Source organism: Rattus norvegicus, chromosome 2, assembly GCF_021556685.1.
Source record: "Rattus norvegicus strain SHRSP/BbbUtx chromosome 2, alternate assembly SHRSP_T2T, whole genome shotgun sequence".
NCBI lineage: Eukaryota > Metazoa > Chordata > Mammalia > Rodentia > Muridae > Rattus > Rattus norvegicus.
Genome location: NC_141535.1, coordinates 193,125,060 through 193,247,031, shown reverse-complemented (window position 1 = coordinate 193,247,031; position 121,972 = coordinate 193,125,060). Strand labels below are relative to the sequence as shown.

The window sequence follows — 121,972 nt, the reverse complement described above, 5'->3', positions numbered from 1 at the left end:
AGTTCAGAGGCATGAACCGGGTTGGGTTTTATTACTTGGCGTTTGAGGTTTCCTATTGCCTAATATTGCTCAGGTCTCTTTGGAGATGCTCTAATAAACAAGGCTGAGCCTGCCTCATGGTGGCTGTAACTTGTTGCCGCAGATGGTGGGAGCTCCTTACCGTTCTTAAAAGTCTAAGGTCAGTAGAAAGGATGTGTGTTCTGACTGTGTTCTCCGCCTCGTCCCTTTCCTGCACTACCTACTGAAGACATGCTCGAGGAGCCTTTGCCTTGAACTTCTTTCAACTTGACACCCTCTGTTTATTTCTGCACCCCTAATTACCCTTTCAACTTGCCCTGCTTTATTTTTAGAGGGTTCCCATCCACCTCATTAACAGCTTGCAAAAGCTCCTGTCTCATATTTCTACCATTTATACCCTTCATTAAACACAGTGGCCTTTGTTATCTCAGAACAGGCGCCTGACTCGTTAGGGTTTAGGTAGGGTGACTGGAAGCTATTGCCTAACTGATTTTCAGACTTGCCCTTCCATTCCTCTGATCCTTTTGTTTGCCTGGAAGTCTAGAGCCTGTCTCCCCAGGGTTCTCTCTGTTCTCTTTTGGTTGTTCTTTTTAGTAATCAAAGGCTGAGCATGTAGAAGAGGCTCTGCTTCTGGCTGCTCTGTTTTTGTCTTGTTGACTTGGGGGTGGGGGTGTGCAGGCAGTCTTCCTTCCTCTGTTCCCACCAGGGGTTACAAGGAAAGAGGTTGGTTGGGATTTCCCCCTCCCCCCCCCATAAGCCTTGGCAGCCAATGTGTGAACCGAATGGTGATACTTAATTAAATGCACACCAGGACCCAGGTCTTTGAGCTTACACCTGCTGATCCCTCCACCTCATCAGGAGAGAGGCCTGCCTAATTACCCTTTCCCACTGGCCCAGTTTATATTCAAGCCCTCTTAGAAGGACTGGCCAGAATACTGAAAGCATCCTTCATCAGAGGCACCATGTCCCGGTACCGTCCTGCAGAGGGAGGGAGGCTGTATGAACCAGAAGCTGTAACAGTATAGTGACACTCAGTGGCCAGAGCCAGGTTTTCTGGGAGGGGTTAGTCTGCTGAGGAAACCTGTAGTTTGACCAGAGCAAGGAAAGTGTGGCTAGTGATCTGTCCTTTCTGCAGGGGCCCCATCTCTTTTGTGAGACTTCTGGTATCCCTGGCAAGAGATGAGCCTACCATCTGTGCTACTGGCTCAGAACTGATGGGTGTGGAGAGGAGGGGCCCGGGCTTGGGGAGGCAGAATAGAGTGTTAGGATCCGATCCTCTGAGGTGGAATCTTAGCTTCTTCTATGGCCTAGAAAGTTCCTTACTTCCCTGGCTTCCTCATATATGTGATAGGATGAGATTGAAGGAAATATCTCACAGGTGACAGCAGAAGTGACTGTAGTAATGTATGGAAAATGCTGGGCAAGGTGCCTGGCACATCACAATCACTCAACAGATGGCAGCTGGCATGATTAGTGTTACTGGTAGATACTGGCCACCCTAGATCTAAGAGGCTTCTGAAGACCGTAAGAGCAGCGCCAACAATTAGAGGATTGGAAGTGACCCCCGTGCTCCATGCTCTGTGCTCTGCGAGTAGGGCAGGATGATTTGGACTTACTTTGCTGCTAATTCGACCTGTAGAAGTCCTCTACTCATTCTTTCCTAGTTCTCTTTAGACAAACATTTGTCATGCCAGGTACTTATGCACGGCAGCACGGAGACTTCAGCTCTCAAGCCGTTCTGATGGGAGAGACCCTAACTAGGTTATACTCTAGGAAGAAGACATAGCGTGAAACTCAGAGAGGAACACAAAGGAGCTATTAATTTTGTTCTGTAAAAAAAAAAACAGAACTCTGGGAAGAAAGGCATAGGAAGGATGTTTGAGCAAGAACATTCTCTTTGCTCATTTTCCCGTTGCTATACCAAATACTTAAAACTTAATAATTTATTATGAAAGTAAATTTATTCAGCTCATGATTCTGGGGGCTGAATGTCTTAAGACTGGGCAGCTGTGGCTGGTGAGGACCTTTTTGGGGGGATGGGTCATGAGCCCACTGTCTTGAGAATGAGCTCACTTCTGTGAGAAAGACAGTCTCTCCTTATGATTGAATCTCTCAAAGGATCCACTAACCACATGACCACAACAACCACCAAACTTCACTAAGTGTGACGATCAAAGAGGACAGACCATATTCAACCACAGCAAATTAAGAAAGGGTTTTGATGGGCAAAGGCATAGAAGAACATTCTAGACTGAGGGAACTCCTAGAGTTTTAGTGAATTCCTAGAGAAGTTGAAATGTGTGGGTGTTTGGCAAATATAGGGGTGCTGTGTGTAAAGGCCGTAGAGAAAGCCTAAGAAAGCTAGTACTCGACGTTTCTCCCAGAGAGATCACCAATTAGGACTGTGTGAACCTAGATGGACAGAGTCCTGACAGGGAAACCCTGTCAACGTCCCCCCATAGACCTGACAGCTTAATTCCAAACACAGCAGTTCTCAACCCATGGGTCATGAAGTAACAATGAGTAATGTTATGGTTTGGGGTCACCACAACATGAGGAGGAGCTATCTCAGCATTGAGAAGGCTGAGAGGGCTAAGATGGGAATTAAGAGAGTAGTAAATAGACCAGCTGAGATCTGCAGACCCCTTAACAAACTGCCCAAGGCCAAAATGAAGAGACCTGAACTAAGGCACGTTGAGGTATCCAGATGATGAGGACAAGTCTAGAACATTCTTTAGATAGAATGATTAGGGCTGAGGGGGGCAGTCAGAGGTGCTGGGCCTGGGGTTGAGAATATTAATGGTGTCAGAAGCAAGAGAGGAGACACAAAGAGATTGGTAGTCCATTAGGGTGGGTTCTCTGTGTAAACTTTCAGCAGAATCTGTGTGGTGTTCTCCAGGAGAAAACTGCAAGCTCAAGAAAGAGGTTGCTGCTTTGGGGCAACTCAAAATAGTTTCTCCTGGGCTGAGAGGTAGAGGCTCAGCTCAACTCCCATTCTTGGACTCAGTGTCTTCCCAGGCCCTGCTGCCCAGGCCCTGCTGCCCAGGCCCTTGCTTTTGTTTTTGCCTTTTATGCCTGTCAGTCCCTTATTGTTTAGCATCTGCTTTATGAAACCCTCGAGGATCTGTCCCTTGGAGCCTGTGCAATGCTTGTTGGCTGTGGGAAGGTGAGGATTGATTGGAGGAGATGGGAAGCTTGGAGAGCAGCCAATGGAGCCAGGTCCAGGCCAGGGCAGCTCGCCCTGACTTCCTCTTGTTCCTGTTTGTCTCCAGCCGGGGTTATAAACAGATGTTCTCAATCATGACCAACTGTCTGAATCTGGAGACAGAAGTGGGGATGTGGTTGTGGGAAGCAGATGGCTCACCCTGCTGTCATAGAGGCTGAAGTGTAGACCACTGATGAGAGCAGGAAGTGACCTTCAGGGACTAGGCCAGAGCTTCTGGAGTGGGCATTGTGGCTATCAAGATCTTCTTTTGTTCGTGCTGTGAACAAGGACAGCCAGAGGACAGCCAGACAGAGGCCAGGTGGGGAAAGTAATCATACCCCAACATTGGGGTAGACTCTCTCTCCTGTGACTACCCTGCTGGGAGGAGTTCAGAGCCCACCACCATGGAAGCCAGGGCCAGGTAATGACCTTCTGATGCACCGAGCCATATTGGATTTTGGCCTAGCCGCTTTTTGACTGCATGGCTCAAAGTGACTAGGTGACTCTGGGCTGTTTGGCCACAGAGACTCACCCCTAAGATGACTGCCTTAAGTCTTAAGATTGTTGAATGAAAGCCTCTCCCATGAATTTATGGCACAGGAAGATAACATTCAAGGGATGCCTCAGCTCGAGCAGATACCAGTTATCTCCTCAGTCAACACCCAGTGTCTCCACCACCTGACCTCATCTACCGCCTGACCTCTTTGCCTCCAGCTATCACTACCTATATCCGCACCTCCCCCTCCTTCATGTTTCACAAAGGTCACTCCCCCTACCTGAAAGCCTTAAAAGCTGTAACGTTCATCCCAATAAACGAGACCTTGACAATAGAATCTTGCTTGGTCTCCTTCTTCTCTCGCCCCCCATTTAGGCCCAAGGGTAGCGCCCCTTCAGGACCCTGAATAACTGGGTCCCCGCTGGTGGGGACATTCTCAAGAATGACCATTCACACCTAAGTCCACTTTCTAATTCTGAGACCAGATGTTCCTAGACACATGGACCTTATTGATCCTGCATCTGAACCAGCAGCCAGGAGCTGAGATGCAGGTTGCTAGGCTCCAACATAGAACTGTGCATTGCAATCTCCGTGGGCAGTGAGTTCTGTCTCTACCAAGCTTTCTGGTGGTTAGGTACATATAACATTTAAGCACTGCAGCCAGAACGGTTTCTGTTAAGATTAGTACTTGTCCTTCTGTCCCTTATTGGTGACAGATTCTTCTCTTTAGCAAACTCCGCCATGACTTAGCTATGGCCAGCAGCAGGTAGGGGCCAGATGATGAGATGGCTCTGAATGAATCCCTGGTAGAGGACAGGTTTGGTGAGAAAGAGATGGAATGGGTGTATGGATTCTGTGTGGGCTTCCGCTATGGACAGAGGAACAGTCCCCTCTGGGCTTCCCAGAGAGGCTGGAGTTAGGCCCCAAACTCTGAGTGGGGTTGGATTTCTTGGATAGCAAAAGGTAAGCTCAGTTATAGAGGGGTCACAGGCTTGAAAAACAAACACAGAGACCTGTGACACACTTTGAATGGAAGTTGAATGGATGTCAGCTTCATAGAAGGCAAAGTCCTTGCTAATTTTTAAAGCTCTCTGCAAACATTAATTATCCCATTCTCTTCCTGTGGGTAAAAGGGAGTCGGTAAAGTTTCTTGGTTAATGGAGGGGTCTATGTTAAAGTCTTAAGATGGCTGAGGTACCACATAAATGCAGACAGGGCTTGCGCGTACCGTCATTATCTCGGGGCCAAACATGGCTGGTTTGCTCAGTGACTCTTAAAAAAAATAATTTGGCTGCCTTGAGGTAGAGCCTTTACTCTCTAGTTCCCACTGCCTGTCACCCTCTCTTGGTTTTACGGCCTTACACATCCATGCCACCTGCTCACTCCCGAAGGTACTAGAGTTCTCTGCTCCTGGAGTGGCACAGAGGAAGGTGAGCAGTTGAAATTGCAAGAATAACCCAAAAGGGATTTCATGAGACTGATTGGTATGGTGAGGGAAGAATGAAGGGGGCCAGAAGACTAAATAATCATGGCACATGAGACTGAGGGAGGGCAGTCAAGAGTTAATCCATGGGAACAATGACCTAGGAATCTACAGAGGGGAAGCCTGTCAGGCTAGGCTGGGATCAGGCTGCACCAGGACATCTTAGGGCCTTGCTTAAGAGGACTTGGGTAGCTGGTGATGTGAAAGGGTCCAGTGAGAGGCTGAGGACTGGAACATGGGTTCTTTATGTAGGAGTGTGGGTGAGCTGGGGTTGATAGCAATGGGTCCCATGAATGAGATCAGAGTCCCTTAGGGAGAGAGCTCAAGGGGGATAGGTTGGGGCTGCTTCCTCTAGTGATAAAGCACTGGTTGGCAGACTGGAGAGAAGGCACTGAAGCCCAACTCCCTGAGTGTGTTTAGGAATGGGGGCTTCCATGTATTTGGCTTTATTTGTGGGACTGGCGTAGGCTCCATGAACACCTGGATATAAGCTGATCCATGGAAGGGTGTGGCTGGTTCTCTACATGTCTCGGTGTTCTCCCTGAGCATCAGTGCTTGCCTAAGTCTGAGCTGCTAAGTGGCCTGGAACACCACAGCCCTTTGCTTCTCAACTAGAGAAGCTGCCTTCTGGTATGGGCACTGGGGCTGCTGAAACTTCTGTTTCCTGTCCACTCCAATCTGTAGATTGGCCAAACACCAGCCAGCTTTCTCTTTGGCTTCAGCTGTTTCTTTCCCCTTACCTCAAGAAGCCTGTGAGGTCAGAGAGACTGGCTCTCAGCTGGGGCCCACAGTGAGAAGCTCACTTTTGGGGATAGGAGGTAGGGGGTGTCTGGGATGAAAACATTTGGGTACCATGTGTCTTCACATCTCCCTAAAGTGAAAATCCAGCTGCTATGTTCCCCACTTGGTCTCTGAAACAGAATCTGCTATTTACAGGGACCAAACCAAGGGCCAGTCAGCTCCTAATGGGAATTCCTGAGCCCAGAGTTCTCTGGAGCAGTCACTGCCTGGCTTTCTCCCACAGGAGTTCAGCTAAGGTTTTCCCTGGAAAAATGCAAAGCTCTGGGAAGAGAGAGAGACAGAGAGACAGAGAGACAGAGAGACAGAGAGACAGAGAGAGAGACAGAGAGATGAGACACAGAGACAGAAAGACAGAAATATGTTTATGTGTTTGCTGGCACCAAATGCGCTCATGCTTATGCACACAGAGGTCAGAGAAGAGTGTTGGGCATCTTCCTCTAACACTCATCTCTATTCCTTTGAGGCAGTATCTTCCTCTAAACCAGCAACCCTCTTGTCTCCACCTCCTATTCACACTGAGGGTTCAGGCTCAGGGTGGAGCTTGGCTTATTACATAGGCACTAGGATCTAAGCTCAGGTCCTTGTGGTTGCACAGCAAGTGCACTAAGGCACAAAGCTCCACCTTGTCTTTTTTGATGCCAGGAAGGTGGGTGAAGGGCTCAGAGAATGAATTGGTTGAGGACAATGAACAGCTGCTCACAGAGTTCTCCGGGTGCTCTGGGCACGGTCTCTTTCCCTGTAGTTGGCAGGACTTCCTGCTTCTGGAATTGTGTCTAAGAAAATCCACTGTGCAGAAGCCAGGCCTGATGGTTATTACACACACACACACACACACACACACACACACACACACACACACACCACACACACAACTTTCAGGTGCAAGGAAAAAGAACTGTGAGGTGGCTGACATTTGAAAAGACAGCTGGAATGAGAGAGATATCGACTGACAATTCATTAAATGTCACCACTTCTGTTTCTCTTTAATGCTCAGCACTTAAGTTATTCTAAATTAATTACGCAGCCACTTGATTTATTCCTTGCATGCATCCCTCTTCCTGTCCCTCCCACCCTTTCTCAGCACTGTGCCTTCTTCCCTTTGTTCTCAAGTTACCCTGTTGTGAAGTAGAAAGAGGCCTTCAATGACCTAGAAGCTGTGCAGGTGCTAAGGGACTGTGTGTTCTCAGTATGTCCATCCCCCATCCTTCGCCCTCCTACCCCAGAAGGTCAGCCGAGCAGTGCAGAGCTGCTGTCAGAAACTCTCTTTACAGGGGAAACAGATGAAGCTCAGCGAGGCTAAGGGGTCCACTGGAGAAGACTGTCATTTTAGTCCATTTTCTGATGCAATAACAGAATATCACAGACTAGAGAACTTATAAAGAAATGTATTAGACTCCTGGTCCTGGAAGCCAGGGAGCATAAGAATATGGTGGTGGCGTTTGCCAAGGGCCTTTGTACTGGAAGAGCAGGTGACCACTCATGGTGGAACAGAAAATCTAGCAGACCCGTTTTTATCAGGAATCCATTCTCAAGATAGCCAACGCAAGCCCGCGACAGCACAGATCTGTTCATCAGGGTGCAACACGCATGGATCTGATAATTTCTTCCAGAACTCAGCTTTTAATACTATTAAGAGGGCAGCTAAATTCCAACAGGAGGGGTGGGAATGTAGCTCAGTGGGACAAGGCTTGCTAAGCATACATAAGGCTGCGACTCCTATCCCCCTCCCGGCCCCTACTCCCCTCCCACCAGGCATTTTAGAGGGGACATTCAAACCATAGCAAGAGCAAAGAAATCCAAGAAGTCAAGAATTAACCCAGATCTTCTGACTTTAGCTCCTGAGTTTATCAAAAACATTAGTATCAAAGAGAAGAAGCCATCCCTATCAGGAAGATCTGGAAGGAAGCAACATCGCATAGCAGGCGGCCATTGGGATTCAATAAGCTGGAGAATTCAATTATACCCTTGTTTCATTGGTAGGAGAGTGAGGAGCAAAAGCAGGAGGGCAGCTGTGGGCACGTGGGCTTCTCTGAAGAGAGAGTTGGGCATGTTAGCATTGTGTGAAAGAGAAAGTTATTGATAATTTAAGGAAGGCAGTATCTGAAGTTTGTGTGGCTCTTTGATTTCACGATCTATTTTAACTGCTGTGTGTCATTGTCAGTAATTTCTCCAGGGAGATGAAAGGCCAGCGTACAAAATGGCTCTGTCCCTTTCAACGATGATTTAGCAAGTCCCCTGTCATCTCAGCGTCTCCATTTCCAGAAACTCTTAGAATTTCTAGCCACAAGTTTTTATTCTTCATTGCCCCAGTCTGAAGGGGTCGTGACAAACTTGGCTCTGGCAGATTGCAGGAAGAAGCCACAGAGCAAAGAAATGTTATGTGTCTCAGGAGAGCCTGAGGCACCTGTCTGCGTGGAAGCTCTTTGTGTGCCTGGATAGTCCCTGATGTGTCACCAAACTTTCCCAATCTACAGGAGTTATAAAAGAGCCACTCCAGGGAGCAGAGTCATGCTATGCTTCCAGTGTCTCTCCACAGCTCTCGTTGCCTCAGCTGATTGTCTTCAGCTGAGAGCCCTACAGCAGGAGAATTATATTCTGGTACTGTGGGAAAGGAGATGCTCAATGGCTGGGGCCTGAGTGGACCTGGAGAAATGTTTCAGCACAAAGGGTTCCCCCAAATCCCCCCAACCCGACCATCTTTCCGATCATTCAGCTGTCTCTTCTTCAAGTCTTGTTTGGAGTCACATATTGTACAGCAGGAGTGAACAGGCCTGCTTTCTTGAACTCCATGCTGCTTTCCAGTGCAGCTGCCAGGGTGAGCCAAGTCTTTACCTTCCCAGAGTCATCTTCCAGAGAGCATGTATGTGGGGTGGTCGCCTACTGTGGCATGCGATGAGGGTGCTCTCCTGACATCTTAGCAGCTCCTGAAGGGAATAACTGGTGTTGGCGACCACAAGGCCATTACAGGGCCGTGGAAAAGATTAGACTAAGGTTCCAGGGTTAGTTTTAGATCTCTAAAGGACAGATGCACAGATGTCTGGATTAGGCAGTCTGTAGGGGCTGAAAGCCATGTGACTGGAGCAAGAGTAAGGTCGAGCTGTGTCCAATCTCATCCTGAGACCAGCAGGAGTAGGGCTCTTTCCTCCTTCCTCTGGACCTGCATGTCTAGCACCCTTAGCCTTAGGACGCCTCCCTCCCAACTCACACACACACACCTCTGCTATCCTTGAGATAATCACATAGCCTGGTGGCCAGGTTTTAGGTTATACTTTCTCGCTCGGTATAAGAACAGGGCCAGCTAGCACCTGGAATTCCTCTTCATGCATATGAAACATCCCCAACACCTCAGCACCAGCCAATCACGTCCATGTGTCCTGTAAACTCTACCCACTCCCCATGGTTTATATAGCCCTTGTTTACCCTCAATAAAGAGAGATGATCCACTGAAAACTATCTCTTCCAGAGAAGGCTTTTTCCTCCCACACTCATGATAACTGAGATCCTGTCTAACCCATCCACCCATCTAACCCATCTACCCATCCAACCCATCTAACCCATCTAACCCATCCACCCATCTAACCCATCTACCCATCCAACCCATCTAACCCATCTAACCCATCCACCATCTACCCATCTAACCCATCTACCCATCCAACCCATCTAACCCATCTAACCCATCCACCCATCTAACCCATCTACCCATCCAACCCATCTAACCCATCTAACCCATCCACCATCTACCCATCTAACCCATCTACCCATCTAACCCATCTAACCCGTCTAACCCATCTAACCCATCCACCCATCTACCCATCTAACCCGTCTAACCCATCTAACCCGTCTAACCCGTCTAACCCATCTAACCCGTCTAACCCGTCTAACCCGTCTAACCCGTCTAACCCATCTAACTCGTCTAACCCATCTAACCCGTCTAACCCGTCTAATCCGTCTAACCCGTCTAACCCATCTAACCCATCCACCCATCTACCCATCTAACCCATCTACCCACCTAACCCATCTAACCCATCTAACCCATCTAACCCGTCTAACCCGTCTAACCCATCTAACCCATCTAACCCGTCTAACCCGTCTAACCCATCTACCTATCTAACCCATCTACCTGGCTAAGCTTCATGTCGTCTGGCCCAGCCTGGTGCCCAGTGGTGGCTGGATATCCTAAGGAGAAAAGCAGACTCAGGGCGGCAGCAATCCTTATCAGGGAGGCCTCGTTTCTGTGGTGTATCCCTAGCATCACCCTTACCCTATCACAGAAAATATCCTCAAGAGTTGGGTCCCTGTCAGCGTTACCCAAAGCAATTCACGATACATTGCAATCCCTATCTGATATATCCTATCACAATATAAGTGAAGCTTTCTTAAAGAAATGGAAAACCCCATCCAATGTACCTATGTATTCATGGTACTGAGCACCAAACCCAGAGCCTCGTATATGCTGGGCAGGTACTCTACCATACAGCTATAGCCCCAGGTCTCAAAACAGTTTTAAAAAAAGGATGAAATCTGAGGAGTAATACTTTTTGATTTCAAAACATAATACAGAGTGATAGCTGGCACTAGCGTAAGGAGAGCTATGTGGGGCATTGAAATAGATTAGAGGGCTCTGAAATAAATGGCTGTAAATGTGGTCAAATGATTTCCAACCAAGACACTTCAATGTAAGAGGGTCAGTCTTTTCAATAGTTGATGTTAGGAAGAGTGGGGATTCACACAGGTAGACTCCTACCTTATAGTGTACACAAAACATAACTCAAAGTGGGTCAAGACCTACATGGAAAAAATGCTTAGAGGAAAAAACTGCAAAACCATAGGATTTGGCAATGATTTCTTAGATGTCAAAGGCACAAGCAACAGAAAAGCCTGACAGTCAAACTGGCTTCATCAAAGTTAAAGACGTTTGTTGAAGGACATGGTCAGTGGCATTTAAATAGCAGGGCCTTGAGAGAGGGTTCAGCATTTAACAGCACTTGCTGCAAAATCGTCATGATCATGAAAGTTCAGATCCTGACATAAGTCAGGCATCCACCTGAAATGGCTCAGCTCTGAGGAATTGGTGCTTTCCTCTGGCCTCTGGGTGCCAGCAGGTGTAAGCGTTACCCACCACCCACACAAAAGCAACACCCAGAATGGAAGGTGATTTTGCAAATCATATACCTGACAGAATATTAGTATCCAGAATATGTAGAGGACCTCCTCAGCTCAACAACAAACAAGCCAATGCAAAATGGGCAAAGAATTTGAACAGATATTTTTCCAAAGACGCTAAATGGCCAATTAGCACATTGATGCTCAGTGCACTGATTACTAGAAAATGCAAATCAAAACCATAATAAGGCTGAGGCTTAGCTGGTAGAGTGCTAACCTAGAACACACAAAGCCCTCAATTCGATTGCCAGCACCATAGAAAACAAGGCATTGTGGTGGATGTCTATAAATTTAGCACCCATAATAGAGGCACAAGAACTGTGAGGTCATCTTTGACTATATAGCAAGTCTATTACAGCTTGGGTTACATGTGACCCTGCCTAAATTAGTTAATTTAATTAATTAATTATTATCATAATAAGATACAACTCTATACCTAACAACACAACCACTACCACAACACAACAACCCTGGCCAAGATGAGGACAAATAAGACATCTTATGTACCCTGGATGAGGATGTTAAATGGAGCTGTTGCTATGGAAATAAGGATAGTGGTTCAAAAAATAGACATAGATTTTTTACAATACTGCAATTAATTCTACTTTTAGGCGTATATAAATAAGAATCGAAAGTAGGAAATGAAATACTTTTGTGTGGAGAGAAGTGTTATTCACAATAGCCTAGAGGCAGAAGAAACCACATTTCCACTGACAGATGAACGCCTAAGCAAAATGTCATGCCTACACATAATGAAATATTAGCCTTAAAAAGGAAGCGAGTTCTAACACATACTGCAACATAATGAATCTTGAAGACATGCTAAGTGAAATAAGCCAGCTGTAAAATGGCAAACTCTAGGAGTCCACTCACGTGAGGGGACCCAGACTTGTCAAATTTATCAAGACAGAAAGTAGAACGGCGCTTGCTAGGCACTGGGGGTGGTGAGTGGAAGGTACTAGGCTTCGGTTTTACCAGATGACACAAGTTCTGTGGATAGACGGCAGTGAGAACAGGTGCAGACCAGTGTGCCCAGTGCAGCGAGGCTCCACCTAAAAACTATCAAAGTGCCATGGTTTTGATTATGTTTTACCAGTTTTTAAAAAGCAAGGGTAGACAGAGAAAAGAAGGAGAAGGAAAGGCCTTGCGAGCTTGAGTGAAATGGACTCGCGTATAAGCACCTCGGCCACGCTTGCTGTGAAGAGCCACCTTGCTGAGCCCTGGATTGATCTGTTTTTGTTCACCAGCATTGTCATTGATCTGTGCTTCACGGCTACCCCTCCATCACTGGCTGCGTTGCTTTTCTTTTCCCTTGATCTCTGAATGCTGATGGTTCCTGAAGGGCCTCTCGTTGGGGCCCTCCCTGCCTTCTGGTACCCACTTAGCACTGGCAGCCTTGTCTTCGCATCTCATTCTGGGTATGCAAGCTTCCAGTAATTAACATCTCATGCCTGACCTCTCTGCCAGGCTGCATCTGGAGCTGCAGCTGTCTGCTAGACTCCACTCCAGCATCTCCCATTGTTTGGAGAATCCAAACTGGATTCTGTTTTCCTCATTCTTCTGTCCCCAGCTATAGTGGAAGACACAGACCACTTGAATCTCAGGTGTATAAGACACACGCTAGGAATCCCTTTCCCTTTTCCTTCCAGCTCACCTCAACTGTCAGCCATTTGTCATCCCCTCTGTGACCACATATAGCACAGGCATCCTGGTTACTCCATCTACTATTTGTACATGGGGCTCTCCCATATTTTCTGTGAATCAACATTCAGTAGCTACACCCTCCACACCTTCCCTAAGGCTACTCCGTAAAGATTTCCCATCTTCTTCCCCAGGACGCTTGAAACCTCATGTATTTTGGGAGGTCATACAGGTAATACTAGCAATGAGTTGTGAAGGGAAGTGACATGTGTCACTTTGCTAGGGCACATAAGCCAATATGATACCTGTGTTCCTCTCCCTCAGGCATGGTAACTAGCGATGCTTGTGATGTTGGCTGTGTTGTCATCTTATGCCTCTGGAGAAATATATGGAGCGAGGCTCCCCTTGCCGACTTGATGGGTGTGGACCGAGAGGGAGAAATATACCTTCACCACGTGCAGCCTCTAAGAGCTGAGAGTTAGTGCAGTGCAACCCAGCCTGTACTGATGAACCCTGACCCTGTTGGTTTGTAAAGCTCGAGTTAGATTCAATGCCCAGTGGGTTCTGCTTTCTTGACCTGAGGGGAAGATGCTAGAGGGCACAGCAGCCTGCTTGGGCACCAGAGCACTGCTCTCCACAGTTTGGCTCCCTGTCGAGGGCCAGTGATTTAGACGCAGTTGTGCAGAGATGGATATGCCTTCTACTTGCCTCTCTACAGGCCACCTTCTAAATTAATTAGAAGCTGAAGGTGAGCAGAGAGTTCTTAACGAGTTCTGTTAAGCCAGAGTGTTCCTTTCAAAATCTCAAATCTGAGATACTATTTTCCCCGAGGCTTTGCCAAGTTGTGCCTCCATGAGAGTTAGCAGTATTGCTCTCCTGGTGGGTGGAAGCATTGTGCTTTCCAGCTAGGAGTGCGGCCCATTTCCTCCAGAGGCTTCAGCATCTGGAAAAGCTCCTGTGATGCTGAGTGGCAGAGGGAACAGCCAGGCCCTCTGTCCTGAGGACTCTGTGAGCTGCAGCCTGACAGAAGGTAGGCAGGGTCCAGCCTGTTGCGGAGTCCAGGTGTCCCTTGCCTATCTCTGACTAGGGGAGTGGCTGTCTTTGTGAATCGAAGAGGAAAACACAAGCTCCTTGTGTCCTGTGTGTGTGCTGCCCTGCCGAATCCCAGCAACATAAAATGACAAGAGAAATGGGCAAGAGACAGAGATTTAATTGAATAAAAACTCCAGGCTGTGACAGGGGTGGGAAGACACAAAGCAGTAATTAACAACATAATTTTTTAAATGATGATACAATTAATTAACATCCTGGGTAAGTGCAAAGGGGGAGGGGGAGCATCTCTCAGCCAAGAAAGACTTCTAAATAAAGGAGAGGAGAACTTGGTGTCTTTAGCAAACCTCTGTGTGCAAATGGCTCTGGTTATCATAACCAGCAGAGCTTGCCACCCACAAGGGGTTTCTTGTACCAGGGGAAGCCAACAAAAGAGCCAGTTTTGAATCTCAGTTTATTCTGCATTTGTTGTCATTAGTTCTCGTCTGTGAGGGAAGAATCCTGGCTGATAAATGGAGAAGCTTGTTCATGTCATTCATGCGTCAGAATGAGGTTGGACTGCTCTGGCCACCTTTGATGGGGACTTGGGGGAGGGAGCCCAGGAGCTAGAAGCCTCTCTGGAGTGAGCTTCCAAGCCTAATGCCTACCGAAGCTGGTGGAGCTAAAGCGGTTGACTCAGGTGATGAGAGGGGCGAGGCCATAACCAGGTGCTGTTTCCAGAAACCTTTGGGATGTTTACTTACAGAAAAGAGGCATGGAAGCTGTCTCAGACAGCTCACACCCTTCTCTCTAAAACCTTAGACGGGAACATCCCACCTGCCTAAGGGTTTCGGGGTGGCAGCTGGGCATGTGTTTCAAGTCCACTTCTGGAAAGACGCACTCACTAGCTTCTGGGTTCCTTATGACCCAGCAAACTTAATCTGCCCCTTCCTAGTTTACACTGCTGTGTGGCTGAGACAGTCACCTTAGTGGGGTCCATCCAGAGTCAAGAAACACAATGAAGTTACTGGCTTGCTGAGACTCTTGTCATGACCTTGTGATTTTTCTCCCTCTTGAGTGAACTTCCAAACAGGGCACTGCCTGGCTAGAAAGACTTACCAATTGTAAAATATTTGGAGAGAAAAATCATCTTTACATACCAGTCCCTAGCCAAAGGCTCATACTAGTGGAGTCAAGATTCAGCTGCATTTACTAGAATGCTGGACCGCTTTTCTTGCCACAAGAGCCTGTTAGCTCAATCTCCAATCCGGTCATTCCTCTGGTTAACAGACACTACATAAAGTTAGGGCAGCAGAGAAACTTGGGGCTTGACTTAAAATGGTGGTGGCTTTATTAGGTAGCTACTCCTAGAGCATGGGGCCTATGTAAAGTGTAAGACACGAGGTATGCAGATAGCTTTTGTGTTTTTGTCCTTCTGTTGTTGAAAGAATGGATTTTCCAAGCTGACTTGCTTCATGCAAGTCCTACAGTAGCCACAAGTTGGAGTGGAAACTCACGTTCATGTGCTTACAGGGCGTGGTGGGAAGGCCACTGGTCACTCCATAGAAATGTGCTGTTATAAATACAGTCATTCATTTTTGTTTTCTAGACTGAATTTGGCCTAAGGTAGAGAGCTAATGGAAAACAAACAAGCAAAGATCTTTTCACTATGACTGAAACAAACAACACAGAATACTTATTAATTTATAGAACTAAAGTTTAAAGTAAGTTATTGTCCCAGAGTCTGTGGGGCTGAACTAGTCTCTGGCTAACTGGGTTTCAACTAAGAGAAGACTCTTCATAGATGGCAGACTCAAAAGTGTGGTTTGGATTTCAAAATGCCCCATTCAGAAAAGAAACGTGTTGTCTAGATTTTTCTTTGCTCTGTTTAGGCATTTTAAACAGCTGCTTGATACTTTGTGGAATTATAAAGCTATGTATAACACAGGAATCATTCTGGAACATATGTGCCTCCTTTCTTTACAATGAAGGCTATTTTTGAGAACTAAGATCCTGTTTCCAAACAACACAGTGATCATTAACTGTGGAGTGTCAGAAAACATACGGTGTGACTACTTTCAGTGGATCGTTCCTAAGGAAAGTGACTAAGTTCCCACGAGGAATCAAAATGTTCCCAGTTTGGGAAAGCCAACAAAAAGGGGAATAAGGATTCCCCTACAGAGTCACAAACATGTCAGAGGTCTCATGATTTCAACACGGGACAAGAGGATCACATCTTGTCTTGTGTCACAGCAGTGAAGAGCTTCCACCAAGAATAATTCACCTTGGAAAGGTTCCTAAATTGATAGGTTCCATTCATGAAGGGCACTGAAAATACAGCCACAGCTCCATCCTTCTGGTGCGTCTCCAGGGGTCAATGTTTGATGGAGGCACAAAATTTCAGAGATTCAGTCTGTTTTCCCCTACAAGACTGCTATCTTATACTGTATTTCCCAGAACCAATTTCCGGGCTCTCCATTCTTCGTTTTGTATCTCAAATCGTTATGTTTTTATTTCTTCCTCGACAGTAGACCAAACAAAGTGAAAAAACCACAAAAACGTCACCTTGGGAGACAGAAAAGACTAGGACAGATCTGATCACACAGGACAAGTGTCTGGGCCTTGCCCTGCACGAGAGCAGTGAAGACCATGGGCTGGCAGGCAGTGGCTGCTGCTGCGGCCATCGCCGTGACTGCACAAACACTGTGTTTAGATACTGGAACAAGTGCGGAAATAACATTGCTGAGTCCCGTTGGCTGGGCTGTGCAGCTCATGGTGTCGGAGGTGGTTTCGGAGATGGGCATGAGCTCTCGCTGTCGAAACTGGCAGCTCGGCCCTGCCACTGTGGGGAGGAGAAAAGCCTGGTTATTAGTTGCTAGCGGAATTGACATCTCAGACTCATTGGCTCATGCACTGTGCTCACCTCTCCGGGCCTCGGTAAGCTTTCTAGACTTTTGCTGTCAGCCATGCAAAAACATAAAGAACTTAAGTGTTTGGAACGCTTGGCTTTCAGGAAAGATCTACTGCAGCCCTAATTTCAGCTTCTTTTTAAATGTGTGTACAAAAGTGTGTACGTGTGTGTGTGTGTGCTTAATGAGGTGCTATGACTGGACTATTTCTGAGTGCTTCAGCCATTTTTCATACACTGAAAATCAGATTATGTTAGCGGCAAAGAGAGGCAGTGTGTGCCCTTACTGCCAAGAACCTATGATCATGAATTATTAGTAATTTGTCTGGGAGCTGTTAGCACAGGGAAAAACCAACCCTGTTGCTGCTTTGGTTGGGGCTCTCTTCTTCAGTCTTAAAGCATCCTGTGAGCATTTGCACCAGCATGTGATGGGGTATAGAATGAGGGGACCCAGCCCAGCTCAGCCTATCCTCTCTGCACTCCTCCAATACCTTTCTCCTTCCTTGGCTCCTCCCAGGAACCCCCGAACCCTGTTGAAGTCGATGATGTAATGAGGCATAATGGAGTGGAGGAGCAGGCACAGGGTGATGGACCTGTGCCTGGATCCATTCAACCCTTCTTCAGATAAAAAGCTAGCCATAGCTAACTGATGCTTTCTGGGCAGAGACCTGAGTCTGGATACTCCTAACCTATCTGGGAGTGCTCTGACTCCAAAGTGAGCCACTGTCCACTGTTCATTCACTGTTTTGTCTGTTTTGTCTGCTGGGTAGAACCACTGTCTGCAAGGTAGGAGAGAGGAGAGAGGAGAGAGGAGAGAGGAGAGAGGAGAGAGGAGAGAGGAGAGAGGAGAGAGGAGAGAGGAGAGAGGAGAGAGGAGAGAGGAGAGAGGAGAGGAGAGAGGAGAGAGGAGAGGAGAGAGGAGAGAGGAGAGAGGAGAGAGGAGAGAGGAGAGAGGAGAGAGGAAAGGGGAGAGAGGAGAAAGGAAAGGGGAGAGAGGAGAGAGGAGAGAGGAGAGAGGAGAAAGGAAAGGGGAGAGGGGAGAGGGAGAGATGCTAAGTGGTCAAGATGGCTTTCTGAACCACCAATTCAGCCCCTTTCTGCTTCTCATAAGGTCTAGGGAGCTCTCTTATGAAGGGATGGAGCTGAGGGAGCATGTATTCAGATGATTGTAGAAGTGAATCCAGGAGGACAAAGTTCCCCTTTCTCAGCAACTTCCAGACACAGCTGAGCTGTGAGAGAAGCAGAGCATCTGACTTTCAGCACCACCTGCACAGTACATGGCCAGGGAGAGCCCACGAGGGCTACTTCCTCTGTGCAGGCACATTGAAGGCTTCTCCAGCCAACTGAGGGCTGTAGGTGTGGATGACAGACATGGCATGCGCCTGATCTTAGCAATCTCAACATGTCAGCAACAGGTGAATTTGGGGCATCACCCAGTCTAGCCCTCTTGTTCTCCAAGTAAGCAAACAGAGACACAGTGAAGTCAAGATATAGGCAGTTGGGTCTCCTCACTGCCTACTCACAGTCCTTTCTTTTCCAGCCTACCACTGTGTACCACTGGGCTGACATGTGACCACCCACTAGGGGAGGAAAGAGACACAGAGTGTAACAGGAACCCTAAGCTCTTCAGGCGCACACCAGGTACTTACTCCTAACTCCAGTGGCTGTCTCTCCGCTTGCAGCATCCACGTGAATGAAATCACAACCGGGGGGTTCCCTGGTGAGATATTTTAGACATATAAATGCCTGGTCCTTGAGCCCCCGTGACTTCTGACTCCAGTGTTTCTTAACCGGAAGGTGATATAAGATGATTCCTTGTTCTTTCATTCAGCAAAACTTCATATTTCTTCCCTACTCCCTTCAGTCAGTGCAAGGTAGACCGTCACAACCGGCTTCTCCCCTGAGTAAGCATACTACCTAAACAATCTGATCCACAAGCCGGGTCAGAACAGAAAACATGAAATGGCTACACCAAGGACCCTTGTCCTTTCTATCACAGCCCAGAGAGTAGTCACACAGAACATAACTGTTTATCAGGAACAAACGAGGAGGGCTCCCCTCCTAGCCCCTGATTTTTTCCTGTGATGATAAACAAAGAGAAGAGATGGGGTTCATGGACAGTGTGAATGACTCCTGCAGGCTGATCAAGGGGGCTCTGAAATGGCAGAAAACCTGTCCCAGCACACAGCGAGCTTACCACTCCGGTCCTTTGCTGTACTGGAATGGGTAATGCTCCAACTGAGATCTCAAAGATCTACATCAGGCGATCTGAACATGGCCCTTCGTTAATGAAGCACCTTGAATAAGGTCACTAACCGCATCAGCTCTGTGTGTGTGGGTAACAATGACGCAGGGCACTCAGAGAGAAGGGCACTTGCTACGGCTTAATGGAATTTTATTCATGAGCGATCCCAGCAGGGAAAAATACCTTTCCAGTTAATTTGTTTCCCTCAACCTTAATTTTGAACCCCAAACAGTAAAAGCGTGTGTGGTGCTCTCTGTTCTGATTAATAAAAGAAATGATCGGGGTACTTGAGTGGGGACAAACATGGAGGGCTTCAGAGAGATCAGTCCATTTCTCATCCCCAAATCGGGGACGACTTCTTTATGGGTTACTCAACTACAAGAGCTGAGTTTCAGGCTAAATTGAGCCCCTGTGAAGGCAAGGTGGGGGGGAGACAGGCAAGGAACCCAGGAACGCAGTGACTAGGTCATGTTAGCCAGGCGAGGCTGTAGACACATTTCAGAAAGGTACTTAAACTGTGGGTGTTAAGGGGGGCAGTGGAAACCACACCGAAGCATCCTGCCTGAAATCCTAAGTTGCCAAGACAAATGTCATTTCAGCTTCTCCTCACAGAGAAGCAATCTGCTGGCAAGCAGAGAATCAGAGGAGAGCGGGTGGGGGAGGGCTGCTCTCCATGCTGCCAGGTCAAGAAAAAAAGTAAACCCAAAGGATATGAATCAATTTAATCTCTTTTTCGTTTTCCATATACAGTTACTTTCCCGTTACTGTCTCATCAAATATTCATTTTCAAGGGCTTCACACCACTCTATCTTTCTTGCCTTTGTCAGCTGGGCTTGCCAGTGGAGTTTCTCAGAGAAAAGGCCCTTGGAATCAATTATTTGGCTTAATTAGACAGTATTCATCGTGATTCCAGGATCAAGGCCCATCATTTCTGGGGTACTTTGCATGTCATTCCAGCCACCACCGCTCCGGTGGTTTCTTTTATTATCAGAGGCAGAGGAAGGACCTGGCAACAGTGGCCCACTGTTTCAGATTCAAGCTTGGAGAAGCTGCCATGGTTCCATTCCTGGGCCCATTTGTCACTGAGGGTCAGCATTGATCAGAAAAGCTGAGGTGAGAATGTCTTATCCTCTCATTGATTAACCAGAAAAACAACGACCAGAGGAGGGCAGTGAAGTGTCACAGCCTGCCAAAGGCCTCTTAGCTCCCATCCTATGTCAAGCCTCCAAACTGTTTAAATTATTTTTATTTCTCCTATTCCTAAGTGTCTCCACAGTATTCTAGTAGTAGGGGAGATTAAGACATTACTTCCCATCCCTGGGTTGACTTCACATGGACTTTGGTGAGGTGTCAGAGTGGTTTCAGGCTGGCTATCACTCTGCCCAACAATGCCTATTTGTGACTGCAGTAAGAACCTTGCTCACACCATGAAGAGTGCCTTCTGGCTGAGAGGGCGTGGCTCCACAAAGGGAGGAGATGGCTCACTGAAAAGCCTCAGCCACAAGAGTAGGGGGAAAGACCTGAACTGACAGGATCTGTGACCTATTTCTAGGTCCTTGATACCTCCTCAGGGGCTGGGGAGGTAAGCTGACTGACTGACTGACTGACTAGTCTGGCTCCTTGGAAACCAATATCTCCAACAGATTCCAACACATCTAATCCCCTAAACCTTTATTCTTTCTTGGGACACTTTAAACTATGGTCAAAATTGCTGTACCCACCCTGAGAAGGAAAGGGGGTCTGCAGGACCTCAGGTGTGCCAGGCCTTTTCTGATCGGAGTGGGGAAAGAAGATGCTCTTAAGGCCGTGTGGCAGAAGAGAAAGCCCTGTACTTTGTGTTGTTTTCTATTTCGCACAGTTGGGACTTAGTGGATGCCTGCTAAGAGGAAGGAATTATCACCCAGATGTCCAGGATGGGCTGAATATGAGATATTGAAAATGAAGCTGAAGGCCTGACTGACAGCCCCAACATCCCAACACACTGAGGCAAAGCAGGCCTGGGGACCACCAAGGTGACAGGTCATCGGCGCTTTCATCTGTGAGGTTTGGCACAAGTGGGATAGACAATACGTATTCCTCAAAGCTGCCACTGAGAGAGGAGTGATGGGCTCTGGAGAGGCCAAGATTGGAGCCCTGGCTTGGTTAGACCTCGGCTTCCAGCTTTAGTTAGGTGTGACACCTTGACACCATGCTCTCTCCCAGTGAGGGTAGACAGTGTGCAGCAGAGCCAACCGTGTTCATTGGCTTGCTCATCTAAGAGGTGGAAACTGCCAATGGGTAGCTATCTGGAGCCTCAGAGAACTTACTGTTCTAACTGGGCTAGCATTTCCTGCCAATTCTGATCTCACCCTCTGGGGCTTATTCCTACAGGTCTGGGCAGATTGGGGAGCGTTGTGGAAGCTCTTCAAGACTGGCACAGTAGACTGCTAGGGAGACTTCTTCAAAGTCCCCACTTTTCATTAAGAACATAGTACTGCCTTTGAGCTTTGGTTTTTCTTTTTTCCTTTCCTTCCTTCCTTCTTTCTTTCTTTCTTTCTTTCTTTCTTCCTTCTTTCTTTCTCTTTCTTTCTTTCTTTCTTTCTTCCTTTCTTTCTTTCTTCCTTTCTTTCTTTCTTTCAAGACAAGGTCCTGTGTAGCCCACATTGCCCTCAAACCTGCTATGAAGCTGAGAATGACCTTAAACTTTGAATCTTCCTGCCAAGTACTTGGGTTGCAGTGTGTGCTGCCACGCCTAACTTTAGGCAGTGCTGGGGATTGAACTCGGGGTTTCATGCATGCTAGACCAGGAGTCTACCAACTGAACTATAGCATCCCTGGCCCCATCACCATAAATGCTCAAAATATAAAATGCTCAAAATCAGGAACTTTTTGCCAGGCAGCATCTGTGTCCTTCCTCATCATATATACCATGTTATACACTGGATGCTCCCCATGCCCCCTTTTCCATAAAAGGCCAAGGACTCAGAGCAGCCGCCTGCCATTCTGCAGCCCACGCCGCCATGCAGTAAACATGCCAACGGCCAGGCAGCCTGACCCACCTCTTTGAAGGATTTCTTTACCTCCGCCAAGCAGTGCCAGTGTGCGATGGGCTTTCGTGGGTATGCCAACATCTCATTCCAGTGGTCCCTGCCAAGACCTTCAGCACTGATCCCCACTCTACACACTCCTATGATCTCGTTGTGGCCAACTCTGAGGGAAGAAGCAAAGGTCTTAGCAGTGGCTTTTCAAAATGCTCCCAGAAAGAGAAGTCTTTTGGGGGTGGGACTCTGTCTAGTGCATCTGACTCGGAACCATGAGCTCTGAAAACCAGTGCTTATCAGTAGAGTGCTACCCTGCCAGGGACCCTGCGGCTTTGCCCAACCTCTCAAGTAAGGTAAGAGACTTACAGAAGTGAGCAAAGGCTACAAATCTATTTGCAATCCCAGGCGACAGTAGCAGGAGGCCTGACTGGGTATTCAGAGTGTCTCTTCCCTTATTTGACTTGGGAAGCGTGGTACAACCTCTCTGGATATCCCAGCACCTGGAAATAAACGAACCAGCTCTGACTGTCATTTCTCCATACCACCATTGTCTACTCATTACTCACTCAGTAAGAACTCGAATCATCTCTCAAGTATGTTAGTCAAGCACCTACCATGCCTGAGAAGCTGCCCTGAAAACCTAGGATTGGGATATTATTGTGTGATTTTTATATCCTTCAGCTAAAATGACACTCGGAGAAGAGTCATGGCAGACGGAGTAGCTGAAAATGTTTCTGAGCAAGCCTTAGGAAGGAAGAATCAAAAAAAAAAGAGAAGGAAAATGAGAGGATTTAGTGGGATGGCGACTTGGGATTCAGATTGTGGGATCTGTGCAATGGGAGCCAGGGGTGGTTGGTTCTTCAGGAGGGCAAGACTAGGAGAAAAGCATCCAGGCAGATGCATCCTCAGTCTGGTGGCTGACTTAGGGCGGAGAGTGATGGGGCTTCATAGCTGTCCTGTGGGAGAAGAGATGCTAGAGAGGCATTTTAAGGGGCAGAAGATGGCACTTGGTGGCAAGTAGAAGGAAAGAAGTCGCCAGGAGAGAATGCAGGAGGACTGACAGGCAGAATTACCCCTGAGGGGACCAGGCTGAAAGGGAAGCTGAGTTTTTAAGCAAGGGTGGTGCATGCTCTTTCTCAAATTCCTGCCTTTCTTAAGTGCTACCATATTAGAAGCCAACAGGTCCCAAGCCATGGGTCAAGGGTAAGGGTCCCTATGCTGCACTGAAGAGTAACCATATCCCTCGGGGCAGGCACCAACCTGTCATAGTCCATAACGGAGATGAGCAGGCTCACTTGATCCATGTTTTCTGGGGGGATATCAAAGATGATGGCCTCGTTGTAGACAGGGTTGAGGGTGTTCTTTTTTATGGTTGTTTTCTTCTTTTTCAGTCTCCGCCCATCACATAGTAGGGACACTTTGACGTAGGGATCTGTGTCGATGAGGACAGTGAGAGAGGATAGGAGGTTAAACCGATTTTTGAAGTGGCTGTTGTTTGGTTGTTTGGTTGGTTTTTGACACCAGTTCTACTCTGTAGCCCAGGCTGGCCTCAAACTCACAACCATCTACCTGTCTCAGCCTTTCCAAGTGCTGAGATGACAGGTGTGAGACATCGTTAGACAGATGCTCTGGAATAGCATTTGCCACCGAGAGATGGAATCCCCGAGCCTACTGCTGCTCGTCCAATGGGATGAGTGGCTTAACATAATTAAGTCACCTTGTATTTATGGAGCGCACCTGTCTCTGAGGACGATCCACTCCTAATAAACTCAGTCTTTAGCTACCTTTGTATACTTGGGAGGGTGCCTAATGGTGTGTTACTAATGGGAAAACTAGCCCCAATTTAGATAAGACTCTTGTCAATGGTTATATAGTTCCCAGCCCTTAATCTCAGCTGCACTCTTTGGCTGGAGAACTCAAAGAGCATCAAAGCTAACAAAAGCTCTGTTTCTTTCACATATACAGAATCGTTTACCCTGGAGTCTTGCCAGCTTTTTAACCAAAGGACAAAGGGGGTAAAAATAGGATGTGGTGATGCCCAGGGAACATGTTAGAAAGACGAAACAGCATCAGTCACAGTCCTGTCCTCCCCGCTAGAAGACATGCTTCTGGGTCCCGCTGTCCCAGTAATCTCATTTCCATTCGAAATCAGGAAGCAGGGAAGTGGCCCCTCCCGCTGCTTCCCTGGAGGCCATTTCCTGGTCACTTCTGAGCAGCGAAACAAGAGAACTGTGGCCAGGAGAGTGAGCGAGGTGCCCCGCCCCCCCAGACTCAGGGCAGCTGGCTGACATTTTATTTCTCAGTGGGATCTTGGATTCTCTCCATGCTGCAAAGAGATGTCTTTTTATTAAACTTCCATGCACCGTCTAATCTTCTCTCCCCTTTAGCTTTCCGAATGGGTATTTTTCATGGTCATCTTTCTACCCTGAAATTTTCTACTCATCCAAATGAAGGGACACCTATTGTATCTCACAGCACAGGTGTCTCAGTAGCCTCGTAATTAGTATTTATGCCGCACTGCTCAAGGAAAAGGACAACTTACAGGCAATAATAGCTTTGAGACCCTGATGAGCTCAGACACCTTCTTGTCCGGAAGCCAGGGCTCCTGTCAGGAGAAATGAGCCAAAGCAGCCCCTCTCCTGGCTCTGTAGTTCTGAGGTATGCGGTGGTGCCTCCTGGACCCCTGAGCACCCACCAGGCCTCGTACTGTTTGGCATCATGTTAGGGGAAGGGCAGATGGAGTAGCCTTTACTTAGAGTAAAAACTAGAGAAACTGCACATGAGATGAACCCAACCAAGCTCCCAGCCTGGAGAGCATTCTTCCAGACATTCCAGGGAGCTGCTGACTCACCAGTGTGACAGTGGCAGCTGTGCCTTAGCCGCGGGGACACTTGGGTTGATGGAGGAACTGGGGAGACCCTGAGGAATTTAATCAACCCCCTGTCTCTGACTATATACTTTCAGGACCCCCCACTCAGGGGAGCATTTGGTAAAAAGGAAGGAGTGTTGAGACTCTGTATGCCACAGCTGTCTGGTTTCCACAGGCTCCTTCCCCTAAGGTTACCCCTTAGGACACTGTCCAGGTCACTACGGGGAAAAAAGAGCCAGGCCCAAGACTCATCTTTAATATTCAAGTCTTTCCAGTTACACATTGCTTTAGAAAGTGTCTCTCCGTTCCAGCAATTTCCTCTTCTATTCCTGGTCCCAGACACTCCATTCAGAAACACATTTCCACGTAAGGGAAACACAGGCGTGAGCCACTGGGCCAGTGCCTTCTTCCCCAACTCGGTCCATCCCTACAAGGACTATCTGGCTCACGTCATTTGGTGAGATTTCTTTCTGCAGGAAACAAGCTCTCACCAGCATCCGAGAGGAGAAGCCAATCAGAGATCAGAGATGACTTCTCCCCAGGGTGCTTGGGGAAATGTTTGTGGCTTTTAGTGGAATGGTGGCCCCAGATGATCTTTGAGGTCTGTTCCTTGCCCTGATTCCCTGAGCAACAGGGGCCTAAAACCCAGCACTGCATTTCTGCCTCATGGTGTGGGAGCCATCTGAATTCAGCACTGAGAACATGCTCTGTGCTAAGAAATGCCATCCATCAGGGTCACTTCACATCTACACTGCTAAATGTTTATCACTGATATCTCTGTTCTATAGGCAGAAAATAGAGGATCGGGGAGATTAAATGATATCGTAGGAATGGATCCCAGGCCCGACTTCCAAGTCACTTTTGATCACTAGAGACAGAGTGATATAAACCAGAGGCAGTGGAGACAAAAGGGTTAACCCACACTTTTGTAGCCTACTGGTCTGTATTATTATTTTGCGCTGTTTTTATTGTCTGAACTCTAGGAAATAGACTCAGGTTGTGATTGTGGGCTAGTCTAGCTCAAAGAGAATAGGACGTCCTTGGTGTGGAGGTGAGTGCCTTTGCAAGGCTAGAGCAGAGCTTAAGGAGCTCCCTTTCCCTTCCCTGTCAGTCCAAAGGCAGACCTGTCTGGGCTGAGAGCAATGACAAGCTCAACCGCACAAACAGAGGAAGGAGCGCCAGGTGCCCTGGGCATGCAGGGTTCTACTTCATCACCGCAGGCTATATTTGTATGCTCTCTGTAAATTCATTCATTCACTGCTTGCTCACTCAATTCATTAGTTCATATTTAACGAATGCCTAGAGTGTTTCATGCATTGCTCCAGAGACTGATGCAAAGAAGGCCCTTGCATTTACGGAATCGAACCGAGATTTAACATGAGATTCCAGACCCAGGGAGGGGAGAGAGAAAGGTGTAAAGGGAGAGGTGAGAGCTCAACATTAGAAACAACCCTTTCACCCCCAAACCCTCTGATTTACAGCAGCCCCTGTTACTACCCATGGCTTCACTCAGAAACCACACTCTAGCACATCAATGTGATTACAGCAGAGAAGGCAGTCTTGGGGACTAGGACAGCAAAATCCTATTTCCCTCAGCCGCCTTGAGAGTCCTTGGTGAATTTCTGTCCTCGTGTGCACTTAGTTTGGTATTAAAATGAAATCTACATTGGCTGTATTTGGTGGAAGCTGGCTTGCTGTTGCCCGAGAGCTTTTTCCCATGTCAGCAGAGGTTCATGATGTTTGTGCTGCATCCTGATGTGAGTTAGCTGTGTGTGTGTGTGTGTGTGTGTGTGTGTGTGTGTGTGTGTGTGTCCGAGTGTGTTAGGGGGAGAGCTTGGGGGCCCTCAGTGAAGGCTTTTGGACTGCAGTGGGCACTGCAGTGACTTGGAGGCAGGAGCAGAGATTTGAAAGGATTTTTAAAACGACTCAGTTTCCTAGCCCCAACCCCTTTCACCATCTTCACAGGGCAAACCTGGGCCCAGAGGTTTTCAGCTGGACCACCATCGCCATCTCTCCTCTTTTCTTTTATTCTCTGCAATGTGGGTACAGAGCCAGGGTTTTACTCATGCTAAACAAGCACTCTTACCAGCATGTGCTATTGTAGGAGGGGCCGAACCTCTTGTACCATGTCAGGCCTGGAGGTGTTTGCAGCTACTTTCACACAAACGTCTCCCCGTGGCTCCGACTGCACTAGATTTCTATTCAGCTGCTGTGGTGCTAAGGCCAATGCAGAAACACACACACACAGACACACACAGACATACACACACACACACACAAAGACATACACACAGACACACACAGACATACACAGACACACAGACACACAGACACACAGACACACACACACACACACACACACACACACACACACACACACACACACGACTACAAAGGTACTTTGCTTTTCAATGCATTCTCTCCTTTGGATTAGCAAACAGACTGTTGCCCTAGGCCTGGGTGAATCTGCTAACACTGACATTCAAACTCCATCTAACTTCTGTAGCAGCTGGGAAGACTACCATCCCTCCAAGAATGATACTAGTGGGAAATTTATCCAGTGCCTGCAAGTGCATGGCTTGGCACAGATATTCTGAATCTGACCAGTAAATAGTGTTAACATGCTCACTTTTCAGATTGGAAGAAAAAACACACACTACAGTTTAGATCTTGAGTATCTCAAGGATATTGAAGACTTGGTCCCAGCCTGTGGTGCCAGTCCAGGTGGAAGTCTAGGCTCCTGGGGACAGGGATAGTAGGACCTTGGCCCCACTCCTTCTCTTCTTGTTTCGCAGTTGACACAATGGAACAGGCTCCCCTCACAGGGGTCCCTGTTATGACATACTGTGCTAACACGGGCACGCAAGCCAGAGGATCAAGTCACTCTGGGCCAAAACCTCTGAGCCTGTAAACCAAATAATCTTTTCCTCCTTCACTCCAGTTTCGCAGATCTATGCCTGCACAGTCGCAGAACACCGGTGCAGAAACCACATCTTTACACAGGAAGGGGGCGGCAGAGGTGGAAATCAGATGCAAGCAGTTTGCCTCCTAAGAATAGTGCCAAGTCTTGCCTTTTCTTCCCGAACACTCTTCTAAATCCTACTGTTTGGACGTCAGGGGGGCCAAATGCTAACCCGGGGTAAGAGAAGTACCTGAGTAGCCCGTGATGTCCATTGCTTTGAGATTGCGACACTTGATCACCGTGAGGGTGAGCCTGCCTGCTGTGGGCAGGTAGCAGAGGGAGAACATGATCTCTCCCAAGTCCACACTTTCCTGCAGAGGAAGCAGAAGAAAGAGAAGGTGAGGGGTACTTATTTTCCAAGCAATGGCTGTGGGGAGCTCTGGAGCCCAGGACATTTGGATCTGTAGCAGTGAATGAACCAGACCCAAGGGATGGGTGATCACCATGACGCTCTTCTTCCTGCTCCTCTTTTCCCTCCTCCTGCTCCTCCTGTCCTTGCTCCTGCCCCCTACTCTTCCTCCTCCTCCTCCCCCTCTTCTTATTCTAAATTTTGAGGCTGACCTCAAACTTGCTCTGTAACTAAGGATGATCTTGAACTTCTAACTCTCCTGCTTCCAGCCTCTGAGCGCTGGCCTGGCTTACAAGCTCTTATCGCCATACCTGGTTTATGAGTTGTTAGGCAAGCTCTCTGCCACCTGAACTCCATACACTCCAGCCCATCCTTCTTGCTTCTGGTCAGATTCAGCCCCTATCCTTGATTCTGCTCTGGACACTGGCTTTCTGGGTACATGACCCTTGGTGGTTCATGTGTCCTTGCCCTATCACTGACCCTATCCAGTCATGTGGTCAGAACGCACGGCCCAGTCCTCAGATTTCCCCCTTTCCAGGACATCTGGAACTCTTTTCTGCTCTGTTTCTCGGCTTATTTGTCTTTCACCACCCGGCTGCCTTGGCCTCAGGCTCTACCTTCCTGTCTAGAAGCAGACGTGCAAAGAATGGATATCCTGCTGAGGCCATGCTGCCAACCAGCCAGATGTACACTGACCATCCTGTGCTTTATGAACCGCCTCACATCCGGTTTCTCATCCTCCCTTAAACGTGATGATCCTTCGGAAATATACACATGCTCTACTGCCCTTCCTACCCCAGAATCATCCTGCCTAGGGATCCCTGGGAGCTTCTGAGCAGAAAACGTCCCTTCCTAGAAAGTCATAGCATCTTTCTAGAGAGGCAGCAAGCACGGCCGTCTGCTGTATGACATAGCACCTGGCCAGATTGCTTTCTCTGCCTGCTCCTGGCAAGGGGGGGTGCAGACAGCTTAGAATTCAAAGACATGGAGCTGTCTCCAGAGGTAAGTTAGTGGGAGGAGAAGGTGGAGGAAGAGAAGGCCAGAGTTTGAAGTGGTTCTGATTCCAGAAGGATCCTTCTACCTGATTATTCCATCAAAAAAGTATCTATTAAGCATCTGATATGTGCTAGGTGTTGATTTATAGGGGAGAGCAAAGATACAAAATTTCTACCTTCACAGAGATTACATTTTATGAGGGCCATAGATACTATACATGTAATTTTAAAAGGATAAGGAGTTAATTAAAATTATTAGGAAAAAAAGGTTAGGCACATAAGGGGTTAGAAATGACTGTGGGGAGGTGGTACCTTAGCTAGCTAAGGACTCCCAGACTACACCCAACTGTTCATTGGTTGGTTCACTTGTCCTCCTCTCCCCTCTTCTTCCTTGTCTTCCTCTTTTTCTTCCTTCTCTTCTTCTTTCAGACTTATTTTTTTGTGTGTTTTGCTACATATTTGCACATGCAACATGCAACAAGTCAGAAGAGGGTGTCAGACACCACTAGAACTGGAGTTATAAATCATTATGAGTCACCACCTTGTGGGTGCTGGGAATCACCCAAGCCCCATGCAAGAACAAGTGCTCTTAATCGCTAAGCCATCTCTCCAGCCTGGGCCAGCCCATTCTTATTTGCCGAATGCTTGCTGGAGACATGTTTCAGGGTTGAATGGATATAGTCTCCATACCTACAACGTGTGCATAGTATATTAAGACATAACCAGTTCAAAGATGGTGGTAGGATTTCCATCTTTCTCAGGTGTGCCTCTTGTTTCTTAGACCCTTTCTCAAGGGAGGGAGACACAGACGTTGCACTATGCCCTGGCACTGTGGGAACATCACTGTCCCCTTCCATGGCCGGGTGGTCCATCTGTGTGGTCAGAGGCACATCTGGATAATATACCATCTCTGATTGAAGCGATGAGATACAAGCAAAAGTATATCTCTCCTGATTTCCCTAACAGAGCTCTAAGCTTGATCCTGCCCAACATTTCAGAAATTGTTCCAGACTTGCTAAGTAGAATAACGGTAAACAACACCGTGTGCTGTTCACTTGCCCGCTAAGTCCTTTGCTGGCCCTCAGTGAGCCTTAGCCTAGCACTACAGTGTGGGTGCTCCTATTATGCCTGCCTCACACTGGAGGAAGTGAATGTCCGGAAGTTAAGGACTTGCCGGAGGTTGCATGACTAGCAAGTACTTTAGTGCCAGACATTCATATGTCAATGTCCCTGCTTACACACCTTCAGCTCTTCCCTAGTTCAGCATCTGAAACAAGATTCTTTGGGGGCTTTTGGCAGTCGGTTGCTTTCTTATCTCCTTATCTCATTCTCCTCTGTATGCCAATCTCTGCTCCGCATAACTTGTCTAGCTTTAGTTCCTTTGCTAAAATCCTTCCCCCTCTTCCCTTTGCTCAGATGATTCCATAACTGATGAATAGCGCATAGGAATCGCCAAGTCATTTTAGTTCCCATGTAGTAACTAACGAAAGACCCTTTTCATGCAGGAACCCCGCCTTACAAACCACTGTGCCTTGGAGACAGCAAATAGCACACACAAGTTGCCTCAGATGCCTGCAGGAAAGGATGGTTGCATTTTAGCTGAAAGAATGCTGGCCGGAGGGATTCTCTGCATCCATCTTGTGATCAAGAGAGGGCCTTGGGGAGACTTCTGGGAGCCCCTATGGCTCCTCTACTAGGGAATAAAGAGAAAGGTGCTGCCACCATGTCCCCATCATTGCCATACTGCAGTAGCAGGGTGGCTTTCTCATAAGCTGCCCCTTCAGGGACTTGGAGCTGGTTTGTTGTGTTGGCTTTGGCCACAGGATAAATGGAGTCTCTGTGAACAGCTCTCAAGGATGGCTCCCTCTAGGGGAACACTGGCCCAAGGGATCCCCTCCAGTTGCAGGACTGTCCCTTCTCAGGAGACTTTGAAGGCATGTGGGTGTTGGGTATGCAGTGCAGTTTATAATTCCCAGACCCTATACCCAGTGGCAACTTTCATTCTCCACTGATGGCCCAGACAGGAATGGGAACTGGCTCAGAATCCCATCACAATTCAGAAAGGAAATAAGTCTTGGGCCCAAAGCCCAGTTCCAGGGGCTTCTGCTGTGGCAGCCTGAGCCCCTCTTCCCTGGGCCTGCTGGCAAACGGGCTGCTGTGATTCAGTGAGCTAAGGGAAAGAAACACAGGACTGGGTTGTTTGCTAAAGCAAAGTAGGTTAATTCTGAGTAAATAGAGAGGTGGAGGTAAACAGCTAGCCAGCCACAGCGAGCCACAGCCAGCCACAGCCAGCCACAGCCAGTCACAGCCAGTCACAGCCAGCCACAGCCAGGGCTGTCCTACCTGGTGGGCCACAGCTCACTCTCTCCCTCTGACCTCTGTCACAGGTTTCTACCCAATTCTACACATCTTTCCAGCCTTTTATCCTAATTAGGAGTTTTTGAGACTTTGGCCTTTAATAAAAACCAGCGGTGCCAGGGGCTGCAGACCAGCCAGGGCCTTACCCTTTCATCTCCACTTGGTGTCAGAGGCCGCCTTAGGGCAGACTAGTAATGAGCTCCCAGTGTGGAAGAGGTCACGAAGTCCACAAAGTGGCAGAGAGCAGCTCCACCCCTTCTACCAACCTAGCGGCTGATGGGTCTGGTCTCAACTCGCTAGTGGCTAGCTCCAAGTCTTGGCTGAGGATGGGAGGTGGTGGGCCTGCCGCCATGGAGGGGAAGCAGAAAACTGGCCTCTGGAGAAACCTGTCCTAAGTGCAGCCTGTCTCCCACCCACCAATGTTTCTGCCCATAAGAGCAGCATGCTTCAGGCCTCAAGGTCCAGAGTGCCTGGGTTGCAAGATTCTGAGGGCATATCCATAGCAATGTTGCCTTCATAGGCTCCACCCCTTGATGCACTTAACATAAGCCTAGACATAGTAGATGATGAGGATGAGGTTGAGGGTGAGGAAGATGGTGGTGGTGGTGGTGGTGGTGGTGGTGGTGGTGGTGGTGGTGGTGGTGGTGGTGGTGGTAAATCCTACAGTGTGCTGACTGGGACAAATAGTGAACCACAAACCAAGAGACCCAGGCTTTGAGTCCTTCTGCTATGTGTTATCTGTGAGATCTTGAACAAGTCACTTTACATTTCTGAATTCTCACCAGTGAAAAGAAAGTATGGTACTTGATGGTCTATTCTGTAAGCCACAAGACCTAAGAGTTCACACTAGAGAATCTAATTTATCAACTATTACCTGCTGAGATGGTCCAAGAATGCTGAACTGTGACCATTGACCATCTCGAGGATCCTAGCATCCTTGCTTTGCAGTCTAAACGCTCTCTCTCCTTCAGCCCTCACTGCTCCTAAATGTTCTGCTGTTTTCCAGGGCTCATGACACTGCTTCCTAATCAGGCAAGGAGTGGCGTCAATGCCCTGAGTCTGGCTGGGGAATCCAGGCCAAGCAAAGCAAGAATGATGCTTCCCCATCTCTTACAGATACTTCTACTCTCTTAGTCATTAAGTAGCTTGTCTGAATCTCTCATCATCAGCAGAGAAGCATCCGCTACACTTTCAGGAGAGCCACAGGAGACCTAAAAGGCTCTTGGAGACACTACCCAGGAAGTGCTGTTAAGTTACTTTGGGCCAAGGGGGCCTGGAAGGGAGTACAGAAGCCAAATTGTCTCTGATGGATAAAGAAACATGCAGTGAATAATCCCTCTGCTCAGGCCTGCAGTTTAGGGCTGAGGCCTGTTCATGAGTCAGATATGGAGGCTGGACCTTCCATAACAGGCTGAGACCCCTGGTATCTGTGCCTTTTTCCTCATAGCATGAGTCACAACTCATAACTTGAACACTAAGTTGGGGATGCTATGATCAATGCTTGTGTTTCCCGCCTCTGTAGCCCTTGGAGAGTAGGGATGGGGCCTGGCTTCCTTACCCGACCTCTCATGTCTAGCCCAGGGCCTGATGGATGGTAGATGAGAATATGGTTTTGGATGAGGCAGCTCTGGGACCAAGTTCTAGCTCTGATTCATGAGTAACACAACTTATGCAACCCTTCATAGACTTGGGGCTAATATCCAACTACCTCCTAGGGTTATTGAAAAGATTAAATAAGGTGATTCATGCAAAATGCTTGGCTTAGTGTTTAGCACAGAGTAAGTGCTCAGTATGGATTCGCTGTTGTAATTATTACTATTATAGAAACGTCGTGGTCTCCAGACAGAGACGGAGGAGAGGATGGCAGTCGGTGCTGCGTTGTGTAATAATGCAGGCACAGTAACAGAGCTGTGGGCCAGATGTGGGAAAGTAGAGAGAGCACTAGACTCAGGTAAAAGTTTCAGGGCAGGCTTCCACAGAGGGGGTGACATTTGACAAGATCTAAAGAGGTGAATGAAAGGAATCTGTTGGCAGATGGATGCCAGACCCTGCAGGCATGTGGATCTGCAGAGCATGAAGACACAGTGGGACATGAAACGTTCTGTAAGGCCAGAGGGTGTGGCAAGGGAGAGGATGGAGACAGATAGCAGCCTTGATGGTGGGGACAGGAACAGGGCCCATCCCTGAGTCTCCTGGCCCATACATGAGCCTTTGCCCTTGATTCTTCAGGTGATGAGAGACTCCACATCTGTTCCTTCTGTTCCCAACTCATTCGTTACTGTTGCCTTCTCCCCAGACACCACACTAAAGACCACCCCTATCAGGGTCTCTATTCATCTCAGCTACTGAGTGTGTGTGCAGGTAGGGAGCAAGACCATGAGACAAAACTAAATCATCCATTGTAGGGAACAGAGACAAAGATAGATGATGTCACCACAGGCACGGGGGAGCCAGTGACGTGATAGGAGGACAGGGAAGGGGGTGGAAGGTGGTAACACACAGAGCAGCTTTGAACAAAGGTCAGGAGGTCAGGAGCTTATGGCCAGGTGCTTAGAGAGGGGATGTGGGTGGCTTTGTCCTTCATGTATCAAGGAAGGAAGAAGGAGAAAGAGGCGGGGAGGGGCTGTGGAGAGATGGGGGAGGTCTCCAGGCATCATCCTCATGAAAAGCAGGGTCCCTGGAGGGATGGAAGCAGGTAGGGACCTTTACAGCAGGTATGTAAAGAATGGGGCCCAGAGAGACGGGAGAGTAACACGATTCCCACGTGGTCTCACTGACGCCCTGTTGGCTTCCTCCTCTGTCTCCCCAGACCCTGAAGTGCACCCCCTTTCCACGGCACTGTCTGTTCTGACCCACACTGTCTCTGGGGTTTCTGCTACCTTCCCACGCCCTCCGCCCGCTCATCAGATCCATCCTTTCTGGAGTGCTGTTCCTCTCTTGGTGAAAAATCTTCAATGACTCCCCGTTTCACATGTGTTTTGCATACGTGCGTAACCTCTTCTTCAAGTGAAGTGTTATTCAGAAGCTCAAATACACACAACAGAACACTGGGTCTGACACGGGGTCCAGGGCTTCCACCTTCAGCCTCCAATGATGCCCTTGGAGCTTCTAGGGGCCAGGGTGAAGACTACTTGTCCGCAGAATCAAACGGCACTGAGCTTTCTCCTGAACCAGCCCTTGCTTCCTTGCCAGCCTCCACCATTTTCCTTCCACTACCCTGCCCCCCAGTTGCCCTACACTCAACCACAAAACCAGAATGTTTCTAGAGAACTAACTGCACGCCATTCTGTCCTAAATGCCCATCAAGCTCCATCATCACACAAAAGCCTTGTGGGATAGGAACTGTTGATACCCACCCATCTCAGTTATTTATCCTGTTGTTATAATGAGGGACCCTGACAAAAGCAACTTAAGGGAGGCAGGACAACTTTGGCTCACAGTTCAAGGTTGTAATCCATCCTGGCAGGGGAGTCACGGCATGAGGATCTTGAGGCAGCGGATCACACGGCATCCACGGTAAAAAACAGAGAGCAATGTGTACGTACCAGTGCTCAGCTCACTTCACATGGCATCCAGGATCCATGTCCCAGAAGTGGTCCCACTCACAGTTGAGATGTGTGTCTTTCCATATCAATTAACTCAATCAAGACAATCCCTCTCAGGCATTCCCAGAGGCTGAATAATCCTTCACAGGTACACACACACACACACACACACACACACACGCACACACACACACACACACGCACACACGTAGGCTCTTCCTACATGGGTACACTGATGTCAAAGATGAAACAAGTGACCCCAGGCAGAGCTAGGATGTGAAGCACAAGAGCCCACACTCTCAGCACTGTACCAAACTGCCTCATCTCCCCTCCTCAAACTCTCCCCCAGATCTTCTGCACCTCAATGCTGTCACCTTCTTTCCTCTGCCTGAAATGAAGCCTCATTGCTTCTGATGATGACACTCGTTCTTCTAGGCCAGCTGTGCTGTTACCACCTCCTGGGCCATCTTCCCTGGCCTCTTGGCCTGTTTTGAGGGTGTGTTCTCATGCTAGGGACAAGTGTGACACGTGCCATAATGAAGAGGCAGGATATTTGTAAGATAAAAGCAATGGGATATAGCGCTTACTGGATGACGGGTCTGGTGGAGGGGGAGTGAATGACACCTGGAACGCCCCACACCCGCATGGCTGGCTTGGCTTCCTGCAGAGAGAGAGAGCCAAGGAGGTGGGAACTCTTTCCCAGGGTGCCAACTGGGGACACCTGCTGTGAGCACTGGGCCCCCGGGGTGGGGAGAGTTTGATTCCCTGCATCCCCTCAAGCCTGGGTTTCCAAGGCTCCAACAAGAGAGCCGAGGGTGGCAGAGGTGGAAAGATGGGCAGTATCTGTTGTGCTGCTGGCTCTAGATGCTTGGTGCTTCCTGCTGGATGTTGGGGCAGGTTCTGTTTGTTCAGAATTCCCTGCTTGCTTTTTCTCACAAGTGCATTTCTGCCCCCAAAGCCCTTGCAGTGTTATGAATAAATGATAGTTAGAACAGAGGTGCCTTAAAGGAACTCGATACTCTCGCTTCTGCTACAGTGTGGATGCCAAGAGCTTGGGGTGGCTGGGGAGGAGCTAATGAGTCACAGGGAGCAGAGATACAAGAAGCAAGAGCGAGGTCACCCAGACTATGCTTGATCTCAGGGGACCCACAGGGAGACTAAAACACATCAGTAGGGAGCAAATATTTGAGTATCTGGACATCATGAGGGACACCTAGAAAACTCCCTCAGCCTCTCCTTTGAACCTGCCGTTGGCAAGAGGGTCAGAGTTCCAAACACTTTTAGACAAGACGTGGGTCAGAATCACACCGGGGAGGCAGCTCTTTTCCTAATGACTTCAAGAATGTGGGTGGAGATGGGAGGAAGGGATATAGCGTATGGGAGGAAGGAGGCTTGAGGAGAGCACAGTTTGGGAGAGTTCTAGGATTGGAGGTAATGCCTGCTAAAGCCAGGGTCTTTAGGACAAGATGCTTTGTCCAAGAGAGGCCAGGGCAGGAGGCTTCCCCTCGGATCTGCTCCCGCTACTGGTATTTCATTAATGACATACGGGGTTGGTAGGGAGGAGTAAACAGCAAATTAATGATGCTAATGAGGAGAATCTGTCTTCATTTCTTGCCTGCACCTTGTCCTGACAGGTGGCTGTCAGACAGCCATCAGTTATCCCAGGGAAGAAGGTGGCATCTCAGCAGTGAGAGATCATCGCAGCTCTCTGTCCCTTGCTGGGCTGTGATAACAGGGTCTCTCTGCAGGAGAACAGATGTCCAGGTAGATGGTTCCCCTAGGGTGGCTTGGCAGTGTTTCTGCAAACAGTTGCCTGGTGGAGGCAAACAGTCAGGGCTCTTGTCTAAGACAAAGGTGTGTGCTTGGCAGCCTCTCTCACTCCAGGGTCTCTTTGGAGAATCCGGGCTGAGCACCTTGAAGGTGTAGGTTTTTATCAATCTTCTGTTGCTCTCACTTCAGAACCTCTTGGTTTTGCTGAACCTTCTCTGGTCCCTTCCTATTTTATGGGCTACTCCTGCCCAGCTCCTCTGTGGCTCTTGCCAGAGACTTTGCCTCTTCTCTCTGGGTTCATCATTACCCAGACCTAGGAAGTCTTCTCCCCTCAGGCTTGTATGATGCTAACACCCATCACCACTGTCATGGCTCCTGGGTTTATGGGTCCTCCAAACATCACTCCTAGGCTCTGGACCAGCAATTCTCAACCTGTAGATCAAGACCCCCTTGTGGGTTGACCACCCCTTCACAGAGTCACCCAGGACCATATTAGGTATTTACATTATGAGTCATAACAGTCATGAAATAGTAACAAAAATAACTGTATGGTTGGGGGTTCCCACAGCACGAGGAACTGTGTTAAAGGGTCACAGCCTTAGGAAGATTGAGAACCACTGCTCTAGGCTGATAGAAATAGCATGGAATCGACTTCATGGCTATCTCACAGAAACCTTAGCATTCACACATGCTCAAAGCTGGTCTTCCTAGCTTTCATTTACATGTTTCCTGTTTTTCTCTTTGGTGGTAAATGGCTCTGCCATCTGCCCCAGTGCTCAAGCCAGAAATGAGAAACTATCCGGAACCCGACTTCTTCTCTTCTTTACACTGAGTTCTTTACCAAGTTGAGCAAACTCTGTCTCCAAATCTCATCTCAAGCTGCTTACCTCTCCCATCTCTTATGCCACAGGAAGCCAAGGCACATGCACCCATGCCTACCTGACCTCCTTGCTTCCCTTTATTCCCACCTGGGTGCCAGAATACCCTTCAAAGTGCAGAGAGGATTGCCTCTGCCCCTGCTTAACCCTCCAATGGCTTCCCTCACGCTGTGATTCGAATGTGAAGTGACCCCCATAGTGACCATAAAGAGTAGTGGCACTCGTGGGAGTATGTGTAACATTTAGGAGGGGGCTGGAGGACGCGCATTGTTAAGGGGCAAGCATCGAGGGTTATATCCATGCCAGGCTCTCTGCTTCCTGGTGGGTGCCATGAAAGCAGCTGCTGTATGCTCTCCACCATGGAACAGCATGCTACCAGGCTATTTCTAGCTCTGCCCTTGCCTCTGGACTTCCTGCCTCTGGACTTCCTGCCTCTGGACTTCCTGCCTCTGGACTCCCTGCCTCTGGACTTCCTGCCTCTGGACTCCCTGCCTCTGGACTTCCTGCCTCTGGACTCCCTGCCTCTGGACTCCCTGCCTCTGGACTCCCTGCCTCTGGACTCCCTGCCTCTGGACTCCCTGCCTCTGGACTCCCTGCCTCTGGACTCCCTGCCTCTGGACTCCCTGCCTCTGGACTCCCTGCCTCTGGACTCCCTGCCTCTGGACTCCCTGCCTCTGGACTCCCTGCCTCTGGACTCCCTGCCTCTGGACTTCCTGCCTCTGGACTTCCTGCCTCTGGACTTCCTGCCTCTGGACTTCCTGCCTCTGGACTTCCTGCCTCTGGACTTCCTGCCTCTGGACTTTGCACACTCTATTCCTTCTGGTGTCTCTCTCTCTAATGGACAGGGGCTTACCAGGGTAAGAGAGAGGAAAGTGATAAAAATGAAGCTGAATGAGATACTCACTCTTAGTTTCATGCAAGCCCAGAGAATGGCTGTCCCCTAGATGTCTCCCCTCCAGCCATTTCATTGTCCTCATCCTGGTCCTGACCCTATGCTTTCTTTACCACTGTATTCCCAGTATTGAGCCAGCACAGTGCCTAGTATATACTACATGCTGTACCAGTGAGCAAGTCCACACTGCAGGGCTCGGGCCTGGCTACGAAAGTGACAGAGAGAAGAGTTGATAGAAGGCTGGGATGCAGCTCAGCGGTAGAGCACTTGCCTGGCATTAGAAAAACCCTGGATTCAATCTCTAAGCACTGTAAAGTAAAAATCAATAGAGTCAGTGACTGGAAGAGCTATTTGTTTTACCGTGGCCCTCGTCTCCCTGGGAGCACGGGATAAGAGAAAGTCTCCAGGCAGAGCCTTGCAGGTGTTTCTCACCAGAGGCATGATTTCTGCATGAAGGTCACTTCAAGAAGTGGGAACTTAGGGCTGGGAAAATGGGTCAGAGGGTAAAGGCACTTGCTGTATAAACCTGATGATCCAGTAAACTTGGAACCCAAGAAAAGGTGGAAGGCAAGAGAAATAATTCCACAAAGTTGTCCTCTTGTCCTCTGGTCTTCACATACATGCTACGACATGCACATGCCAATAGACATCACACACACACACACACACACACACACACACACACACACACACACACACACATGAAATGGTTTTATTTATTGCTTTCTTGTTGTTATTGTTGTATAAGGCATGAGGGGTTGATTCCTAAGGTAGAATCTAAGAACCACTGAATCAGAGTCTCTGAAGGAAGGGTCTAGGTGCACAAACAAATATGTTATTGATGAACATACCCTCAGTTTATAGGGAAAGAGAGAGACCAGCTTCCGCTGCTGGCTCAGGCCAGATTACTGTTGGGATCACTGCTGTACAGAACATGGTCCAATGCAACCAAAGGCATCAGACACCACGGCAGAGAGGAGTGATGGATGAGCCTCTCCTTGGTTGGGTTTACCAGGAGCACTAATGATTGAAGCTGTGGCTGGCCCTGGCCCACCCGGAGCAGCTTGTTCTGTATTTTCCTGGGCCTCTACCTGTGCCCCACAGGGTACCATGGGGAGTTCATTTTTAGCAAGAGAATGGGATGTTTAATTAATGATTTAATTAGTATGATAATTCCCAGGTGTGCTTCTTTGATACAATGTGGGGAGCATTTGGAGCTGATCAGAATAGCCTCCTACCGGAGTCCAGGATTCTGTGTTCCAGCAAGAGCTAGGGAAGTCAGGAACTGACAACTATTGCCACTAGTTAGAGCCATGGTTCTGAACCTTCCCTGTGCTGTGGCCCTCTAACATAGATCATGCTATGGTGACCCCACCATAAAGTTATTTTCATTGTTACTTCATAACTGTGATTTCGCTACCATTATGAATCATAATGTAAATATCTATGTTTTCCAGTGGTCTTAGGTGATGCCCTGTGATAGGGTTGCTGGACACCCCCTGGGGTTGTGACCCACTGGTTAAGAACCACTGAGTCAGGACAGTCTGGCTAGTATTTTGAAGTTTCTTCTACTTCCTCTTACCATTTTCTTAAATGATAAAAGTCAAAGTCAAAAAGAGAATTTACATTTGTGGAGCATCAGCTAGAGACCACGCTGAGAAATGAATATGTATTCAGTCCATTTCTGAGGATCCCATTCTCATGGGCACCTTGTCTTGGGACTCGGGAGTTAAATAACTAAGGCCTGAGTGGTACATTTGGATTTGGTCTCAGACATCATCTCTGAAGGCCTGCTGTTCGTCATCCCTGCCAGCCTTCGCTAGGGCCCAGGTTTCAGCTCCCTTCACCCCTCCTCTGTCCCAGGTTATTGACAATCATGGATGCTAAGGGCCCAGGGAGGTGACATTTTTGGGTGTTCTGGAAGCAAGTAGCTCTAGGCTTTGTCCTCCTCTTCCTGCCTTTGCCTGTCTCTCCTTTGTGAGAGACTAGTTCAATGTCTTGCTGTGTTACAGACTTTGAGAGGGCTCTCCTGTTCCCTTGAGCGGCAGCGTGGCACTCTGGCTTCAGCCTGTCATTTCTTACGAGAAGTATACGGGACATGATCATTTTCTCAGATGCTGAATTGCTCCTGTGGTCACTGCCTCATTTTCAAGGAAGTCAGGAAGAAGCTTCTAGCAGCAGGCAGCACCCCTGAGTCTGAGCTTGGAGTACCAGGTAGCAGCTGCGTGGGAGGCCCTGGAACACTGCACAGGTCTCCCCACCTGAGCTGCTGAGGTGCAGTTACCAGCCTTGTGGCAAGAAACCCATCAGTGAAGAAGCTCTGGGCAAGTCAAGTGTCGCTTCCCTGTCTCCCACAGATCTGGACTTTGCTTTGTTAGGTCTCGATGTGGGACAAGGACAGAGTCTGCCATCCCTACTTGGCTTCCTGGGAGAGTTGAAGATGTCAAACTCTTAGAGTTCATTCCCTTAACGTGAGATCTCTGTAGTCCTAAACAAGACAACACTAGTCACATCCCTAGGCAGCAAGGGACAAGTAATCAATCAGCTCTTCCAGTCTTAGATCAAAAGACACATCCCACTTTCTCAGACACCCTGAAGAACAGAAAGCCATCCCTTGGTACCCTAGCCAGGGTTTCCAAGAATGCTTGTGCCCTTTTCACCTAGGTACCATCTACTGTTTCATTGTAACTGTGCCACTGTGCTTTTAAAAACCTGTATCTATTTCTTTTCCTTTTGTTTTATAAGGGTCTCCTATAGCTCAAGATGCCTTAAATTCACTATGTAGCAGAGGATGACCTTCCGTTCCCGATCCTCCTGTAACTGCTGGGACTACAGGCATACATCACGGCTCTTGGGTCCTGTATCTGTGTTTACTCATCTAGTTTTTTTTCCAAAAGAAACTGTTTCCTTGCTTTTAAAATTTTCCAGCATTTGAGTGGCTTTCACTTACACTCACAGTTAGCTGTTAACAATTAGCTTGCGACTTGGGGTTTGCTGAGTAGCCTTTTATTTATTCAAAGGGAAGGGACGCAGAGTAAACTACAAGGGAGGTGGTATAAATGACCTGGTCAGATGCTCATGGGGTTCGAGCTTCTATTTCCCAGTAGTGTAACTTAGAAGTCACTCCTCTGCAGCTCTCTGACCATGGGCTATGCTTGTCATGCTTGAGGTCTCTCTCTATTGGGCAGGTGTTCCAGGCCCTGGTTCTGAAGTGTAGGAGAGAGCCACAGGGAGGGCCTGACCAGCTGCTCAGGGGCAAACCACCTCTCCTAGGCAGCAAGTGTGTGGTTTGTAAACTTCCTGCTTTCCTGCCATGTTAGTTCAGGTGGCGGCTCTGTACCCCTGGGTAGCTGTCCCATCTGCCTGCCCTGTGGGGTCAGGTGTGTCCTGTGCGTGTGCCAGCACACGGGAGAGGAAGGAACAGCTGTTTTGTTGGGGGTGGGGCAGGGCAGGGGGGTTTCTTAGGTGGAAGATAGGGCGAGACAAGTGGTTGGTGCAGCAGAGGAAGATAAAGACAGACAGAAAGGGCTTAGAATCCTGAAGGTACCAAAAGGATAGGGCTCCTCACTGAGAACTTGCTCTGAAGCAAGCAAGCCCCAGGCCTCCCTTCCCCCTCCTGTGAGCCTGCCCGAGAGGACATGATGAAATGCCAAATTAGCTCCATTATTGTAACGCCTCCAAAAATTATAGGCCGCGTGTTCTGCCAGAGCCAGTTAATGGTACCCACTGGTGAGCAGGTGACACAAATGGTTATTTCCTTCTTTCCAGGCACTGAATTCAGGGGCAGAGTAGTGAAGGAATGAGGCTCAGGCTGGAAGGAGATTGGGGGTGGAGAAAGGAGCAGCCATGGAGAATTTTCAAGGCTCAGCTTCCCTAGTTCCAGAGTTGCAGGTGGAGACACCTCAGAGCTATGGCAGGGCAGGGCTGCATGAGTTCCTTGGAAGATTTCAGATCTTTCCTTCTATCTCTCAGAAGAGGTTCCTCTGCCCGGAAGGGGCATGGAATACTTAGCCCTACCTGGTATCAAGGTAAGACATTCTGCAGGCTATACCCTGGCCTGCAGGCTGGCTATTCCTAGGGTTCTCATTGTTGGGAGGCAGTCTGGTTTTCCCTACAGCTCCTCTCCTAAGTCAAGCCCAGCATTTCCTGGCCTCCCACACAGCCACCAGGATTTCCTCAATCACCTCTTCTTAGCTCCTCCACCAGCATCTGCTTCTCCTCTCACACAGACTCAGCCAGTCTCCTGTCAGTGTCAGCTGAGGCAACTCTTCCTCTAGGAGGCAAGGGCACAAAGGGGGTAGGGTTAACTGGTTCCAAGGAGAGCACAGTCTCTTCCTTCAAAGCCCAGCAATGGGGAAATCACACATTCTGGAACTGGGGGAAGGGGAGTGGTGGTGGTGGTTCCCTATAAATCTATGACCATGCCCCAGACTCTGCTCTATTCCAGCTTACAACAACTGGATCTCACTGACCATCTCTAAAGACTGTGTGGGTGAGCCTGGCATCTCCACAGTGTGTAGATTCAGAGTAAAGACTTATCTGCGGTAGTTGGTGTTGAAGATGACAAAGATTCCTTCTCAGTTTATACCTTAGAAGGAAGCGTTGAGGGTTCGACAGCCCAGCTGATCTGATGCTAGATGGAGTTCCTGTGTTGGAACCTCTTTGCTTATTTTCTGGCCCTAATGTACATTTGTCAATGTGAGGTCAGAGTTTGGGGCTTCAGAGGACATTCAAAGAAGTAAGCCGGATGGGTGGGTGGCAGGGAGGTCGAGTGGCCTGGAGCACAGGGTCTGCCTGCCTCAGACACAGAAAGGAGATGGCCCACAAGCTAGGGAAGGTGTTGCTCACAGCCCGTGTTTACCTGAGGCTTGCTCTGGGCAGGCTGTAAGGAACCTGCTGTGGGTTCTTTCCTGCAGCGCCCAACACAACTTTACAGAGACTCTCCTTACCCACATCTTTCAGAAGAGCAGACAAACGGATGCTGAGTTAACTGGCCTGCTTAACTCATTTTAGCGAGGTGTGGCTCCAATCCAGGCAGCCCAACACAAGTCCCTTTCTTTAACCCTTATGCCAAACCAGCCTGGTTCTCTGTAAGGTTCACACTGAGGGTTACTGGTCATTCCATACTCTATCGAAAGTCCATTGCTTCTGGAATCTCAACCATCTCCATAGACTCATAAAAAAATCTCTTTATGATAATCTCATTTGGGGAGTGCATGGTGTCTAGGGACACTTTAATCCCAGCACTGAGGATGGAGGATCAAGATGAAAGCCAGCTTGGTCTGGACCAAGTTTCAAAACCTAGCTCATTCGAGCTGACAAGATGGCTCAATGGGTAAAGCCCTTGCCACACAAGCCTAACAACCTGTTTGATCTCAGAAACATGTAAAGCTGGAAGAATAGACCCAACCCCACAATGTTATCCCTCTGACCTCCATACCTGTCCCCAATACATGTAGGTCCACACATATGCTATACATACATGTAATAATAGTAATTAGTTATGATGACAGTGATATGAAATTTAAACTTTCTTCAAACCCAGCTTATAAGTTTGTGTGACAAATACATGATTTTTGTTTGTTTGTTTTTTGGGTTTTGTTTTTGTTTTTTGTTTTTTGTTTTTTGTTTTTTTGTTTTTTTGTTTGTTTGTTTGTTTGTTTTTTTGTTTTGTTTTGTTTTTTTTTTTTTTTTTTGAACTGGGTCTCTCTGTGCAGTCCTGGCTAGTATGGAACTTGTATGTAGATTAGGCTAGCCTTGTCCTAGCCTTGTCCTGGCCTTGTCCTTGCCATCATTCTTTTGCTTTAACTTCCCCATCACCTGGATTACAGATGTGTGCTACCACGTGCCCAACAAACAAAATTCTTTTGTTTTTGTTTGGTTTATTGAAAGGGTTTCACTCTAGCTGGCTTGAAACTTTGCTAATTTGAGGCTATGATTTGGGGCTATGATTACTCCCATTTCACAGATGAAGAAACTGAGTCGTAATGAGATGAATAGTTTCAGAATTCAAAAGCTGAGCTCTGAACTGCCCCATGCTGATGTGTTATTTTTCCCATTGCCTCCTGTTCTAGGACCATTTATTTTCTAGCACCTGGTTTATTTTACTTAATGGATGCTGAATTCCATGCCTGCGTTTCCCTCTCTGCATTAGCTGCCAGATGCTTCAAGTCAAATGTAAAGCCTCCAGTCAGCAGTGTGTGGAAACAGGGCGTGCCTGGAGTCTGGAGCCTCCAGCAGGATTCCATCTGATATTCTTTTGCTACTGTTGCATGAGGCTTTAAGCACATCTTTAATCTTGCTATTGTCTTGGGCGCTAGCTACAAAGTGACAAGAAAATAAATGAAAGTTCTTATTTCCCTGCATGCTCAGACAACCCAGTCTCTCTCGGCTTAATTGTCTCTATCTGCAGATCTGGGATAATGCCTTGTATAAAAATTTGTTAAGGATTAAGGGAAACAATACAGGTAAAAAGATATTGTAGATTCGGCAGTGCGCTAGAAACATAAGGTTGTCTTGTTGCCTTGCTGTTACTGAGAGCGAGATGTGATCCCTGTTCCTGGATTATCTACATCACAAATAGTTGGCCCAGCTTGGGAAAGAGAGACAGTGCTGGCTCCTCAGGACTCAGAGCTGTGTCCCTGAGAAGATACTCAAGAGTTGCATGGTACAAAGAAGCCCAAAAGTCGATTCAAGCTACCCTCTCCACAGGCACGGTTCAGCTTGAAGCTATCTGGCTGGAGGTGGTTCCTTGTGAGGTCCTAGGAGACCCTCCAGATAGAATTTGGGAAGGTTTCATCTCTATCATCTGGTGAGAGGAGACCAATGGCCTAACATCTCAGAATTCTGATTACAAGGGAACAGTAGCCATGGCCTACATTGGCCACCAGCCTGGCCTCACTGCCCTACTTCTGAGCCTCCCCCCTGCCCACCTCCTTTCTTCTGCTTTTCATAATACATCATTACCTTTCTTTCAGCATTCTTAATTGTCCATGTGTGCATGTGTGCATATGCCATGTGTGTGCAGGGGCCTGCAGAGCCCAGGAGAGGGTGTCAGAGTCCCTGGAGCTGGAGTCACAGGGAGTTATGAGCTGCCCGATATGAGTACTGGGCACTGAACTCCAGTTCTTTGGAACAGCAAATGTCCTCAACTGAAGAGACACCTTTCCAGGCTTGCCTTCCGAGCATTTTTTCTTTTTTGAGAATTACTTAATTCTGGAGACGTCACAGGTCTGAACATTCTAGAGCATTCACATGACATTTTAACAATGGAGGATTTTGTGACAAATACTGTCTACCTTTTCCTGTCTCCTCACTTCTTTTCCTCTCTTTCCTTCTTCTTTCTTTCTTTCCAAAATATCTAAAATAGGTATGTAACTGTCGATCTACCTTGAGCAAAGGAAGATACAAATACATTCGAGTTTTATAGCACCTAAGCTATCCAGCCAGGTATGGGACCCATAGCTACCAGCACTGCACTTACGGGGTTGAGGCAAGATGATCGTTGCAAGTTTCATGCCAACCTGAATGATATGGTGAGACCCAGGCTAGCCTGGGCTATTGAGTAAGGCTTTATGACTGAATAAATAAACAAATGAGAAACTGATCTCGGTTTTGCTTCTCTGCTTTAAAGCTCTTTGGCTCCAGGGAATTCCCCCAGCTCGTCTCATCTATAAAATGGATTTCTTTCTGTATTGAGCAGGTGAAATGAGGTAATGCATTTGGAAAGTTCTTTATAAACATATTAGGTATTAATGTTGTTAGATTCAGGAGCAATGAACGGTGACCATAACCTGTGAACGCCCCTCTTTTTCTCCGAGGTTTTCTGTGCTCCGTTCTTAGGCCTGTGGAGTGGTTGTTTTCCATACCTGGTTACTGAGGGAATCGAGGATGCTATTTGGTGGAGGCCACACAAGCAAGGACAGCTTCAAGCCCTGCACAGCAGGCTCAGAATCATGGTCACCAAAGGTTCTTGGTGCTGAGTCTACCCCCATACCAAAATCCTTCCCAGACCTCAAAAATCCTGGATATGGCCTCCTGGTTGACTTTGGCCTCCTTCGCACCCTGTGGTTAAGATGGGGGAGGGTAATCTTATCCTCCTTTGAAAGCACCTTTGAGATTCCAACCTCTGTGGATGCAGCGTGAAGCTTAAAACCACACTCTTGGCTATTAAGAAGATGACCAGTTTCCAGGACACAAGGTCCCCTAGATATTCCTTTCTTCCAAATGAACTTCATTACAAGAACAAAACCACTGTGGGGTGGCTGGGGTCTCCTGGGAGGAGAGAGTGAAATGGGCTAGACTCCCTCTCACTGTGAGAGAATGAGGCTCTCTCATTGATTCCTCAATGTGGTACACATGTGAAGGGTGTGTGTGTGTGTGTGTGTGTGTGTGTGTGTGTGTGTGTGTGTGTGTGTGCATGCACATGCCTGTGTATGCGTGCATGTGTGTGTTTGCCCTCGTGTTCACTCTTCTTTCCTATTTCATCAAATGGAAACAGAGTTCAGCCAGAGTTTCTCTGATTTAAAAAACAAAACAAAACAAAAACCTTCCAAATCAGGTTGGAATATTTTTCCTTAGGGTATACTAATTCCCTGAAGGGAGTTGGGTGTCTGCCCAGCCCTGGGTTGGGAGGAGGAGGAGGAGGAGGAGGAGGAGGAGGAGGAGGAGGAGGAGGAGGAGGAGGAGGAGGAGGAGGAGGAGGAGGAGGAAGAGGAGGAGGAGGAGGAAGAGGAGGAGGAGGAGGAGGAGGAGAGAGAGAGAGAGAGAGAGAGAGAGAGAGAGAGAGAGAGAGAGAGAGAGAGAATCGCCCTGTCAGCAAGACGGAATTATAAAGGCATCCACGGCCTGCTTTCTTGGCATAGAGCAATCCTATCCTAAAGCACTAGAAACAGGAAGAAAGTTTGGTCTTCATAATTTCCCCTTGAAAGCCACCCAGCCCCTTAACCAGCCTGCATGATGCTAACACAGCCTGTCCTGCCTCAGCTTGCTAGCTGCAGGGAGCTCCCACACCCAAGGTGGCCTCTGAGCACTGTGCTGGCTGCTCTGTGTCCTTCCCTACACTTCCCTGCTGCCAGCCACCTCTCAGCAGCAGCTGACTGAATGTGTTGATCCAGGGCAGGCTAGGCAGAGCTCTTTCCAATGCTGCTCTCCTCACAGGGCCCTTGGGAGTGACTCAGCTGGAGACCGCTGCTGATGGTGTGGGGGCGGCATTTCCAAGCCGGTGCCTCGAGTCACAAAGCCAGCCCTGTCCCCAACTTCTCCAGAAGAGAAATGTGCCTCACATTGTCATGACACACCACAGAGCTGTTTTCCTCCTCTGAAGTTGGCAGAGCCCAATGTGTCACTCAGATGACTCAACCATGACTCCAGGAGAGAGATGGAGCCCCTGGCTCTTCTGGTGCAGAGGGAACAAAGATGACTTCTCTCCACACAGGTAGCCTTCGCTCGTCCAGTCAGACAGAGGCTTCTAGAGGCACAGACTCCAGAGGCACAGATGGAGCTCAAGGAGGCTTGCCAGGGTGCTGGGGTGGCTGGGGGCAGCCATCTGTGTCCACCTCCACTGGCTTCTGAATTGTCCCCTTTAGGTTTCTCTTTGATCCTGGCTACTAACACACGTTCTGTCTTCGCAACTGCCCAGGTGTAGAGCCCAGCCCTTCTTTGGGTTTTCCCAGTAGCCCTGGGGGTTACCTGGTCCTCTAAGTTAAAAGGAGCTCTGAGGGCCAGGGTGACCATAAGAAAGTAAGCACAGGGGCTGGGGATTTAGCTCAGTGGTAGAGCGCTTACGTAGGAAGCGCAGGGCCCTGGGTTCGGTCCCCAGCTCCGAAAAAAAGAACCAAAAAAAAAAAAAAAAAAAAAAAAGAAAGAAAGTAAGCACAGGCCATGAACTAACAAGGCCTGTAAGTGCCAGGCCAAAGGTGAGAGACTCTTCACCCCTCCCTTGGTAGGTTCTTTGGTTCTCTCTGGTAAGTCTGCCTATTTCTGGGGGTCAGTACCCCCCACCCCATATTTGTGGTTTCCTCATAGCCCTGCTGCTTCTCCAGGAAAGACCTCATTAGGTCTCTTCTTACCCCCCACCCCACGCTGAGAAAGAAGAGTTAGCTGACTTCCAGCAGCCACCAGTAACATGGAGGGGCTGAGATGGAGTAGGTCCCCTGCCTGCAGTCTCAGGTACAGTTGAACTCATCTTCCCAACAGGGGCCCCTGGGCCACGTGCAGGCAAGTGGCTCTGCAAGAGTCCACAGTACTTAGGTACCAAGAGGAAATTAATGTCACTCGAAAGCACAGACGTCTCCTGGGGAGGATGCACGGAATAGGGTAAGGCAATGGGTAACAACCTCATTTTAGACCGTGAGGTTTGGGTTGGATATGGGAAGGTAAGGCTAAAACTGAGGGTGGGAAGAGAAAGCTCAGTTACCCTCAGAAGTTTAAAGAGGGGTCTTGTTGGGGATTTAGCTCAGCGGTAGAGCGCTTGCCTAGCAGCACAAAGTCCTGGGTTCAGTCCTCAGCTCCAAAAAAAAAGAAAAAAAAAAAGATCAAACAACAAAGAGGGGTCGTGTTTGTTTATGTGTTTGACCGTGAAGCCTGGAACTGGGGAAGCAAACGGGAAGGGGGGAACAGGATTGTGGGTGTGGTCTTACTGAGAGGCTTGGCAGGCAGCTGGGGCACCACTAAGCTTTGGTAGAGTAAATACCATTCCCATGTCACCCTCAAGGTGACACTGCCACTCACTTTGTGTGGCAAGGGTGTGTGGAGCTGGGCTGGAACACACTGACTGGGTCACTGAAAAGAGAGAATGACATTCCCAATGATGGGAACTGGGGGGCTGTAAGTATACAGGCTGCCATTCCAGACAGAGGCAAGTATCTTGGGAGATTTTTCTCCTAGCCAGCTTCAGAGAAGCAGACCAAAAGAAGGTCAGCTCACCCGGGATGACTCCTACCACTCACCCTGTAACCTGATAGGGCTGCTCATTGTACATGGAAACTGAGGACTTTCTAGCAGGTGGTGAGAATTACCTCAAAAGGCTGAGAGCCCCAGGGGTCATCACTAACCCAGCAATCGTGACTCCATACATTCTAGCCATCTAGGTTTGTCCTCTTGCTTCTCCCGAGCTCACCTCCATACCCATCACCTTGAGTCTTAAGTTGACAATATACAATAGATCTTAGAAACCATTCTCAAAGCCGCCCACTGGTGATGTCTAGGCTATGTCAAGTTCAGAGCATCAGTGGAACAAAACTCTAAAACGACAGACATGGAGTCCTCTGATGTAAGTTAGTACATCTCAGGCCATGAAAACTGATGGAAAGGCTAGTCTGTGTTGACCAGAGAAGGCCAAAGGCTTTAACACGCCTGGTCCTCCAGTTCCAGCCTTCATCCCAAGGCCAAGTGGATCCCATGGAAATCACTCCACTCTGAGTGTCCATACAGCCCCAGGGATACCCTCAGACCTTAGGGATTTTGTCTAGAAAGGAAAAAAATATTCATGCAGAATAAGTAGATATCAACTGAAACACGAGAGGAAAGTGTGTGTACAGGAAGCAGCTGATAAAGATGAGAATCAGATGGTCATGGGGTTTGAGTGGGAGCTGGCTGCTGCTTTTACGATATGTCAAATACCATAAAAATATGCTAGGAATTGGACCAGCCTGACCGAGACTCCGTGGCTCATATTCCACCTTCTCCCTTAAGGTATTAATATTTATGCACATGGGGAGGTTTTAAGTGGGGGGTTAGCTGGCTCAGCACAACGGCACATTGATGAATGGCTTCTCTTTTCATCGTGCTTTTGCTGCTGACATTGCCTCCTTCTGTGCCCTTTGGCAGCTCACTGTATAGGCAGTGACAAGATGGGGGCCTTGGGACAAAAGTGGGGTGTTAGGAAAACAAACAGGGCAAGAGAAGTCCCTCTGAGGAACTAGTCAGGGCGGTGGCCGGAAGGACACAGAGTGTGCTGTGAGATCTAGGTCTCCTACTCATTAGCTTCTGCAGTCACCTGGGCAAGTCGTGTGATTCCCACAGTCCTAAAGCGCTTGTCTGTGGCAGGTGAAGGCAAGCTGGTTAGGTTAGGGCTAGATCATCTTTGAGTACTGTGCCAGCCTTGACCTTTCCCAAGACCAAGAATGAGAACAGAGTCAGAACACTGTGGACCACAAGAAATAAGAAGTCTGCCTCAAAATGGCCCCAACACTTCAAATCTGTTGCTAGTCTGCTCACTCGTTTGCCCCAAGGCCCTGGTCTCTCTGAATTGTTGCTGATTTAGGGGATACAATACAACATTGTGACAGTGTCCAGAAGGCCAAAAAATATCCCTCCAGGGAAAAATGTCACTCTGTGTTATCAGGTGACAGAAGAAGCAGACAAACTCATCTGTGCTCTTTGGTCAGGTAGAGGTGGTGAAGAGCGAGGGCCTGTGTTGAAGCGGCAGAGTTTAGACCTGGTGCAGGAGCTGGTTGCCTAATGATTTCCTATTCATTCCTGTGTAAGGCAAAGATTAGCTATTTATACCATCGAGAGATACAGCATACTAATGAGGGGGGTGCAGGGCTGGGTACAGGGCAGTGAGGGCTTACCCAGTCAGCTCTGTGCTGCAGCAAGAGGCAAGAGTAGGGGGAGGCTGTGCTGTGGTCACCAGTGGGAGCTGGACTCTGCAGCAGGCAAACCCCAGCAGGCAGCAGGGCTTGTGAATGCTAAGGGACTTGTCACGGGAAGAGTGGAACTGTCTTACTATTCTGAGCCTCAGGCAGTCGTAAGGCCTTTTCCTCTAAAGCTACAAGGGAGGGCCTATTGCAAAAGGACAACCTCAGAAATAAGAACACCCACGGCCAGCAGAGCGCTTATTGAGCAATTATGCTTAAGGCCAGGTCACAGCCCTGTCTGGACCAATTAGCTTTGTAGTACAGTAGCACATAGGAAACCTCTAACCCCAGGTACCCAAGAAAGGCTGCTGGCCCCAAGCGGTGGGGATGAAGGGTATGGAATGGTTGGTGCACGCCCAATACGTCTGTAGAAGGAACAGCTCACAGACACAGGGTGTGGCTCACCTCCTGTACCCACCACTGGGATCCTAGTGAAGACTGTGTATGGGATGGAATCCTATTCTGGGCACTTGGTGGTTGTCACTAGTCCTCTGCTTGAGGAATCCTGATCCCTCAGGCAGTCTCAGAAAAGTCAAACCCTGTCTGGCTTTAGGACCCAGGACTTGACCTGAGAGGTACTTATACTTCCCATATGGAATGTCTGCCCGACCAGGACAGAAGGAATCCAATGAGGGTGGGCGCTTCCTCCCACTGGTCCAAGGGAGAGGGTTCTCTGGGAGGGTACCAGGAGAGTGCAGTGCAGCCAGAGACTAATGAGGATAATGGGGCTAAGCCTGACGGAGCAGCAGGGAAAATGAGCATCTAGTGAAGGCAATCAGACAGCCACAGCTCCCACTGAGCTGCAAGTAAACAGGGAGTCTTGCAGCCCCACTGGTGGTCCTGTGGCTTTTGACTCAGGTGACTGCTAGAAAAGGTGCAGCTAGGGTTCACTGGGGACTGCTCAAACTGCAGGGTGGGGTGGGGCGGGGCAGGGTGGGGCAGGGCAGGGTGGGGCAGGGCAGGGATGGTCTTGTGAATTATTCAGGATGTTCTGGGTATAGGACTTGCTCTAGGAAGCTGACTTCTTGGCTCATGCAGGACCGCTGTCCCCCTTGTGCCATCTGGAACACCGGTGTGCCCATCACTTGCCCTGAAGGCCTCTGGCAGCTCTTCCCCGCTACCTCGATCCGTCCTGCATCCAAAAGTCCCTGGGGATTTAAGGGAGAAATCTAGGCCTTGGTGTGTAGGCCTGAGAGGTGCTGAAAGACTCGGGGTACTCATGCTCTAGACTTCCCCACACCCTGTCTTTCTCCTACGTAGGACGGTTTTGTGGGCAAAATGCAAAACCAACCTCCCTGGGCCTTTCTATGTCATGTCCAGGACCATTCCCTCTAGGAAGTTCTCCTACGGTAGCAGACTCTGTCATATCTCCCATGAATGACCTTCCCTAATCAAGCTCTACCAAGATGACCCTGTCGTGGTTTTGTGGTTAGTTCTGTGTACTTGCTGACTCCTGTATTTATTTTTTCTACCATGGTCTCACTCCAGAACTCTGGACTCTATATCCAATCTCCTAATTAGATGCCACACAGATGTCCACAAAGCGTCTCCACTACAAGCGTGTCTAAGCCTGTGACCATCCTACCACTAGGATTTCTCCACGCAGAGAATGGTGATTGTTCAGACTGGAGACCTTAGTTCTTCTCTTTCCCCCACATTTTAGACTCTAGCATCCAACGGGCCAGCAGGTACTATTGCTTCTCCTTTTAAAACACGTCCAGATGCCAGACACAATGCAATCCCAATATTCTGGAAGCAGAGGTAGGAGGATCACCCACGAATTCAAGGCCAGCCTACATTATGCCATGAGTTCCAGGTCAGTCAGGGCTACATAATATGAACTGATCTCAAATTACAAAACCAACCAAAAACAGATCAGCTAAGTGTCCAGCAGTTAGCCACATCTTCCACCCCACCACGATCCTGCTCCTGAGGTGCTTCTCAGAGCTTGGCCTTGATCCTCCATCCTCTTCCCACTGCTTTCCTCCTTCTAGCTTCATTACCACCTCTCTACCATTTTCCTTGAATTTGATTTAAGACACGGTGCTTTGGTCACATTTTTACTTGCCTGAGAGCAAGGGCTACACTTGTCCCTTTAAGGCCCAGGTATTCTGGGACCCAGGTCTGTTTCTGAAGGGATCACGAAGACCTGGTGCTGGACACAGACTCCTGAGGCTTCTCTCTGACTACTCAAACCTGGGAACCTGAGGCCCATCTCAGGCATTCTGAAGGCAACCCTTAGCTGCTGGCCAGCCAGTCCTTGGCAGGCTTCATTTCGGGGTGACCTAATGAGTGGCCACAGATCAATGTAAGACTTTTGTTCTGTACTTGAGAAACCTTCTGTGACACGTTTAGGTGTCTTGGCTGCAGAAGGTGGGCATGTGAAGGGGATGCATTCAGGGTGCTTCTGTTCCTGGAGGCCAGCCTTCCCTAGAGGGGCTGGGCCAGTGAGAACCTGTGAGTTCCCAGGACAACAGAAGGGCCTTCTTGCCTCTTCCATTAGACAGTGAGGGATGTGAGGAAAGGACTGGAGCTGAAAGCATCTTATTCCCAGCCTGAGCCTAGTAGTGCATAGCAATCATACTGCAAGTGGTTATTACACAATGAAAGGGAACCAAAATGTATGTAGAGAGGTTCTCTCTAGCTCTTTCCTCCAATCTGAAGAAGTCAGGTAAACATACTCCCCTACTTCTGATCACCCCATTTATCTCTTCCTGGTCTTCACTGACATCAGAGCCTGGCCCCAAATTTCCTTTTCTAGAAGTTTTCCAGACCAATCTGAGGTGACTGTTCGCTCTCTCCCTACTGTCTGCAGTAGGGCGTGGTGTGTACAGCTGTGTTGCCAAGCACTCTAAATTAGTCCCTGGCCAAGCGTGCACTCCATGTACGGTGTACCCTGCATGCTCTTCTGCTCCTTTGCACCTGGGCACTCTGAAGGGAGGCTCTTTCTTTGCAATCTTTCCTGTAGCATCCAGCAAGCAGTCCACGAAGCTCCACAGCTAGCACTTAGTAAACGCACTCGGTAAATGTTTGTTAATTCAGAGAGGAATGACTCTCAAGGCCAGTGTGCATGGGGAGGACACTGGAGAAAAGGTAGGAGAAGGCAAATGCAGCACACAAATTGTCCCTCATATGATCTGATTTTGAGACAGATGAAGCTGTCTAACCAGACCACAGGGAAACCACACCACACCTCACAGCGCAACACCTCAGGCCCTTGATGAGTCTCACTATTTCAGGGTCTACTTTCTGTGCCGAGGACTGATGTGAGCACACTGATTCCTTCCACTGAAGACCTCGAGTCAAACTTTGGTTTTTAACAGTTTTGTCCCTGGGTGAAATTGGCTGAGTCGGCTATCTTGAACCTTCGTTTGTGTATTCACGTGCAGGGGACAATCACTGGGTCATGGTGAGGGTGAGTGTGAGAGGGAATGTGCTTTTGGCTCCTTAGGAGCTCAGAAAGTGTGAGCTGCTTCCTCAGGAAGTGGGGCATCTGCAAGGAGGCAGGTGGAGTAGAGCTGAGCAAGGGCAGAGGAAGCTGTGCCTTTGGGGAGAAAGCCTGGTGCTGTGGTGGGAACCCCTGGCTCTGAGGGAGGACTGATGAAGAGATTTAAGAGCGAAGAAAAACATCTGGAAATTGGGCCCCGAGGCTGATCATCCCAGGTTCTAGGCTTCTTCTGGGGAGATCATGCAGATGAGCACAATCTTATTCAATGAAAGCAAGAGACCAAGGAATCTTTCTATGGGAAAGGCTGAGACCCCAGAGTGTTGGCAAACTCTAGAGCTGCAGCCCAGAGGGCAGGTTGCTTTTTTTTAAGGTCACAGAAAAACGTACGGCTAAACCAAGAAGTACAAGAATACAATGCCCCCTGCTTATCTGTGGTTTGTCTTTCTGTGGTTTCAGTTACTCACAGTCAACCACAAACCTAAAATATTAAGTAGCACAACAAAATGCTACACCGTTCATCTCCATCCTGTGTTATCTGTTTGTCTAGGGTGACCATTAGTCGCTAGTAATTGCCTTGGTTAATAGAGTAGACCAGGATGGTATGATGCCCTTGAATCTAACCAACACTAGTTTTACCTTATAATGGCCTGATACACAGAAATACTGACACTATTTTATTGTGATATATTGTTATTATTGTTATCGATCTGTTAATGTGCATAATGTATAAATTTAACTTTATCACAATGTATAGAGAGTTTGGTACTAAGGGCATGCATACAGAGATATACATGAATATGTTTGTCTTGGATAAGTGCTTGTGGAAGGGTGTGCTCTAGTAACATTTAACTACCCCATGGCAGGTGGTCTGCACTGAAGTGGATACTAAGGCCTGGGAATGGGGAAAAAGTGGCCCACAGGCTGAGTCAGTGGGAAAAAAACAGAAGAACAGGGTTCAAGCAAGCTGCTTGGGACCAGTGCCACCCTAAGTAGCTCAGGAATTACATTAACATTGTAGACCAGAAAAGACAAATTGTTCCCAGTCTGTTGATAGTAAAACTGAGTCACAATCTAGACACTCCCAAGGTCTTAGAGCACGTTGGTACAGAACGTAGAATGTAACACAAGTTTGATTGGCACCTGGAGAGAGGAGCCCTTCTGTACACCCCCACTCCTTACTTCCCCTACACCCCAAACAATCCAAATATCCCCCATCCTCTCTGTCTCTGTCTCTGTCTCTGTCTCTGTCTCTCTCTCTCTCTCTCTCTCTCTCTCACACACACACACACACACACACACACACACACACACACACACACACCTGGTAGAGACCTAGGAAAGCAGGAAGATAGCCAAGTCACTTGGCACCACCAAACACCACATATTTATGACTCCAGTTATAGCAGGGTCAGTGACTGACAGAGGTAGTTGCATGCACTGGGCTCTGAAGCCTCTGTGACAATAACTACAAGACTACAGAGATGTTAGCGAACCCACTGACAGTGGCTCTATTATAATGATAAATCGACAGCTTTATATAGAAATAATGAGACTGAGGGTAGGAGTGGGAGGAGGAAGGATTGGGTGAGTTTAATCAATAGGAACTCAGGTTGGAGAGACAGCAGCAACCCCCTAGGATTGCCTGAGAGATTAGCAGGGACTCTCCCCATGCCAGCAGGAGTAAAGGCCACAGAACCAGGGAGAGCCATGCCCCTGGCTGAAATGGATGTCATGAACTCCCTTGTTTTCTTTCCCAAGGCTGGTCTTGGAAATTACTGGAAGACTTGAGGGCTCTAACTGCCTTATCATATCCTGTCTGCCTATTTCTCATCCTCCCAGAGGCCAGAGCTGTGTATAGCTGGAGGCCAGGGTGCCCTGGGACTTCAGCTTGTGTAGCTAGAATACCCGGATGTTCACCTCCCTCTCATTACCCTCAAGCTTCATGTTCAGTGGCTGAGAGAAAGTAGGTAATGGTCAGGCTTTGCTATTTCTAACCAGCTCGAACCAGCCCTGGGACAAGAGACCAGCCTGGTCCTACAGGCAAGGGCTGAATGTGATTCCCAAGGAGCCCAAGGTATAGCATTTGTGGGAGAGCATGGTCACAGAGCATCCTAATCCTCCATGCTCACAGGACCTCTCTTTCCACTCAACTTGTGACTCACTGTCCCTCTGTTCCAGTGCAGATGGTCTAACCAGTTATTCTCTTCATCTCCCCAGAACAATCTGTACCTGAACTCTGGGCAACTGCATAGTATGTCCCTTCCCACATTTGGATGTACCTACTGTTAAAAAAATGACTGGAAGTTCTCCAGGAAACCTTCCCAGGTTAACCCAACTCAACTCCAGTAGAAAGTCAACTATGGACACAGCTGTTCCTGAATCCTCCTCCATTAGGGTAGGAGACTTTCAAGACTGACTATGATGTGAGATGCTCCTTGGGGACATGGAAACACATGGGAGAGGTGACTGCTGTGACACCAGAAGGTGGAAGAGGGCTCCAGGAAGGGTTTAAAGGTGGATTGGTCTGGCAGGAATGTAGCAGACAGGTCTGTGTAACAGAGCCTGTGGTAATTCTTTTTATTTGTTTTTCAAGATTTATTTCTTTATTATATATACACCATTCTGCCTGCATGTGTTTCTAGGCCAGAAAAGGGTACCAGATTTCATTACAGATGGTTGTGAGCCACCATCAGCCACCATGTGTTTGCTGGGAATTGAACTCAGGACCTCTGGAAGAGCAGTCAGTGCTCTTAACTGCTGAGCCATCTCTCCAGGCCCAGTAGTTAGTTCTTGTCAATCCAACGTAAAGCCACACAGGAAGGGGAAACCTCAATTAAGAAATTGTCCTCATCAGATTGGCCTGTAGGTGTATCTGTGGAGCATTTTCCTGATTAAAGGTGGATGTGGGAAGACCCAGCCTACAGTGGGTAGTGTTACCACAGGGCAAGGGGTTCTGAGTTGTATTTACTGAACAAACCATGAAAAGCAGGCCGGTAAACAGCACTCCTCTATGGTCTGTACTTCAGTGCCTGCCTCTGGACTCCTGCCTTGGCCTCCCTTGACAGTGGACTGTAAGCTGTGAGCTGAAATAAACCCTTTTCTTCCCGAGTTGCTTTGGTCAGTATTTTATCAGAGCAATGGGAATCAAAGTAAGACAGAGCCCTTGAAAACCAAGGCAGGACTGTCAGCCATATTGAAGGACCGGCCGGGCTGGAGCAGGAACACTGATGTTCCAAGTTCAGGTCTGAAGTACAGCTCTGAGGACAAAATTGGGCACAAGGGCAAAACAGGGCTGGCTGTTGCCTACATTCATCCACCAGCCTCCCACACCCCAACACTTCACGAGCTACTGGATTTCATATGTTCCTAGTGCTCAGTCATTCCCTGTGACTGTGACTTTGGTCTCCCTGGTCCCCAAATAATTAAATTTTCACAGCCAACATCACAACACAGGTAAAAACCAGCCTGTTTGCAGCAGCTCTCCTTGCCTGGCTTGCGTTCTTATCTGTAGGGTTTGAGCCAGTTCTCCAGGCCCACAGTGACTGGTGAGGCTTTGAACTGCAGAGTCTCCATGGTACTCACCTGAATAGGCTGTCCCCTGAGCCGGGTACGCACGCAGCTCTGCACCCCTGGAAATGCCTAGGCTGGCCTCCCTCTGCTCCTGACCTGGAATACGTCCCACAGCTCCAGTCTTGGGTTATTTGTGTCCATCCTTCCCCACCTAATTCAAGTGCTCTGGTTGGGAGCTCTTCCCTACTGCCTTTCACTGTCATGGCTTTGGAGATTGTGACCAGTAAAGGGTACTTTCTGGCCTGCTATGCAGCTTCTGATATAAAGTCTCTTTGGATAGACTTTAAGTTCTTGTGTGTCACAAAGGTTGCCTTCTATCCCAGCCACACCCTCCTCCTGCTCCCCCCTCCGCACTCCATAGTCCTCTTAGGATAAGGCAATAGAAGAAGGCTATATTCACACTGACTAATGAGGACCTGCCTTCTTCTGAAACTGAGCAGGGGGTGGGGTGTGTGACAATAGGACCAGGATGGGGACAGCTACATTCCAGGATGTGGAAAGTTACATACAGGCGAGGGGTATGCTTAGGCACAGTCTACTCCAGGATGAGGATATGGAGGCGGTGACTCTGGGCAGGGACAGAGAACAAAATAGACTACAGCCCCTGGTCAGCAGAGCTCCCCACCCTAAGCCACAGCCTTGCTGTGAGAACTGAGTTATCCTCCACACGTCAGCCACAATAATGAAGCCCTGCTGTAAGACACCACAGGGAAGAGCTGCGCCAGATGTAAACTTCAGAGTGATTTATGCTGCAGAGCTCTTGGGCCCACTCTGGTATACTGCTACTGTTTAGCCCAGCCCCAGCCCCAGCCCCAGGTTGTCTGCTGACCAGGCTGACTGCCTATGCTGCTCCTGGGGATGGCATTTCCACAAAGTAAAGCTGGGAAGGCACTGAAACATTGCTATCTCCAACCATGAACCTGGAGTGCCCCAGAGAGCCTTCCTAAGGCAAAAGTAAAGTCCATCAACTTTCTCTATGAACATACCGCATTTTAATCAACCACTGTGGGGCTGCTTTCCCCAAAACCTCTTCTCACAAATTCAACACAATGATATCAAGTATGGAGTGTCCAAACATAGGGTTCGTATGCATGTGGTCATCTCTGCTAAGGTATACAATTCAAGAAACATCCAAGGAGACACTCAAGCAGGTAGCACTACAAGCCATTTGGACTTTGGTTAATACCTTTGCAGACTTTGATCCACACAGGTGGGTGCATAGAGGTCCAGCCTCACTACATCTGTAGGATGCTTTAACCTCACCATCTCATGCTCTCCGTGTGAACAGAGGTTCTGGGTAGGCCTCACTAGGTCCTTCTGCCAAGCTTGTCCTTCTCTTAAAAACCCAGCTTGAAGGGGGCAAAAGAGATGGCTCAGTGGTTAAGAGTGCGCTGCTCTTGCAGTGGACCTAAGGTCAGGTCCTAGCACCCACGCTGGGCAGTTACCATTTTCTTTTACTTCAGCTCCTCTTCAAGTCTCTGCAGGCATTCCATGAGCATGCAAAAAACCTCCCTTCCAACAGTCACATGCATACACGCGATTAGATGTCTAAACCTCAAAAAAAAATAAGTAAGCAAAATAAAAAATTAAACCTTAATTCTTTGAAACCTTTCCAGACCAATTTCAGGTAATTATGGGCAGGCCAATATCAGCCCTGGTTTGTGGACTTGGGGGCCATTCTTTTAGGCTAGACTCCTGCATCTCCCAGTCTAATGAGAGAACCATGCTCCAAATGAGAGACTGTGCTGTGTGCTGCTGTTCATAAGTAGTTGAGCCCTCCTTCTGGACATAGCAGGACAGCTTTGTCCTGCCTTGTTGACATTGAGAATTGCCATGTGTCTCATTTCAGCTAATGAAATATGAGTGGAAGTGACATATCACTTTTGCCTGGAAGCTTTAAAGAATGCTGCATGCCTTGCTGTGGCCTCTACGTGCTGATGTCTAGCTGTAGAAGCACACATTGAAAGAAGGTCTCTATTGGCTTGAGTCCCTTGGTAACAAGGCCCAGTAGAACCCACAGGCAAGCTGTGAAACATGTGTAACGCCAACAAGAAATAAGCTTTGGTTGTCTTAAGCCAGAAATTCCCAGTGTTGTGTGTTACTTCAGCATGACCTTGTTCATACTGACTAACACAGCCTGGTCTTGATCACCAATTCCAAGCTTCGAAAATACAGCAGCGACTACTAGACTCTACTGACTAGTTCAGCATAGACTTCCCTTCAATTAAAAAGAATATATAACACGATAGATGTATAGATAACCAACTTAAGGTTTAGCAAGCAGAGAGAAACACCCATATCCTACAATCAAAATCAGAAGACACAAATTCCCTTCCTTCCTTCCTTATCCCATCTAGGCTGAGTTCAAGAACCTCCTCATAGTAAACTGGGTCACTAGGAAGTTTCCATAGTTCCCTGTGTATCTCTAGAGGGTCAGAGTGCTAAGAAGACATCTTACTCAACCCAGAACTCAATGCTCAGGAAGCCAAGGGAACAGGACTGTACTCACACTAGTAGCGTACTGGATGTCCTTCCAGATGGAGGTCTCCCGGGACAGGTCAGAGGCCTCGAAGAGATTGTCCAGGATGACCTCGCCAATCATGTCATGGCGGGAGAAGCGGTCAAAGTCAAAGACACTGAGATGCAGCTTGCGGTCAGCCAGCTCCTCATAGGGCACGGGGAAGTGGAAGTTCTCATCAAAGGTGGGGTTCAGCGTCTTGCGGTGCACCCGGGTCTGCAGCTTGCACTTGCGGTCAGGCAAGAGGTAGATTTTAACGTAAGGGTCAGAACTTCCACAAAAGTCCTTGGCAGGGAGGTCAAAGGCCTTCAGGATTCGTACAATCAGGGTCTCACTCTCATAGTCATAGCGGAGGCTGAAGTTGATCTTCCCACAGCTCTTGGCGGCCTCAGACTTGGCCTCATCCCCATCCACTGACTTCTGCTTGTAGAGCTCAGGCTTGATACGGCCAATACTGGTGGGCTGTTCAGCGGCGGCCGGCGGCAGTTCATTGCCGTAGTCCACACTGGAGACATGCATCTGCCGTGGCAGGTGGCGCTTGAAGGACGTGTGTCTAGTAGAGGACAGGAGGCACAAGCAACATGCATCAGTGCTCCAGGGAATAGCGGGATAAAGGCAGACCTGTTGGCTCCTCATCCCTCTTGTGGGGCTCCTTCCTTCCCTCTCATTGACCCCACTTCTCCTCTTCATACAGTTTGTGCATGAAGTCGTTGGAAGCCCTGTGTGTCATAATATATGTAAAGTAGTTGGAATGCTGCCTGCTGTACGGCAAGCTCAATAAATGTTAGCCATTGTTTTAATCATTGTTCCTGCTTTCCTGACATCTGCTTTCTAGGTTTCTTTCCTGGTAAGCATGATTACTTCCCCCATTAAAGCATTAGCCTCAGTAAGAGGAGATCCATCGTTCCCACTGCCTTCACCACCACCATCATCATCATCATGGTCGTCGTCACCATCGCCATCACCACCACTGCTGCTGCTGCCACTGCTGCCAGCAGACAGTCAAGCAGTTAAATGCATTGGCTTAGGGGATAGACTACATAGGTTAATTTTGATCCTGCTACTTTGAGCAAGTGATTAAGCTCTCTGCACTATAACAATAAAGATGATAAAAGTAACAAATGCAGAGGATTGTGGGACCGTAAAATAGATACAAAGTGTTTAAAACAGAGCCAGGTGTACAATAAGCAACGTGTGTGTTCGCTTTCAGCATGGTCATGTGGATTCTTTGGTAGTTCCACATCACAGCCTTAGCAGAGTCATTTGCCCTGCTGTATAGTTTAGGAAAGTGAGAAATAGCTCACTTTAAGCTATTCGCCCAAAGCCATACGGCAAAGTCAGCCTGCGGCACCCTAGCACCTCAGCCCTGGTTTCTGCTCTGAACACTACACGTTTTTCCCTTTGATCGGTGCCTATGAGCCTGAAGGAACGCACTGCAGGGAACCAGGGATGTACAAGGTTCTCAAATTCAGAGGAAACACATCTCTCCATGTCTTTTAAAGCTGTTTTTGGAGTTAGAGTAAGCAGGCAGCCATCATGCCTGTTGTTGGTATGCTTTTGAATTAGATGATGCCATGTTATGTAACTACTGCCATGTAGGGAACTCAAAAGGGCTTTGAAGAAATCCTTGTTCTCGATAGCCTGGACTCTCTGGCTTTACCTCTAGAGCATGACACAGCCACGAGGCTTTACTCTCACCTACCCCTTAATGCATTGGGAATTTTCATGCCTCTAGGCCTTTGTATATACTCTTCTCCCCTGTCTGAAATTTTACCTTTTCTCAGCTCTCTCAAGCCAGCTTCTAGTCTGGTCTGTGTCCTCATATTTACTCTCACGTACTAAGCACATGCACAGCATCTCACCTTGAAGGTTCCCCTTTCCCCACACCTATCCTGATTGGCACCCCACACCTTCTTGATTGGCAGCTCGGATGACACCTTAAAGGACATACACTATTAGCTCTGGGCCCTGATCCTTAGGGGCTGGAACCTAGTTGATACACTGTATCAGGAAGTATGGCTGCACCCGGGTTAGGAAGTGAGAAGCACACCATTTACCTGGTAGACGACGCTGGCTCTGTGGTCTGTCGCTGCAGTTTGGTGTGGCGCATAATGTGCTCTTTGACCGACATCTGCACCTCGGCTGGGATATCTGGGGAAGTATGGCTGATCTTTACAGCTGCCTCCAGGAAGCCCAGGGCACTGGGGTCCTTCAGCTTATCCGCCATGTTGCCTCTGGAGCTGGGGCTTTGGAGGATCTCTGAAGCAGGGTTAGCAGAAGAAGGGCTGGAGGCCTCCTTGTTCCTCCAGGGCATCCAGCACAGCTTCCAAAAGAGAAAGAAAAAAACTGCCACCAGGGCCACACCACACACAATAACTACCACTGCGAGGAGGCTGACAGAGGTGCCTGCCCTCAGCGTGAGGCAGGCAGGGCAGGACAGAGACACACAGAGGTGGGGATAAGCAGGGGAGGCATTGGAAGGAGGCACACCATAGAAGGGACAAAGACGAAAGAAGAGAGAAGAACGGTTATGAGCAAAGCTGCCAAGACATGGGAAGAAGAGTCGGCTTGGACCGTTGATGGTCCATTTTGTCAACTGTCTGCAGCCTGGCGTTCACCTCGGTCTGGTTGCTTTAGTATCACCCTGCCCCCACCTTTTACCATAGTGAGGAGCACTGGCAGCTTGCCCTACTGCTCCTGGCTTGTGCCCAGGGATGGGACAGTGATTTAAATGGGATTCTAAACAAACGTGCAGATTCCTGAAGTATTCATATTTGTATGCTGTTTGAATTTCTATTAGAGCGCTTACTGTGGCCAGATTTCTAGCAGGGTCTTACTTTTCCTTTCAACCCAGAGCCTTGCCCAGGTTAGGTAAGTGATCTCTCACTGAACTTTATCTCCAGCCCCCAACAGTGATCTTTGCACACAGCCCCCACACAGCCTCTGAGGTAGGGGCAGGTGCTGGCAAACCCATGCTCCTTTTCTAAGGGAGCATGGAGTCTCATTCCAGGCTCCATAGTTGTTCATTCCTGGGACTTAGCAGGAATTCAATAAACACCCTGATTTCCTCCAGAGAGAGGAGTGCAGCCTCACTTCCCTAAAAGCAGGCTGCTGACTTCTGTTTTCCTAGAGTTTTTTGCATGCTGTAGGCTCAGTGGTTTCTTGTATTAAGTTGGAATCTGATTACCGGGGTCTATATAGGTCAAAGTTAAGTACAAAATACAAATGATTCCCATCACTGTCTTCCATTCTGTGGCTCTTTGGAAGCCTTGCTGTAAATCTAGTGTTTGTGAGCCATGTGCCTGGGTTGGAAGCAGGCACTTAAAGCCTTAACCCGCCCCTGCCCAGACCCAGGGGTGTCCATCATCTCAAGAGAGCTGTGTAGAATGTCTCCTTGTGTACAGAACTGGTAAGAAGACTCTTGTCCCACTTCCTCCTCTCAAAGGATATGAGTCTTTGAGCCTAAGGGAGAGGTGGAGAGGCTCTGAGCCAGAGGTTTGCTGGGCAGGGTTGTCACATGATCACTTGTGGAGGAGCCAGCCAAGGCACTTGGTTTGGCTAACATGGTGAACGAGAAGCTATGGAAGTCCCTAACTGTCACTTCCCTAGGTGTCTGACTTTTGTGGAAGAGGCCAAGACTTGCTAGCTGGCCCTGGGCAGATGGGTGACTCCCTCGGCAGGGAGGTATCCTATCAGCTCAACCTCTCATTCTAGTATCTGCTAGTCCTGCAGACCTGGAGGCTGGAGCCTCTGGCCCAGCTGCCAATTGCTTTATGGATCTTAGGACTTGTAGAATTACCTAAGTACAAAGGTAAGGTTGTCCTTTGAGAGATGGCAACAGTAGCCTAGAGGCCACAAGTTAGTCAGGGCCCAGGAGTCCACCATCCTATTCTTTCTACTGCTATGACCTGTTTGTCCCAGGTTAAACTCTAGACACCTATAGGTTCCGGTGGCCTTATGCTTTCATTCATGAACCTGCACATAAGCCATGAACCGGCACATAAGCAGGCACACATGAATGAATTACAATTCTTCCTTATGTAAGTTCAACCACGCCAGATTCCATTCAGAGCTAGGCTTGGCAAAATGCCTGGCTCCCACTAGGTACTTTTATTGTATCCAGATCTCGGGTAAAGCCAGCCCTACATCCTGAGGTTAAGAACCCCAGTCAACCTTTCAAGGAGCCACCACTACCTCTGGCTCCCTGTCCAGTCCTTGCCAGGATCAACAGCCAGGGGCCTCTCTGAAAAGGGGTGAAAAGGAAATTGTACCTTCCCACCACTTCTGCCCCTATTCAGCCAACACAGAGACTTCAGAGCCATTCTGTGGCTGAGAGTATTAGCTGCTAGCACTAAGTCTTCCCCAAGAGTAGTGGTTCTCACCCTGTGGGTAGCAACCCCTTCAGAACAGAGGCCACACATCAGATATCCCAAATATCATGTATTTACATTACAATACACAACAGTAACAAAATTATAGTTATGAACTAACAATGAAAATCATTTATGGTGGGGGTCACCACAGCACGAGGAACTGTACTAAAGGGTCTTAGCATTAAGAAGGTTGAGAATTACTGCTCTGGAGAGTACGAACCAGGTCTCCAGTGAGGAATGCATGTGCCCCAGGAGGAAAAAATTTGCAAGATATTATAATATTTATCATGTTATATAAATAGTCAAGACTTCATATACAGGTTGATAGTAATAAATGATTTATTATTAGATTTAGTCAATTTATTCAACGTTATTATGTTCAATAGCAAAATGTTTTTTATGTATTCAATCATGTAACCCTCTCTAATGAGACAGGTATTGACCTAGAGAATTAATAGATTGCCCAGGTCACACAGGGAGTGAGGTGGGCCCATCCTCATCCACACAGCTCAACAATATCACTTTGGTAGAACATGTATATAACCTGGAGACAGATAAATGCACACTGGAAGTACTTAAATTCAGGATGTTTTCTGTTGTACAGTTATGGTCTAAATGTCCTGGAGGCTGTTTCTCCAAGCCCCTAACCTTTTCTGGGTGCATCAGAAAAGCTACAGCAGACATGAATGTCAGTATTCTAAGTGCCTGACCATCTCCGAACCCTTTGTATCTGTCCTTTGTTACCGCTGCTCTGGGCCCATTTCTGCACTGAGTCACTTTAAAACAAAAGGTATTTCTAGGGCCATGCTTCCCTTTGATCATACATTTTACTTGCTCTGGTAATAATTAGAATGTTAATGAGAAGGGAGGAGGTGAGGGGTTTTCAGAGAGTGCAGAGTGCATTTAAATGTTCAGCTTGAAAAAAAATGAATTCATAAATGAAATAAAGGCAGGGAAGGGACCAGGGGATTCATTTTCTTTTCTTCATGTGCTTGCTATTCAATTGCTTCTCCATGTACCTCCAGCTGCTGTCCCCTTGACACTATGCTTAGAGAAGGCAGAAGGCATGGGTTATTGGGAACCAGGCCCTAGCACTCAATACAGGTTATGCAAGAACAGCAGGGCCATTCCATGCCTGGAGAATCTTCTCCCAGGACTAGGAGAGCCTGGCTTGTTACCTCGCAGGCAGACAATGCAAAGAGAAGTAGATTCTGGACATCAAGAGTGAGTTCATCCATATGGACAGGAGGCATAAAGTGGTAAGGAAAAAAGCAAGAGAGGAATCAGAAAAGAGGAAGCAATAATCATAGAGGAATAATTAAAAATAACTCGGGGAGGGCTTGACCTCAGCCAGCCTTCACCACCATGTTGGTCATCTCTCTGTGGCTATGTCCACCTGAGGTAACCGGCTCATGAAGATAGACACTGATTTTTGGCTCACAGTTTCAGACACTTCCCTCTGTGCTCTCTCAGTCCCACTGTTTGGCTCATGGTCACACATCAGGAGATGTGGGAAAACAAACCTTTTGTGTCATAACCAGGAAGGATGAGAGAGGAAGAGAAGGGCCAAGGGACTGGGGTCCTGATACCCCTATAAGGACAAGATGCAAGACTTGCCAGTAGGCCTCATCTCTGGGAAGTTCTGCCCCCTCCCACTTTAGGAAACAAACTTGCAACGTGTGGGCCTTTGGGCAGACACTACAGATCCAAACTGAACTCTAGTGCCTGCTTGTGGGAGTCTGATTTGGGAAGCAGTAGCTGTCAAGCCACCTCTGAGAGAGGAAAAATGTGGCTTCGGGAGATTATGAACTCAAGGGCATGGCCTGGAACAATGGCTTTAATCCTTACTGGGGAGCTGAACCTCACAAGGTATGAAGAAACACAGGCAGTATCTCGGGTGGGCACCAGGGTAGATGTCTGCAGAATACATGCCATCTATACTGCTTTCTAATGGCGCTTCCTACCTCACGGGTTCACTATAAAAACCAGATAAGCTAGGACTAAACACAGTCCTGATGTGCAGAGAATGTCCCTTAAACATAAGCTGCTACTATCTCCCAGGGTTTGGGTTTTTTGTGGTTTTGGTTTTGTTGTTGTTGTTTTGTTTTTCTGTGATTAAGTATAGCTGTTTGCTGTGTACAACTAGGCCTCTGGGGTACAGAAGGGAGACCCAGGATCAGAGAGCAAAGTGGCAGAGTGGCCTCAGGCCCCTTTTCCCTCCTGAGATGTGAAGACCCCGCCCCCCCAGAGATCATCAGGGTAGGTCCTGCTTGGTCACCTTAAATAAGACTGTTTGGTAGGGTGATAGCCTGTGGCCCTCCTTTCTTATTCAGAAATGCTAAGATATTAATTAGCACCCCAGGGCCTGCTTATCTTCCATGGTGACACTTCATTCTCTAGAGGCAGACTGGGCCCCCTCCTCCTCCCTGCATCCCTGGGGTTAGGATTCATCAGCAGCTCTGATCACTTGCTATTGTTCCGTTTTTTTCTAATGGGTTCCAATGTCAGAGAAATCCATTTTGTAACCATCACAGGCATTCTTGCTAACAGACTATAATTGAAAAGACAAACTGGAGAGAGGGTTAGCAAAGAAAGGACCAGCTCCCAGCTCACTCCAGTATCAGAGAAGCCTGGCCCAGGGCCTGGAGTTGCTGCTAGCCCCTCCAAACCACAGGTACCCGACGGGCTGTGTGTGTCCCTCACACCCTTTATTATGGAGACACAAATAAACCACAGCTCAGAAACCAGACAATAAGGGATGTAGAGGTCCAAAAACCATGGAAGGAACAGCAGTTAGTCCAGAGAGGGAAGAGACTCCAGGCAGAACCATTCATATTAATATTAATGGTCGTATTTGCTGTTCATTTCTATGCGGCAAGCATTGTGCCTTTCTTTATATTATCTCATTTAATCTTTACAGCCTCCTGAAGAAATCCATTTCACTTCTCATAGATAAACAGTGTAGAGATGATAACTAAGTCACTTGTTCAAGGGTGCAGTGTGTTAAGCAGAAGAGCTGGGAGTTGAATGTGGGGCTCGCGGATACCAAAATCCCAGCTTTTAAACCAGGCATCTGCGGGAACTGGAGACGGGGCTGAGGCTCTGCAGGCTCAGAGCTCCACCCGTGGAGTGGAGTCGGGGAATCTCAAGAAGGTGAGGGAGTTCTCTACTCTTTGATCTGATCTTTTAAACTTGCGCAGGTCCCTGCAATTGGATTGTATCTAACCTCCACTCTGACTTTTCTTCTTCAAGTAGCAGTTGCTTCTGAAAAGTCCCATCCAGTGATATCCCTGAGGAATACCTGTGTGTGTGTGTGTGTGTGTGTGTGTGTGTGTGTGTGTGTGTGTGTGAGAGAGAGAGAGAGAGAGAGAGAGAGAGAGAGAGAGAGAGAGCGCTTGTATTGAGAGAACAGTAGCTGGTCCTTACTGAGGCTAACAGACATGGTCCATTAATAATAAGCTGTGCTGTGGCTTGTAAATTTATTAGGAGAAGTGGGTGTAATTAAATTCAGAGTTGGGGGAGGGGGAGCAGAGGGCCATTGCTTCCTTTTCTTCTTTAGAGAGCCTGGCCGAGCTACCTACTGATGGGGATAATTAGCAGAGTCCAAACAGAGAAGGAATTAATGCTCCTGAAAAAAAAAAAAAAACTATGATGAGGAGAGACAATGCTGGGCTAATTATGGCCTCACAAAGCTGTATGACTGGGTGCCTGCTTCATTAGAGCAGTCAGACATAAAGCGGAAGCTAATGTAGAATACTATGGTGGACGGAGGTTTGGCACTAATTCAGCTGTCATCATCATCATCATCATCATCATTGCAGATGGCCACCTTACCTTTCTACCCATGGTCCCCTCGAATGGGGAATTAAGGCTGGAGTGGTGAAGGGGAGGCCCAGTCAGCCAGTCTCTCCCCAGTTTATAACTGCAACGCCTGAGGGGAGAGAACTGTATGGGATTCCATGGGGGAGAAAGAGTTCAGTGCCCCAAAGAGAGAGCTGAGGGATGGGGTGTCATTTAAATCTGCAGTGTCTGGACTGGACGCCCAGCTGGCTCAGCTCTGACTCTGTGTCCTAAGAAGTTCAAAAATTAGAGGCCTAACCCGCAGAGGTGATGCTGAGCTCAATCAGATCTTCTTACCATGCTCAACCCAAGCCAAGGCCACCCCCAAAGAAGCCTGGCCTGATCCTGAGCCTTCAAGTCAGTCCTGATCATATCTCACCCCCAGCTCGGTGGGCCAGGAAGACAGAGAAATGCTTGAGCATTAAGAACAGAAAACACAGTTTTTGCACAGAGCTCGAAGGAAATGAAGCCCTCTAGAACAAGCCGCCCCGCCTGGTCCTCTCAGAGCCAGCAGAAGAGAACTTCCAGAGACATCTAGAATGGTTTTCAACTGTTAGGTGTTGGACTTTAAGACACTTGAAGTGCATTCTACATGCTTATTTGTACTTTGAGAAGGTTGATACGAGAGAATTCTTATGAGTTTGAGGTCAGCCTGGGCTAGATGGCTGGATCTTGTCTCAAAAAAAAAAAATCAAGAAAGAATAAAAGTTAAGGCATGGAGAACCATCCCGCCTTAGGGTAGCTAGCACCTTTCTTCCATGAATGTAAACATAATGTCTATTCCCTCCATCTAGAAGGAGCCAGAGAGCATCTGATTCTTCAGATGATGACATGGGACTCTGCTTTAGAGAAGTGCTTCCTTTCCCATCACACACCGGAAGAAAAGAAAAGAAGAAGAAAAGAAAGAAACATTCTCTGGGGTGCAAAAGGCCAGCTTCAAAGCCAGGTGGTTGAATCACAGACCATCTCTAGCGTCATTAGTAAAGCTAACAAGCACCACATGCATCTTGAGCCATAGGCAGGCTGGGAGCCACCACTCCGGGCTATGCACCAGGCACAGGTCAGCTTGGGTTCGCTTTCAGGCTCCGGCACATTCTAGAACACGATTAGATTTCTACTGCAACTTGGACTGCACATAGAGTTCATTCACCTCCACAAGAAAAATGGCAGGAGAGGCCTGCTGGTGACCGTTTGCATGTATGGGCCTCTGGGGAGTAGTACATCAGGAAGAAAGCAGGCGTTTTATCCTTGGGGTTTTCAGAGAAGGGGGTGTGCTTTTAGTTGGGAGGTTTTAGCACAGATGTTTCCGAGTCAGAGTCCAATTCATGGAGATTTCTGATGCAGTTCCTTGCCCAGACCTGACCTGTGGGCAGGTTCACACAAATGGTAGTGGAATCTGAGTCTTGACTGTTGGAGTTTGGGGTATCACTGGGAATCCCAGGAGCTAGAGGCATAAGAGCCGCAGAAGGCAAGGAGAGGAGACGCGATGGGAAAGGAGCTGATCATACTCTCCCCGCGTGCATTACCTTTCTCATACAAGTGCAGAAGAAAAGATCTAACGTTGCTTTGCTTGGAGGATCGGATCCTAGATGGAGTCTTTGGGGTGCAAGGAGCAGGCTGGGAGGTGGGAGGTCTGGCACCCTGATGTGAACACCACATTCCTCTAGATATAGAGCTCACCTAAATCCCCAAAGTTCCAGAGCCATTTTCTTGTGGTGTGATCCAGTTCTCTGTCTACCTGCGTCTCTCGTTCTACCTTGGCCCTAGGATTTCTTGGGGGTTGTGACGGATGCAGTAACCATGTGAAGGCTCCCCTGAGCCAGGGTGGGTATACGACTCAATCACACTCTGAAGGCATCTGGTAGCCTGCCTCACTCTCCTCAGCCGGGCTGCTCAGGTTAAAGGAATCCTTCTGGAGTCAGACTGCCAGCATCTCCTGCCTACATGTACTCACAGCACACACACCCCACCCTAAACCACATTTCTTGCCTTGGACAGATAGTAGGGCAGAACTCCAAAGATGTGTGCTAGCCTCCGTATTCTGAGCTGTCAGGCCCAGGGGGAAGACTCTACTGCAGATGGAGCATTTGAGGAAAAGACGGAGCTCAGGAATGGGGGAGGTAGGGAGTGACTGTTTGACTTGAGGGAATTGCTGTCTTGGAAGCATCATGGTGTAGAAAGAGATACACCAGAGGACCCGCGTCTAATGTCAGTCTAATCTGCTCTGAGATTCCCGAAGAGGCAGAGCCAACTTTTATCACTGTCCCACTCTCAAAAGTTCTTTATGTCTAATCTTGGTCTCTTCTACTGCAGTCGTCAATTCATTGATTAAACAGTGTCAGAGACTGCCAGAGAGAGAGCAGCATCCCTAATGACTCCTACAGAAGAGAGGTGGGCCCCACTCACAGAAGGCTAGGTACAGCCTCCCCTATCCTCTCTATCTCCTCCCTCACAGCCTCTATTCCTAACCCAGAATCTCCCTCTATCGTTGACCTTTAACCTCCAATGGAAAAGGCGCTCTGGAATCCGAGGCCACTGGGAGCTCACCCGACCTGCACCTGCTACCGGGTACCACTTCTCTGGTCTCTGGCAACTTGTCCCTGGAGAGGTGCGGGAAGACCACGTATCTGACCTTAACGGCCCCCACCTCTCTCTCCCTCCCCAGCCATATGGAACCACGAAGCGACTCCCATTTAAGCCTAGGCCAAGAGCCACTAGGGTCCCGGTCGGGGTCTCGGTCGAGGACAAGGTGTGGTGAGTCTGCGGAACCCCAGAGAACTCCAACGCCTGGGTCTCTGCAGGATCTCCCCACCCCCAACGCCGCATTCGCCCGGGCCGCGGGCTGACCCTGGGCCCTTCCTTCCGAGGGGACACGACCCATACTTGCTCTGTCCCGTACCCTCCTAATTGCGGGACAAAGGATCCCGCTGCAGCAGGAGAGCTTGGCGGCAAAGACTGGTGCAGCAGGTACATACCCGGCCGGTCGGCTGCCACGCCGCGGACACTCCCGCGGCTCCCGCCGCCAGGGCGCGACACGCCACCCCTGTTGTCGCGACTCCCGCGAGACGTCGCGGCTGCACGCAGGACCCGTTCCCCGAGGGGCTCGGGCTCAGGACTCACCGGCTCCGGTGAGCTCGACTCGGCTCGGGCTGCCGCCTAGACTTGGCGGCCGCCGGGGCTGCGGCCGGCGCAGGGTCCGTGCGGCCGGGGCAGGAGGTTCCCGCCTGGCAAAGTCGGTGAGAGGCACCGGCTCAGTTGAACACCGGCCCGGAGTCCGAGTGAGTCAGAGAGAGACCGAGGAAGCGAGTTATAGGGGTGCCTGGGGGTGGGGGGTACGCCACGACACTCTTCCCACCCCGCCCCCCGCCCCCCGGCGAGACGCAGACAGCCACTCGCTGCTGAGAGACCTGGACACAAAGACCGCGTGCCAGCTGCAGACGCAAGTTTTTCCCATGCCCAGTGGTTCGACCAGCCGTCACCCAGTCACTGATGGTCCCTAGACCCTGGGCCGCCCCCACCCCCACCCCGGGAACACAGGCTTTCCTCCGTGCCCAGGACGTCTCCATTTCTCCCCGACCCTGGCCAATCGCTCCTGGGATGAGCCTAGAGACACAAGGGAAACTGAGGCCCCAAGGATGCCGCATCTCGGGGCTCTCGTAATTAGTGACCCGGGAGGAGAAGGGTTCTCTCCTCCCGGGTCCTCTTGGGATCTCTCCCTGCGGGCGGTAAGCCAGGGGACTGGCCCAGACTGGAACTCTGAGCTAGACTTCTGAGGTTCTGGGGCGCTTGGGCAGGTGTCTTGGTCAGGGGAGGCCACCCAGATGAAAACCCAGGAGTGGAGGGGGCCCTGGGTCTCCCGGTACCTGAGTCGGCCGCGCTTGGACTCTGCTCCGGGGGCTGCAGCTCGAAGCTCTGACAAGTCTCCACGTCCAGCCCGAGAGGGGGCGGCCGGGCCCGGCACAGAGAGGCCAGGACCGCGAGCGCCGCCTGGCACCGAGGCCCTCCGGCCCCCCAAACTCCGCTCATGCCCCGGATCCTCAGGGCTGCGGAGCAGTGACTCGAACTCTAGCCGCGGCCGGACTGGGGCGGGGCAAGGAGGCCCCCAAAAGACCCTCCCCGCGGCGGCCCCCTGAGGCTCGGCTCTGCTTTTAATCACTTCCCCGCAGGGTCCCCGCCCCTCACGTGGCATCCCGCGGCAGCTGGCAAGTCTGGCGCCTCACGGCCGCCCCCTCCACACTCAGGGACTTGCCTAAGTCCAGGCAGGTTCCAACCCCGCTGTCCCACACCTTGCAGTATCAATGCCAGTGGTGCCATCACTGAGGGTGTGACCTTGGGCCTTTCTGGGGCTCAGTTTTCCTTTTCGTAAAGGAGGTGTAATGATTACTGGTGCTCTGTGAGCTTCCTCGGAATACATAGGTAGTGCTTGTGAAAACCTTGGGGAAACTGCCACATGCCACCCAAGTGGGCATCACAATAACAACATGAAAAGGGGCGGCCCGACTGTACGGCGGGAGGACCTTGTAAAGATAGTTGACTGGAGAAGTTAGCCAGACTTTCCGGATCTCGGCTTCGGAGATATAAGACCCCAAGACCGCGGAGCAAGGGGAACTGTAAAGAAGACTTTCAGAGCCCCACAATCTTGCGGTCCGAGGCACCCTCACGTTGCTATGGTGACTGGAGGCAGCGGCCGTCTCTCTCCATGGCAACTGGAGGAGAAAGTTTCTGGCGAATAGGAGTGGGGAGCATTTCAGAAAGGGGTTCGGTTCCCACCAAACCCACCTCCATGCATCAGACCAAACCCAGAATAATTTATTTTTCTATGAGGCATATATAACAAGAGTCAAAAAGAAGGAAAACTAAATAGGAGGCTAGACTGTAAAAGGAGCTTCCCTCAATAACTGTGAAGTGAGACTCAGAAGCAGGGTGACTGTTAGTTTCGCGATGCTTCAACCAGGCCTGGAAATCTAGGAGCCATTGCTAACTGCCAGGAGAATGAGCCCTGTCCTATCAGAGGAAACTCCCACCCTCCACCTACCATCATTGTGTCGCCTTCCCGAAGTAGGATCTGGGAAAGAAACTTCAGCCTGAGTCCCTACATCTGCAGCTACCGAGCTGGAGTGTGCAAGTGAAAGTGGTCTGGGAGAAGGGTCTTTCCTCCCAATGCACGCTAATCCGAGGTACCCTCAGAAGTGACTCAAGTTCCGAAGGGAGGAGATTCGGAGCGGCAGCTCCAGGCGATCACCATTCGCACCATCTGTACCAGCCTAATCCACTGGCCCTTATTGTTGCAAGCCCGAGACAGCCAGTGTCCAGGGTAGTAAGGGAAAGGCCTCACTCAACCTGAGGGACCTCTGGCCTGGGCTCGGAGGCTTTCGGGCTCCTGACCAGCGCGTGTCCCTGTCCGCGGTGCTGAAGGTTCGGTTGGTACAATCAGCTCGTGCGCACTGTGTTAGGGGATAATGGGGACGGGCTATTAAAGCCGGTTCACAGCTTCCACCCGGGTCCCTAGAGCCTGCCATAGGGAAGTGTGGGATCTCGAGCGGGAAGGATTGAAGAAGGCTTGATCCACGACCCTGTATAATCTGGACCACCTTCCAGCCAGTGGTGCTGGGTTGCTATTCCAACAACAGGTAAACTTCTGCCTCTCCACTTGCCTTCCACCCACCTGAGGAACCCAGAAGCCCGAAATCCTCCCCTCTAGCGCCAATGTAGATCTCAGCCGGAGGAGAGATCGGAGTTCCGAGGCCCCAGGCAACACTCTCATTAGCAGCTTCCCAAGCGGGGGTTTTGTGTTTATGTAAAACACAAATGAGGAGCTGCTCTCTGCTGGTGTTTATGGCAACTCTCACTCCGCAGCGGTTTCTCCCTCCCCCTCTCGAGTTCCTGGGGACATTCACAGAACAAAGCGCCTTGTTTTGCCCTTGCAGAGAATGAAAAAACACGGGACCACCTTTCCAAGGGCCCAGACCTGCGATGCAGGGAAATCAATATTTTGCTTACACCGAGTGGGGGAATTTACCTTTCCACGGAAGGCAAAGGAGCCGATTCGGAGCAGAGCAGGTGGCGGGAGCTGAGAATTAACAGATAATTTCTCATTGTTCCCGAATCCAACCTCCACACTCGGCAGGCAGCTCTGCGTCTCTGGCATTTCTCAACCTAACAGAGCGAAAGAGGTTCTGCCCTGACAGGGCTGCAGGAAGAAGCCTGAGCTCCAGGCTCCTAGAACATTCGGAGTGCCAGAGAGTAACTGCGGGAAAGAGACAGAGACAATGACGAGAGATAGAAGAGACAGGCGCAAAGACTGTGGGTGTAGGAGACACAGAGAAACCAAGTCAGATACCTATAAAGGCACACATTCAGAAAGTGACATTAAGAAATATTTTTTTCTTACACTAAAACAAGCTTCATCCTAGCTGTTCTCTTCCTGCCTCGCCATCAGCTGCTGATAACACTGTGGTGAGTTGCCAGTATCAAAAACAGAAGAAAACTCTATTGTGTGTTTCAAAGGCTCCTTGACCCACAAGTCCAACCCCCAAACACATCTAAAAGTATTCCCATATGAAGAAACCAGATTTAGTCTCCCAGGACACCACTCAAATGCCAGACCATTCAACTCTGGGGAGAAAGACCATCCTGGGTGCAGCTTTAGTCGTGGGGATGAGAGGAAGAGGAGCACAGAAAATATGGCCAAACGCCAAACAGGGATGTGGGTATTAGAAGGCCTGAGACAGTCACGGCCTCTCTGGACTTCAGCGTCCTTGCGAAGGAGCTCATCAAGGCTAGAAGCAGAGGATGGTTTTCCACACGCCCAACTCAATTCTACCTACCACTCTCCCACTGTGAGTTCCCCAGACCAGGCTGTTCCGAAGTACAGACTGGGACTAGAAAAGAAGAATTGAAGCAGAATGAGAGATCTGAAGCAGAAACCAAAGGTCTCCCACTCCTACGCCCTTGCCATGCTCACCCCACATAACTAAAGTACACATTCCCCACCCCCACCCCCATGCTCTGCCCTTGGGGCAGGCACCCACCCTACTCTGAACAGCAGTGTCTAGTTGAATTACTGGACAAGTAAAATAAATGAGGACCACTTAATTTTTTTTTAATTTGAATCTTGATAGGAAATTGCTAATGCTGTAGGCGGAAGAGTGAACTCTTTTGACGTGAACCGATGTGTCATATCATCTTCCCATCTCGGTGCAATTTCTAAATAGGGAGCCCTCTCCCCAGCCTCCCCCCAACCCCCAGCCCTTCCAGAGAGGTAAAGGCGGCCTCTGACGCTCAGAGCTGGGTATGCAGGGAGAGGTAACTGGGAACAAGACACAAGAGAGCTCAGTGCTTTGTCAAGTACCTCAGAGCCACGGGGGATCTAGCCCAGCTTTGAGGGCCCCCTCTGTTCTCTCTACCTCCCTTATGCCCTGCTTTCTGAGGTATCTCCCAGATCAGAGAGGGGTACCAGGAGGTATGATGTCTAATGTGTACTTGTTGGCCAGGCTAGTCCATGAAATCAGTCAAGGAAGAATTTAACTCATTCAACCCTCACAGTAGGGAGGACTGGTGGGCTCTAATAGTCCGTCTGGAAGGTGAGACCCAGACCCTCCAAGCACACCATAGTGTTTCTTCCTTCTCCATGTTGAGAGAAGGAGGATTGTGAGGTTTCATATGTCCCTTTGAAAGGTCGTGATATCTTAAAACAGATTTTCTTACATGTAAAGGGTATTTAGAAATTAATTATACAGAGGAATAGAAAGATTTAGTTTCAAGGGTCTTTGCACAGATCTGGGCTCTCTGACCTTAACCATTGCAGTTGCCTCCAGGACCCAGGTGCTGGCCTAGAGGAAAGTCAGTGTCAGTAAAAAATAACAGAGTTGGAACCTAGACTGATTACCTTCTCCTCAAAACTTGCTTGACTGTTTCACTTCTAGTAGAACTGGAACTTTCCAGAGGCCCTCTTAGAGAGTCTCTGCTACACCTGGGATGTGTCTGTGCTCAGAGCCCAGCTTCCAGGAAAGAACCTAGATCATATTTTTCTAAGATCACAACCTCGGTGTTGGGAATTCTCCCCAAGGAGACAGGAGAGAGTTTGTAATCTCAAGACTCTGGCTGTTCTACTAATGAAAGAAAACCAAATAAAGTGTCAAAAGTAATTAAAGTGACATGTTCGAAAAGGCCTGCCAAAGGACGTCTTAATCCTTGATTTTGATAGAGTTCAGACAGCAAGGTAAGGGCTCAAAGTCTCCTGTGGTGTGAAGGGGCCAGAGGCCCTGGAAAGAATAAAGCTGTTTACCAAATTTTAGCTTCCCTCTACACTGTGGGATAGCATTCATTCTTCCTATCCAAGACTTCAGGACACATTTATGTTTCTGCTTTTTGCTGGAGTATAGTAACTGGCTGAGGAGTCACCTCTTTCCCTTACTAATACTTCATTTGTAAAATGAGAGGTGTTTAATACAACACTGTCACACAGCAGCCCTAAGAGTAAGGTCTATCACTTAATCTCATCCACCAGAGAGCCCTGGGGGAGGGAGGGAGGGAGGTGGGGAGGGAGGGAGGGAGAGAGAGAGAGAGAGAGAGAGAGAGAGAGAGAGAGAGAGAGAGAGAGAGAGAGAGACCCTGGATTTACAGTCAAGTAGTGACAGGACCAGACCCCACACCCATGTCTTTAACATTATTTATCTGTGCCCTCTTGGGACTTACCAAGGTCCTCACTAACACCCAGTGTGCGGAAACCGAGACACAGTCCCGGGCTGTTTCCTGCACGTGGCAACCTTCAAACACACTGTATGCAGATCCCTGAGCTCTGCTCCAGGTTGCTATCCTGAGGGAGTGCACCAGATTGCTATGGAGAGAGGTCACGGGTGAAATTGATTTAAAATGAGTTCTTTGACCTTTGAGCTGCACAAATACCTATGCCTACGTTGACCAGGAGACTTCTATGACATGATTCTTTGTAAACTTCCCTGCTCAGTTCTCCACTCTCAACCCTTCCATTTTGTCCAAGGTTCGGCTCTCTTCCTTGTATCTCTGTGCCCTTCTCCTACAGAACTTCAAATGGTAAGCAATACGGTTTTGTTTGTTTAGCCTTGGCTAGCCTTCAACAGGATATGTAGCTGAAGATCATCTTCAACTGCTGATCCTCCTGCCTCCACTTCCCAAGGCTGAACTTACAGGCATATACCATACCTAGTAGCAATACTCATTACCAATAGTAGTACTTTGGGCTGGTGAGATGGCTCAGCCGGTAGATTCTTACTGAGAAGCCTAAAACATGAGCTTGATCCCTAAAACATGTGTGGTGGATCTCACATGTAAGAATGAACCTCCTGTAAGTTGTCCTCTGACCTCTACATGACCACTGTGGCACACTTGAACCATACACATACACATTAAATAAGTAAAATATAATGTAACATATTTTACATATCACGTTAGCATTAAATACAGCACCAAATATTCACTGAGCCCTTAAGCAAGTCTAGGCTGTATGTCCCTTGCTTTTTATCAAAACAGCCCTATTAGCCAAAGCTTATAGATGTCAAGAAACAAGAGTAGAACCCAGTCTTGGTTGGAACACCTCACTTCAGAGCCCATACCCAAGGACCTCTCATTCTGTGTCTCTGACTTCCTCTCCTTGCTTCTACATGGGCATTTTAAACTCCCAGGGTTGAACACTCAATGGCTCCCTAGTGTTTCCACCTTCCTTGCACACTCAGCCAATCGCTGGGCCTTCTCAATCTCCCTTTGAAACCTTGCCTTTTCTGATTCTGCTAAGCGTCCCCACTACCTAGTCTAGGCTCTTGGCACTTTTCCTCCAGCTCATGACAGATGCCATGAGATATCACAAGATCATGTCAGCCTCTCTCAAAATTCCTCAAACTCCCGTGGTCCTTTGTGAAAACCCCGGCTCTCTCACCAAGTCCCTCTAGACCTAGCCTCCTTCCTTCTCTCCCTCCGTGCAGCTGCTCCTCCATACAATCTGGTATCCTCCACAGGCTTCCTGGGCTGTGGTCTCAGAGGACCTATCCCTGTGTCTCCTCCTCCCTGCCCTGCCCCACCTTGCATGCCTCTACCTTCTTCAGCTGCTCTAGGCTCTGAACTTTGTAACCAATGAATGATACAATATTGATGCAACCATGGGCAAGATACTAAGCCTCTCCATGCCACTGTTGTTTCATGAATGGGATGGAGAGGGTGGAGGTTGCTCCTCTTTCCTCAGTACTGAGAGGTTTCCATGAGTTGGCATACAGGCCATGGGCTTCAGGAGCAAACTCAAGTGTCCACCTTAGTCTCCCCACTACATACACTGTGCTCCTTTGGTACGTCACTTAACAAGTCGTGCTGTTGACACCCCTAACCCAAACATTCCTTAAATCAAGATTTCTCTGTCTCAGAGTCTTCATAGCCTGAGTGGCGCACATCTGGTCCACATCCTTCAATTGCAGAGTGAGGGTGTGAGTGTAGGAAGACTCCCAAAGCAGTTTCACAGGCCAAAATCAGGGCAGGCTTATTGGAAGGGAATTATTTTGAGCACTCTAAGTTGCTTTTTCTTGCCTTGTCTTGCAGGTGATTTGAGCTAGAAAGAATGAGGGAAATATTTTGGGCTTAAAGGTTTCAAGCCAAGACAAATGCTTCTGGGAAAGAGGAAGCAACAGACTTCCTTGCCAAGACCCCAGACCCTGAGATATTTGATGCCCAGGCTCCCTCTGCTGTGGGGGAGGGCCCAACCTAGCTTTCTACTTCAGAGTAGTCCCCCAAAGGAAGTTGTTTGGAACCTCTCAGCACACACTGAAGAATGCAGGGCTCAAGACTTCTTTCCTTTCTGAGATAAAATTGCTCATTCTCTTGAGTGTCAAGCCATCGCTGTGAGGCAAGTACATGTCTGCTGGGGCAGCTGACTGTTTGCCAGGATAAATTTCTGATAATAACACAAAGTCATTACTGTGCAATTAACGCTGCTAATGAGGAATGCAAAATTTCCTTCCCACTCCCCCAGCGCTCCCCCCTTTTACCTCTCTGATCTTTTCCCTTTCTTCACACACATTCTTCTCAACCTCTTCCTTCCCAGACCTGGGGGTGAAGTGGGGAGAAAGCAGGAGGAGGGGCATACACAGGAGAGAGCTGTCATCCACTACATTTGACTCTCAGTCTTCCCACAGTAGCAAAGCATCTGTGGGCCTGGGAGAGAGGCAGAGAACAGAGGCATGGGTGAAAGGAGCGTGTAGCCTTAGACACGAGCAATGGTGGTATTTTAAGGGATCTCAGCAGTGACCCACCACCCAAGAGATCCTGTCTAGTGTAATAACCGTGGTTCCGCCTCATCATGGAGGAGACAGCCAGAGACAAGGCCAGGTAGCTGTGCTGTGGGAAACTGATGCTGTGCTTGTTCTTAAGAACAGCGTCTGAGCTTGACGGGAATATATTTTGTTTCTTTCTGAGTAATTACTTACACACACACACACACACACACACACACACACACACACACACACACACACACTTTTTCAGTCACATTCCTGAACATACTTGACAGATACCCTGAAGCTCTCCCTAGGGGTGGCTGGCTATCCAGCTTTCGGGGAAAGTGGAATCCCCAAGAGAGTGAAATGGGGCAAGATTAAAAATTCTGAGGCCATCACAGAGGTCTGTGTCTCTAAGGGGGGCTATCTCAGGGTCAGCTGCTCTGGCAAGCAGGAAGCCAGGTGGTGGGTGGAGTCTACCAGAGTTCAGGGCAAGAAAGAAAGGAATGGCTCTCAGGGGAGATGTTTGGGAACTAGGCCCAGGATTCCAAGAACCCTTTGGGGGTGGAGAGGAGAGAGAGAGAGAGAGAGAGAGAGAGAGAGAGAGAGAGAGAGAGAGAGAGAGAGAGAGAGAGAAAGCAGCAGTAGCAGGCATGGGGCTGGCTGCAGGCCACAGTGCAGAGCCCAGGGAGGCCACAGAGTCAGAGGGCCTATCACCACACAGCAGGAGGTGGATTGGATGACCTGTTTGCCTCTGTCTAATTCTTTATATTCTTGGGCATGAAAATTGCCAAACCCCAATTGTTTCCTCACAGCTGTGCTCACCTGAGGTGGAGAGGGAGAATGGCAGGAGCCTTTCATTATTCATCCGACTAAAATGCTAGAGCCAAACAGTGCCACAAAGGAAAAGGGTCTGTTTTCACCAGAAGCCATTCTAATTGCAATTGAGTTGAAGAGGGAGATGCTGGCCTGGGAAGCTCAGAGCTCCTGCACACAGCACTCTGCATCTGAATTGTGAGTGATTCTAGGGCAGTGCTTTTCTTGGGCTCCCTCAAACCCTGTTAGGGCCATTCCTTAGCCCAGATGATATTTCCACATGACCCTTCGGTCTAATGCTCTCTTCTTCCTCTTTTGACATCTTCTTTCCTCGTTTGGGTAACCTCCCCTAGAGTATGTTGTTTCTATTGTTGCAACTGTCCAGGACAAGGACCCGTAAAGGTGGCTGGGCACCAGTGCCTGTTACCTGGTAGGTACTCAGCTAGTTTCTTCCAGGTAGGTCAGCCAGGATAGGATTTCAAAGTGTGGTGTGGTGGCTTAGAGTCTAACTAATTCTTCCTTGCAGAGGCCACCAAGTATCTAAAGTCATGCACTGGCCTATTGTGCAGCAGTGCGGGACATGGGGGTGGGGGCTGGGGTGAGGGCTGGGGGGGTGGGGGGTCTGGGGTGGGGGCTGGGGTGGGGGCTGGGGTGGGGGCTGGGGTGGGGGCTGGGGTGGGGGCTGGGGTGGGGGCTGGGGTGGGGGCTGGGGTGAGGGCTGGGGGGGTGGGGGGGTGGGGTGGGGGCTGGGGGGGTGGGGGGCTGGGTGGGGGGCTGGGGTGGGGGCTGGGGTGAGGGCTGGGGGGGTGGGGGGGTGGGGTGGGGGCTGGGGTAGGGGCTGGGGTGGGGGCTGGGGTGAGGGCTGGGGGGGTGGGGGGCTGGGGTGGGGGCTGGGGTGGGGGCTGGGGTGGGGGCTGGGGTGGGGGCTGGGGTGGGGGCTGGGGTGGGGGCTGTCTTTCTCTTTTATCTGGGATTCCTAATGTTGGTCATTTGCTGACAACAGCTGCTTTGAAGACCCTGGGCATATCTTGGAGCTTTTCCTCCAGAGCTCAGTTCCCCAGCTGGGCAGACACCCCCACCATCTATACCTCCTTTCTGTGGCATCCTGGGTCTGGCGTACACTGGCCCTAGGAGCCTCCCGAGCACTTCCATGGTGTTCCTGCTCAGTGGACTCCATGTCTGGGAAGCGTCTTCCCTGAACCAGAGGCTTCAGTTGCTTCCACTTGAGCCACTTTGGGGGTCCTGCAACCACCTCCATGTTCTTCCCAGGGCAGCTGTTCTATTTCTCAGTTCCCCTACCCATGTGAAGACCAAAATCCTCTTCCTTGATTTTCCTCAGCATGGCATAGCAACTTGGCACTAGGCAAAGGATCTCCAGAACTGTAAGGAAGGTACTACCATTGCCGTAATTTCTGTCCAGAAAGACCAGGCTCCATGACTTCATACCCCCCCTGGGTCCAGCCCCCAGTGAGGGTGAGCCAATAGGGAGGCACTGGAGCTGAGTCCTCACCGTATCAACTGGACCACAGGAGAGGGCTCCTGGAGTTTGCTACAAGCTCTCCAGCCACAGCCAAGTAGTGCCCATGCTTACAAGGAAGACAAATGCTAAAGGCTCTTGTGGACCAGGCACAGCACTCAGTGCTCCAGGTACAGACCCAGAAAGTGAGGTACATACAAGTAGAGTCAGGTCCAACATAAAGCAAGCCAGGTCCCAGGAGACAATCGCCACAGACCCCTGTGAGGGTGCAGAAGAACTTGCTTTCAGGGATGCTGGTGGGGCACTGTGTTGCCTGGCCACAGCTTGAATGACAGCAGAGGGTTCCAAACAAGGCTCATCACTTCCAGCTTCCTCCAAGTTTCAGAAGAGTTGAGCAAGCCACTCTTGACTTCTCCAACAAGACAATTCTAGTTGGCGAAGCAACCAGGGGTTAAGCATGTGGGTCTTGGAGCTGTTCAGAGACAGATCCAAATCCTGTCTCATTTATTCAATGTCTATAACCCATCTGAACCTCCATTTCCTGAACTGTAAGAAGAAGATTATATGAACACTTACTAGAACTGGGCTAATTCCTGGACAAGGTCTGGCATACATTAAGAAGAGCTCAGTAAATGGTAGCAGTGTGATTATCACTTGGATTTGATTATGGTCTATTGAATGACCCCAAATTTAAGAGTGTGCCCTTGATAAAGTCTTACGTTGTGGGGAACACCTTGCCTGCATTTGAATAGCAAAGACTGACAGCAGAAACTGCCCCATCTGATCTAGGGGGAGGATCCAGCCTTCAGGTGGTGGCCCTTTTCCCTCCACACTGGGGTGGACACTAGTGGAGAATTGGAGAGGCAGCTGATGATTAAATTGAGCCTTTTAGACATGAATTATGGATCTATGACCTTTCCTGGCTTAATTACTCCCACTGCTATGTGGCCTGGGCTCTGGCGTGAGGTCCCGGAGGGGGGCAAATTCTGCTCACAGCCAGCGAAGCCCAGAGCCTCAAGCTCCTGCTTTTATCTACTGTGGTTCGCACGGCTATTTCTGTGGTGGGCAAATTCTCTCACTGTGATGAAGGCCGTGCCCTAGTCTAGGAGCAGACCCCTTCTTGACTCTCATAATCCCTTTGGCCTTTACAGAGTCATCTTCTTAAGTTTACTGACATGGGCATCAGCTCAGTTTTTAAGGTTGAATCTGAGGTTTCTTAATGAAGCTGTCATCCTAATAGATCTATGGGTTCCCACTGAGCTGGTACATCAAGCACAGGGCACTGGGTGGAGGGTGACCCTCACAGCTTCATGAGGGGAAAGAACAAGTAGTTGGGTTTTGTTTGATAAATGTTTTCAGACATGCAAAAGCAAAAGACAAGAATAATAAAAGGAAACCCCCAGACCTATCGCCTACATTCAAATATATTGATATTCTAGTTTTGTTCACCTCATACCCTTTATTTAAGTCTCTTTATTTTTAAAAGTCTTAAGGCAAATTCCAGACATTACATCAGCTTACCAGTCAATTCTTCTGCATATACTTCTGATATATGCATACGTATGTGCACATACGTACATATATTGCATATATATGCAATCATCACCCCCAACAAAAACAACAAAATAATTCTCTAATTTTCAGTATATGATCAAGTTATGCTTGTGTCTTGTAAGTGTGTCTTGTAATAGTTGACATATTTTGATCCATAGTACAGTGTGTGTGTGTGTGTGTGTGTGTGTGTGTGTGTGCGCGCGAGTATGTGCAGACACATGTACGTGAGCATGTGAGCATGTAGGTATGGGTGTCCCTGCCTGTGCATGGAAAGGTCTGAGCAGGACATAAGCACCTTTCTCCACTGTTCTTTGCCCTATTGCTTTGACAGAGGGTCTCTCACTGAAAAGGCTAGGCTACTTTTGGCTAGGCTGCTTTACCAGTGGACTCCTGAGAATTCTTCTGTCTCTGCCCTACAGTGCTGGAGTTACTGACACCCACAGCCATGCCCAGCCATTTACACGAGTGTTGGGGACTTGAACTCTGGCCTTCATACTTGCAGAACAAGCATTATTACCCACTGAGCTATCATCTCCATTTTAAGTAGTAGTGTTGACTTTCTTCATCCAAAGCTGATGGTCCCCAATAGCATTACCTAGATAGCTGAATATTGCCAGTCAACCAGCCAGTGGAGGGGTAAAGATGGGCGCAGGCAGAACACCAGCCTTTAGGCTGGGTCTTATTATCCTTATAAAATTTGGCTTTGGACTCTGCCCAAATATAAATGCTGCCCCGTCTCACAAGTTGTAGCCGTCTGTTCCTTGAGTGGACTTGAGTCCCTCTTCTGAGCTGAACGTTGAAGGAACAGATAAGGAAGAGGCTGGGGGCTATAGGAACTTGCTGTCTGATACTGTGACCATCTGGTGTCTTGAGGCCATTGTCAAATGTGTACTAAGAAGAGTAGGCTAGAGAAGGGAGCTAGTGTCCACAGAACTCGGGGAAGGCTTTAGGAATGGTGACATGTTGAGGCTGGAGAGAGGACTTCAAGAGCAGGAGTGTTTACTCTGCAAGCTTAAGGACCTGCGTTTGAATTCATAGCACCCACATACAACCGCATTCATGACCGTGTTCCTGTACCCCAGCATTGAAGTAGGGGTGAGGGAGGTGGTGGAGCCGCGTGGATACCTAGAATTCATTGGCCAGCCAGACGAAAACGGTGACTTTCTGGTTCACTGAGAGGCTTTGTCTAAAAGTAATACGATAGAGAGCAACAGAGCAAGATGACATTGGGCATCTTGTTCTGACCTCTGCAGGCATATGGCACCTGTACATGCACATGCACAGATCGCGCGCGTGTGCGCACACACACACACACACACACACAAAGAGGGCACAAAGGCACAAAGAGGGAAGGAGAGGGGGGGAGAGAGAGAGAGAGAGAGAGAGAGAGAGAGAGAATTTTTGGAAAAAAGGAAAAAGTTGCTGGACTCTATATGTGTCGAGGTCCCTGAGAGAGTCATATTTCCATATTCTAAGGATCCAACACGGAGACCAAAATGAGATCAAATATCTGCTTTATTATGGGTGAAGCTGGAAAGGAGAACACAGCTTAGATCCAAGGCCCACAGGGACTCCAAGCTCCTCATCATGGAAGCCTGTAATTAACTGAGACAGGACACAGAGTGGATGTGGACAAGAGAAAGAACCATGAGACAGAACCACACAGTTAGGACATTGTTGTCAACAGGCCACCGAGTACTAGAGAGGGCTCTGGGGAGGGATTCTGAGAAGTCTGACGTAGATCAGATGGCCTGCTGTGAGCAGTTGCAGTTGGCTTCAGGAAACCTTACATCTGGCGGGAGAGGATGCTTCCTGTCTGTCCATGGCCTCCCCCAAGGCCCAGCTATATCATTCCCACATGGCTGTTCGTCTGGAAGTCTTCCCTTCCTTCTTCTTCTCAATATTGACCTCTGTAGCTCACTCTCACACCTGATTCTGCTTCTCACCCCCACCTGCTCAAACGCCTGCCACCAGTCCTTAGGCCTTTGCACAGCCTCCTTCCCATCACAGACATTCCCAACACTGGTATTAAGTCAATGCTTGAGTTTCTGAACGTCTGTCTGTCTCTTTTCAACACAACAACACTGCTTACGTGCTTATTCTTGGCAAAGGCCTGTTTCTCCAATGAACACATTCAGCTAATGACTGAATCCCAACTCAACATGGGATACATACTAGTGAGTGAACCCAGACGCCCGGGGCCTCAGAGGCTTATAAGGTAATAGACCAGAAGGAGGATGAGCCGGTGTCAGGCAATCACAAATGTCAGGGTAAAAAACTGAGCTTGAGAACAAAGATGGAGAAGCCTTTGAGGGCACAATGTTCAGAAAACATTTATGAAGAGATGACGTTTGACCGGAACAAGATTAGGGAGTGAGAGGCATTTTATAACCAGGACAAGAAATTCCAGACAGTGAGAAAAAACCAAGTACATTAGGCACAGTGTACTTAAATATTCAAGGAGCATCAAGAAGGTCAGTGGGCCTGGAGCCTAATGAAAGAAAGAAAAAAAGGGGCCATGAGATGGCTCAGAGTAAAGGTGCTTGCCACCAAGCCTGACGGCCTGAGTTAGATCACTGGAACCTGTGTATTGGAAAAAGAGAGCCAACTACCAAGAGTTGTTCTCTGACCTCCATGCACGTGCTCTTGTGGTACATACACGCTCTTGCACATGCACACACACATACAAACACACATATACACTAAATAATGGGAAAAGGGAGAGGAGGCAAGGTTGGAAGGATTGGGAATACATCCCATAGGGGAGTATTTGTCCAGCGAAAGGATGTGCGCTCAGTGTCTGTTACAGCAAAAGTTCATGAGCACCTGCGTGGATGAATGAACAGGAGGCAAAATCAGGGAGGGAGGCCATTCTGTTCAATATAACTAGACACAAAATTTTAACTAATTAGAATGGACCAAATTTTAACATCTCAGGTGGCTTAGCTCTGAAGAGCACTGGCTGCTCTTGCAGAGGACCATCCACACGGTGTGGCTCACAACCACCTGTAACTCCAGTTCCAGATTTAATACCTTCTTCTGGTCCTTCTTCTGAGCATACAGACGGTTAGGCACAAACACATACATAAAATAAAATATAAAAGCCTTTTTAAAATGGGGCGGGGGTGGGGAGATGACTCAGTAGGTAAGGGTGTCCAGCGCCAAGCTGGTGGGAAGAGAGAGAACTAGTTCTTGCAAGTTGTCCTCTGACCTTCATGTACCAAGGCACGAGTGTGTGTTCGCACACTCACAGTAGGTAAATACACAAATCTGTTTTAATTTGAATTCAGTTTCTTAGTTGCTGTAGCCTTACCGGAAGTGTTAATAGCTGCCTGTGGTGCCACATTGGCCAGCACAGAGGGAGACTTCCACCCAGGCTGAAAGCAGAAAGCCCTAATCAGACAGAGCTGAAATGGAGCTTTGCCCACCACAGTGGGAACCCATTAAGCTGAGTGATGGAAAGGACTGGATTTAGACAAGAATGCTCACAACCTGTTTTACATTTTCAACATGGTGGCAGAAGTCTTTAATCCCAGCCACATGGTGCTTTGAGAATGTTTGGGCCACTATTAGGAGGTGTGGCCTTGTTGAAGTAGGTGTGGCCTTGTTGAAGGAAGTGTGTCACTGTGGAGGTGGGCTTTGAGATCTTCCTCCTAGCTTCCTGGAAGTCAGTCTTCCCCTATCTGGCTTTGAATGAAGATGTAGAACTTTCAGCTCCTCCAGCCCCACATCTGCCTAAATGCTGCCATACTCCCAACCTTGATGATAATGGACTGAACCTCTGAACCTGTAAGCCAGCCCCAATTGTATGTTGTCCTTATAAGTCCTTGGCCATGGTGTCTGTTCACAGCAGTAAAATCCTAACTAAAACACAGCACTTGAGAAGTAGAGCTGGAAAGACCACGAGTTCAGGGCCAACCTCGGCTGCATAGTAAATTGAGACCAACCTCAACTATGTAGGACCCTGGCTCTGTTGCATACGGTACAGGACAGGTGTGGCAGCCATAACATTGCTGAGAAGGGTACTACAGTGCCAGAGAGCCTGGATAGAATGGTAGAGGTGGTAGTATGTAGTCGAGCTCTGTTTATATACATCATTATGCTCATGCATTAAAACCTTTACCCTAATTATCAGGGTATTAATCTAGTGATGGACTTGTAATTAGATGGCATTACTAGAAGTGACTGAATTTGGAGGTGGCATTTGAGGAAGTAGGTCACTAGGGGTCACACATTAGAGAGTATATCCTCTCCCTCCCTCTCCCTCTCCCTCTCCCTCTCCTCTTTTCCCCTCACCTTCTCTTCTACCTTCCTTCTCTTCCTCCCTCCCTTCCATTCCCTCCCCACTCTGAGTCTTGGCTGCCATCATATGATTTACTTTCCTCCACACAAGCTTTCTATACCAAAATGTTCTCTTTACAGGTATGGCACGGAAATGGCGGGTGACAGCCTTTTATTTTCTGTATTATAAAGACACACCCACTCCTGCGGCATAAAGGCAATATGCATGTGCATGTTGTTACTATGGTACCATGTACATACTAAAAGTTTGTTGTTCAGAGTTAACTCTAGCCAGCCAAACCAGTTACTCCAAGGTGGATACTGGATCTAGAGTCAGCTCTGGAAGAAGTACCTGAGCCCAGACATCCTCAGGACCAGGCAGAGTGCAAAGAAAAGCAAGACACCAAGAAAAGCTCAGACATCACATGTCTCAGAAATGTGGATGACCAGCTGAGCAGGGGGCAAGACTGAGCTCTCAAAGGATCAGCTGCCTCTGGTCCACCCCCTACTCCCCAATAATCTGCTTGCTGGAGCTGAGACGCATGTTTAAGATATTAATCTGCTGCCTTAGGTCGCCAGCCTGGCATTGTTCAATGGCCAATGTGGTCGCAGGCAGCACAAGCTTGGTAAACTCTGGCAGCTCTGCAGGAAAAGCCTCAAGACCACCAAAACCACCAAAAGTCACTGAGTCCATGAAGCACCATCATCAATACCTGGACTTGGGAGCCCATCGTCCTAAGTAGCCAATAAGTGACTCCACTTGGAGCTTCCTCTTTCCCAGGTCCCTGGTACCTAGATCCATGTCATAAGTTGGACCATTGTGCTTTCTGGTTCTGTGCTTGGGGTAAGGCTTCCTTGGCCTTTGGTTTCAAAGCATATTTTAAAGCATATTCCGTACTGTTTTCCTTCCCAGGTTATGACCTACGAGAGCACCTGTTCTGTTCTGTTCATTCTGTTCTCTTCTGTTTCGTTGCCCAGCTTGTCTCAGAGCTCTAACTTTTGAATGCCAACACAGCCTCCCTTCTGGCAACAGCCTCTTTGGGCATGCTATGATAAACTGGTCTGATTATGTTTGTGCCTTCATTTTTTAAAAATGTGGCCCTTTGTATATCCCCCAAGTCATCAGGGGAGCAAATGTTTGTTATATCCCAAACCGTAATCACAGAGTTAACATAGGAAGAATTCCTGTCTATTTTCTCTTCCCTTGGCTTGTTTTCTTACACAGGGTAGCTTCCTGTGCAGTCCATCACCTGGGCCAGCTCTTGCTGGAATTTAATATTCTTTCTCTTTCAGACTTTTGTCTGAGAGAAAAAATGTAAAAGAGTTAAAAAAATCAGTGGTAATAAAATCTGCCTAGAGTTTGCAACAAATAAGGAAAGTATAGTTTGGGGCTGGGGATTTAGCTCAGTGGTAGAGCGCTTACCTAGGAAGCGCAAGGCCCTGGGTTCGGTCCCCAGCTCCGAAAAAAAGAACCAAAAAAAAAAAAAAAAAAAAAAAAAAAGAAAAGTATAGTTTAACAATGTATGGACAGATTATGTTAATTTGATATATTACTTCAAAAATGTAATTTGGATTCAACTCTCTTTAAATAAAAGGCGGTGGATCTGTTATGTTGCTTTCCTGATATTATAAAAAGAAATACAGTATAGAGAAAACAGTGGGAATAAAATGTATACAGAAAATGCTCTAAGTGTGAGAATCTAACTTCTGGTAAGGAAAACTAAAAAGGAAAGAGAATTTTCTGATAAGAATGGATTTTGTATGGTATATTTTCTCTTTAGATAAAATGACTACACTTTTCCAAAATGGAAAAGGAAAAAATGTGGACACTCTGGGAAGGCTTAAGCACGTTGCAAGACGTCTGAGCAAATCACCCAAGGCTTGTGAAGGACGGAATGGAAACATGGTATATGTATACAGCTTAAAGGTTATTAAGATTCCTAAAGTCAAAATTCAGTACATGGATATTAAACTGAAATATAATCCTCTGTTTAAAACAATGAATCAAAACAAAATCATGCTGGAGGCTTGGAAGTCTCCAGAAAACAGAGAGGTCATAAGTTCAAGACTTGTACTGAGACCAAGTCTCAAAGTCAAGAGCAAAAAACTGGAGTTAATTTATTTCAGTCCTTGCAAAAGTAACCGAAAATAACAAACCATTATAGAGAAATGAACCTTGGCTCCTACTGATACTCTGTTTACAACATTTGTTTCCAGCACATACCTACCTGAAATAGTTTCACACCAAGTCATAAGAGCTTGTTGCATCTGGGGTTTTCTGACATGTACAAGTTCGTCCTGAAGAGTTTCACTGCAAGCCCACTGAGGAACACATCTTTCAGAAGCTGTAACCTTGTAGATATGGGTCATTAGTGGAGTGGGTGATGATGGGGAGAGGAGGGACAGAGAGGGCAATGTTATGTTCTTGATATTGTGGTAGTTTAAATGAGAATGGTCCCCATAGGCTCATCAGGAGTAGCTATTAGGAGGGATGACCTTGTCGGGAATGTGGCTTGGTTGGGATAGGTGTGACTTTGTTGGCTAATGAAATCTGCTGAGGCCAGGCATGTGTCAGGGATGTCCCTGAATGAAGGCCGTGTATGTGTGTGTGTGTGTGTGTGTGTGTGTGTGTGTGTGTGTGTGTGTGTGTGTGTGTGTGAGGCTGTGATTCCCTCACAGCTTGCCTGGATTGCCTTAGAGACCCCAAGATATTGAGCATGCCAGAGTTGTGGGATACCTGCCAAGAAGAGCTTCTAACAGGAAGTGGAACCAGCCCAAGAGAAAGAAGTGTGTTGCAGTCAACAAAGCTGAAAGGAGTTGGAGATCTGAAGTTTCCCCGGCTGGTTTTCAGTCTTACTTTGGTCCAGTATTTCCTCGTTATAACCTCTTTTCTCCCTTTTGGAATGCTAATGTAGATCCTGTGCCCTTATATGTTGGAAGTATGTGATCTCCTTTTTATTTCGATTTTTATAGGGGTTACAGTTTTTAGATAGATAGATAGATAGATAGATAGATAGATAGATAGATAGATAGATAGATAGATAGAAAGATAGATAGATAGATAGATAGAAAGATAGATAGATAGAAAGAAAGAAAGATAGGTAGATATAGAGATAGAGATTCCTAAATATAGACATCTCAATCTGTATCATGCCATACACACACACACATGCACATACACACACGCACACATGCACATACACACACGCACACACACACACATGCACATACACACACGCACACATGCACACACACACACATTCACACACACACTCACACACACACACATGCACATACACACATGCACACACACGCACACACACACATGCACATACACCCACGCACACATGCACACACACACATGCACACACACGCACACACACATGCACATACACACACGCACACATGCACACACACACATGCACATACACACACGCACACATGCACATACACACACGCACGCACACACACACACGCACACATGCACACACACATGCACATACACGCACACATGCACACACGCACACACGCACGCACACACGCACGCACACACACACGCACACACGCACACACACACATACACACACGCACACACACACATGCACATACACACACGCACACATGCACACACACACACACACACACACACACACACACACTTCCAAGGATGACTATTTGGTATGGAATAACCAATAGCTGTGCTCTTCCTTGGGGCAGACTGTTCTTTCTGGAGGGTCGAGGCTTCATGACCTGTTCCCTGTGTACTCTGACATGTGTGACCCGTAAAGTTTCACCAGCATGACTGTCTAAATATGAGATGAACAAGGACCATCTGTATTTTAAAGGTGGAATTGGAAAGGGGGCACTAAGTTGAATGTGGATTGTAGATGTGAGGGGTCAAAAATGACTCAGCGTTTTGCTCTGAGAAGAGGAGGCACTGTAATACCAAACAGAGCTGGGGGCTCTGGGGGAAAGTGGTTTTGGTGGAGTGAGGGTGGTGTGGGAACCCGTGCCCTCAGTTTGCAAGTGTGACCTTTGAAGTTCCTATTAGCCATGCAGATATATCAGGAAGGGGCTGGGTATTTAATTTACATTTGGGGTACAGAACAGAGGTCAAGGCTGGTGACAATCTGACAAATGATCTTTGGAGGGGAAGGGTTGTTTTGTTTTTATTTTATGAGATAGGGTTTTGCTATGTAGCTCAGACTGGATTTGAACTCACCATCTACCCATCATTCCAGAGTGTTGGGAATACAGGAGTTTGCTACTCCATCTGACCCGGAGATGATCTTTAAAGCTATGGGACTAAGTCCATCCAAGGTGTCAGTCTGTGTGTGTGTGTTCTCCCAAAATTTATATCCTGGAATTCTAAACCCGAAGGCAATGGCTTAGTGAGTGGTATTTGGGGTAAATGAGGAATTCATGAGGATTGCACTCCCACAAATGAAATTAAAGCACAAAAGAGAATCCAGCAAGCAGCCAGTCCCCTCACCAGGAACTAACCTAGTTGGGAAACAGCCTATGAGAACCTGATTCTTCCCAGAGACTTAGCCTGTGGTGCCACTCTCTTGGACTGGCCACGTTTCAGAACCATGACATGAGGTACGTTGTTTATAGGCTACCAGTCAATGTGTTTTCCACAGGAAAACTGTGAGGGCAAGAAGAGCTGGTCCAAGACTGAGCTATGGTTCTGCAGTTACGCTGGAGAGGAGAACTCACGAGAATATTTGGGAAGTAGCAGCCAGTGAGGTAGAAGAACAGGAGAGTGAAACACCTTGGGAGCAGATCGGAATAATCATTGAAAGGATGAGCCAAGGGAATAGGGAAAGCCCCGAACAGGAACCCTGAGAACTGAGTACGGGACGTGGCGAGGGGGACCTTGGCAATGTTTCCACCCATAGATGAAGGAGCATATGACTAGAGAGAGAGAGAGAGGGAGAAGGTGAGGCAGTGAAGATAGCAACAGTAATTACACTTTCAAAGGAGCTTTGTTGTAGAGGCGCAGAGAAATCCGTTGATGGGGTGGATGGTGAGGGTCAAGCAATGATTTTATTTTTAAGATGGGAGATATTGTGGTGTCTTTTCCATGCTGATAAGCGTGGTCCAGTAAAGAGCAGAAAGTGCCATAGCAGTGGAAAAGAGGGGTCAGTGCAGAAGCAATGACTTTGGGTAGGGGAGGGAGAGATGTGCTTCAAGCACAGAATTTGGCCTTTGACAGAGGCATGGACTCTTCACTTCTTGTAATAGGAGGTCAGGGCACTGCGCAGACTCGGTGTACAAGCAGATTGGGAAGTTCCCTTGACTCAGTGCAACAATACACAAGGTCATCAGCTGAAAGCAGGGAGAGGATGCCAGAAAAGGAGGCAGAGGAGAGAGGGGAAGGTATCAACCGTGCTGGAGAGCTAGTGGGAGAGCCAATTATGTAGGTGAGAAGAGGTGCTCTCCCCCTCAGCACAAAGGACTCCCCTGGGGCTCATGACCATGAATTTAAATGAAACAAATCAATATAGGTGTGTATTTTTCCCAGTCATGATTGCAGGTGAGGAGGAGACAGTGAGCTGGGTTTAATCAGGACCAGAATTTTGCCAGGCAAATATGAAGGATGAGGCAGGCCCAGGCAGTTGATTGTAATGACGCAAAGAGCAATTATATGGATGGGTGTGGGCACTAAACGGGGGTGGGGGCCACAGGGGTGGGAGCTGGATTACGTGGTAGCCTTGGTTCAATAAGCAGTGACATCACAGGTCATGGAGGATGGGGCTAGAGGAAGAGGAAATGCCAAAGGGAGGATTGCCAATGAGGAGGTCAACAATCTGAAAGGATACAGTGTTTCTACAACAGCAAAAATCATTAAGTATTGTAACAAGCAGGTGATGGGGTAACATGAATGGGGACAGATGTTGAGGAAGACAGGAGATAATGTTACAAGGGTTAGTGTAACATGATTCCTGTGCCTCAAAAGCATCCAGGAATTCCAACAGTGGGGAGGGGCACTGAAAGAGGCAAAGGGCCGAGAAGGCCCCGGCAGGACAGGAGAGCTGTGGGTTTTGTGCTGGGTATGATATAGGAATAGCAGACAAGAATCTGATTTTGTGGGTGTCAGTCCAACGAAGGAAGCCACAGAATGCACAGACACCACTGGGTAATGAGAAGTGCTACAGAAGGGCACGCAAAACGAATGTTATCCGGTGTCTGACTGTGGGGGTGAGGGCAGGGCTGCCTTAGGTCAGGCAGTCTGGGTGAGATGGCCTTGGGGGTAGAAGGTGTGATGGGGGTGGGCAGAGGGAAGGAAAACCCAAAGGCAAGTTCAAGATCAGGGCAGGGCTAGAGAAGTGGCTCAGCAGCAGGGGAAGGTGCTTGCTGTGAAGCCCAACTACCTGAGTTCAATCCCTGGGCCTCACACAATGGGAGGCAAGAACTGACTCCTGCAAGTGGGAGGTGAGCTCTGATATGCTGCATGCTATAGCATGTGTGCTCATGCTTGAACACACAGGCACACACATGTGCCTGTGTGTAAACACAAACACACACAAAAGGAAGAAGGAAGGAAACACACACACACACACACACACACACACACACACACACATGAAAGGAAGGAAGAAGGGAGGAAAACATACAGAAAGCAAACAACAAAAAACCCCACCAAGACAAAACCATGTCAAGGAAGACTTATGGGATTGGTATCCAAGCCAGAAAGGCAAACTGTGCAAACCGCAGATAAATAAGACTCTGAACCAAGCCCACCGTGTCACACATTCTACTCCCAAGGCCTCTCCTGCAGACTTCCTGACCTAAGGCAGCCCCTTCCCCGCCACACCCCCATAGCCCACGCACTGCTCCTAAGGACAGATAGGCATAGGAGAGAGTGTTCTAGTGGGTCTTTTGTGTGTCCAGAAAAGTTACAGCACTTCCAACATGTGCTTTCTATAAAACTGCAAAATTTTCTTTTGCCCTTAACGGAATCCTTCTTCCTTTGTCTGAAATCGAAGAACATTTTAATTCTGTTTGTGTTGTTGGAGGAACATTAAAATTGCATCATTGGTTTTCTTCCTCACTTGTCCTCATTTTTTATTTTATTGTTATTCGCTGCAAAACAAAACGTTGTGATCAGATGAAGACAATAGGGAATGGGTGGAGGAAGTGTGTGGAAATAACCCTCCCTCCCCCTTGAGTTTCGCCTCTGCTCGTGCCTAAGACTTTCATATGCATGAAAAAGGCCAGAAATCTATCACAAATGGCAGAAAATTGCACTGCATTAATTTCAGAGCCTTTGACTCTGACAGCGCAATCTTCGAGAGTGGTGCTTCTGGGATGTTCAAGGAAGGGAATAAAAGCTATTTTGCTTATCCGTTTCATATTTTAGAAGAATATATTCCACCGCATTATCCAAGGAGATTTTGCTCAGAACCTCATCCATTTGTTTAGAACTCGCTTGCGCAAGCTCTTGACTTCAACTTGAGGGCGAAAGCTCAGGAAGGGTGGGTGAGACTGCCGAAAGCCGAAAGCTGATCCTTGTAGGAGCCAAATCAAAGGAGATGAAACGCCTTTCAAAGGGAACCGAGCTACTTGAGAATCAGACTCTGAGAAGAAAACCCAGGTTCTTTTTTTTTTTTTTTTTTTTTTGGTTCTTTTTTTAGGAGCTGGGGACCGAACCCAGGGCCTTGCGCTTCCTAGGCAAGCGCTCTACCACTGAGCTAAGTCCCCAACCCCAAAAACTCAGGTTCTTAAAATCCTCACCGTTCTGCTTGCTGGTGGCCTGCTCTCTCAGTCTGGATCTGACAGCAACAGGGAAACCGGCCTCCTCTATCAGATCATTTCAGTGGCATAGGGCAAAAGGTTCCTCCTCCTTGGCAAGAGCAGAGATTGACTCCTGAACCTATTGATCCGGGCTCACCCCTCCACAACCTCCCACTCACAACAACTCTTTTGCCTTGGGTACAACATCTCCAATTGCTTCTCTGTGGAATGGCTGCCTGAGGGGTTCCCTTCCGCAGGCCACTGCCTTCCAAGTCCAAAACAGCTAGTAAGGTTCCCACCTTGGGACTCACATCCAGACATACCTCTGGTCGGTCACATTGTCCTGGGGAAAATGAGCAGGGTTGGCACAACAGAGGTAGCGGGGTGGGAGCAGCTATCTGTCCACCACTCTGCTCTGGTAGACACTGTTGATAACCTCAAAGCCAGAGCTGGCCCCATCCCTTCTTCTCCACAAGAACTAAGACCAGACATCACACCGATGCCGAGGAGTGTGTGTGGTTTAAATATACATTTCAATTACATTTATTTATTTACTTGTGTATGCATGCCTGTATCAGAGGACAGCCTGAAAGAGTTAGTCCTCTCCTTCCATCAGTAGGTCCCAAGGATCAAGCTCAGGTCATCATTGCCAGCAAGGACCTTTAACCCACTGAGCCATCTTGCTAGCCCTGTGAGTCTGTCTGTAAAGGTGACCAAAGTTATGGATCTCATAAAATTCACATGTCTGATTAGGAATTCTACATTAAACCTGCAACAAGGGTGCACCAACTTCATTTTAAAATCCCTCCTTCAAGGAAAGCTCTCTAGGCCTGCGCTGAGACTCACTGGATATTTCAGACAGTCTTTAATAGAAGAATCTGAACTGCAGCCACCCGTTCATCCATCCCCCCTTTTAACCAAGCTAAGCATGTGCCGTGTGTTTCACAGGCCTGGGCCATGGCTCTGGACAAGTCATGCTCTCATTCTCAGGGAGGTCACGGTCGCGTGGGAAGGGAGCAGGTAAGCAATTACACTCATGTAATTACACCGTCGTACAGCACCATTGCCACAGGAGGACACGGCACGCACGGGGCTGTGGATCTCACCCAGCCTTGGGGACTCAGAAGTCTCCATTGAGGAAGCTGCTGAGTAATGAAAAAGTTTTGCATTAGATTAGAAAAAGAGTCGTCTTTTAATCCCAGCTTTGATACTAATTTATCAAGCAAACTGGCCACATTCCTGGTGCAATGTAATATTTCAGATTCCCTTGTTCTCAGTGCTGCGGGCTGCCACCCCATACCCTTCCGCCCAGTAGACACTCAAGAACCCACTTCTCTTCACCAGTCAGGCTCTCCCCACTGGCAAGACTGCAGTGGTTTCTTGCAACTGTTGCTCCTTGGGGGAAAAAAAATCACCAGCCCCTAGGCAGGCAAAATTGGGACACTACTTGGTTCTCTAACGAGATGATGCTCCTCTAATGAAAACAGGACTGAATGCTGGGAACCCACTGTGGATGTATAATTACATTCTAATTAAACATCACCTTTTTCACCACATATGTATTCAGGATTAAATGTGAATCAAGTTGGCTTCACGTAAGATGCGGCTCTCACTATTTCTATGGAGTCACTGGGAAGGCATTTCTCCCAGTGATTATTAGAGCACTGGTGATTTAAAACAAAATGAAACAAAAAACAAAGACTGCCAAGGCCTGGAGAGATGGCCTGGAGGTTAAGAACATCTGCTGTCCTGCCCGAGGACCAGAGTTCAATTTCTGACACCCATGTCAGACAGCCCACAACTACCTGTAACTCCAGTTCTAGGGGATCTGGTGCCCCCTTCTGGCCTCTGTGGGCATCTGCATGCACGTGTACCTACCGACACACACACACATGTAATTAAAAATAAAATGCATTTTAAAAACATTTTAATGGAAAATATTCCCTGTAGCTCTGGGTTTTCTTCAGACTGATGATCTGCTTTGGAATTTAAAAAAAAAAAAAAAGGTAGTGCCACACACCTTTAATCCCAGCACCTAGGAGGCAGAGGCAGGTGAAGCTCTGTGAGTTCGAGGCCAGCCTGGTCTACAGAGTAAGCTCCAGGACATCCAAGGCCACACAGTGAAAGTCTATCTTAAAAAAACAAGCAAGCAAACAAAAAGGTTTATTATTTAATTGTTTATTTGTGTATTTATTATATGTGTGTGCTGTTGTGCTGCTGTGCTGCTGTGCTGGTGTGCCTGTGTGGGGGAGGGATTTCATGTACTCTGGATGTGGATGGAGACTAAATGACAGCACTGGGTGTCCTCTCAATTCTATTTCTTTGAGGCAGAGACTCCCTAAACCTGGAATATTTTCACTGTTCTTGTGGGGCCAGCAAGCCCCAGTAACCCTCCTGTCTCCGGGACTCCCCGACTCCTTGAAGCTGGGGTTGCAGGTATATGCTGGGCACCCGGTTATAACATGGGTGCTGAGACACAAACTCTGGTCCCTAGAATTGTAGTTGTAGTTCCAACATGGACGATTATGATGGGTAGACCTGCTCAACTCCTCCTCAGGTCTGTAGGTTCATTTACTGAAAATACGTATTACAACAATTAATTCATGTACCACAAGGTCCTTAAGGTGACATTTATCCTTAATAAAAGTAAAGAGGAACTCACCTTTCAAAAAGTGTTTCCGATATTTTTTTTCTTTTTGCCAGCGTCCTGTCAGCTCTGACTAGAAAGTCACCGTTACTGTCTAAGCAGCAGATGTGTCCCTTAGAGCAAAGGTAGGGATATCCGTTCTTCCTTTTTATGATTGCCCATTCAGACTTGTATTAACTTCAAACTACAGAGATCCCTTTAAGCCATTTGTCATAGATTTAAAGCTAGATTACCTAATCTCTAGCAATAAAATGTAAAAATTATAGGGGTATAAAAAGTAGTCCACTGATAAGAAAGGGCAGCTCACCACCCCTTGTGTGTGCTGGACTCTTGATGTTACCTCTCTCTGGGTCAGGCAGAGTCAGGACCAGCTAAGAAATAACCACGTCAGGGGTCCGAAGGGCTCGTGCCAGTCCATATCATAAATATTGGTAAACATAACTTTCTGTGATTTTCAATTACAAACTGCAAATCATATATTTTACTGCATCAAACACATCCATTTTCTTTTTTTTTTTTTTTTTTTGGTTCTTTTTTTCGGAGCTGGGGACCGAACCCAGGGCCTTGCGCTTCCTTTTAGCTCTACCACTGAGCTAAATCCCCAGCCCCCACATCCATTTTCATATATACAGTTTGCATATATTTTAATATCTCTAAGATTAAGATGCATCTCATCTAGTGTTTTGTTTTGCTTTGATGGAAAATTCTTCCTAATGCATACAAAATGTAGTCAGTGGCATATTTGGTTAAAGAAGATTTGGTGAGCCCATCCCCTAACTACTTGCCTCAGATCTTGATCACAATGTGTTATTTCACCATCACTGTTAGACACTGGTGTGGTAGAGGCTTGCTTCTCCAAGTGTGGTTTGGAAGGAGCATCACAGGTGTTTCTGAGCAGGCTCTCAGACTCTACCCCATGATCAACTTTGGGTTTTAATTGGAAACCCATCCCCAGCTCCTTGCCTGGAACCCGGTAACAAAGTGCACAGGAGTATTTGAGAATTGCAATTCCAGACCTGCCCAGAGGAAGCTTACACTGTGTTTAGTGAGAACAGACAGCCTTCACGGAGAATGCACCACCTCACTGGTACCTCCTCCTTCAAGATAGCTCGACGGGCACCTTGGCAGTGGTGTGCCAGAAAGTGGGTAACTTTGACTTTCTGGGAAAGCTAAAAGTAAAACAGCAAACCCAATCAAGCTAATTTATCACATTTTCCAATTACGCAGCGTGTGTCTGTGCGTGTGAGTGTGTGCGTGTGTGTGTGCGTGCACACTCTGGCCTCCAGAGCTGAAAGAGGGTGAATCTGAGGGGTTTTGAATAACTGAGTGATAATTTGTCACTTTATCCCTAGAGAACAATCATAACTCCTCTCTGCAGATCAGTGACACTTTATCCTGGGTCCACACTGGAAGCCTTAGGAACAGACACAAGTTACAGATGCCAAGGTCCCCAGGGGACCGATTCTCATTCATCATAACCTTGGCATGGAGGCTTTATTTATTTAAAACTTTTGAAATGTATATTTTATTACACTTTATTTATTTATTTATTTATTTATTTATTTATTTATTTATTGGGGGGGGCTGCATACTCCACAGTGTGTGTGTGGAGTTCAGAGAAAAGCTTGTGAGGGCCACCACCTTCCAGCATGTGGGTTCTGAGAATAGAATCGTTTGCCCACTGAGCCATCTCGAAGGTCAACTTGGAGGTTTTAAAAAAGCATGGTCAGAGGGGTCTGATTCCATTTTAGAACCAACTCTGTCAATCCATGTATGCTATCTACATAATCAAAATCTGCATTTTTCCCTGGATGGGTGGGATAGGTACTAAGTTCAAGGAGTGTCCCTAAGCACCTGGAGGACAGAGCTGGGTCTCCTCCCTGGTACCCCAGTAGCAGCAGCACCTGCCCGAGAGTGGGTACCAGAGATACAAAGGGGGCGAATAGCTGCTTTCTTAGCCTCCTTGGACAGCTAGGTGCTGGAGAGATGTGAGAATAAACGGACAGCACCACAAAGGGCCAGGAAGAGGGTTTTAAACTTTGAGTAAAACAGCTGTGTCTTTTAACATGTTTTATTTGAATATATAAGAAAGGTAAGATGACCCCCAACAGTCTCCCCCAACCCATGAGTGTATCCCCAAATTCAGAGGACAGACAGGCAGTTCTTGTCAGAGGAGAGCATGGGAAGGACCAGGGAAGCATGAACAGGTGGGCGAGCGGCACACTGAAGAACGGTTGCTTATCTGGTACAGAATAGCTGTTCAGATAAGAAATGTCGAAAATGTGCTGGAGTCCAAGGTGTCAGGCTAATCAGACCACACAGTCCCAGGGTCAAACAAGCTGAGGTCAAGGGTCAGACCGGGCAAATGGACGGCCGGAGGAAGCAAGACTCAGTCTAGGCATCCAGACTGCGCTTAGACAGGCAGAGAGGAGCAGGCCCGCCTGCACATCTTCCACTCATCTGACACTGAAGGCCAAGTAGACGCCGATTGGCCTAACTTGGGGTCCATGCCCTGGGGAACAGCCTACCTGCATGTACGGTCTTATTAAAGCTGTATCTAGCGGTAAGGAAACAGTTTCCCCCTAAAGGAAATCAAAATGTGGGAGGACCATTATGTCAAATTTTCAAATTAGAAATTGACATTCTGGTTGGAGAACTAGTGCCATGTTTGCATAGATTAGAGCCCAGGCCCTGGTGTTTAAACCCAGGGTGGTTGGATGCAGAGGCTGGCGTTCTGTAGGACAGCATGTCATCCTGGGGAGCCCTTGTGCCTGGGACAGAGTCCCAACAATGCAAAAGCTGCACCAGAGCCATTGATGAGGTCATCTTGGGAGACACTGTGCTCCCTCTTGTCAGGACAGGATGGAATTGAGCCTATGGATGGGGCTTGAGATGAAGCTGTGAAAAAGAGGCAGAGAAACCATCAGAAGATGCAGAGGGCAGCCCTCATCCCTAGGTCACCACGCTGCTCCTAAGCTGGGCTGCTGCCAATGTCCAGGGTATGACACTATGCTCGGTTGCTAGGGCTATGGCAACAGAATTTCACACAGACTGGCAGCAGAGAAGACCAACAATGAGCATATTGTTCTGGAGGTTAGATGTCCCAAAGCAAGATGCTGGGGGCTGTGAGTCCTTCTGGAGGCTTTGGGAAAAGGGTCTATTCCTGGCTGAAAGGCATCTCCTATGCAAGCCTCTTCACCCCCCCCCCCACTCTGCGTGTGCCTATCTCTGTCAGACTTTTCCTTTTTTGATAGACCACATTGGTTTGGGATCCATCTTTATTACCTCACTTCTAGAAAACCTCTATAAAGACAGCCTCTTCAAATAGCACCACATTCTAAGGTACTGCGAGTTCAGAGTCCAACATAGGATTTTGAAAGGGGTTACAACTCAACCCATAACAATGCCCGTCTTGGTATAAAGAGAAATTGATTGGCTAGTAAACCCTTTTCCCTGACTCGAAATAGAACTCACCTGATACTTCTAACAAGTGACTTGGCACTGAATCCCTACCCTCACAGAACTCGTGCCTGGTGAGGGAGGGGGACAGAATGGAGTGGACACGATTAGTCCATTTGGGATCATAGTAAATACAGTTAGCATTGAGATAAGAGTTGGAATCTCTGGCCAGATAGCTGGGTGTGAATGACAAGCTATGAGATCTCAGAGGTTATCCAGCCTCTCCAATGTGCTAGTGAGCTCCTTTGCTGGTGGGTGAGAGCCGCAGCGTCACTTCACAAGAGAGCGAGCCTGGAAACAGATTAAAAGAGAGGGAACTAGGAAATAAAAGCTATTTAAAGGATGTCTCTGTAGCTCATAATCAGACACCAAAGCTAGGAACTCACACAAAACAAGCCACTCTTCAGCTTCATTTTCCCATTTAAACAGCAGGATAATTCACCTTCACTACATCAGTTGTTATGAGGCTCAGTGAGTAGATATTTATAAAAGTGTACTGTGAGTACTTGTTAAATAAAACCATTCAAAGTGACCAGAGGATTGCCAAGGAAGTAGGAGTCTTGTCTAACTCAGTGTTCCATTGCTGTGAAGAGACACCATGACCGCAGCACCTCTTATAAAGGACAACATTTAATTGGGGCTGGCTTACAGTTTTAGTGGTTCAGTCCATTATCATCATGGTGGGAAGCATGGCCACATCCAGGCAGACATGGTGCTGGAGGAGCTGAGAGTTCTACATCCAGACTTGCAGGCAGCTGCAAGAGAGTCTGGGGCCTGGCTTGAACATTTGAAATCCCGAAGCCCACCGGTAATGGCACATTTCTTCCAACAATGCTGCACATCTTAACGCTACCACTCCCTGGTGACCAAGCACTCAAATCTACGAGCCTATGGGAGCCATTCTTTTTTTTTTAACATTTTTTATTGGATTTTTTAACTTAACAATTTAAATGTTATCCGCCTTCCCTGTTCCCCTCCAGAAACCCGATATCCCATTCTCCCTCACCCACTCACCCACCCTCTCCCATCTCCCCACCCTGACATTCCCCTACACTGGGGCTTTGAGCCTTGACGGGACCAAGGGTCTCTCCTCCCATTGATGCCCAACAATGCCATCCTCTGCTACATATGTGGCTGGGCCAGTCTTATTCAAACTACCACACTCAGGGAAGCTTCTTGGGGTCAGAGTACTTTTAACCCAATGGAAGCCGCCTTCCAATAAATCCACATTATTAAAGGTGTAGGGTGTTATAGTTACTGCTGTGAACAGACACCATGACCAAGGCAACTCTTATAAGGACAACATTTAATTGGCGCTGGCTTACAGGTTCAGAGGTTCAGTCCATTATCATCAAGGCAGGAGCATGGCAGCATCCAGACAGGCATGGTTCAGAAGGAGCTGAGAGTTCTACATCTTCATCTGAAGGCTGCTAGCAGAATATTGGCTTCCAGGCAGCGAGGATGAGGGTCTTATAGTCCACAGCCACAGTGGCACACCTACTCCAACAAGGTCACATTCTCTAATAGGGCCACTCGTTGGGCCGAGCACATACAAAACATCACAAGGGATGAGGGGATTATGGTTTCTCTTCTCTGGAATGCATCGTTTACCTTTCCGGACACATTAGGGTCAGGCTGGGCCAGATCAGCTCAGATCCATGTAGCTGGATATTGGAAGAGGGAACGTGACAGAAAAGTACATTCTAGGGGCTGGGGAGCTGGCTCAATTCTGGATATGACAGGACCACTGCATTCATCAACTCATAGAAGCTGTGGTCACCTACACAAGCCCTGTGTAAAATCAAGCAAGTAGACATTCCGGTGTGGAGGAGAGAGTGATTCACCAGCCTCCACCCTCATTAAGGAGCTATTGACAGTTGGTGGCTTCTGGGGAAGGACGAGTCAGTTTTCTTTAAGAATATGGTTCTTCATAGGTTGACCCAGCTCTGTGCATGGTCCTATCCTGTGGGTAAATGGGCAGCACAATTGGAGTCAATGGGACGGAGATGTTTATATACATGGGCATGAGGAGGAAGTTAGAAGGGGGTGAGGAGGTAGATGATGGATCAGGGAGGAACTGGGGTGAAGTGGGGGTATACATGATCAACTACATTGCATGACATCTCAAAGAACTAATAAAATATACATCATATAATATACAAATGTTATAAATGTCTGTATTTATTTAAAGCCATGTATGGTGGCACATTTTTTTACTTCCATTGCTGGGGAGATAGAGATGCACAGATCCGTAGGGGTCACTGGTCAGCTAGCCTAGTCTACTTGGTGAGCTCCAGGTCAATGAGAGGCCCTTTGCTAAGAAGACGTTGAATGGCTGACACCTGAAGAAGGACACCCTGGGTTGTCCTCCAATCTACATAGAACAGCACCCCTATCCCTGACATCGTACAGAGAGAGAGAGAGAGAGAGAGAGAGAGAGAGAGAGAGAGAGAAGAAGAAGAAGAAGAAGAAGAAGAAGAAGAAGAAGAAGAAGAAGAAGAAGAAGAAGAAGGAGAAGGAGAAGGAGAAGGAGAAGGAGAAGGAGAAGGAGAAGGAGAAGGAGAAGGAGAAGGAGAAGGAGAAGGAGAAGGAGAAGGAAAAGGAGAAGGAGAAAGGATGAAGGAAGGAAGGAAGGAAGGAAGGGAGAAATGAAAGGAAACACATCCTAGTCAAACCTCAGGTGGAACTTTTTTACTACTAAGGGAAGGTTGGCCTCTGTGGCTTGCCCAACATCAGCTACAAGGCTGGCATACAGTACTCTGAGTACATCTGAGTTACCCCTCCTCATGTGTCTGCCACTATCCACGATATTAAACAACAGATTTGTTAAGACTGATGAACAACCCGACACTCAGTAAATCTACCCCATGCTACTCCTACTACCAAAATAGTTTTAATCATCCCACAGGCTTTCTACAGCCATCCACTCATTCCAGATAAACTGCAACTTTAAAAATGTCTGTGTCCAAAGGACTTCACCGTCAGGAGGAATGGATCATTAAAGACAACCTGATTCCTACAAATGACAAGAGCTGCCCTTGATGTGAGCCTCCAATGTGCTAATGAGCTCCTCAGCTGGTGGGGGAGCCACAGCATTCCTTCACAGGGCTAGGGAACAAATGCTCTGTAAGAGATGGCTCTCTGTAGTGTGCAATCAGAAACCAAAGCTGGAGACCCACGTAGACCAAGCCACTCTTCAGCTTCTTGGTCCACCACAGGGTCAGCGTCGCCTCTCTGCCCCGGTGTTCTGAGGAATATCGATCTGATATTGAGAACCCTCATTATTTCTGTTTCTCGGCTTGTTTAGAATCTGGTCTTTATTGTGCAGTGATGTAAGGGGGTAGATTAACAAGGACTGTAGCTTTCCCCTGGGCCTCCACCATTATTTATGAGGAATTGACACACTAGAAAAGTCCCTCAGCCTGGAGGTTTTCGCCTCCCGAGATGTCACGTATACTTCAGCACTTAATGAGGCTGGTGTGCAACAAATAAGAAAATTAGTTTCTTGTGAGTGTGAACATTTGCCTATCAGTACACTGAAATGGCAGAGCTGCCCATTGAGTAGCTGAGACAGGTAGGTTGGGCGGGATAGGAGGACAGGGAAGAGGGAAGAATTTGTATGAGAATCAAAGAATTTGCCAGCCCGCTGGGTTCCCAACAAGTCACTAGCTTCTTGCTCTCCATCCCAGAAAAGAAAGCAATGAAGTAGAGAGGGAGGGAGGACTGCGGAGCAGTGATTCCTGGCTTCTCTCCTCTCCTTAACCGCAGAAGAGGCTCAGGGCTAAAGCTGTGGCTCCTGTTCTGTCATCCCAGGCTCTCCCCTGCCAGGCTCTCACTGAAGTCATCCTAGAGCTAGGTAGAAACTTTTGTAACAGACTAGGGAAAAGGAAAAGATGACCCCAACCTCAGCCATAAGTCACCTCTGAGGGAAGGCAGAGGCAGCAAAAGAGCCACCGTGGTGATTTGAATATGCTTATCCGAGGAAGTGGCACTGTCATAAGGGGAGGCCCTGTTGGAGTAGGTGTCATTCCGAGCATGGGCTTTAAGACCCTTGTCTTAGCTGCCTAGAAGCCAGTCTTCTCCTCTTTGATTTTAGAAAAAGAGGTGGAACTCCCAGCACCATGTCTGCCTGGATGCTGCCATGTTCCTGCCTTGATGACAATGGACTGAACCTCTGAACATGTAAGCCAGCCCCAGTTAAATGTTGTCCTTTATAAGAGTTGCCTTGGTTGTGTTCACAGCAATAAAGCCCAAACTAAGACAGCCACTGTGGCTGGGAATGATGTGCTACTTCTGGTACCTCCATTTCTGAGCCTCACGCATGGCGAAATAGTCCTTCCTTTCCAACCCAAAGAGCAGCAAGGTCCAAGTGCCCTGTGACCGTCTCTGGGAGCCCTGCCCATGCCCAGCCGAGCTCCTGTACACACTTCTGAGTGATCTAATCTCCATAGCAACCACATGGAGACTTTGCTTTCCCAATTTACTCTTGAAGTAGTAAAACTGAGAGGAATCAAGAGTAAACCTTGAATAGTGCAGCATGGACCAATCCCATCTTTGGCTGTCTCCCAAGATGGCAGGCTTAAGGGCTCTTCCTAGATGCCCTCTGAGGAAAGCCCTACAGACAAGGGACAGGTCACTGTTAAAGCACTTCTTAGAATGTATAAAGAAATGTCAGGGGCCTGGGGAGGTGACTTACCTGTTAGGACACCCGAGTTTGGTTCCCAGCACCAGCATCAGGCAGTTCACAGCCACCAGTAATAGCTCCAAGAAAGTCCGGTGCCCTCTTCTGGCCTCTGCAGGCACCCATACACATGTGGCATACACATACCATAGCAAATGCATATAAACATAGATAACAGTAAACATAAAACCTGAAAAATAAACAAACCCATCTGAGACCCACCATGAATGGTGGCTCAGACTTGGAATCCCAGGATTCAGGAAGCAATAGCAAGAGGGTTTGAGGTTAGCCTGTGCTACATGAGACCTTGTCTCCAAAACCAGAACTAAAAGCAAAAACACAAGCACTTGGGCTGTTTCCAGAACTAAACTCAAGAACACAAGCTCTGGTGCTCCGGCTATTTCCAAAGGCTAGTGGGAACTCTTTCTGGTCTGATGAGGGAGCTGATTGTTATGCAAATGTGTGAGCTAGGCTATTGTAGCTGCTCTATTCAAGAAGTAAATAATCCTTTCAATCCAGCGCTGTATTATTAGTAACAAATTATATGCAACACCCACATACAACTGGTGGTGACATGGCCCCAGGTGTTAGCAAAGGCAGTGGTGTGTAGGAAGCTGGTTCAGGGGTGCCCTCCTGACCCAGATGACATAGACCATCTGAACTTCACACCTGAATTCTAAGCTGTCTTCCAGAAATGCTAGAGCCTGTAGTTCACAGGCCCCTCAATGTCTAGGTCACCCACCACCTCTTTGGAGGTCAAATAACTCTTTATAAGACGTTGAATATCAGATATCCTGTATATCAGATATTTACACTACGATTCATAACACTAGCAAAATTATAGTTATGGGATAGCAAAGAAGATAATTTTATGGTTGGGGGGGTCGCCAAATCATGAGGAACTGTATATTAAAGGGTCACAGCATAAGAAAGGTTGAGAGCCCCTGCTCTAGGAGGAATTCTGGGCAGAGTATTCTGACTCTTCATCAGATGGTGAGCTAGGAAGGAAAGGGGAAGGGTCCTGAGTTCAAATCTCAGACCAGTGGCTCCCAGATATATGGTCTCAGGCTTGTCTCTAGGCCCTGGATTAAATGATCACTGGTACACCCTCCAGCTCTAAGAGTGAATGGTTGGAGGCAGGGCGTGTCTGGAAGGCATAGGAAGAGAAGGCTGGCGGAGCCGCTGAAGAAGGAGGAAGCTCCTGGGTGTCCTGAGTGTCTCGGGTTTGTTTGTTTGTTTGTTTGTTTGTTTGTTTGTTTGTTTCAACATGACATAAGGGAAAATTGTCTGAGAAAAGAGAACCACAGTGGAGAAACTGCCTCTATTAGATTGGCCTCTAGGCAAATACGTCAGCTCTTCTTGATGGACAATTGATGTGGGAGGCCCCAGAGCACTGTGAGGGCTTCCACTCCTTGGCAGGTGGTCCTGGGGCGTATAGGAAAGCAAAATGCAAAAGCCTTGGAGAGAAAGCCAGTAAGCAGCGTTCCCCCAAGGCTTCAGGTTCAGTTCCTGCCTCTAGGTTCCTGCCTGGAGTTTCTGCCCTTACTCCCTTTCATGATGGACCATGATCGGGGGTGTGTAAGTCCTCCCACCACCCCAAAACCTTTCCTCCTCAAGTTACTCTTGGTCATGAAGTTTAAATAAAAAACAAACTAAAACAACGGGCTGTGTAGATTCATTGCCCTGAGACAAGGACAAGATGCTTCACTGGACGTGACCCTCCCGTCTCCAACATAGTTTCTTACAGGCCCAATGTAGCCCAAGCCCGGAAAGGGCCCCTGGGTTTTATCCACTCCTAATGTACAGACTTCAGAGATGCAGTCTAGGGCACAGCTCAGTGATGAGAGGGATTCTAGGATAGGGAAAACACTGGGGTGGGAGTCTGAAGCCGAGGCCGAAACCGAGGCCGAAGTTCGCCAGGCTCCAACGCTGATTACGCTGTTGAGTTCCTCTCCACCTTTGGATTGCAGGGCCATTCCTCAGACAGGCTCTGGACCCTATGCCTATGATGGGATGATTCTGAGACCCCGTACACTGCAGTACCCTTTGACCAGCAGAGCCTGTCTCGGTCACCAAACTGCTAGAAGTAGCCTCACAGGGTGCCACCTAGCAGAGATGAATGAAGACGAAGGAAAGGAGAAGCTATTGTAGCCCCAATTCTGTACGAGGCGTCTTAGCTCCAAATTGCCACTTGTACCTCTGCACGTGCTTAAAGTTAATGTGCCGTTACTACTTCACAGCCTGTTTCTAATACCGCAGCCAAACTCAGTCTGCTCCGGAAGCAGCGTGGAGGAGGGGCAGCGCCAGCTGTGCTCTGGGAAAGGGCTTTGTGTTGAAAGGGATCCTCTTCTGGTTGCTGTTGGTCTAAGCCACAAAGAAACCAAGGGCACCGGGACACTTTGCCCCTTATCACTTTGCAGGCTCCTTAACCAGCTTGGGGGTGATGGGGACAATGGCGACTGTGTTGTACTAACTGTCCCCGTTCTGTTTTAGCCCGTATCTTTGTCATCACATCCCAGGTCTCTCTGTCCCTCCATGCACAGACCGGTAGTTTCACAGACTGGTCCATGCACAGAGGTAAAGACCACAGCTGGAGTTGTTAACAGCCATGCTCTAAGGCAGAACCTCTCAGGGATTTTAGATGCCGGGTGGAAAAGGGTCCTGTCAGAAGCACACAGAGGTTCTATTTTTTTGTCTGTCTCCTGGGGTTTTATAATGCAGAACTTCTCTGAAAAGTGTCTCGTTTCTCCTTGAATGACAGTGCACTTTATTGAGCACTGTTTTGTGACTGGTTCTCACTGTAGGTCTCACTATCCCCCCCCCCCCCCCTCTTTTTTTCTGGAGAAAGTACCTAGCCTTAGTGGCCTCTTGACAGAATGAAGATTTCTTTTGTACGATCAACATCACTTTTTGCCATTGGCTAGGAGAAATTTTGTCATTGCTAACATAAAGGAAGGAAAAAAGTAAGTGTTTTTGCCTGGTAGGAAGAGCTAGAGGGTCACACAGGAAGCTGCTAAGACTCCGGGTTGAAAGTGGACAGAGACTGGGGGCATCTGGGAGACACTGGTACCAGACAGGGCCCCTGGGGAACCACCAGGACTCAACAAGGAAAACAAGGAAGCTGGACTCCCAGAACTGAGAGTCTAGCCCAAGCCAAGCTTTCTAAAGCTGAGCTTGCCCAGTTAGGCACGATCCACTTGCCTTCACATGGCCAGGTGAGCCTGGTGCAATAGTTCATTGCTAGGCCCTGAGGGTTCCACTCTGGCCATACCTCAGAACACTACAAGAGCTCTAGAGAGCCAGGAGAGACGAGGGTAGGATCAGGAGGGTGGACTTCCCACTGGCCGAGTGCAGTAGAGGTTCAAGCTCTGAGTCAGTTGGCACTTAGGGACAGCAAGGTGACGTGACAGCTGCTGCACGTCCAACTTTGAGTTTGAAGTCTTATTGGTGGAGTTTGATAACTGATAGTTTGTTCACAGAACTCAAACGCAACAAAGTTATATTAACAACTGTTGGGATTGCTGATCTTAGACCACAGCTTGGGCAGTTCTGACTTTAGATTATGGTTTCCCTGTGTGGGACTTAACCTCCCAAGAAGGATGCAGCCAATTGGCCTGGTCAGAAGGACTACAGAGAGCAGAACAGAGCAAGGGAGTAAACAGAGTAGATGAGAGACAACTGAGAAGGGGCCCGAAAGAGTGGAGCATGGCAAGTTGGGAGGACTCCGCCATATTGCTCAGGACAGGCACCCCTCTGCTTGTACAAAGGGTGAGGCTGACTGGAGCCTGTCTCCTGGGCAACCTTTCCTCGGGGTCCTTTCTTAGACGCTCCTCCACCCCTCTGCTAGGGCCTTCAGAGAAGCAGTCTAGTAAGCATATTCTCTCCAGTGTCTCAACTGTTTAGTTTTCCCAGAGCATGAGGAGGGAAGGGCTTTAACTGTGGAATTCTTATCAGGGACTCTAGGCAAATGGCTTAGCAAGGAAAGGGATTAAATCCTTTGTCCAAATTCTCTTGGGTATTTTCTGAGAATGTAATTAATCACTAAGGTAAAAATCCGAGTTCTGACTGCTGAGCTGAGTGGCCCAGTAAGCTGAGCATCTGGAGAATGCCACAGACCTGCCTGGGCCAGCCGGTTGCAGCACCTGGAACAGGTCCTTAATCCAATGTTCCTTCTCTCCATGAGGAGGTGGCGCTGAAGGACTCAATGTAGATGGCTCCTCTCCATCCACTGTATCAGCCAGCGTTCTCCACAGGAACAGAGCACATGGAATATGCCACAAAGGGGTTTTATCGGATTGTCGTATGGTTCGTGTAGTCCAACAATGGCTGTCAGGACCCTGGAAATGCTGAGAACCCAGTCCATGAAGCTAGATGCCTCAGAAATCCCAAGCAGGTACTGAAGGCCTGGAGAAATCCATTTGTCTTCTATCTTAAGGTTTCTATTGCTACAATAAAACACTGACCAAATGTACCTTAGAGACAAAAAGATTTGTTTTGTCTTATAGCCCATCACTGAGGGAAGTCATGGCAGGAACCTGGAGGCAGGAACTGAAGAGGAGGCCATCAAAGAGTGCTGCTTACTGATTCACTCCTCATGGCGTCCTCGATCTGCTTCCTTGTAACCCAGGACACCTGCTCAGGGATGGCATTGCCCACGGTGTTCTGAACGCACACACACCAACCACTAATCAAGAAAATGCCCCACAGACTTGCCTACAAGGAATCTGAGGGAGGTATTTTCCCAGTTGACGTTTCTTTTCCCAAATAACTCTAGCCTGTGTCAAATTGACAAACAAACGAGGACGTGATCAGCTCCTGTTGGAAGGCCGGAGAAGCTGGATTCTGAAAAGATGAACCTATCATCAAAGAAAGACAAGCAGGCAGAGGTGGTACTGCTTTCCCCTCAGCTCTCTTCACATCTGGACCCCAGGAGGGGGACAGCTCACTGTAGGAAGGGTCCCTCTCCTCAGCTAATCCTTCCAAAAAATACCCTCTGGGAAGATGCTAAGCCACAGTGCACTGACCTGCTTTACAGCCAGCATTTCCACAGCGGTGATGGGGACACGGCCAGGACTTTAGGTGCTGGATGTCACTTAAAACAAGACACAGGAAATACACAGAAAAACTAGGTACGTAGAGCTCTCCTCCTCCTCCTCCTCCTCCTCCTCCTCTCCCTCCTCTCCTTCCTCTTCCTCTTCTTCCTCTTTTTCTCTCTTCCCTTCCCCCTCTTTCCCTCTGTCCCTCTTCATTCTCTACCTTTTTAGCCCTTTGTTATTTCTATGTGGCACCATTTTTTTTTTGTGATCATTCACACTTATTTTTTATGTGTGTGTCTGGTGTGTGTGTGTGTGTGTGTGTGTGTGTGTGTGTCTGGTGTGTGTATGTGTGCGTGTATGTGTCTGGTGTGTGTGTGTGTGTCTGGTGTGTGTGTGTGTGCGTGTATGTGTCTGGTGTGTGTGTGTGTGTGTGCGTGTATGTGTCTGGTGTGTGTCTGGTGTGTGTGTGTCTGGTGTGTGTGTGTCTGGTGTGTGTGTGTATGTGTGTGTGTGTGTGTCTGGTGTGTGTGTGTATGTGTGTGTGTGTCTGGTGTGTGTGTGTGTATGTGTCTGGTGTGTGTGTGTGTCTGATGTGTGTGTGTGTATGTGTCTGGTGTGTGTGTGTGTCTGGTGTGTGTGTGTCTGGTGTGTGTGTATGTGTGTGTGTGTCTGGTGTGTGTATGTGTGTGTGTGTCTGGTGTGTGTGTGAGTCTGATGTGTGTGTGTGTGTAAGTGTCTGGTGTGTGTGTGTGTGTGTCTGGTGTGTGTGTCTGGTGTGTGTGTGTATGTGTGTGTGTGTCTGGTGTGTGTGTGTATGTGTGTGTGTGTCTGGTGTGTGTGTGTATGTGTCCGGTGTGTGTGTGTGTGTGTGTCTGATGTGTGTGTGTGTGTATGTGTCTGGTGTGTGTGTGTGTGTCTGGTGTGTGTGTATGTGTGTGTGTGTGTCTGGTGTGTGTGTGTGCATGTGTCTGGTGTGTGTGTGTCTGATGTGTGTGTGTGTATGTGTCTGGTGTGTGTGTGTGTATGTGTCTGGTGTGTGTGTGTGTGTGTCTGGTGTGTGTGTGTATGTGTCTGGTGTGTGTGTGTGTGTGTCTGGTGTGTGTGTGTCTGGTGTGTGTGTATGTGTGTGTGTGTCTGTCTGGTGTGTGTGTGTGTCTGGTGTGTGTGTCTGGTGTGTGTGTGTGTATGTGTCTGGTGTGTGTGTGTGTCTGGTGTGTGTGTGTCTGGTGTGTGTGTATGTGTGTGTGTCTGGTGTGTGTGTGTGTCTGGTGTGTGTGTCTGGTGTGTGTGTGTATGTGTGTGTGTGTGTGTCTGGTGTGTGTGTCTGGTGTGTGTGTCTGGTGTGTGTGTCTGGTGTGTGTGTATGTGTGTGTGTCTGTTGTGTGTGTGTGTATGTGTCTGGTGTGTGTGTGTGTCTGATGTGTGTGTGTGTATGTGTCTGGTGTGTGTGTGTATGTGTGTGTGTGTGTGTGTCTGTTGTGTGTGTGTGTATGTGTCTGGTGTGTGTGTGTGTCTGATGTGTGTGTGTGTATGTGTCTGGTGTGTGTGTGTATGTGTGTGTGTGTGTGTGTGTGTGTGTGTGTGCTGTAGAGGTAAGGACAGCCCTGGTGTGGGTCTTCACTTTCCACCTTGTTTTGGAATAGGCTGTCTTTGTTGTTTGCTGTTGAGCATCCAGGCCAACAGACATGAGCTTTCAGGGATTTTCCTGTCTCTCCTTCCATATCACAGCAGGAATACTGAGTTAAAGACAAGAACTGCTGCATCTGGCTTTCTGTGGGTTCTGGGGATCCAAACTTGGGTCTTCATACTTTTGTAGCAAGTGAATGACTCACTGAACCACTGCCCAGCCCGTGACTCTAGTCTCTCATTCAGCCATTTCCTGTATGGTAGGCTCACCACTCAGTCAGAGTGCCCACGCCACTGTGGGCCACCATTTGTGTTATAAGTAATTTGTTTTATTAATAGCTAAAATGTGGATATTCACAAATGTCTTTTTCTTTTTCAGACAAAAAGAGAAAGCAAAGGAAAAAAACCTCAGTAACAACATCCACTGTTGTTTGCTTAATGGTTTTATGCAAGTTTTGAGACAGAGGGGGGTAGGGGCGAGCCATTGGAACATATCTCATTTGTGTGCCAATAGGAAAAGGAATTGCTGGCTTGAGACTGCCCCGCATATCCACCCATTCTTATATCTATTTCCCATCCCACGAGGTGAAGATATGTTTGTGCTCAAATCTGAAGCTACGTAAGGAGAGTATTCAGTAATCCCTCATATGTTCATATTAGTGTGACTTTTTAGGATACCCTTGTTCAAGAACAGAACATTCTGGAGAGCGCTCAGATAAATGGGGACATTTCTGAATTTTGATAATAAAAACTTCTAAAGGCCTAGAAGAAGAAGAAGAAGAAGAAGAAGAAGAAGAAGAAGAAGAAGAAGAAGAAGAAGAAGAAGAAGAAGAAGAAGAAGAAGAAGTCGAACTTTAAAGTGAAGCTTTAAATAGAGTTGAGAGCTTGGAGCTAATAGCTAATTGTATGCAAAACAACTTTCACACCAGCAAGCTGCTTCCAAATGAGCAGCCATGGAGGCAGCTGGGGTTCTTTTCCCCTATTGTGGCAAAGTGGAGCTTTATTCTCTCAGCACTTTCCGCCTTCTGGACGTGTTTAATGTAGTGGAGTATAAGAGAGAGTGAAAGCCAGAGTTCATTATGCACCATAGCCAAGGGGAGAAGACCCAAATGTCCACTGATGGAAGGGGACAGCCACAGTGCATTGGCCGCACTTACTTTGCTTATTGACCTCTGGCTAAGACTGAGTGTGTGCTGTGTAGAATGGATGCACTAAGTGACATAATCCAGGTACACAAAGACAATAGTTGGTTTTTTTTCTAGTCAGGATCACAAGCCAGGGTCATCTAGGAAGAGGAACCCCAATTGAGAAAATGCCTCCATCAGATTGTCTGTGGAAGGGGAGGGCAGTACTTAGTCTCAGAACTGAGTTCTAGGACCATCTAAGAGTCAAAAACGACAAGGAACCCCCTTGTGTAATAAAGAAGAAAGGCAAGTCTACATGGGTTTTATTGAGATATTACAAAAAGAGACACCCGGAAGCCACAGTTAAAAACACAGGTTTGTCAGGGGGCAGAACCAACGTTTACATCTCTTCTGTCTTCGTCCCACCCCAGTGGCAGTTCCATGGTGCGTTGAGGAACCAGAAAAGAACCTGCTGTTATATCTGGAAAAGAAAAAGAAAGCTCACAGATTTCAACAGTGCACACAGCAACGATTCAGGGACATCAGAGGGAACGTTGTAAAGAATAGGCAGCAACCACAAGTCAGCAATGGTGAAGTGAGGGCCTGGAAAGGGAGGGAGACAAGGAATGAATTTAAGACTCAACTCTTCTGAAGAGGAAGGCCAAAGCTCTTGGTGATGCTGAGATGGGAGCGTAGTGGGACAGCCCTAGAATCTCAGCCCTCAAGAGGCAGAGGCAGGAAGACCAAGAGTTCCAGGAACCCTGTTTTAACAAACCAAACCAAACTCCAACAAAACACCCCAATTAAACAAATAAATAATTTTTTTAAAGGAAAAAAATCTGAGAGGCCAGAACAAATCTTACCAGTAGAAGTAACTGAAAATCTCTTTGGCTTCTTCTTGGCCAAAATCAAAATAGCTTTACCTAAATTTTGTGAGACCTTGCCTTTCCGCACCCCAACTGCCACATGCATAGTGTGGCAATGGGACTAAGACACAATGTGCATAGTGTGTTGGCCAGGAGACAAGGACAGAGCTCCTGGGCATGGGCCAGCCATCTGCTCTATGCACACAGGAGTGTGTACACTGATCATGCAACCAGGTGCCATCCTGAAGGCCACTGGTGGAAACCATCACCCAGATGACTCCAAGAAACCACCCTGGCCAGCCATCTCTAGAACTCCTTGAAATGTCGCCCTGTAGCTCTGGGAGAGGCCAGGAGAGGCCAGGCAGAGTCCTTGGCCCTGCCCACTTTGAACTGGGCCCTACAGCAGTCCTTAGATGGCTCCTCCCTGCTCAGATTCTGCTGTGAAAATGCTGGGATGTTCTTTAATTTACATATCTGAAGATAAGGCAGAGGTTAATTGAGAATGGCTGGGTCTTATATTATGTAACGAGAATTGCCTAAGATTTATTGTAGGCTCCAGGCAGCAGCTGCAGCTGGATTCTCTTGCTGAGCTCCACGTCCTTCAGACTAAGGGACTGATGGGTGTGTTGCTTGTCCATCCCCACGACTGGCTTGCTGCAGCTCCCACCTCCTTCTCTGCTCATCCTGATGTGGGTTCAGATAATTTCTTCTTTTATCCCAGTTCTTGTGGTTAATTGTGCAAAATGCCCTGTCTCTACATCTGTAATTTCTCAAAGTTCAGACTTTGAATAAGAAAGGCCATACCAACTGCTCTTTAGGGAGATCGGCCCCTCCGATGTGTTCTGAGAAATTTCTATTGCCAGTTATTTATACCCCCAAACGGCTCCTTTTTCTATTTGTAACACGAAGTCTGTTCCACCCTTAGTTCCGCTTCCCTCTACTCGGTCAGCTCCTCGGTGGGCTGGGCTGGGAACTGTCTCTTTCCTATGGCAAGAATTTACTTTCACACTGAAAACCAACTGCTTTGGAAGGAAATTCAGGTGGGAGCCACTTCCCAGACGGCATTCCACTTAGCATCCCTCTCTGGCTTCGGCCAGCCTTGGGACTTTCTTCCCCAGATGCTTCATGCATGTGGACGAGGGCGAGAAAGACGCTGTGCCGTACTGAACGGGTGAGTTTAGACACTATTCACAAACGCCAGCTAAGGAGGCAAGTGGGGCTGAGCTCCAGTCTCAGGGATTAGAGACTTGGTCCTGGCCCACGGGCAACCCGCCTTCTACCACACCAGGTACCGAGAAAGCTCCGCCCACCAGAAAGGGTCTCTTTCAACTGTGTAGGCTGCCAGGCACAGTTCTGAAACAGATGCTATGGGTTGGGGAAAACTGAGCTTTGAACGAGCCTGAAGGAAAGTTCACAGGATTATTTATGGGGGAATAAAGGCAACTTTCCCCAAAATGGAGCCAATGATGACCTGTCAAAAACCAAAAAGCGAGGGCTATGCAGGTAGGTGCGTGGATGACGATGCTTGCCACCAAGCCTGTGACCTTAAGTCCATGTGACAAAAGGAGAGAGATAACTCCACACAGCTGTCCTCTGACCCCTACGTGAATGCCATGGTACTCCCCTTCTCCCCTGACATAGCACCTATGCGTGCGTGTGCGTGCAGTCACGTGTGAGCACACGCGCACACACACAATTTGAAAAAATAAACAAACAGACAAGAACTAGGGATATGAGTAAATGGGTAAAGTGCTTGCTACCCAAGAATTGAATTTGGATTTCTAGCACCCACATGGAAAGCTGGGTGCAGTCGCGTCTGTTTACACCCTCAACACTGGAGGTGAGGGGGTCAGGTGTCTATACACACATGCACAGGCAAGGATACCTGAACATCTCTCTCTCTCTCTCTCTCTCTCTCTCTCTCTCTTTCTCTCTCTCTCTCTTTCTCTCTCTCTCTCTTTCTTTCTCTCCAACACACACACACACACACACACACACACACGCACGCACGCACGCACGCACACACACACACACACACACGCACGCACGCACGCACACAGTCTAATCTCTGCTTCCTGCTGATTCTCCACTGGGAAATACTCCACTTTGCCAACCTCATTCCTTTCTCCCTTCCTGACACTTCATTTCTAAGATGTAAAAGCTGCTTGTTCTGTGTGGAAGTTGGAGGAAGAGGCTGAGCTAATGCAACAAACATCACAGGACACAGAAGCCAAGTCAGATATACACGAGATGCCATCAGCCATCACCTCTTCATCCAGTGGAATAACACTTAGGACTGATCCCAACCAGTCACAGGGAAGATGGCAGGAGCCATCGTGTCAGACCAACATATGCCACAGGGGCGGCTTCTGCCTGCCTCTCTTTCTTTCTCTCATTCCATGCACACTCTCTCTTTCTTCTGGGGCTCTATGTTCCGAAATTCTCAGTGCCTCCCAGTCACAGCGGCTTTGATGGGTGTTCTCTGTTCTCTGTAAGCACAGTAATGCTGAACAGAACAACACAGCCTTCAGCTTACTCTGCTCTCTCCCTCTGTTCCCACCTCCCTGATCAGGCTCTGCAGGATATGTGGAAATCATCGTCTTTGAGCATCTACTATTAATACAGTGTGTGATTCTAGTACTGAAGATACAGTGGTGACCAAAATAGAAATCACAGGGCTGGAGAGATGGCTCTGCAGTTGAGAGTATTGGCTGCCCTTTCAGGGGACCCCAGTTCAATTCCTAGCACCAGCAGGGAGGTTCACAACTATCTGTAAATCCAGTTCTGGATGATCCAATACCTTCTCTGGATCCCAGAAGGGACACATTGGTGCACAGACATACAGACAGGCAGAGCAGCAGAACCAGAAATCGCTGCTCCATCTAAGGTGTTCAAGTCACTGCTCTATCAAGGGTGCGTGTTACAGAGATGGTAAAAAACACGGGTTAGATCTGTAACAAGCTGATAGGGGTTGTGCTGGCTGGTTTTGTGTGTCAACTTGACACAAGCAGGAGTTACACAGAGAAAGGAGCCTCCCTTGAGGAAATGCCTCCATGAGATCCAGGTATAAGGCATTTTCTCAATTAGTGATCAAGTGGGGGAGGACCCAGCCCATTGTGCATGGTGCCATCCCTGGGTTGGTGGTCCTGGGTTCTATAAGAGAGCAAGGTGAACAAAGCAGGGGAAGCAAGCCAGTAACTGACATCCCTCCATGGCCTCTGCATCAGCTCCTGCCTCCAAGTTCCTGCCCTGTGTGAGTTCCTGTCCTGACTTCCTTTGGTGGTGGAAGTGTAAGCTGAATAAACCCTTTCCTCCCCAACTTGTTTCTTGGTCATGATGTTTTTGCAGGACTAGAAACCCTGACTAAGAAACAAATCTACCCCTGCCCTTGCAGTCTTTCCACGTGGCTCTCTTCCCTCCTCCACTCAGGTCTTTACTTACCCATTGCCTAGAGGGGGTGAGGGATCTATGACCTCTTCCACTGAGAACATCCCTAGCCTCAGCCCCCTCAGTCCACTCTAGCTTCCTCCTTCCATTTACCACTTCCTGGATGTGTATCCTTTTTGTTTTCTTGTCCATTTCAGTGACCAGAGGATGAGAGCAGACACTTCCGTCTCCCTTGTTGGTTGTATTTCTGCTTCCTGGTCCTTAATGTCATCAAAAACAAGCAAATGCACAAATGATGCTTGGATGTGCTTACAAGTAGAGTGATCCCTAACTCAGCAGTAATAACATTTCCAGCTGGGCAGTTTATTATATCCTAGGCCCAGGCCATTTGCATGCATAGTTCTTTTCATTTTATTCCATTTTATTTTGTAGATGTAATCCCCTTCTATTTATTGCACAGACTGACCTAGTGAGACTTCACTGTGTCACCCCTTCACTGCTGGAATTACAGAGTGAACTGTCACATGGTTTCCACTTAGTGTGTATTCAGTGTGTGTGTGTGTGTGTGTGTGTGTGTGTGTGTGTGTGTGTGTGTGTGTGTGTGTGTACACATGAGAACACACATGTAAACCAGAGGTCAACACTGGATGACTTCCTCTGTTGCTCCCCATCTTATTTCTCGAGGCGACGTCTCTCATTGAGCCTCGAGCTCTCTGACACTGCTGCGCTGGCTGGTCAGGGAGCTCCAGGGATCTTAGCTTTTTCTAGCCAGCAGCACTGGGTTTACCAATTAACACCACTGTGTCTGGATCTTTACATGAGTTCTGGGGATCCAAACTCAAGTCACATGTGTGTGAAGCAAACATTTTATACACAGAACCACCCTCCCATCCCATGGCTTCTCTTAATCTTAACCAATGAGGCCAGAAGGTAGGCATTACCACTGTACTCACCTTACAGGAGAGTAAATGGAGGCTGTCACTCCAGGATTCCTACATGAGGCTATGCAGAACATGGAAAAGCTGAAACCCAGGGATGTCTGACTGTACATCCCACTTTTCACCACTAAGTGATGTCTGTCCAACAATAAACAACAGACAGGGACTGTCGTGCTGGCACCAAGGGGCACCAGGAGAGTGGAGCTCCTCCACCATGGTATTATGGACTCTCTAAGACTACTTCTAAAGTGGCTTTCTAGAAAACCCTGATGTATGGATTGGAATAAGAATCTTTCTCTTACTCAGATGTAGTGAAGTTAGGCATCACCAGTGATGCATGTCTGTAATCCCAGATCTTGGGAGGCTAAGACAGGAGAATGGTGAGTTTCAGGCTAGTCTGAGGACAAAGCAAGAATTTATCTAAAAGAAAATCTTATAAAAATATTAACCCGGCAACTACCTGTAGTGTGTAGTTTTGTCTACACCGCTTTGCGGTCCCGGCTAGTCTCACTCATGCACCCACCCAGGAGCAGGCTATCTCAGATCAACAAATAGAACACACACACACACACACACACACACACACACACACACACACACGCACGCATGCACACGCACATACACACGCACACACACATTACTCTTAAAATGCCTTGGTAACACAATGGTTGGGCTACTCCTCTGTTCTGCCAGCCTCTAGACTGCTTGGTAACACACAGTACCACCATTGGTTTATAATTGCCAAACACTGCCATAGACGTTTTGAGCTTAAGAGTTGGGCCTGATGGGCACTTGTGTCTGTGTGCAACCCAGTGATGATTTTCTCTTTTCTGGAAAAGACTTCACCAAAATTTCCTCTCAGGAACTTTCCCTTTATCACTCCAGCAGCGTGATTTGTATTCAGTTATCATTAACACCCAGATATAGTTATGGATTACACTAGTCCTCATAGCCACCACTATCCTCCCACTCATAGCGATTGGCTCAGGATTGGCACATGACTTAAGCTCTACAAACGTAGAGGGGAGTTGACTCCTTCTTCCCTGTTGGCTATGCATCCTCTTGAGAGACTGGAAGACGGAAGAATAGAGGTGAGGAATGTGGTGGCAAAGCCATACCCTGGGGCTCCAGCCAGCAATGCAGCCAAGCAGAACTACAGAATGGGTGAGAAGGGATGGGATCCTGGTCACATTGTTGGACCCAGTTCAGCACTGCCTGAACCTGGAGTGTTTTAGTCTCTTTTCTTTTTGCTAATAGTACAGCACTGGACACTGGGTGAATTGTAAGAACAGGCTTATTTTGGCTCATAGTTTTGTCCAAGGTTGAAGGGTCAAATGTGGCTGTGATTGTCTTGCTGGCTGCAACTTCATGTGGACCAGGAGATCACAGAGAGAGAAGCAAACCCAAAAATGTCTACCATGTTTATACTCCCCCCTTTCCTTTTTGCTAAATTTTCTATTTAATATTTTGTGTATGTGTGTGATGTATGTGAGTAGGTGCACATGGCATGTGCATGTGATGAATGTGAGTAGGTGCACATGGCATGTGTGTGTGATGTATGTGAGTAGGTGCACATGACAAGGCACTTGTGTGGATGCCAGAGGATGACTTCTCACCTGCTACCTTTACATGTGTGCTGGGGTTTGAGCTCCTTTACCCATTGAGCAGGCCCTCCCCTTCCTTATAAAGGCATGTGTATTCAGCCATGGAGACTCCACCCTATTGACCTTATATAATGCCAATAACCACAGAAAGACCCTCCCTAAACATTAGTCTGACTAAGTTCCACTCCTGTTACCTTCCAATGGGACTACATTCCAGTGTAAATTTTGGAGGAGGCAAATCACATCCAAGCTGCATGGAACTGCCTCTAGTTTTGCCAGCGAACACAGACCAACAAATTCCCTTAATATTAAACAAGTTCATTGTTTTGTTTCATCTTGCTACTAGGAGCCAAGAAATGTCTTCATTTTAAATGCTGCCTTATCCATCGTGCCCTCAGCCTCCTGCACAGCCCCGTACACTTACTCATGTCTACATGAAGAATTCCTTTGGTTTGGGTAAGAAATCTGGGGTCTGACAAGTG

General features: G+C 48.2%; 1 protein-coding gene and 1 long non-coding RNA gene across 22 annotated transcripts; one reads left to right on the top strand and one right to left on the bottom strand.

Annotated features, from left to right (window-relative positions):
- Window positions 1-13,997: 13,997 nt before the first annotated feature.
- On the bottom strand, window positions 13,998-73,246 carry Syt6 (synaptotagmin 6). 19 transcript variants are annotated; one of them, XR_015668353.1, is made up of 8 exons: window positions 72,881-73,246; window positions 62,862-63,127; window positions 60,796-61,357; window positions 28,031-28,151; window positions 23,270-23,441; window positions 22,028-22,178; window positions 18,394-18,461; window positions 13,998-16,678 (listed from the first exon to the last, which is right to left on the bottom strand). XR_015668353.1 is itself a non-coding variant. In NM_022191.3 (8 exon segments), coding segments are annotated over 7 exon segments (1,536 nt in total). In that variant the 5' UTR covers window positions 73,044-73,190; the 3' UTR covers window positions 13,998-16,678; window positions 18,394-18,443.
- Window positions 20,464-46,661, top strand: LOC120100901 (uncharacterized). Of its 3 annotated transcripts, XR_015672402.1 has the most exons (4): window positions 20,464-20,571; window positions 20,848-21,027; window positions 46,261-46,339; window positions 46,448-46,661. It is a non-coding gene; the product is annotated as an uncharacterized LOC120100901 (long non-coding RNA). The 3 variants fall into 3 exon arrangements; XR_015672403.1 differs by lacking the exons at window positions 46,261-46,339; window positions 46,448-46,661 and adding an exon at window positions 44,702-45,003 and having other exon boundaries at window positions 20,848-21,001; XR_015672407.1 differs by lacking the exons at window positions 46,261-46,339; window positions 46,448-46,661 and adding an exon at window positions 21,360-21,472 and having other exon boundaries at window positions 20,848-21,001.
- Window positions 73,247-121,972: the final 48,726 nt, after the last annotated feature.

Bases quoted from the DNA above. Each gene is read 5' to 3' on its own strand.
- Syt6 (XM_087631974.1), bottom strand. From the start codon at position 73,043: ATGAGCGGAGTTTGGGGGGCCGGAGGGCCTCGGTGCCAGGCGGCGCTC. The intron at 28,152-60,795 runs GTGAGTACAGTC...CTTCCTCTGCAG, and splicing joins ACATCCAGTACGCTACTAGT to GAAAGTGTGGACTTGGGAGA. The intron at 23,442-28,030 runs GTACTTCTCTTA...TCATCGACACAG, and splicing joins GGACATCACGGGCTACTCAG to ATCCCTACGTCAAAGTGTCC.